The sequence below is a fragment of the Neolamprologus multifasciatus genome, chromosome 6 (assembly GCF_963576455.1).
Source record: "Neolamprologus multifasciatus chromosome 6, fNeoMul1.2, whole genome shotgun sequence".
Lineage (NCBI taxonomy): Eukaryota > Metazoa > Chordata > Actinopteri > Cichliformes > Cichlidae > Neolamprologus > Neolamprologus multifasciatus.
The window spans coordinates 27393160-27496899 of NC_140444.1; the positions used below are offsets into that span (position 1 = coordinate 27393160).

At 41.1% G+C, this 103740-nt stretch overlaps 1 protein-coding gene across 11 annotated transcripts; it reads left to right on the forward strand.

Moving 5' to 3' along the window:
- The first annotated feature begins 16394 nt into the window (after nucleotides 1–16394).
- fat1a (FAT atypical cadherin 1a) lies at nucleotides 16395–93983 on the forward strand. 11 transcript variants are annotated; one of them, XR_014874397.1, is made up of 32 exons: nucleotides 18358–18540; nucleotides 20011–23300; nucleotides 35169–35483; nucleotides 48724–48785; nucleotides 53867–54196; nucleotides 55057–55273; nucleotides 56491–56559; nucleotides 57130–57269; nucleotides 64684–64959; nucleotides 65159–65369; nucleotides 65828–69901; nucleotides 70500–70696; nucleotides 70818–70971; nucleotides 72339–72572; nucleotides 77054–77440; nucleotides 78378–78592; nucleotides 79978–80115; nucleotides 80314–80457; nucleotides 81690–81887; nucleotides 82504–83094; nucleotides 84752–84974; nucleotides 85064–85195; nucleotides 85290–85447; nucleotides 86140–86608; nucleotides 87148–87301; nucleotides 87485–87595; nucleotides 87744–88387; nucleotides 89222–89359; nucleotides 90036–90081; nucleotides 90751–90810; nucleotides 91224–91259; nucleotides 92418–92504. XR_014874397.1 is itself a non-coding variant. In XM_085161754.1 (31 exons), exons 2-30 carry the CDS (start codon nucleotides 20039–20041, stop codon nucleotides 91240–91242), a joined length of 13308 nt encoding a protein of 4435 aa, XP_085017880.1. In that variant the 5' UTR covers nucleotides 18359–18540; nucleotides 20011–20038; the 3' UTR covers nucleotides 91243–91259; nucleotides 92418–92557. The 11 variants fall into 11 exon arrangements, 8 of the variants coding, with proteins under 8 accessions (XP_085017875.1, XP_085017874.1, XP_085017876.1 ...); XR_014874398.1 differs by lacking the exons at nucleotides 90036–90081; nucleotides 90751–90810 and adding an exon at nucleotides 89672–89734 and having other exon boundaries at nucleotides 18359–18540; nucleotides 92418–92486; XR_014874399.1 differs by lacking the exons at nucleotides 90036–90081; nucleotides 92418–92504 and adding an exon at nucleotides 89672–89734 and having other exon boundaries at nucleotides 18359–18540; nucleotides 91224–91241.
- The last annotated feature ends 9757 nt before the right edge of the window (nucleotides 93984–103740 follow it).

Consider the following 103740-nt stretch of genomic DNA (forward strand, 5'->3'; position numbering starts at 1 on the left):
AGTCACAGCCTGATTGGATTTTCCACTTTCAGGAGCAATCCTATGTAATGTCACTGACACCTCACTAAAGCAACACTGTCATAGTGCGTTATCTGGTTCAATATTTTCCTATTGGCATTTTCCTGTCTGTGAAGATTGCGGAGCATACCAAGAAAATGAGACAAGTGATGGAATATTCTCCTTGTTATTTCCAGTTGTTAAGAAAGGAAGGAGAAGAAGGAGGAAAAGAAAAGTGTTTTTTAACCTTGACAGAAATACGAAGTGGCCTTTCTCTGCAGGGAACCGACTGTAACGGCATTTTGATACAGGGAACATTACTGAGAGCCATATAAAACAGTTAAATCCACAAATACAACAGCACTTCATCAGTTATCCTCAGAGACTAAGCATGTAGACTCACTGACTCATGGGAGAACTGCCTGTTCAGTTAGTTTGTGTATTTGTGCTTAAAGTAGAATATTATACAGTTGACTACAGGGTCATGAGTAGGGGTGGGTTTTAATAATAGATTCATCGATTAAAATCGATTCTGGCTTGGACAACGTGATATCGATTCATTAAAATCCTGAATTGATTTTTTTATATAAATGTATTTTACCCAAAATTCCAGAATCTCAGGTCACAAAATTTTGACAACCACCAAACATTTAAAACAGTAAATGAGAGCAGGAACTCTGCTTCTGCACAAAGACATAAACACAAAGCGCGGACCCGCCCACGGATCAGAATCAGTGAGATGTCGACACGGTCTGGGCTGAAAGTCGACAGCTCGCTGATTCTGATGTTTCGGCGGGTCCGCGCTTTGTGTTTACGCCCTTTTTGCGCTGATTCTAAAGCTGTTAGTTTTATCTCTCTCCAAACAATATTGACCGAACCAGCAGCAAAAGAACATCCAAACTAAGCCTCACATAAACATCGTCATGAATTCACTCTGACTTTTTCTGTTTTGCTTCCACCACAATAAAGTCACGCTTCATGCACAGCTCTCTCTCTCTCTCTCTCTCTATCTCTCTCTCCCTCTCTCTCTCTCTCTTTCTCTGTGTACTTCAAGGACAGTTTCCCGTCTATCCCCGAAATCTGTTTTCTGCATTATTCTCGCTTGTTACTCACAAGTCTACCGTTATTTACAGCGCTGTCGGCCGATGTTTTTTTTTCCTTTTACTTACTTCCGAAAAGAAAATCTAATTTCTGCCGTTCAATAGGCTTCTGAACAAATTTCAACTTTTTAAAATTATACAAAATGCAAAACGCTTAGCCTTGTCTCTAATGACACCGCTGTAACTTCAGAGAGTAATGTTCATAAGTTGATTAATGGTTTTCTTTCGTTTTTGATGTACTGCAGAATATTTTTATAAAATCCCAGGCCAGGAAAATCACATTCATGTTTTTCTGTGTTTTATCTTCAGCTACTTTGACACAAAGACATCTGCTGTGATGCTCAGACCTTTGATAAAGTCTTGCCAGTGTCAGCTTCCTTTTTATAGATACAAAAATATGGAAATGTACTGATCTGAATTATAATATTTCTGACTGTCTGAGGCAAAATTTCCCAGATTCAAATCAAATTGAATCGAATCGTGGATTGAATCGATTCAGGACCTTGTGAATTGGAATTGAATCGATTCTAGAAATCAGTGACGATACCCAGCCCTAGTCATGAGTATTTGGACAGTGGTGTAATGGTTGTAATCTTACTTTTGTATGTCTGTGGATTTTAACTTGTAACTGTAATTCAAGGGGTTTAACAAACAACTGCATGAGCTGTTTAGGAATTATAGTCATATTGCTACATAGTCCCTGTTATCAGTGGATCAAATTGGACAATTGATTGACAAGCAGTTTCGTGGCAGGTGGATTGCTCCACGACAAATTAAGCAGATAAAAGCTCTTAAGTCAGTTTGAAGTGTTGAACATGCATTGGCAGCATTTCATGGACCTCTCGATATGAGGTCCAAAGTCAAACCTATCAAAGAGATTGCAAAATCTCTAAGAGCAAAACACCAAAACAATAATCTAGTACATTAAAAAAAAAACAATAATTACATTTTTCAGCACAGCAACACCAAAAGGCCAAAAAGACCACAAAAGTAAACTAAAGTGGATGATCGCAGAATTATTTCTGTGTTTAAGAAAAACTGCTTCATAACATTTAAGTCAAGGAGGTGCATATCATTTTTAAATTTAACAATCAAGAGATGGCTTCATAAATAAAAATATAGAGGGTTTACAACAAGGTGCAAAGTACATGCTACACTCAAGGACAAGAAGACCAGATTAGACTTTGCCAGAAAGCATATAAAAGAGTAAAATTAACTTGTGCCAGAATGATGGGAACCTCACAGTGCAAACAGATAATGAATCAAAAGCACACTGCAAAAGCAACTGGAGAACTTCTCAAGGTGAAGAAATGGGATAATCTTCGATGGCGTGCTTTACAGATATTAAATACATATTTGAATGGAGAGAGATCCACAGCCAGCAACTGAAGGTGCCCACTGTAAAGGCCTAGCAGAGCATTTCAAGAGAGAAAACTCCATGTCCATGGGTTTCATCCAAGTAGTAAAACCAAGCCTTAACTTTCCATAATGATCATAGCATATGTATGTATATATTTCTGCCTTTGTTAATATATATATATGTAATCTAACTATATATACTATATCATTACATGTGTTATAGAAAACTTGGCAAACAATGTCAATAGAGAAACACTTTGGGGTGAAAAATGGACAAACTACCAGATCATCTTTTGTCTCCAGAGCAGATGGTACTGTATATAAGTTGTATTTTTCTCTTTCCTGAATTTATTCACCTGAAATGTACTGCAAGTTTAAAATACTAGATGAAAGCTTTCCTTAAGATTAGTCACAGCAGTCAGTCAATTCTGCTTTTTTTTTACTTTATCATTTCCCTTCTCAGATGGGATTCTCACTGATCATAATTTATGAATATCTGATCCCTAATGAAAATATTGAATTTTGCAATCTCAGAGGGCAACATCTCTTTGCTGTAGCTATGAGTGCACTTCTTGTGGGTGATTTTAGACTATAGTGAACATGGCTTTTTCATTTCCCAAGGAACATCACTGAAGCTTATCAATGGAGGACAAAAGTGAGTTTGTTTATATTTTAACCACACCAACAACAAAGTAAGTTCTTCATGTGTGATTGAATGGTATTTTTACTTCATTGTAGCACTGCGCAAAAGTCTTGAGCCACACTTCATTTCTTTATATTTTGCTAAGTGGAAAATGTGCAAACGTACAGAGAAATACAGCATATCAGGCAAAAGCAGACTCTACAACTTTAAAGAGCTTTAAACGCTATATTTGATATGACCACTATTATTCTTCAACACAGCCTGAACTCTCTTAGGAAAGCTGTCCTCGAATTTTTTGTGGTAGTTTTCAGGAACAATTCTCACTCAATAGAACCTGTTGCAACAGATTTTCAGTCAAATTCCTATGTAGTCTAGCATTCCTCAGCCTCTTCTCCCAGTTTCCCTTCCTTAATGGATCAACTGAAGGGCCAGATGCAGCTCCAGTGTATTTGTTTTTGCTTTGAACTTCTTTTCTTATTTCTTAAGGATATTAGATTCTGTTCATCTGTTTTTTACACCTTATGCTTTTTTCCTCCACTTGTCCAGTCCCCCCCACACACCCCACCCACATCCCCATACTATGCCAAAAGATGCCAAGCTCTTTGTGAATCGTCTTATTGGTCCTAAAAAAATTCAATTTCTTTGTTGTCAAACTATCTTTGTCCTTTTGTTTTTGAAGATTCAACTAGAGAAATGGGGAAAATGAGTTTTTGGGATGAGCTGCTAGTACAAAAAAAGTGATCAAAGCTACCGTTTAAATTTGTTTCTTTGCTAATTTGTCTGTTATGCGTAGACATAACACTGCTTCTTCCCTTGAGTTAGGAGCATTTTTATGTTTGAATGATTCATTACGGTACAAGGAATGGACTTCACTTTGGCTAAATTAAGTAGTTGGCCTTTGTTTGAGAAAGGGAATTCTCTGGATTGCTACATGGAATCACAGCTAAGACAATGTTAGGTATAAACATCGAATCACTGAATGTTTCTTAGTGAAACATAACCAAGATTCTGCATACATTTTGTATCATTTACAGATGTGTGATGAACAATGGTTGCTAAGCAATGCCTGATAATGTCCAATGATATATAGGGAACGAGTAATTGACTGAACAGAAGCAGGCGTTTATGCTTATATTATCAGTCATAAAATTTGCTCTATTAAACATCTATATTAAGATGCTGAAATGATGTGAAAAGCACATTTAACAGCTTTATTTTTTATAATATCGTCTCAGCTTCTTGATATTACAAAGAGCAGGCTGGACTCTGGCAATTTCACAAAATGAGCATAATTTCTTATAATGTTATTTTTCCCCCCTAAAAAAAAAAGAATCACTTTTTCCAATCCTAATACGATGTCACAACAGTGCTGCATTTTGCAAAAAATCTGAAAGTGGAGCAGAGTGGTACAAAGAAAGGATAACTGATGATTTCAGTAATACATTCTATACATATAGTTGAAAAAAAACCCTAAGGAATTTTCCCGTCTGCCTCGATTAATCATAGTATGCAGTCTGACTTCCATCTATATACGCAACAACCTCCAGATGTTTCCTGTAGCTCTTTGTGAGACTTGAATGATGATTAGGAGAAATTGTGGGCCGTTTTTTTTCCTACAAAACTGTATTAGCTCATCAATATTGCTGTGATGTCTTGATTGAACAGCTCTTTAGGTCATGACATTAAATCTCAATTTAAGGTCAAGGTTTAAAGCTCTTCTTCCCGTTTGCTGGTAAGAAGAGCAGTGACAATTTCACACATGCTTGGTGGAGTTAATGGACATTAAAATGTGACTTGGGTTACCAAGACTAATTGCATAGGTAATGTAAACAGTCTCTTCCAAACATTTTTTCACAGAATATTGTTTCAAAAATGCGACGGACCAATGTTTGTTTGTATGTTGTTCTGAGACCAATGGTTTCCATCATGGTATCTTCTCTTAGGACAATTCTCACAGTGAACACATGCACACAACACAAATGTTTCTTCAGGTTTTGTGCATTTGGCATGACTTTGGGTTTTTCTGTTTGTCTCTTCAAAGACTGGATGTTGTGCTCCTAGAGTGAACTCTGCAGGGTGCCAGCTCCTATAGAGTAACAATACCCCTAATTTTACTACATTTGTAAACAATTTGCCATATTATGGACAAAACCCAGGCCTTTAGAAATGATTTTGAGTTTTTCTAGCTTTCAGCTTCTCTATAATGCTTCACATCTGAGACCAAGTCGTGTTTCCTATTTTCTAGCATGGTGTACTTGCACAGAGCCCCACGTCCACTCCGAGGACAAAATTAGCAATGCTCAGACCCCTGCATATACAAAGACAGGAAGGCATGACACCTCTGGAAGTGTCCTGTGAACAAGGCATGGTTTACACCCACCTCACAGTTTCGTCTCTTTAACCCTCTCAGGCTCAAATTAAGTTTTGTTGCTAATGCACAAAAGAATACCTGCAGTGGTACTTCTGAGTAAAACAAAACCTCATAAAATATGTATGTGGGGTAATCAGGTTGTTAGCTTTTAACTGTTGCAAATCTGCAACGCCTGCCTTGAGAGGGTTAATTGGCACACCTGACTCCGAGTAAAGTTTGGAAAAGTTTTTACCTCAGAGGATAGTTATTTTGTCTCGTTTGCACAGACAGTAATAACTCACCGTGTTCATTGAAGTGAAAGTCCTCAGACCACATTTTATGGCACACATACATTATTTAAACAGTACAGAAAAACAGAAGTTACAAAGTTTCTCAAGCTGCGGATATATAGATTTTTTTCCTTTTTAATTAATTCATGAAACTATTTTGTAATAACGGTTTCTTGTACATTTTGCAGTTTAGCTTCATTTCTCCTATTCTAATGAGACTTTGTGGACTCACAGTAGGCTACAGCTCCTGGACTCAGGAGAAACAGCACAGAGCAGCCTGTTCCCAGGTGCAGTCATATCAAGGCTCACACAGGACAGCAATGTTTGAACACCCTAATCCTCAGCCTTCATTCTTCCCAAACTTCAATAGCTGCCGCTGTTGCCACTTCCCCCACAACAACTGCCTCTGTAATGTTTTGCACACAAACTCAAAGAGGGCCCCGACTGGAAGAAAAATTCGTTAGACCTTCAAAGGGGAGCCAAACCTGCTTGATGATAAAACACTGTTTTGACCTATCTCTTTGAAGAGTCTTTCAGTACATGAACTGTACCAAAATCCTGCGCACACAGACTTTGTACAAACTCTCCTGTCCATGTGCAGAAGCACGCACACGGCTACATGGCCTTACATACAGAACGACAGAGAGAAGATGGATAGCAGGAGCGAGTATAGTCCATTTTGTGGGAACCCTTCAGATCAATCCAAAAAGGAAAGGGCAGGGTTCTCGCCCCATCAGAATAACAGAGTCCGTTGACCTTTTTAAATGACTGAAAGATACGCTAAGGTAAAGTAAACAGTGGTTTGCTTGCAGCATCATGGCAAGCCGTATTGATCCCACTTCTCAGAAAAGGTCATGCACATGAGAGGTGATTGTTATTAGATAAGCAAAAAACAGACTGTGAACTTTTCAGTTTTGCACGCACAAAGACAGACAATCCATGTAATTTTGTTAGCTCGGTATTATTTCAGCGCTGGAAGTTTGTTCATGCACAAGCTGTGTTATGTGTGGCGCAGCACTTTAACTTGGCTTTGGCTGGACATCTGTGCTGAATCAGCAGCAGAGCCGTGTGTGGCAGGTCGTTAGCTAACGAGGGCCAGTCTAATGTCTGTTAAATAGCTAATAACTGCAGTCAGAGGGAAGGCAGCCAGAAGGCTTGCCTTGGATGTACTTTCAGCAGTCTCCATGAGAACCTTTTTTAAGTCTGTAATTCTTTATAGTCCCTTTGGTGATCGGGTCAGGGTTTCATAAAATAAAATAAAATAAAATAAATAGTTGAGGGGGGTCTGAGAGTTCCTTCTCAAAAAAAAACAAAAAAACTGTCAGCATCTTTCATCTATCTATATGGCATCTATCTACCCCCCTGCCTGCTTCTCTCTTTCATCTTGTCTTTTCTTTTCGGAAGTGGAGCTCAAAAACCATAAATAATTCATGAGTGCGAAATTGTTCAATAGGCATGTTAAGGTACCCAGAGTTACGCTGTATCTTCTATTCAGCAGACGCCCTCAGGTCTTGCTCGCTCTTTGTACTAAAATGCAATTGGTGATCCTGTCTCAGGTGTATACGTCTATGCATACTTTTCAGTCATGTGACCTGCACAGTGGACGGCAAAAACACAGTTAAAACATACCGGTCAAACACTGGGAACTCCACAGGTTGGGATTTGTGAAAAAATTCCAAGTTTGGGGACTTTCAATGCACAGCTCCCACTACAGGATTTTATTTATTAAAAACTCCAAAATTCCCGCCAGAATTTAACTATGCTTTATTGGCAGTTCTGAACAGACTAAGCGAATGGTTCACAACTGCCTGAATAAATCTAATAAAAAAAAACCTAGCATGCAGCAGAAGAAAGCCTCACTTTCAGTCTGGTTAAGTGTTCTTATAATGGGAAATCAGTGTGTACAAACTCCTTGTATACAAAGCATCAAGAACTCGGATTCAATTACCTTGGGCTTCTATTACTTATTTTAACTTTTGGCATGCTTATTATGTCAACTATTGCTCCAAAAAGAAGATAACATGATTTCCAAGTATCTCTCTCTATCACACATCGGTTTGGTACTTGTCCTTATTACTAAATTTTCATTTTCAGACTTTCACTGCCAAAATGATGGCAACTGCCTCAACTTGACTGCGAAGCATCTGTTCACAAAGATGCATTAGCTATCACAGATCCTGAGTTTTATTATGTGTTTGACATAAGACACATTGTCACACCACGTGTGAGCAGCTGTCCCCATCAGCTGGATCTGAGCATAATCTTGATACAAGCCGTGGGAGGGCCACCGTATATCTTCATATATGATTGTGTATTTCAGCAATGTTAAGGATATTGGTTTTCATCATCATATTATGACTCAAAGAACTTCTGCATTTGAAGAGGCTCAATTTTATTATTTTCCAGGCTTTAAAATTCTATTTGTTTTACCAACAAATCAAGAGCTTCAGATTAAAACTGGACTTTAAAAGCGACAAGTCATTTCTGCAACAAGTGTCAAAATGTCAGCAAGTCTTGTGTGTGAAGTCATTCTTCGAAGGGCCAGAGGGTGGAAATTGATGTCTCAAAAATAACCCTGAGCACTGCAAGCAGGCACATTTCGCCCCATTATATTTAATTGAATGACAGACAGCAAAAAAAGGGCTTTCACTCACAGAGGAGCAGACAGCTGCTTCCACGGCGACAAAGACATTTATGAAAATGGATTAATTTATTCTTTGCGGGTCTTTTTATTCTTTTAAATGTTTACTACATATGGAATATTGATTTAGATGGAACGGGATGTGATAATGAGCCTCTGTGTTGGGCTTCGACTGTGCACATTTGCCTCTTCTCGATTGCTCTGTGCCGGGTGAGATCACCAAACTGCCACTAAGACAGATAGAAGCCCATCAAACATTGATGAATGCCACTCTCTGCCTTGTTCTCCACAGCTTTGCATCTCTGGTCTGGCACTGATTTTAATCTCTTGGCCTTGCAGAGGGGACTTAAACACAGAAATGTATCCCAATTAGAACAAACTGAGCAGCTGATTCATATAAAGTGTTATCCTTTTAAAGCAACCCCCCCACACACAAACACACACACACAGACATACAGAGGAACATATTGCCTTATTATAATAACAGCACAGCTAGGGCTAACTCTCCGTACATATCCTAAGGGCAGAATATTTGCCACAGAAGCACTTTACAATTTTCCTCCTGTGAGTCAGTGAGGACAGGCAGAACTGATGTCAATCTCACACTGTCAGTTTCAAGCACATAATACACCGTGAGAATACATCTTTCATGTCCCCTGAATGTTTGTAATTCTGGGGAGCAGGAGAAGTGAGCATGAAATAGCATTTTGCCTCTGTGGAAATCAAAAACCAACCACAAGTTAATGTAAAAATAACTGAATAACTGTGATGGTTCGCTTAACCCTGTCCCACTTAGCTACTGCTGCCACACCTGTCTAATCCCCGATCTCGCATGCAGAATGATAACGGGAACAGATTTGCCCATGAAACATTTATCAAAAATGGCTGGTTGATTTCAGGCCAGCAGCGGGGAGAATTATTCTTTTTGGCGGGCAGATTCATGATGATTTGCTCTCTAACTCGTTCACTTCCTATCTGCATAAGCAGTGTTAAGCAGTAAGCTGAGTATCACCAGTAAGTCAAGTGAGGCGGCGGTCCCTCGTTTAGTGATGGCCACGAGCTGGAGTGCCCTTCTCTGAGTCTCTCCTTAACTCACTAACTGTACTTGGTCACTCACCAGGTGACTCCTTCAGCACTGGTGTCTCATTAAAGTCTTGTTCAGCAGGCGTATATGCTCAATCCCAATTAGTTTCCAGCTAATCCACTTACAGCACGTCACCACATGTGCCACTGACTCACTGGCCTTCGTTGGGGAGAATAACAGCTTTTAAAGTCTGATGAGACAAAGAGACCTGAAAGACATTCAAAGCTCTTCTTTGGATGCAGGCTGCTGTTTTTGTTCTGTTCTCTGTCAAAGATGATCCCACACTGCTTCAATAATCTTGAGGTTCAAGCTCTGGGGAGGCCAATCCACAACTGATTGTGTGTTTTTTTCTATCCAGATATGCTTTTACTCCATTGGCAGTGTGTTTGGAATTATTAATTAAGTTGTTGCCACACAGATACTTTCCAAATGGTTTTACATAGTGGATCAAAGTCTGGCAGTACTCTATATTTATGGTTTGATTAATTCTGAAAAGATCCCCAACATCACACATGACAGACCCTCCACAGTGTTTTACAGATGGCTGTACAGACTCACTGTTGTACCTCTCTCTTGATTTAATCCGGACTTACTAATGACACTTTGGAACAAAAACTTTCAAATTTGGATTCATCACTCCACCGAACCTGTTGCTGCTGATCTTCAGTCCAGTTCTTGTGTAATTATGCATACCTTTTTCCTGGTTTCCCTTGCTTAAGAATAGTTTTTTGACAGCCAACCTTCCACTGAGACCATTTCTGATGAGGCTTGAACTGCCAGTTGATGAGGTCCAGTGTCAAGTCTGTGCTCTACAGGAGTCTTTATATTTCTTAACGACATGACTTAACGACATCTGTTTGCCACAGATAGTTTTTTTAGGCCTGTCCCATTCCCTCAGTGTTCTGGCTCTACGACTCCACCCTTCCATTTCTGATGAGACTTCAGCTGAAGGGCTAGATGCCTCTCTCGGGTCCTGTGTCTGGTCTTTGTGGATTATTTTCTTGTTTCTTAAGGAAAGCATGGAGAACTGTTGCTCAAGGCTGGTTGAATTTAATTACACTAAAGTCTGACTCTTTGGGAGGAAAATACAAATAAATGATAAGTGGATAAATACTTTTGCATTATATTATATATAGGACAAACACAGGCTACTCCAATGTACCCTAGGAAGGTGATAATTGTTTGCTAGCTAGCTGTCTACTTTCTTTTTCATTACAATTGTAGCTGTGTTTAACAAATGCTAACACTTGCTAAGGTAACAATAGATCTTGGATGCCGACATCACCTTCCAAAATCCCAGCAGGAGCCCGAAAGGCTTAATTCCAAACCGCATGCCACATTCCGGGCATATTTTAGGTGGATGTACCATTCCTAAAATGTCTTTCCCAACTGAATAGTTTGAAAGTGTAAAAGTGACCCACAGTTTCGGGTTATATGCAACAAGGAACTGGTGATTCACAGATTTTAGCAACAAAACCTGTAATTACACGTTTAATTTGTACCCGCTGCGAAAAAGGATACGGTCTGAACATGGTGGGTTGCCTGTTTGCCACAGATGTGATTACTCAAAATAGTGTCTGCAGGCATAGACCAGGCACAGATTTTTGGCTCTGGCTGTGCCAAGGCATACACACATTATTCCAGCACTTAGTCACACAAATGTTCTCTGTTTGGTACACAAGATGGGAGACACGAGAACGGGAGAAACTTTGGTCGTTATATTGTTAAATATGGTCCTTTTATTTGCTCCCGGTAGTGATTTGACATCCCCCAAAACGTGGGATTATAAAGCAGCATGAGGACAGCATTTCCTAAGCTGTATAAATCTGAGACACGATATGGCTCTTATTAGATAAGCAAATGTGTATGTAAATACATAATACATGACTGCCGGTGTCTTGTGGTGCCTAAATGAGTGTAAGCAGTAAGCACTTAATGGTTTTGTTTTATTTGCAATTTTCTGTTTTATGAACACCAGCTTGTTCAAGAGAAAATGGGGGCTGAGTGACAGTAAAAGGCAGTATCATCCTCAGGGGTTCAAAGCACTCCCAATCCTCTGTATCACTGTCTGAAAGCCCTTAGCTACAAATGAACACATAACATTTGGTGTCTGTTGTTTTGAGTGGCTTGTTGACGTGTGAAACTGTCCTCGTGAAGCCGAATATTTCTGACTTGGGCATCTGCTTCTTGCTGATACATACAAACTCCCAACTTTTACAGCAATGAGAAATTATCTGGTCTCCCAGGGCAGGAGATGAGTAATGTGTGTTAACTTAAAGTGGAGCCCCGCATCGTTTTAATGTGCAACAGCAACAGGAAGACAGAGGTTTCTCTACCAACACGAGCCTCCATTACAAGGCCTTACTAATCCATCCATGCAATTCCATGTCCAAAATGCGCCTTTTGTGTATAATCCCGACACAATTTCTGTGGGATTAGGATTTAGCAAGGAAAGGGGGGCAAAAAAACCTGACTGGTGGAATGCAGTACATCAAAAATATGAGTGAGTTGTGTTCAGTTTGTTTATCCCTCGCTGCTTTTACATGTTACACCACATCAAAGACCTGGCGCCTTGGAGGAGGACATCTGCTTCAGACGTATTTTGACCAACTTCCGTTTGTTACTGTGCGGCTTGTCTGTGTGATATATAACGTGTGCGCCGCAGAACCCGAGTGGTGTCCTGCGTTTACAGATTATTTTACTGACTGTATCGCAAGAGTTTACCCTACTTCAGCCCCGCTCCGCCAATTCACTGCCTTGTTTAGTACCCTTCAAAGATTTTATCTTCAAAGCCATCTGTACTATAGTCGGTCAAAAAGCACACCCAAACTCAGCCTCTCTGGAGGAGAGGAGGTGAGGATTCAGTAAAAAAAAAAAAAAGAAGAAGATGTTTCTGTGCATCTAAATGCAGCTTTGTCTTCAATTCGTCACCAAACAATTGACTGTTTTTTGTGATAGACTTAAAGTGACCATTTGATATGGCATTTGCACTTTTTCTTAGTTTTCTGTTATGAACAGCTTTCTTCATATCTGCTATTACTGCAGCCAATTAGCTTAGCTTAGCTTAGCTTAGCTTAGCATAAAGGTATGACTGTTTCTCAGCATCCAAATAGCCCCTTTAATGAAAATTTGGTTTTTCTACTTTCCTGCGGTTTTCAAGCTGATGTTACTGATATTTACAGCTGGAGTTTGGAAGCAGACTGATAGTATGACAAAAATGTAAGAAAATATTTTTGAAAGCACTTTTATTCATTCTCTTGTGGTGAGTTGGTAAAGAATATAAAGACTCCTAACCACCTGTAAAACCACAACAGCATTTTTGTTTTTTATACAAAAACTTAGAGCCTATTACTTAAGAAAGATGTAAAGATTCTTGCAAGCTAATTGATGTGTTTTCAGAAAGCTCTTAACATCTTTCTGAGGGGTATAATACAAACAGATTAATGGATTTGCTTTGCTAGGATTAGCTTTTCATCCAGGTTAAATCATCATGGTGATTCATGCCGAATTTAGCAGGTTATGTTCAGAGTTTCCGTTTAAAGCTGGAATCACCACATTTTCACTAATTTCACATATTATGCTTGTTTTACTTCATGGTACGCTAAATCCTAAAATTAATTGTTTTCTGCAGTATTGTTCGCTTGTTTTATTCGCAAAAGTGTGGCATTTTACTCTAAAAAATTTTGGTTGTTTATGGATTCTTTTTAACATTTTATTATCCTTTTCTGAAACTGTCTCCAGTTGGAGTTGGTGGCACTCGTAGGGATCATTTTGTGTGAAAAAAGAGTCGTGTGATGCTTTTTCTGAGTCTGCACAGAGGATGAAGCAGAAACCCCAGCAAAGCAGAAAAAATTTGATAACTACCAGCATGAAAAGTGTTACCTCTGACTTACCTCAGACAGTTTTCTCGAGCCAGCTAACGTAGTGAAAGCCCAGTTGTGCTGAATTTCATTCATAGTATACTCCTCAGGTCTTTATGCTAAGCTACGCATGATGCTCATGGAAGATTTTCAATGTACATTTCTTCAATTACATCCACAGATATATTATAACAAATTAACATTATTAAGATGTTTAGAATTGTTCTTCATTAAAATAACATATTGTTTTGATATGAAATACAGTTATTTTAAAACTCAGTCTGAATCATAGGAGTGGTTCATTGTGTTCTGTGAGGATTTATAGCAAATCAGTCACATCAGACAGAAGGCAAAACCATCCCAACCCAACCCAAACATCAGCATCGCTCTGGCTTTCAGCTATGTTCTCAGTGCAGATATGGCAGATAGCCTGTTTACAATACACCCGGAATATGATCCACTTGGTGACATCTCAAGGAATGACCATCTTCTTTGGATTATGACCCAGTGGATAACAAAAAGCTGCAAAGTGCAACACAGTCTGAAGTATATAAGCAGGAAAAGCCAGCCTGTTGATTTCCCCAAGGACACAGTACAGCTCTTCCTGGTAGCCATGCATGAGGAAAGAGGCACACTAATCTATTTCACACTTTCCATTTTATTTTTCACTTGCATATTCTCCTGAAGCAACGACGCCAATAAATAATGCAGTAATGTTAACTCCCCAAACAGGTTGCCCCAGAAATAGCGCAATGTATTCTTGTGTCATTTTAGGTTATTAAGGAAGCTTCTACAACCAGTGGGCTTTGCTGAGATAATCTCCTGCTTTGCTTGAGGCAGCAGAAGACTTTATTTTCAGACCAAAGCCGTTTGTCTCTCGCTTCAGGGGAAATGTCAATTGTTTATTATTACTATTTCCCCTCATATCTCATGTAGTACTTTTTAAACTCCTTACATCACCATGTAACACAGTAAAGCTTAATAGGGGAGTTGCTGCTCTTTGTGCATTAATAATGCAGTCTCTTGTTGCACAGAAGGGTCATCTTAAGTACACTGGCACCAGCTGTGGGAGGGTCAATGCCTTTACTGGAGAACACTCTGGCAGGATTGATATTGAATTATTCTAATCTGTTTTACAGTTAAGCTGCGCCTCAGGATCCAGATTCTACACCGATTGGGTGGCAAGAGAAACAGATACCTGGGTGCTCTATTGCTGCAGGCGCACTACAAATCATCTGTATCTCTTCCTGATCTCGATCCAGTTTCAAGTTGCAGGGAACCACACCTTAGGACATTAGTCACAGGAAAAGAAGAAGTAACTCGCTCAGCAAGCTACAGTGTGCCTGCTCCTAGCTCCTCTCTGAGACACGGGGAGAATCTGCGGCAGATTAGTGTGGTTTTAAAAGGAAATGGAGCCTGCAGTGTGCTACTCTGGAGAAAAAATGTGAAATTTGGTGAAATCTGTCATAGTGAGGCATTGAGACAGAAGACTGTGTCTTTTATGCCGGTAGGGCACAGGATGCAGAGGCGCGAGTCACTCATCACTTTCATACTGTATGCAGAGTGGCAAAGAAAGAAAGAACAAAAGTGCAGTGTCATTCCTGAAATGCTTTGTGTATTTTACAGCTAGTACTGTTTTGGTGTATTTAAACAGATTAGCTTTATTAGGCCGTGTCATTTTTAAGTACTTAAAACTTGATACTTTCACTTTTTATATTTGTGTCATGTTAAAAAAAACCTCTGCTGTACAGAGCTTTCAGCTACAGAGATAACAACCCTTTAAAATAAACTTCAATCTATAATCTGCTCAGTTTTAAAAGTTAATCCCTTACATTAGCCTACTCATGTGCTTACTTGTGTGGGCTGCGCATAATTTTGTGTGGCTGTTTTTTCAAACACTCGTATGTTTACATTTGCCTTTGTCTCCTTTTTTACTTCCCAAGGCTCCTAATACCTGAACAATCGGATCAACTTCCTTGAAGCACAGGTGCGTGTGTCCTCTCCTGCATACTATCTGTACCGTCCAGTTACCCATAACGCCTCGCTCTGCTTATGTTTGCAAAGATGTTTGTGTGTCTGGAGAGGCACAGTCCCCTCCCTACATGCCTACTGACTTCCAGTTTATCTAAAAGTCTGTGTTTGTTATTTTGTTAGGGTTAAGGGTTAGAGATCTCCACCAGTGCTAACACTGCATCTATAAGGTCTATAAGGCACGAATACCTGCCCCCAAGCAAGCCGGACTGCAAACAGTTTTGTGAGATCAAAGCAGAGGAACCAGGCCTGGACATCACCTGACCTGAATTCAATTAAAGCTTTACAGGCAGATGAGAGGGGAGGCTAAATAAGCTGGGGCTGTTTCAGACAAAACCGATGGAGAGAGAGAGGAAAGACAAGCAGAGGGAAGTCAGATGACACTTGCTCTTTGAGGAGAAATCTCAATCTTTTTTCCTCCATTCTCTCTCTTTCTCTCTGTACACTGGCAGACACACACTAGGCCCATAGGTCTCATTCGTTTACTCAGCCTGTGGGCATATGCGACTTTAATGAGCCGGTGCTGAATGGACATTAGGCAGAGATTCTCATGCTGGACCGCTCTCTGCTCGGGCGTTTTTTTTTTTTTTTTTGGCAGCCACTTCACAGCATGGTGTCGAGTTCAGTTGTTAACCACATGTTCAGAGACATTTGCCTCGTTTTAAACGCGTGTTCGCGAAGGTCACGAGAACACAATTAATAAACAGGACGAGCTGAGGAGGTGGACGCTCACACTGTGGACAGAATAAACACGGCGATGCTCCGCTGTGCATGCACTGAATGGGAGAGGAGTCCATGACGTCAGAGCTGAAGGTGGCAAGGTCAGGTCCTGGGTGCCCTCGCGGAGAGCTGGTGTCCTTACTGGAAAAACTCTCCAACAAATTCAGAGTGCATTTGTCGCAGAGGAAATGCTTCAAATGCTATGTTTGTTTGTTTTTTTTATTGTCAGGAACTGTGCTCGATCAGGAAATCTGCAGCAGACAATTTGAATTAAATCATTACGCTAAGTTGGATTTACGTGCGTAACAAATCACTAGATAAGCACAGAGCCCAAAACAAACAAACTGAGAATCACACAGACATCACTTTCACCGTCAACTGTTGTTGGTGTGTGATCCCCCCACCCCACTCTCGTCTAGCTCGTACCGCTACTTTTCCGAAGGGGAGAGCAGCAGGCAAGAAAATCGCCAGTCATTTCTCTTCTCGTGCGCTCTTCTATAAGATTACGATTTTTCCCAATATCACCTGAAGGCATCAGCAGCATGCCGGCACCTGAACCGTTGTGGAGTGGAGCAGCGAGGCAAACCATAGCCCATAGCTTTTTTCTTTTCTTTTCTCCTGCAATAAGCCACCATGTGTGATGCCTCCGAGCATATCGGAGCTGAAGGCAATGAAACTGTGAGAATAAGCTGAAGAGGAGAAAAGTAGCGGATTGCCATCAGCAGAAGCTCCCTCCCGCCTCATCTGAGAGATCCTCGCAAACGAGATTTAGAAAGAAAAAAAGAAAAAAAAAACTAACAGGATTTATGTGAAGGGAAGTTTGGGAACGACAACCAGCGCTGGTTGAGCTGGTCTGGTGAGTAGTCTCGAATCGTATTTCAAGAGCATGGCACATGGTTTGATTTGAATTTTTTTTCTTTCAAGCGACTCTTGAAACTTTGGACTGAACTCAAAGCACTTTTATTTTAGTAAGCACTAAAAAAGTGAGTATTTTTGTCTGACTTGTGCCAAAAAAATGAACCAAACGCGCAATTACGCACGCTCACAACGCTCACAATCGCGCGCATTGGGTAGTAGTAGTAAGTAGGTTGCATGTTGACAAGTTGTCAAGCTCCATGCAGCACAGGCTTTTTTTTCCTGCAGGCGCACCAGCTGGAGCTCTGCAGTCCGGGCAAGAGCAGTGAGACAGCGCCATCAATCGCATGGCAGCCACACTCCTCTGTGCGTAAAGTGCAGCTTTGGTTTGAGAGGAGCAACGTGCGTGATGATGAGAGGGGTGGTGGTGGCGGGGGTGGGGGTGATAGGATCAGCGCCTTCGTAGCCAGTGTACCAACACTATCAGTCACCCTGCTCTAATGCCCAAACACAGACCCCGGGACGCACTGCTGGCCACTTTATTTCCACCCGTACCCGGGATATTAAAAAAACAATAACACTAGTGAGAGTAATGAGAAGATCATCTCAAGAACTGATGTTTAAAATGCAACAACACACGCGAGGATTATTAATATTATTTATTTATTTATATTTTTTGCATTTGCACGTTTTATTAGCTCATTTGTCATCATCTGGGAATCCCTGAACTGAGATTTCATTACCAAAATAAGGTTTGTCCACATTCTTACGCTGACAGTTGGATTATGATATAAAGGCTAAGTCAAATTCTTCAGCAGAAAGCGAATATGAAATATTTGTTTGTTAATCATTAGCCAGAAGGCCATGCACAAAATAACCTGTAACCTAATAAGGCTTGGTCCTTTATAAGGATGTCTCCCACCTCAAAAAAAAAAGAAAAAAAAAGAAAAGGGGGGGTGGGGGGCATTAATTTTTCTTGTTGTAAATAAAAGGAGAATACAGAAACGAGGGGGGTGGGATCCATTAGGACTCACACCTCATGAGCCCAGTAGCCTTAATGCTTCCAAACAGCAATTTGGAATAAATTATACTGTGATTTGATTTTATACTCGTGTAGCCACAATCAGAACACCGTGGAAAGTGAACGTTTGGGGGTTGGAAAGTTTTGAATAATTTTAGCTGAAAGGAATAAGAATACTACAAAAAAGGGGGCAGGTTACCTTGGGGCTGAAGTGGTAGCAGCTGAATGAAAATTAAAGCGATTCCGCGGAGAGGACCAGAGTTCAGCCTTTCTGGAAATATTTCATATGAGAATACAAGGCGAACCGCATTAAATCAAATCAAAAGGGTCGCGGGTTCAGAGCGAAAAAGGTCCTATCCTGCTGCCAGCCCTGTAAGTAGATCCGGACGTGCGCAGCGCGGAGAGATACCAGGCAAGTGGAGTGTGGGAGAGAAAGGAAAGGAAAGCAGTGAGGGAAAAGAGAGAGCTTGCCTGCTGGTGGCAGATGGGGTAACGGAGAGGAGAGAAGTCCACGTAATACCATGCCGAGATTTGGAATACATAAACTACATGCAAAACCCCCAAATCTCCGAATTTAATATTAAAAGAGGTACGTAAGTTGTTGTGTTTTTACTCAGTGGGCTTTTTTTTGGCGGTCAGCGATGTTTAAACGTCTGCATCTCTGTAACGTGGGAAAAAAAGTTAGGTATGCTATTGTGAGGTGCGAAAGAAAAGCAACCGCTGGCTACTTTGGGTGATTCTTTGGAGAACTTTTCGATACAAAGTGAATGTCGAACGTCGTTTTTGATGACGTACGCACACACTTTGTGCTGTTTTGTGTTGGGAATACGTATCTTTTTCCCTACTAACCCCCGAGCAAATCTCTGCTAAGTGCACGTCTGCCATCGTTTCGAAGTGAATGGCTGTAGTTGGGGGATGGGGTTAGACGTGAAATAGTCTCGAGGCACCTAACTCATTTTTTTTAAACATTTGAACTTTTTTTTTTTCAAAATGAAAAACGGCTCGCTGCCGAGAGCATTCAGAGAAACGGAATTTAAACATATGGATACTCTTCTGTATCGTAAAGAAAAAGGGGGAAAAAGAGCCAGAATTTTAAGTTTTAGTTACAGTTTCTTTTTTTCTGCAGCAGTTGTCCGCAAACAGATGGTTCTTTTGTACCTGCGGGCTATAGTTTTAGATTAAAGGTGATTGGGGCTCAAACCCTGTCATTTATTAACCCCGCATAAAACATTAATAATTAAACTAGTGGGGCTGTTTTGTCACGCCAAAAGTAAATATAATTTTGTTTTGTTTTGTTTTTTTTTACAACGTGCGCACACATAGCAGCGTCTTGCTTTTTATTTGTCTTTGTGGACTCCCACACGGAGCCGGGGACGTTGTAAAGCAGTTGTAAACGAATGAATCCGCAATTTGAAAGCACTTTCTCAGTCATCTGGCCTTCGAGTTTAATTCTGATTGTACTTCGACGAGATTATACAGAGATTATTTTATTTACCACACACCTTTGCCATCATCATCTTTTTTTGCTGCATTTCTGCATCAGTGAAAGTCCAACATCATTTTGTAGTTACGAGATTGTTCGTAGTGCTTGTGTAGTAATAATATATTAATGAGTATAATCAGATTTCTATACGTCTAATGTGCAACCCAAAAATGTAAATTATAGCACTGCAGTTTTCAAAGAAGCCCGAGCTTTTTTTCTTTTTTCTTCATCTCATTATGAGGAGGTTTTATGACATTTGCGTGTTCAGAAGGGCACCCATGGCAGGCATCTGGCATTGTCACCTGACTGACTGATCTGCTTCATCTTATTTCCACATGAAACCTGATTAGTCTTTGTCACAATTATCATCACTTGTCATGATATTTAAAGGAGTCTGGGAAAAAAATGTGTGCCATAAATAATGTGGTTTTCAGCATTTTAGTGGTTTTTCCAGCCAACTTAGATGAAGACTGATAGTTGAAAATAAAAAATTCCCCTTAAATGTTATTGTAGGATCCCAATGAAATGTTTCTGCAGGATTATAGCTCTAAAATCCTTTTTTTCTCTCCCTCTCAGGTGGTTCGGTAAAGATCACGGTACGATAATGGGGAAGCACTGGGTTCCACTGCTTGTGCTGCTCCAGCAGCTCCTCTGTGGCTGTGCAGGGAACCAAAGGATGGCGAGGGCCACCTCCATGCAGTTCACGCATTCTCTTTACAATGCCACCATATATGAGAACTCTGCTGCTAAGACTTACTTAGAAAGTCACACCAAAATGGGAATCTTTATCACAGACCCAGAGTGGGACATACGGTACAAAATCATCTCTGGAGACAATGAGAACCTATTCAAAGCAGAAGACTATCTGCTGGGAGATTTCAGTTTTTTGCGAATAAGGACCAAAGGAGGCAGCACTGCCATTCTGAACCGGGAAGTTAAAGACCACTACGTGCTGACTATTAAAGCTTCCGAGAGAAACACCAATTTGGAGTGTCGCACTCGAGTGAAGGTACAGGTACTGGACACCAATGACCTCAGGCCTCTCTTCTCACCCACGTCCTATAGCATCGCTCTGCCAGAGAACACAGCAATCCGCACAAGCGTGGCCAAAGTCACGGCAACTGATGCGGACATCGGTACAAATGGAGAATACTACTATAGTTTCCGGGAATGGACAGACATGTTTGCAGTACATCCAACGAGCGGTGTGGTGACACTGACGGGCAAACTAGATTACTCTGAGACGAAGCTGTACGAGTTGGAGATCCTTGCCGTGGACAGAGGGATGAAGCTGTACGGGAGCAGTGGTTTCAGTAGCATGGCCAGACTTACAGTCAGGGTGGAGCAGGCCAATGAGCACGCACCTGTAATTACTGCAGTAACCTTGGCCCCCTCTGATGCAGACCATGACCCCACTTATGCCATTGTGACAGTGGAGGACAAAGATCAAGGACCAAATGGAGAAATAGCATCACTGAGCATTGTGGCTGGTGACCCTCTTCAACAGTTCAAGGCTGTAAGAACCAACCCCGGGAGCAGGGAGTATAAAATAAAAGCAGTCAAAGATGTCGACTGGGACAGCCAACCTTTTGGATACAACCTCACTTTACAGGCAAAGGACAAAGGCAGCCCCCCTCAATTTTCATCAGCTAAATTGGTACATGTCACTTCTCCACAGTTCAAAGTGGGCCCTGCTGTATTTGAAAAGGCCATTTACAGAGTCAATCTGAGTGAATTTGCCCCCCTTCACACACCTGTCACTATGGTAATAGCTGTGCCAAAGTATCCACAACTAAAATATGCTTTTAGGCACAAATCTGACAAGAACAGATTTACTATCAATCCAGATACTGGCTTAATCAGCACCGCAGGGCCAATCAATGCTGATATTTCCTCACAATTTCAGTTGGATGTGATTACAAGTGACAAAAAAGCAACAACCAAAGTGATTGTTGATGTTATTGATGTAAATAACAATGCACCTGAATTCCAGCAGACATCTTACAAGGCCAGTGTTGATGAGAATGTACCCATAGGGACTAGTGTGGTGACTGTTAAAGCCACTGATCTAGACAAAGGGGAGAATGGCTATGTGACCTACAGCATTACCAATGTGAATCCTCAGCCGTTTGTCATTGACTACTTCTCTGGTGTCATCAGTACCTCGGAGGTCCTAGATTATGAGCTCATGCCCAGGATTTACAATCTTAAAGTCAGAGCATCAGACTGGGGATCCCCATTCCGGAGAGAGGTGGAAGCATCAGTCATTATAACGTTAAACAACTTGAATGACAATAAGCCTTTGTTTGAAAATGTGGACTGTGAAGTGACTGTGCCGAGAGATCACGGCGTGGGAGAGCAGATAACAACAGCATCTGCCATTGATGCTGATGAACTGCAGCTAGTACGGTACAGTATTAAAGCTGGGAATGATCTTGACCTGTTTGAGCTGAACCCAAACTCTGGCATGCTTTCACTGAAGCACTCGCTGAGCGAGGGAGAGGCAGCTAAGGTCTCGTTTCATAGTTTACAAATCGTTGCATCTGATGGCGAACATGAGACTCAGCCAATGATTATGAACATAACTGTCATCACAGCGCGCAAGCCCGTCCAGTTAAAGTGCGTGGAAACCGGAGTCGCTACTATGCTGGCTGAAAAGCTGCTTCAGGGCAGCAAAATCCACACGCAGAATGAGCCGGATGACAACTTCATGGACTTTCACTCAGTCAACCGGTACACTCCTCAGTTCTCAGTGTCTTTTCCAAGTGTTATTGAAGTCAAAGAAGATCTCCCTGTCGGGGCCCGGATTGTCCATTTAAATGCCACAGACTCAGATAGTGGCTTTAATGGGAAGCTAGTGTATGTTATTTCAGGAGGAGATGCAGAAAGCCACTTCATAGTAGATATGGAAACTGGTTGGCTTTTGGTTTACTCTCCTCTTGACCGGGAAACAGCAGATCACTACACCCTCAACATAACAGTTTATGATCTCGGGATACCACAGAAATCCTCATCGCGTCTCTTGGATGTTAAAATCTTAGACACCAATGACAATAGCCCCCAGTTTTTGCAAGAGTCTTATTCTGTTGAAATAACTGAGAGTACACCTGTTGGGACTGAAATCATCCAGGTGGATTCAACAGATAAGGATCGAGGTGACAATGGAATCGTCAAGTACTCAATTTTGGGAGGCACAGATCATTTTGCAATCAATGAAAATACCGGTGTGGTGACAGTGACAAAGCCACTGGATCGCGAGCTCCATCCATTTTATGTCTTGAAGATTGCGGCACGTGACCAGGCAGTAAATGAGCCTCAGCTGGTGTCCACAGTACCCCTCAAAATCACCTTGGAAGATGTGAATGATAATCCACCCAAATTCTTCCCTCCTAATTACCGTGTAAAAGTGAGGGAGGACCTTCCAATCGGTACAGTAATCATGTGGCTGGAGGCTCATGACCCCGATATTGGGCCTTCCAGTCAGGTACGATACAGCCTTATTGATAATGGAGACGGGAATTTCGAAGTAGACAAACTCAGCGGTGCGCTGCGAATTGTTCAGAATCTAGATTATGAGACAAAACAGGTGTATAATCTTACTGCAAAAGCTAAAGACAAAGGGAAGCCCATATCGTTATCATCAACCTGCTTTATCGAGGTGGACGTGGTGGACGTGAATGAGAATCTTTACAGGCCTATGTTCCGATCGTTTGTGGAAAAGGGATTTATAAAAGAGGATGCGGTCATTGGGACTTCAGTGATGACTGTAACAGCTGAAGATGAAGACCGAGGCCGAGATGGAGAGATTCGATACTCCATCCGAGATGGGTCTGGCCTGGGGGTATTCTCCATTGATGAGGAAACTGGTGAGTCTCTTTATTCGCTAGATCTATGTGAATCTTGTGTTGAAAGACCTGCATAAGGAAAGTATTATGCAGCTACAGTTTATTCAGTCATGTTCCACTGTGTGGAATAATGAGCTAAGGGAGTCTTCTAAGAGACGGGTGAAGTTCCCTTTTGCAGTCATTTTTCTTTTTTTGGAGATTTTATGGCAGGAACAGATGGACGAGCTCTCTCTTAGACCTGTGTGGACATTCACAAGTAGGTGCTGGGCTACAAGGAACACACATGGATTCATTATAAAATGGGTTGCATTTGGAAAACGGTCAAATCTGTTTGACCCAAATCTAAAATGTTAAGCATATATATTTTCAGTATAGTACCAATGGCACAGATTTGCTTGTGGATTTCCTATCATGCTGCAGAAAATATGTTAATACACTCTCAGCTGCCCAGAATGAGTTCAACAGCTGACTCAAATTAGCACAAAATAAGCAGTCTGGGATTCTTGGAGTTCCTACCCCAAACATAGCAATCACCTGAGTTGGATGTTTGTGCCTGGCTTCTCTGCATTCCTTTTAAAAGTTAGTAACAACATTTTTGACTTCCTTAATGTGACTTAAATCCCCATTTGAAATTAAATTTCTCTCTGCACTTTACATATTTAATGACTAAATGAGGCAGTGAAACGTAATGCATAATGCAGCGATTTTTCTTGTCACATGTAACCTCAAAAGTTTATAGGTTTCTTAAGAAAGCTGGAAACGTGATCTATCAGTATGCTGCTGACTTTTACTGTTGAGAAAGAGGTTTATATCTTTAGGTTAATGTTTAGTAAGAATTAGATATATGTGAAGTATTCAGTGAACTGACAGGAAGTCTCCGCAGTGAACCTGTTGGGAAATACCTTCTTCTGCCTCGTAAATTTAGCATGAGAAGATGAGCCGTTATGAAGGATGCAACCTCCAGGGCAGTTTGTCAGCTGCTGTGTTTGCGATTGTTTCTGAGGTAGTGGTTGGATGTCTCATTTTAATAAGATTTTTGCTTTATGAAGAGAGATGCTGGGATATTTAAAGCTTGAACTAGTGACTGTGCACTTTCATGGATGCATGAAGGCGTTTTCATTGAGTTACTTCCTGTTTTGGTACTTCTATATTAAATGAATCTGGATGCATAGCATGGATTTTAAATGGGTTAATGCCTTACCAGCGTTTCACCAGAGTGTACGGTCTGCAAGAATATTTAACAAATATAGCAAGAAAAGTCATTCATGAGCATGCATACATTCTCTAATACCAATTACTTGGAAACTTATTTAGTGATTTTATGCTGTACATTGCACGATGATGAGGCCATCAGTCATTAGTACATCCAAATTACTCCTCTCCTATTGTAATAATGTTCTTATAAAGGCAGTTTTGTGGGAATTTTGCAGGATCGTTTATATGATTTGAACTTTTTTTAGGTGTAAAATGTCATCACTTTATCATTATTCAGTTCGACATATGCATTGAATTTCATCACATTTATTGTATGAATTTTCTGAATATAGAAAAAAAAGTTTTTGTGAAGTTAAGGTAACATCGACTTTTAACCACCAGCTTTTAATCAGTTCAGTACATTGAATTTAAATCTAAAACTGTGCGTCCATGAGTTGAGTCATGTTCAGGAACTTCGGAGATCACAGTGACCTTGACCTTTAACTGCTGGCATCTAATCTGTTCATTGCTGAGTCCCAGGCAGTTTTTGTGCCAAATCTAAAAGAAATCCCTCCATTCATCCCACCAAAAAGGCCCTACACCTCAGTACTGTGATACTACTAATATTACTGTTGATGGCGCCGCATGAAGACCTGTGACTGGCGTCTACGTCTGCCTTTAAAATCCCATGTAGGGCACAGATTCTGGGAGCCTGGTTTGATCTTCTACTTAATCCCTGAGGCCTATATTAAGTGATTATCAGGAGGTGCAATGATAGGATTGTCCTGGGCTGGGTCCTGTTATTATGGATTACATCTGAGGTCAGTAGACAACTAAATAGAGCCAAGGTGGTAATGCCGCTCCTATGATTTCACTAGATGAAGGGTGTGGTGTGCTAAAGCTACCATATGCGTTTAAAATATTGTGCCTCCAAAAGGAAAATATAAGCACGGGTGCGTCCCCACTATATACTCTTCTGCAGCTGCATGTTGTGAATTTTAACCAGGCTGTTTTAAAATCGTTTAAAATTAGAAAACAAGTGAAAAAGTGGTGTGGGGAAAACTGCCAGGAGCCGCACACCTCTAGTTTTGAAATTTGTTTTTCTCAGTGGGAAGTAGTGAAGGCAGAGGGCAGAAGTGTTTTTGTGTTTTACTTGATGCTTGTGTTGCTGAACTTGGGCATGTGTTTGCTAAGAGTACATCAATCACAGTCTTGATCTGCATTGCATTGTTTTGCTCGTTCCATCACCACATGTATAAAACCCAATGCTTTTCTCTTATAGTAACATCCACAGGAAGACTGTTATGTGGGTCACATAGTGTTGCTGTGTAAAGCATAGCACTCTGTAGTGGTTGAGCTAGTCGACAGTGAGTGACTCTTGAAGAGTAGGAGTATCTAACAAATCCAAACAAAGGATGTATTGAGACTTTGAGAGTGACATTCATAAACCATCCAAGGAACAAACAAATTATTTGTTTCAGGCACAGATAAAGTAAAAAAAAAAAAAAAAGCTGTCCATTGTTGCTGTTTATTGAACACCATCTTGTCTTCATTTACATCAACTCAAAGTAGGAGGAAACCTCCCATGCAAGCCACGTCGTCTTCTTCTATTATGGTTGCTTTCCGTTGGACTGCTCAGGGAGTCCATGGCAACTGTTTGTCCAGACATTCTCTGTGTTATTAAAAGCTCTGTGGTCACTGGATGAGTGCCATCTTAATTTAAACATACCCCTATGAAGGCCCAATTCCTGGGACTTTTCCCATGCTGCACAACAAATCCATTGCTCATCAGTTTAATCGGAAACTTTGCTGATAGTGGCGTGATTTTTAACTAGAAAGGACTAAGAGCAAAAGAACTAAGCTTTAGGGCTGTGGGATATGACCAAAATCTCATATACATATAGACATTTATCGTTCCGACAACGGTATCACAAAAATTTTACATTTTCTGTAAATTCTGTGAATCTCGGGCAGCTCGACTAGCGTGAAGTGTTTTCAACTGTTGGAGTTTTCTTGAAAAAGGTGGCTAGCTACTGTTTTACATGTTGTGGCTCCAGAGGTCAGCGGGTTTACAATTTTATGGCAAATGGCTCATGCAGTGACTTAGGTTTTTTATGTATTTTACAGGTTTGTCTTTAAAAAGGCTTTGCAGTTAGTACTCTAAAAAGACTGAAAGCAATTTGAAGAGAGGCTGCCACTCCTGGGCTTTAATTCCTCAGCTGATAATATGGCTGTGGAGAAATCCACTGGGGAAGTGCGTGTGTGTCATAGGAATTTGTTAGGATTATACCTCTTCAAATTTCACACTCATCACAAATTGATGAGTTTCCAAATAAGCCTGTGCCTTTTATAGAGCCAACCTAGATGGCACTTCTGTCCTTAAGAAAGGCTAAAAATCATTAAAATCATCATACAAGCTGCTGTAGAAACATCAGTTACATACTGTTGAGGTGAAAAGACATATAAATTCATATGAGGTCAACTTCCAGTGCTAGTTCAAACAGACTAGCAATAAAGCTATACTTATCTTGATGAACCTGTGCAAGTCTCCACTCCTCCAAGCACACCTGACTCAACCTGACACACCTAGGCAAGGTTTTTTTTTATTGCCAGTGAGTAATCGTCTTCTTTTTCCTCTGTCTGCAACAATCGAAGAAGAAGGCAGTTTCAGAAACGACAGAGGTAAATGAGTAATGAGCAATCTTCACAGGAGTCCTTTTCCAGCACCTTTAATGAACCACTGTGTAACTGAGTCTCATGCTGTGGGATTCAGTATTTATTGGTGAAAGTCTTTATGATGGTTTGAATTTAAGAGTTTGGAAGAAGTGACTAGCACAACTTTGGAATCTGCAGTCACTTCTGTGAGGGCTAAGTTGACATCTGTGACATTTGTGCTATTTTGAAAACTCAGGGTTATGGTAGGCGTTTTCACTTCTGATAACTTAGGCCCCGGAGGGTAAAGGATGTGTGTTACCAAACAGGGTGAATAAAGTAGCCTGAGACAATTGAATTGAGTTAGTCTAATACGGAGAAAATTGTAACCTTTCAGAATAGATCTACTGATTCTGGCATTGGGAGCGACAGGCTACCTGTGGAAAACAGGGGGTTTTAAAAACACCCCCGCATTTTCATAACTTTGGCCTTGCCCGGCTTAATGATGACTGCTAGCTTAATTAATGTTTACATTTACTGAACTCTTACTCAGAGCCAGGTCCAGACTGATTGACAGTATCCCGAAGAAGTTGTTCTTGTGCCTGCTTTTTGTTAAAACGGAGGCAATGACTTTAGTTGGGCAAAGTTTTCTGTTTTTTAATAGCTTATGCAGCAGGGAGGGATTATGTACCAGGTCAAGTCTAAATAATTGAAAAGGAACAGGCTTGCAACAGGCTAAGACAGCTATAGTTAAAGCTATAGTAAGAACCCTATATAATAATCACTATTTGTCTCCTGTAGATAGCCAGTGTCTTTAGTGGTAGTATATAGCCATGTATTTTGGGAATATAGATGTAAGATGTAAGTGAACATTTTGATAGGGTAATATAGTTAATAATAACAAAAAATAAAATATTTTACTCCTTTCATTTAAAGTGGACTCTGTCACTGTATGCAGGCATTTACTAGTCTCAAAGTTACTCCTGACCATGCAAGTAAGAGTTAAACTTTCTTTAAACATAACGCCTTTCTTTTTGCGCATTGTCAACGTGTTAGTACCCAAACCATAACCCAAAAGGAACTGTGATTGAAGAGTGTGTCTGTGGTGGCTTTGATGAAGATCTAGACAGGCCTTACCTTGAAAATCTACTCCAAGGAAGATGTGTCTCTGCTTGAAGTTAAATTGTGCAATGCACAAGTTAACCGAAGCAGTGTGTTGAGTCTACATGAGGCGCAGATGCTGATTGTATAATGTATGCATTGCCCTTTCTTGTTGGATAAAATATGCATTGCCCTTTCACTTGAAGCTGTTTGCAGCCTGTACTGTGAAAGGGTTCTTTGTGAAGGCAAATGAAACAGTTTGATGCATAATGACAAAGTCCTGTTCCATTAGCACAAAAAGTTGCCAGCGCTTCACTTCTTTTTCCATCATGATAAAATAAACAGGTCCTTAACCAGAATAAAAAGATCTACTCTTGTACGTGTTTATGGTCAGGATTTTGGCTTCTAGTTTAGGTTTAAAAGTGCAAACTGTTACCCTCTCACACCTTTTTTCGAAGTTTTCGAGCCTATATGTTTGAGATAAAAGTTAGACTGCTAAGTGGCACATGATCCCAAATAGTCTTTGCTTGAGTGCTGTTACTCTGGAGATGGGACCAAGAATGTGCAGCGGGACAAAGTTGATTGTAGGTTACTAAATGAAAAACACACTTTCCCTCGTTAAAAGTATGTTGTTCTCTCAGTCCATTAAATCTTTTTAAAGAAACCTTGAGCTGCCTTGCGCACAGGACATGCTTCATTGTGTGTTTATTCATGTCACGCTAAGACTCATGAATTAGATCTTTACTTTAGACCTTTTGACGTATTTTAGTTTTCACATTTTGAGGCTTTGTCTTTAAATAGTGGCCCCCAGGGTATACTTGGAAGTCCAGCACAGCGCCAGTATTGCATTTGTTCAATTTAATAAAAAGTAATGGATTTCCTTGTATGGGTTTAGCTACTTTAAAGTCACAGATGCTGAACACAACCACTGTTCCAAAGATCAGTGTAAAGCATAAAGGACTATGAAAAGGAGCAAGACACATGTGAACATTTTCAGCATCAGGCTTGCTGTAGTAAATTATTCAAATGCTCTTAGACTTTTTTAAGTTTTAGTAACTGTTTTAGGCATTTTTAGCCAATTTGATTCTACCTGTCAAGACCGACCATTGATATACTTGAGTTTAGGGAATTGGGGCTTACAACAGGACTTTAACGTTCTCAATAAAGTTTGTAAGGTCATTTTTTGGTCTGACAATTTATTTGACTATTAGATATAATTATAGTGCTGACTATCATTTTTGTATTGATTGCCAGCACAGGAATGAGAAGAAATATATAACTGTAGGAGCTGCAGGCGTGAATCATCAGTCATTCTTTGAGGTGTAGTTACCAACACACAGATGCAGCCTTGCGAAGGGCGGCTGTTAAAAGGTATATGGATAGGAGGATGTGCTCATGTTTCACTCTAACAGCTATCCAAATAGGGCAGGGAGCCTTGTAGGAAAGGAAATAAAGGCTTGGTTCATGCAGTATTAGTACATTGTCTCTCTCAGATTTCCCATTATCACTGCAGAGTTGTTCAAAGCTAAAGATCCAGACATTTAGAAGGAAATGCAAGGAGACAGTGGCATAACTTTGTTGTTGTTAAAACCATAAGAAGGCACTGATTTTTCTTTTTAGGTTAGGTTATGTAAAATGAAAATATGATCTCTTGGGAAACTAGTTGCTGTGATAGCATATACAATGATAATCTGGGTAGAAATAGATAAATACACCTCCGTAGATGTAGAGCCTCGTGATGTATAGAAATGAATGGAGACGGTGTCATTGTTATCAGAGGAACAGGCAGATAGCTAGTAGGTATAGTAGCTGATCCTAAATAATACTGTGATATTGAATCAAGGAATATTGCTCTGAGGCCTTTTTGAAAGGTCTTTGAAATAACAATGTTCCCACTAACAATGAAAGCTTTGTATCATCTGCTACATCCCAAAAGCTATCTCAGCTGGAATTAATAGACATTTTTTTAAATGGGAAGAAAAAAATCAATTCAGTCACATATTGCAGATATATAACAAAAGTATCAAAAGATTTTCCCCATCTTAAACATACAACTGAATGATTTTCATGTTTTCTTGATGATTTTTCTTTAGACAATGTTTTCTTTTTTTCTATTTTTACATCTAAAGAAGTTCTGAAGTTCAACCGTCTTCTATATAAAACCATATCCATCTAACAAACTTCTCCTTAAGCCAGCCGTGGGCAGGAATTTTTCGATTTCTACAAGTAATTGCGCCTTCAGTGATGCATGAAGTAAAATGAATCAGTGCCTCAATAGGTTGTATTAGTTTGTCTGGTATGTTGAATAAGATAAAAAGCATATATATTTTTTATGTGATGATGTGACACCCTGATAAGCTGTGAGACCTTTCGCAATTATGATGACTGAGAAAATCTTTGTGAGTCATGTTTGCTTATAACAATGTTATGTAAATGTATTTTATGTGTGCAATTATTGGAAAGATTAGCATGTCAAAGTTTTAACCACAGTTGCTTATTTCTTATTGAATTTAACTATAAACTGCAAGAAAAGTTAGTATTATTATAGTATACACGATAAAATTGTGATAAAATAGTTTAGTAGGTAATAGGTTACATCCTACTATGCAGTAATAATAGAATAGGTAATTTTAGTAAACCACAACTATAAACTATAAGTCAAACTAAACTCTGACTTACAAAACTTTGACGTTTTTCATATTTCAGGCATTTTTTGCATTAAGGCTTAGTATCCTTAAAACAGATCTTGACTACAGATGTCTGGGAACTTTGGGATGATCTGATATCAAGAGAAAGCTTCGTTTGGGACTCTTTTATTACTCTAGACCCAACAAGGAGGTAGTGGAATTTGAAGAATTTTGCCAGGACTGTGGAAAGAGAAGGGATGGTGGGGGTAGGGGGCACTGTGAAAGTTTATGTAAGCTTGGGAGCTCAAGGCCTGAGAAGGCTGAGGAATGTGGGGTAGAGGTGAGACAAATTAATGTATCTAGTTCAAAGCAAACCCCACTTTTCAGCTGCAGAATGAACGAGGAAGTGGTTCCTGTTTGCTGTTCACAACAAACCTTTCAGGTCATTGATGGTCAAATGCAAACTACAAGAGTCAGGTCAAACATGTGCAAAGAAATCAGCACAAGAGACAAACAGTTTCCAACAGCTTTTCCAAAGCAGATTACTCCCCTCTTCATTCAGTGGCTAACTCTGTCTTTTCAGAGAATTCTTATTGAATAGATTCATCGGGTATCTGCACAGGATGTTGATTTAGCAGTGATTTCGATACACAAAATACCCGCTGGTCTCGATAGCTGAAAGTCTTTTGGCTGTCTCAACACTCGACCACACTGCCACTGTGCTCAGATAGCTTTGAAGAACAAAGCCAGAGGGAAAAGAAAAGAGCAAGGGGAAAAAAAGCGGAAAGCAAATCTGGCAGAGGCTGTTGCACAGTCTGTTTTCTTTCTTGTGGCCCAAGGGCAGGTTTTACTTCTGCCTTACTGGGTAGGCCAGGTATATGGAATGGGTGTGGCGACTAAATTCTTCAGATTCATTTTTCATGTGCTTTGTTTGAAGCTTTTCACCCAAGGCCATAACAGATAACTTTCTTTATCTGCTGTTTCAGAAATTAAAGGTCAAGCCTAGTCAGTTTTCTTTTTAAATAAATATGAAGAAAAACTGTTTACTGTTGCAGTAAATGTAAAAGTGTGGCCTCTAACCCCTGCAGGATCCTCTTTAAAGTTTGTTTATCTTCTAAATATGATGTTAGATTGTGTTTGCTGGTAACTACAAGGTGAAGATCTGGGAGCAAAATGTATGACCCGGGTGAAAGTGGAATTGCTCTGTTACTTTTTTGTCTGCCACTTGTATAGATAGGCAATCATCCATGGGCATCTCTTTGGCTCAAGTACAAAAGATGGCTCATACTTTCCCAATTGTCTGTTCTTTTCTCTGCTGCTTTGTCTTTTGATGTTCATGTGCATGTGCAAACATGACTACCTTTCCTCTGCCACACCTCCTCTCCTCACACCAACCTCTTTTTCATTCTACTCTTTAACATTTGCTTTGTAATGTTTTCCTTTCTATTACTGTCCTTAGCAGATGTCTAAAGCATGCATCCCACTATGCTTTGGTGTTTCTGCTGAGGATGCCTCACATAAGTGTTCGCATTTCTTATTTATGGCAAACATTTGCAATTTCCTGCATGTTTTCTTCAAGTAGCGGTGCATTGACATTTCTGAGCTTATAAATTAGTCATTCATGGTATTTTAACAAATTATGTACTAATTTATTATAATCATTTTACATCTGTTTTTAGGGTATTGTTTAATTTTTCAAAAAGTTTCCCTCCTCTGTGTTGTCAGCTTTAAGTCATTATATATGCTACAATGGGCTCATCTTCTTTGCATTCTAGATTTGCTGCCCAAAGTTGTCTTTGCCTGGAATCTCAGCTTTGGGAGCTACCTATTTTCCCTTGCCTGAATACCCCTTCTTATTACAAGCCTTAAGCCTAGAGAGCTGTAATGATGACTAATGACAAGAGAGGATCCCAGAAGGAAAAGGCAGGGAAGCTAAAGTAAAGCGGGGTGTGAGAATAAATTAGCTGTACACCCCCAAACTCCCCGCCCATGGTAAATTTGAGAGTTTTTGTGACAAGTCATTTTGGGTGTTATCTCTGTTTGGAGGTATCTTATATTACCCAAGGTAAGAAATATGTCTGCTCTCAGTAACACTTACTTCACCAGCACATTGTGTGTGAAGAAAGGCAACAGCAGCACAGAGAGAGCCTATTTAAACTACTTCATAGTGCTGGGTGATGTTTACTTTAAGTTATAATGTGTACATTGAAGGCTTTCAGTAGAAAGCAACATTAGTGTGATGTTAGTGAGATGTGGGAGGGGATTGATGATCAAGGCTCTGGCCTCAACATCTTGATGGGAGACCGGCAACGACCAAACCGTTTGAAATTTGCATTTATGATTATATGAAGGCTCCTTATTGGGACCACCAGGAAGTGTAGTCCAAATCGAGTAACCAAACTGATAATGATACAGCCATGATTCACTTTTATTAGTTTCATATAACAGAATCGGAGAAGAACTATAAATTCTCATTGACGTTATCAAGGTTATTGCAAATAATTCAGACACTTAAATAGCTGCTGGCTAAAGGTTTCCATTGTTTTAAAGACATTCTGGTATTCTTTTGCCCTTCAAATATGGTGCTTGTTGATAATAATGGGAGTTCACATGTGCAAGATATCCAGATAATTTACTGTTGCAACATTATTGGCAGGCAGTGATTCATTCCCTGTGCTCTTTGTTTTGGATTTACGGTTCTTAATGTTTGATGATGATGAAGGAACAGAAAGGTGAAAAAATATCACAATGTAGCCTCAGGATGCATTTACATTGGGTGACTAACCAAAGTGTCTGCTATTAAATGGAATTCACAATGTTTGGAGTAAAGTGATTTGTTTGATTATAAGCGAGTAATCTAAAAAGATGCATTATGCTCACAAAGAACTGCATTACAAAAAAACTAATGGGGAAAACTAATGGAAAATAAATTGAAAGTAAAAGCAGTAAGAAAATGGAAAAATTAGTTACACAATACTACACAATCGTTATTTGTAAATGTGGTCATGTTGCACTCGAGAGTCCGGTCATATGTTGGTGTATTAAGCAGGTGTTGTCAAGGATGCATTTAGATCCAGTCTCTGAGGTCACTTTCGGAGGTGCTATTGGCCACGCATGGCTGCATTCTTCCAGGGGCATTATGTGTCCTGCGTCACACTTAGGACCACCTACTCACCTCCCTACCCTGATGTGCCCACCGCTGGCAAAAAAAAGTTGGATACCATTCATTGTATTAATTGCACAAGTCATTTTAAAGCACTCTTAAATGACTGTAGACTACCTGTGTGTTTTATTTTGTTCAGGTCGTGAGAATTATATGAACAGATTGAGTCGGTGTAGATTTAAATTTGAGGTTATTGTGGAAAGCAGGTCAGTTCTGTTAGTCTGCTCAGCTATGTGGGCCTCTGGCATATGGGGTTGGCAAACAGAAATAATGTGGGCTACGTGTTTAATTGCGTATAATCCTAGGAAGTCAAATCTCACAAGGAGTTGACATATTTACAGCTAACTACTTGAGATCGGATAACCCAGGACATATGTTAATGCCAGGTGGAAACAGGGTCCATAATCTGTATTTCTTTTCACCAGTAAACTAACACTTAGTCACAAGCACATGTCCTCTCCCCCAAACTGAAACACCTGCCCATACTGAAAGGCTCACACAATAACTTATCCTTTGTTACGGTACATACTGAGAACTTGTGAAGTCAGATGGGGATGAAAAGCTCTGAAGTATATTCACTCATTTAAATGTTGCTGCTAGCATTTTCAGCAAGAACTTTCACACTGCCACTCTGTTTCAGACATGTTAACATATTAAAACACATGAGGATTTATTGAGTCAAGCAGTTCATTGTTCAAAACCTAAGCGCTGCACTGTTTATGAAACCACTGTCACGAAACTAGCTACATAGCATATACACTGTTAGCGTTTTCACAGTGCAGAATCTGTCGATCTGCCATTCTTCAATTAACAGTTGTAAACATGTATAACTCATACGTGTCTCAAAGCTCTTTTGTGTTTGCTCAGCTGAAGGTTACAGCCTCCACATGGCAATGAAATGTAAACAGGAGAGCGCTGACTGTTGTAAATATGCCATCCTGACATGTGTCAGGCAGAGTCCTTTCAATCAGCCCTTACATTTGGCTGTTCAGGGGCAGCTGGTGTTTACGCTGCTGTTCTCTTCATCACCCCAAATCGCTTTCAGAGATCATAGCGCCGACAGTAATGTGAGATTCAGGGTCACGTGTTGCATATAAAAATGTTCTGCAACATAATGAAGACTTACCAGTTTACGTCTTTTTATTTTTGCAGGTATTATCCGAACGCAGGAACTGCTGGATCGTGAGACAACATCGCACTACTGGTTAACAGTCTACGCGATGGATCGCGGTGTGGTGCCCCTCTCTGCTTTTGTGGAGGTCTACATTGAGGTGCAGGATGTCAACGACAACGCACCTCAAACCTCTGAGCCTGTCTACTACCCCTCTGTTATGGAGAACTCCGCTAAAGATGTGTCAATCATCCAGATCAACGCAGTCGATCCGGACGCCAAAGCCAGCGATAAACTCACCTATAAGATCACCAGCGGGAATCCCCAGGGTTTCTTTGCTATTAACACCAAGACAGGTAAGATTGCTTTTGCTGGGATAGAAATTCGAGCCACTACAGATTGCATTATTAGAGCAGGAGATCCCTGCTCTTGAGACATGAGCTTATATTGTGTTTCAGAACAAATTATAACCCTGAATTACAGCTGCTAGCAGACTACTACAAGCGCATCAGCTCAGGGTAAAAAATATAGACAGCAGCACTGTCTTACCTGGATTACAGTGAGATGATTTTCCGGTAAACGGTGGAGACCCTGAGGTATATCTGCATACACGTGATGAACAGGAAATAGCCTAAAACGCCACGTGCATTTTCCTCATCTAAACACGTCTGCTTTAAAGGCCAACTATAAATGTAGCAAACACAAAGCTCATACAAAGTATTAACTTATCCTTTGATTTTGAGACATACTGTGGTGTACTGCTGACAAGGTGGCGAGCTTCTGTGAGGTGTCCTGTTTCCTTTCTTGTGAAAAGGAAGAGCAGTGTGAACACACTCACCCAGAACAGGAGTGGGTTGAGCCTACTGGGGTTTTTCCACTCTAACACTCTAAAGTGTGTACTCATATGGCACTCTGGAAATGGTGTGATGATTAATATTTCATTGGGCTCTTTTAAAGTTGCCCGAGCAGGCTATGTTTAGTTGAAAAGCACAAAATATACTTGTAATAGGTACAAAGTGAAGCTCATGTACAGACAGGGCTTTTCTCTAAATCTGCATTTTTATTGATATTAATCAGACTCTAAATTCAAACACTCAGAAAGTGCGATCTAGGTTTGTGCTAATATGTTGATGCTGCCTTTAAAAAATGTCAAATTAATCAACTGACATCAGTGTAAAGTTTTAGTAATGAGATGGTTACTTCTGGATGTCTTGGAGAAAATGCTTTTTCTTTCTTGCTTAGTCTGCACATAAGTGTGCTATTGATCATTGCATGCTAATGATCATTACACTGAAAGAGGAACGGATAGGGCAGCAGTTGCTCCAGTTTGTCCTCACTGACGTGTGTGGTCTTGTTTCCCAAGGTAGCCACATCAACAAACTGGAGGTATTTTTGTTGGAAGTGGCAATGTGAGTTTTCTGACCAAATAAGGATTCGTCATGTAGCGTGCCTCCCAAACAAGCCTCACAGCAATATGCCGGGCACTCCCCGCTGCACAGGAAGAGAATGAAAAAATAAATGATGCAACAAAAGGATAACTTGCGAACATATGGTCAGTGTTTTGTCTGCATGCATGACAGAAATCAGCTTACACCCGCTGATAAAAAGTCTGGGACGGTGAGATAGAAGTGCTGGGAGGCTGAATATTTATCTTGCAACAAAGTCTAACACTGTTTTTATAGTAGATTTTAGGCAGTAAAGATTTTTTTTTTAAAATCTGTTATGCCTTTGATATATTTTAACCTTTTGTCCAGCTATGGATGAGTGACCCATAATAATATAGCTGAAAAGAAGTGTTTACACAGAAGCAGCTAATAATGTGGCATCGCTTTTTCTTGCAAGGCAGCACGTTTTATTTATTTATTTCTTCCTCACTGAAGATGACCTTTTACTTTCCCCTAAATAATTTCTTGATTCAAGCTTCGATATATTTTGGTTTCTGGATTTGTATAAATGCTCATGGTAAAACTTGCAGTGCATCACTTATTTAGCAGTTGAAAAAAGTCTTCTTAGCCCACATATCTGAACTAAATATTTCCTGCTCCGAAGATTACAGCGTGTTTATGAAGCTTATGGCCAAGTCCACTGTGGACACAATGTTTTTTACAGTATAATTTGCAGTATCATTTTGTGGTTCGTTCTTGTGACTGTCAGAAGAGCTCCCGAAGAAGAAAAAAATGGTTACACTGAAGCAAAAGGATGAGACCCGTTCATGCATATCAAAGCATGTTAAAACTTTTATCAGTGGGACACCAGAGCTCTGTGCGTCAGGTTCAACACAGAGTGGTTTGGACACGGAAAACTTTGAATCACTGTTCTGTGTCTCTGATTTACTTCGTCCTCTCTGTATTTGAAGATGGCAGCACTCAGTGGAAGTGGCGCTTTAGGTGGGCAGTGAGAACATGAGAAAACAGGGAGCCCAGTATAGCTGAGTACTAGAGAGGAAAGCCGTTTTCCCACATGAATCGGATTTTTGTGACATTGTTCAGAGTTTCTTGTTCTCACATGTAGAAACAGGAGGCTGTCTGCATCAGGCGTGCTCTTGCTACTAGAAATCCTCCGTGGTTTAGGCTGAGGTGGCACCCGGTCAGAGTCTGCAAGAGGCAGGACACATGATGCACACTCAGTTGCCATGAATTCTCCCGAGAATTACCTGCACTATTTATACATTACATTATCCAGACATTGCACTAGGGAGCTTGTGGTGTGAGGTCCTTTCTTTGTCCGGTTTAACTGATTTGGACATTTGCATTCTCACTTGCAGCTGCTCCAAGTAATGTCAGAAAAGCTCAGAGCTGCAGTGCATGTGTGAAAATGACTTGACTCATATAGAGTGCAATTTTAAGTGAAAGACTAGAATAACCGGGCATTCTTTGTAGAAAACCTGGAGCTGTTTTATTTATTTATGCCTGTGGTATTAAACAAAGATCCAAAATAGCCTGATATCGCTCTATATTATCAACTCAGTATGACATTCTAACCGCATATTACAGGTTTTTGAAAATGTTTAAATTTATGCATGCACGTCTCTGTAATTACATGTTCTAAACTTGCATTGGAAGCATAGGCCCTGTCTTGGCACATCTACAAAGCTCTACAAAGGGGAGGGAGAAAGGAAAAGACGTTAAGGCCTGTGTTTTTTGTGTGGGTTTCCAAACTTCATAGGCATGTGTTCCAAGCTAACTATCTAGCCTTCTATCATGGGCTAGGCCTTACGCTGCTTCCAAGCAGGCCTGTCGGATTCAAGCAAATATGATGGCCTCACTTGACGCCTTGTATGGCGTTGGTTGTCCTTTTTTCACACAGACCCACACTGGCTCAGCAAAGCTCAGGATGAAGGGCTTCGGTCTACTTTATTTCTGCCAAGTAAACAAGTCCTGCTGTTTTGGACAATCCCTGACTTTAGTTTGTCATTAAAGTGCAAGGCCAGCTCTTCTCTATAGTAGACAGTATTGCAGTCCCAACATCTGAAAGCTAAGAACTTAACCGCCTGACACAGGCTCACTTTTGAAAGGATTGAAAAAGAGAGAAAGGAGAAACGAGGCAGATCTGCATGGGGAGAAAATCGTGTCAGTCAGCTGGTTGTGAATTATGTCTTCTGTCTATGTCTAAATCAGTATGAGATCAGTGAATTTAAATAATGCCGTGCGGGTCTAAAATACTGAAAAGACGAACCAGCGTTCAGTTGTGTGGTGGCACAGATCTCATCCCTCCCACGGACATGACCACAGTTGTTCCAGGCTCTCCAGGCTTTATTTGGCAGCTAAGAAGAATTGAATTTCCAGGATGAACACTGTGGGCTTGGAGTGCGCAGATCGCAGCAGAACGTGAGACACATACGTGTGCGCACACATGTTGTTTGTGTAGAATTCCACTTGGTTGTATTACACAGTCAAGCTGTTTATTACATGGTTGTATATCTAGCATCGTGATAGTTTGTCTACGTATACTGCACTTGAGACAGCCAGCCCACTTGCTGTCTACTTTTATTTTCTCTGCTCAAAGGATTTGTCAGTACTGTGAGCTAGTTCATCAGAGGTTGTTGACACGAGTTGCCCACCTATTCTGTGGGAGAGTAAGCAGCGTTCATTACCTGGTGAATCACTCTCTCTCTTCTCTGAAATGCTGCTGCTGTGCTATGACTTAGTGGACTTTGAACGAGGGTCTTATGCCAGAACATGCATTTGTTAGAAAAGGGCAGCCAAGCAGAACTTGTAGTCAGAACACACACTGCATGCTCATAAACACACACACAGGAAGATTTACATGTCTAAGCAGAGGGAAGAGTGCCGAAGTAAAGATTACTATGATAGCCATCTTATCTTGCTGAATGCTCATTACTCCACTTCCTGTTGTACCCATGCAGCCTTTCTTTGTGTAGCCTTGGTACTTTCTAACACTTCCTTAATTGCCCTAGTGTTGTCATCGACATTTTAGAGTAGATTATTATCGGTGTGTGCTAACAGATAGTATGGCTGCTATCTTGATATTTCTGGTTAATGTTGTAATTTCGATTAGTTAACACAAAGATTTTCTGACTGGGAGCCGAAAAAATAAATGAGATTAAGAGGTGAGGGGTGTGTGGGACATAGGAGTTTTAGCCTCAAACTAAGTGTGTGAGTGCAGACGGGTGGGAAGAGAGTCCCAGGGAGCAGGACTCTCACATGCCTTTGGGAGGCCTGCTTGGTAGGCACAGGGAGTGTGACAGAGAGCTGAAGCCAGCAGCCAGAGATCACGCGCTGCAAAAAGCTGACCGCATGAAAGAGCGCGCTGGAGAAAAAGGCAGCTTGCAGGCACCCCTTAAAAATCCTTCCACGGGGTGACCGACAGAAGCTTTGTGAGTTGTACTGCTCTTGTTGACCAAAGACTGCCTTTGAGTCATCCGCTGCACTAAACAAGTTGAAACTTTTAAAGAAAGTACACTGGTGTAAAGAAATGAACGAGATTTATGACACAAGAAAAACAGAGAGCTTTGTAGTGAAAATGAAGGGAAAAAGTTTTAACCTTATGATTTTGTTTTCATAATCATTTGAAGTCAAAAAATTAATATATATGAGATTTATGATCATCACGCTTAAACTTCAATTTATGATAATGGCATCTTATGCCTTGATTATACTCCGTTGCGGACACGGACAGCTGGAGACCCGCTGGCCAAGTAGCGATTCCTGTTGTAATTCTTTGAAGTCCGCTTGAAGTCTGCTGCCTGGGGCACATGCATAGCTGGTGCATTGTAATGTAAATTCTCCATGGACAAGTCTGCACAGTCACAAAAAACAGGCAGGCACATGGATGTACACGTCTGATGATGAAATTCACATCACTTGGACCTGAGTGGACTCGTGGATGCAGAAAGTAGAATTGAGGCTTAACAAAATTTGCCACCAGACGGTGGAAGCAACAGCTGACTGACAGCTAATATAATATGGCTATCTATACATGACTGTTTTTACCCTTCATCCCAGTTGTTAAACCCCAATGAAGAACGATACGCCCAGGTGAATTCTCATTATTGAAATTGTATTGAACAGTTCCAGCCCTTTTCTTCTTCTGAAGCTAGAAGCTCATTGCTAACAACTGAAAGATATACTATAGGTGATGCTTTGGCAAGCTTGGATGCCATGGACCCAGGGGATGAACTTAAAGGTCAGTCGCTGAGATTTGCTGCTGTGTATCACTCACTTTTTGTGGCACTCATGTCAACTTTCAATAACGCCTGCTCCGTTTAGGAGAGAAAACACACATGATGTTATCTATGGTTTACCAAAGGCCCAACCACTATCAGGGGAAGTGAGATAGGAAATGGCTACTTCCAACAACTTCCTGATTATTTCCTGCGATTCGAGGTCAAACAATTGTCACTGCTTTCAAAGGACAATATGAGAAACAAATTGTGAAAAAGGAGATTTTCCACCTAAAGTGTTTTGATGATCAATCTGGAACCTTTGTGGTATATCTCTGTTCTCACTGTGAAAGTCATTGTCTTTTTTTTTGCAAATAGTATCAAATGCCATAACCATAAGAAAACAGATTTGAAAATGAAATTGGAAGAAAATTGACTTTGTATGGAAATTTTTGTGAAATTAGAGCAGAAATGGATGGATGAAAACACTCGAAGAGAACTGCGATTGACTCGGTGCAAAGTGAATAAACAAACTAATGAATGCCAGATGAGCAACCCCATGACCTAAATGCAAGAAAAAAAAAACATGTCGGTGTAAAATGAAGCACACGAACTATGACAACCACCCGTGTCATTAACACAGATCAGGTGACAGCTTTGATTTAATCTTTGAGTGATTTGGGTTTGCAGAAGGCAGCTGAGTAGATAAAATGCTATTCCTGACATTACAGTCGCACAGTCAGCTTAATGTGCATTGTTTTGGTTTGTTTGCTTCATTTATATCACATATTTCTTAAGTTAGCTGTATAGATGTGGAAGTAAACTTGTAAAAAGCTTAGACATGTGTTACCTCGGGAATCTCCTGTCCTGTCATATGACTCAGATTACTCAGCATTGTAATTATGCCAAATATTTTCTTTCTTATTTCTTATTTCCTGTCAGCCTGCAGCCACATTTACAAGAAATTCTATAAAATGTACAGATTAAGGTGATGTGATATAGGACTGCTTTATTTTCTCCCTACATGTGTTCACTATCTCAGCTGTGATGTTAAACTGTAACAGCATCATCTTCACTGTTGGTGTGTTATCAGTGTTTTTGTTCAGAAAAACTGAACCTGGTCAGGCTGAATCTGGCTATACTTTATATTCCAACATGTTCTGCTGAATGCAGTGTGCGTGTGTCTGTTGTTTGGTCGTAAATGTGAATAAAATGGTCGAGCTGTTAAGTCCTGTATTGGTAGCATGGCCTGGCCTGCATTTGTATAGCGCTTTTCTAGTCCTTAAGGACCCCAAAGCGCTTTACACTACATTCAGTCATTCACCCATTCACACACACATTCACACACTGGCGATGGCAAGCTACATTGTAGCCACAGCTGCCCTGGGGCGCACTGACAGTAGGCAAACATGGGGTTAGTATCTTGCCCAAGGATATTTGGCATGCAGCCAGGAGGCAGCCTGGGATCGAACCACCGACCTTCTGATTAGTGGCTGACCTGCTCTGCCACCTGTGCCGAAAACAGTCTTAAGAATCTTTTCATGACAGCAACCTCAGATGCTTCCTTTACTTTAAAAGCATTCCTCCAAAGGCAGGGAAAATATTTGTCGGTGAGGTTTACCTCAGCCAGTTTGCTTTACAGGTTAAGTCATTGTGATTGGTGGCTACCGGCCCGAGCGGTTACCTGTATGTGTTCTGCCTTGCAGATCTAATTCTTATTAGCCTGAACATTGATTATGTCTATACATTTCACAATTGACCTGTCTTAGCTTCTCTGTTGCATCCACATCCTTGACAAGAATTTGGAAACCTTAACCGCCAAATTTTACACAATGTGTTTTCAGATTAGAACTACGCCCTGCTGCTAATAGGTGCTGAGAAATCTCAGTCCACACCCTCTTAATCAGTTTGACTAAATTAAACAAAGCTCTTATGTTTGTGTCAGTGTGCTTTCATTAGCTTACGTGGTGTCTGGTGAGGAGATTTGTTGAACTATAGCTGCTTTTAAGGAGCATGCCCTGAGAAGAGAATTTTCAGGATATCTTATTTGGCAACATTTTCCAGACTTTTCTATTAAAAGTGAACAAGGAGTTCCTGTTTTGATGTAACCTTCCTTTATAAACTCACAGTCTGGTTTGGGTTTTTAGTATCAGTGTACCAGAGTTTTCTGTCACGGGCTGCATGGCGGACCGTGGGGATGAGGAAAATAGGACCCAAAATGCAGGACTCTCCACTGCAAACGGTGTGTTTATTTACAGTGCGAAAACAGACAATAAATCCCCATGCTCTCCCTTCACTCCCGTGTCGTGTCTTCTCTGAAAAGTCCGTGTCTTTGTGCTCTCCGCTCCCGTGTCTCAGCACTCCCTGTGCTGGCTGCTGTCTGGCGCTCCACACTTCTCCTGGGGAAACAACAGAAGCAGCCGTCAGGACACTTTACAACTGCGGGCATACACACACTAACTTAACTGAGCTGAAGACTAACGTGGAGTCTCACGCAATGATCCCGCATTGGTGGAGGCTTCACCACACCATTAAGTAGCTTCCTCCGCCAACGCTGATCCGCTGCAGGTGTGTGGCATCCTCCTTGGGCGTGGCCCGTCATCCACAGGCCTGACGGTGCCTGTAGCCCGGCCTCCTGGCTACAGCCACAACCACACACACACACTCACACACACACACACACACCTCCCTATACATAGACACGTGGAACAAAACCCCAGACAGTGAAACAGTGCACACCCATACACCAAATAATAATAATAATGATAGTAATAATAATAACAACAACAACAGTCCACACTGCTCACGGACTCCGAGTCCGACCCTGAGTCCTCCAGAGCTGGGTCTGTGACATTTACACTGTTTTTCTTTTTTAATAGTACTGATTGCCACATGAGTAGTGGAAACAGATGTGAAGTTTTTGGCTTAAATGACACACACTTAAATCTTAATGAAGTTGAGAATATTGATACGCTTGTCTGGGTTCTTACATAGAGTTTATAGATAACAAATAATGCAGTCTCTGTTTGTTATTTTCTTCACAAGAGAAAAATTGTAAGCATTTAATTGAGGAAGCAGGCAGCTCGCAAGTTTTCTTTTTCCATCTCTTCATATCCAGATATGAAAATAATTTTTTTGGGGTGTGGCTCGTAAGGGTAACAGATCAATCTTCTTAACAACTTCTTAACAACAACTTCTGGAGTGTATTTCTGTCACGCAAGAGAAACTAGTGCAACCCTAAATGAAAGAAAAACACGGTACACACACCAACAGTGAGCTAAAATGAAATAAGTGAGCATAAATTAGGCAAACAGCACACAATGTTTTGTTTTTAAAATTACATTTTTTCCCCTTTGCTTTGTTGGAAAGATGAGGGTCTCGTTAGGGAGGCAGCCACTGTGATGGTAAGGGAAACGCTAATGTGCTAGATGCCTTATGTGCACAAATGAAATTAGTAATGGCAGCAGGGGCGTGCATGCCTCATTGGCACACTGTCAGTCAGACATTGACAAAGAAAAGGAGACCAAAATCATAACAACAAAAAGTTTATTAATAGAACTTCTAGGCGTTTGTGACATGGCGGTGTCATATTACGCTCTTACCCTTTTTTATCCTTGGCTACCTCTTTTTTTTCTCTTCTTTCGGCCAGAGCTCAGCGTCAGTTCATCAGCGATACTAAATGTCTCCAGCCACTGCAGACACCCAGCACATTCCTGATTGTCTGGAGTCACGGCTAAATGGATGTCACATAAATATGTGTGTCACTCTCAAGACTGCTAATCTCAACAGCAATTAACCACCCTAACAATGCCCTAGACTCCTTTACTCCCTTCAGGCCACCATTTTGGAGCAGTGGTTGCAGAGCTCAAGGCCATGGTTGAGAGTGCCACTGCTGCCTTTCTGTTGTTTTTCTACCCCTCTCAAAACAGCATGGCTATAATTACTGTCGGCCCAGCTCAGCCCACGCCTGAGGATGGCTTTTCTGTGTGTACGTGTGTATGAGAGTGTGTGTGTGTGTGTTGTGACAAAGGCTGCGGGTTGAACGTGCAGACGTCGTTGGTCAGCTCTGGCTTACTAACTAATCATTTTACAGTTCTTTAACATTTAAGTAGCGACAGAGTGGAGGTTTGTGGAGGTAAGGCCTGCATACAGGGACCACTCCTGGCATGTGTGTACCCCGGTAGGAGGATTGCAAACAGGTTGAGATTTACTGAACATTCAAAGTTTTTAGGGGGAAAAAGTTTGAATTATTTTCTGCAAGTGATATCAGCAGCAGAGTATTAGAGTGGGCGGCAAGTCCCTCGGTCAGAGATCTGCCGGCACGCTGGCAGCATGTCAGACATAAATGGAACAGAAGCAAACAAAAGCTTTTTGAACCACAACACAACTTGCATCAAACAGCTTTTCTCGTCCGCCCCAGATGCTACATATTTTTCACATTTAATGTTTGATTCCGCTCTCAGACCTCAGAAAGAGCGCTGGTTTCATGCGCCATCAAAATTCTAAAATACTTAGACCTTAAACATTTGAGAAAGACCTGAAGTTTTTGGCTTAGCCCAAAGCTTCGAGTCTGTCCACTTCATCGATTTACCAGATTTGTCTGGTATTGTGACACGGGAAAGTGGTTTCTAAACTGGTCCAGTGAACCGTGGAAGGATGAACAATTAGCCATTTAGCTTCCCGGGCGGGGCTAGCATTGTTGTTGAGCTGTTTTCAAGCTGTGTGCTAGAACTAAGGAGGAGTAATAACAATCGAAGAAGACAAAGTAAAAGAAACAATGCTGACTGTATGCACCAACGGCACTGTAGTTTGGTTTTTGTGCTTTGCTTTGCTCTTAAACCCTGCTTCGCCAGCTCCTCTGCATGGCTACACATTATCGACTTAAAGTTAGATATAGCTAGTCCACTGTGATCGATCAGGAAAACCAAACACCCTCACACACAGAAATCTGTTACATTTAAGAGCATGTATTGACAGCTCAGGAAACTCGAGATGAGCTTGTAGTTTAAACACTTTCATTAAGATGCATTGCCCTGAAACCGCCTTTGTATTGGAGAGCTGAATTCACTGATTACTCCATTAGCATTAAAAGTGAAGCATCTGCTTTGAGAGCAAATAGTTTCTTTAAAGTCATTTTACTGAATAAAAAAAAAGTTAAAGCATCTTTTCAATGTGACAGTTTTCTGATTTGCCTTTTGTTGACACTAAATTGAATGACTTTGAATTTGTGGTTCACACTGAGCTCTGAAAAACACGAGCATTTAATCAATTAACTGAAAAAAAGATTGAATGTTAATAAAAATAATCATTAGTTAAAATCCTACGCATCAGAAAATCTTTGAAAAAGGGCGCAAGTTCATACTAAATGATTAAGGGGATTTGTTTACTGTGTGAAAAGGCTTTTTCAATGCAACCTGCTACTGAATGTGTCAGCCTGCAGTTTCAGCTTAGTTCAGAAAAGACTGACATTACAGATCATATAAGTTCCAGTTCTTTGTTTTATGTTGAGGTCGACAGAGTTTTTACCCCGTGAACCATTTTAGCTCATTTTTTAAACAAAACTTCCATCCCCTCTTATTTTTTCAAAGCAGATTTGGCAGTGCTGCCGGAAAAAAAGGAAGGGATTATAATAGAACAAAAATATGCACCATTTTTGAAAATGCGCTCGTACAAAAAAGGAAACCAGCAACGGTGCTAAATTTGTGTCATTAAGTTATCATCTCGTGTGCCCGCTGCTGCTGAGTCGATATTTGTGAGACGGTAGCTCTGGACGGTCTCTACAAAGCAGGACTGAAACTGAGCGGGATTGGGATGAAGCCCAGTTCCTTGTTCTTTTCATTGTATTTGGTTTTGCTTTGTTTGTTGCTCTGCAGAAGCACGGCACCGACGCATACGTTTACATCACAGGCTGGATTTTTTTGATACCTTGCTCTGGTTCGATCAGGCAGCTGATTTGCAGAGAAATTATAACTTACACATCCAGATGTAATGTGGTTAATGATGCCATCTGTATTCAGCGGTACAATACATACTTAGAGAGAATAGTTACCTAACTCAAGCACGCAAGGGAGCTTAAAAACATTACTATCCATCATCTCCGGCCTCGCCGAAGCACATGAATAATTAGTCAGCGTGGCCTGCTTTGATGATAATAATCTTACAGCATGCAAACCCATCTAACCCCATGCTGATTCTGTGCTCTTTTGCAGAAGTCATGCAAGAGTAATCCCAGCAGCTCATATAATTTTACCAAACTTAATTTGTTTTGTCAGTGCTAGTGATGTCATACCTTACACTGCTGAGAAGAGGGGGGGTTAAGAGAGGTGTTAATTTAGAGCCCTCATTCATATGTGCATCTTCAAGATTTTGCTTTAAAGTAAAATCTAAATTGGTTGCCCATTAATATGTAACCACGTGAAGTAAGCAGAGCAAAATATGGGTTGCAGCTTGAGGAAAGGTGTTATTGCACTTACTTTTTTTCCCTGACCAGATATCAGTAGACGTATATCTGTACAGCTCACTGTGAAGATTAAATAAAGCCTAAGAAGAAGAGGATAAAAAGAGGGAGCAGGAGCAGCACTCACTTATATCCACGAATCGCAGAGCTAGGGAGGGCTATTTCAGGAGCTGTAAGTTGTGGCCTGCTATTCTTGTTGCAGGCATATGTGCCATTGATGGGTTTGGGTTTCGGAAATCCTTTGCTTTATGCTAATCAGGCGCAGTGTGGCAAGCAGGCAGCTATGGTGCGGTCGAAGTTGGCATGTCTACTCTATACTCAGTGTCCTTACAAAGTTGCAATTACATTGGGAGTGAGAACAGAATGCTGCCTATAATGTAGCAATACCCTTCCCCCCTTCTTCCTCTTCTCTTTGCTTCTCTTGTTTGTGAATTTGATTGAAAATTGGATTAGTCAGGAACTCAAGATTCCAGGTTGTTTTATTTTTACTTTTGTCAAAGCTCGGCGTAACAAGGTTTCCCTCGTGTGATTGATGTCACACATCATCAATCGTCCTACTTAAACTGAGTGATAGTGCTTGACAAAACTGTTGAAAGGCTTTAAATAGCAGTAGGATCTCACTTTTGCCTCTTGCATAAAAGTGCTCAGACCTGCGGGTGATGTCTTACTGGCTGTCTATTATTCAGCTTGTGAAAAAACTAAAAGTAGGGTGTCAAGCCTGTGCTGCTGTTGGGGTACTATTTTCAGGTCAGTGTGATATTTCCCATACATAAGACAGTATACTGGGCTGTCTGGCAACAGGATAGGCCAGGAACAAGGAAGACCACAGGGAAAGCACTTATCCAGACGCAGTCTTTACTCACGGGTGACTGATGCCATATCACCAGGGTTCAGAGTATGTCACCCAACAATGAGTGGCAGGATTGTTTTTTTCTTTGGTCAGTCAAACGTTTGCTTTGCTGAGAACTTTGGCGTGTTTATAATTTAAAAAGGAGACGTTGAGACCAATCTGGCTGATTAGCATGTGGCACATTCATGGTTATTGGTTAAGAATTGTGATATATATATATATATAAATAACTAAACACTTGCAATAACAGTAGTGATAATGATATTATCCTGACAGAATTTGAAGGGTTTTTTTTTTGTCTTTTTCTGACAAATGAATTAAACTCAAACTTATCATAACCCCCAACAATATGAAGTTACACTCAGGTCACAATGAAAAGTCCGTCAGATCAACTGGTTTACTTTACTTACTTTACTTATCATTAAGTTCCAGTGTTGAGAGCCAACCAAATAATTGCAGGTGTTCGATTATTTATGTGCACACTGCCATGCTGCTTTTTAAATGTCACAGTTGTGGTCTTATCTTATCTGTGGCATAATCTTTAATTTTGTATTTTAAAAAAGTGGCAAAATCTGAGCAATGTTTGTTTTCCCTTAATTTTATCTTTATGTTGTTTATGTATTTTTATGTATAATTAATGCTGTTATTGCCGATTGTCTTTTCCAGGTTTGGTTACAACAACTTCCAGGAAACTCGACAGAGAGCAGCAGGACGAGCACATCCTCGAGGTGAGCACTGCGTTTCTGCTCATTTTCAATTCTAAAGAAACCGTCTTTAATTCATGTGAAAATGAATGAGCAGCATGATAATTAGAAACCTTTAAGGTCAACGTGCTCCAGTTTAAAAAAAAAATCACACTAGAGAGCTGGACATTTTCCCTTCTCTGTGGTTTGGCATTTGCAGTCAACTTTGGCTGCCTGCCACATGTTGCCAACAAAAACGATCTTCTTGGATATGCAAGAGAGCTCTTTCAGAATAATTTCTCCTTGTAGTGATTTCCGGATGGGGTAGGAGGGAGAGGTAGGAGGCGTGTGGGAGATCCTGGTGACTGTTGCTTTGTTCCTTCTCACTGTTCCATCTCGTGGATGGAGCGAGCTGGAACAGGAAGCTGCTGTCAGACCAAAGGCCGACGTCTAAACTTGCGGGTTTTAATTGAGCGCGGCTCCATGCGCTCCCTCCCTCGCGCTCTCTCACCACAGAGCCAAGGCTGATAATAGCTCTTTTAATTGTGTTTCCGGTGGTGGCGGGGAGCAGATCTGACGCCTTTTAATTATTGTTAGAAGTTACACAATTCAGTGAGCTCTGGGTGACATTTAATGTGCTGGTGTATCTGGTGCCTAAGCAGTGTCGTATTTCATACTCCGATTGTACACTACACTGCACTAATTGCATTACATGACTGAGAGTAAATGATAGGGATAAAAGTGAATAAGGGAGGACTGTATTCCTTTAGGGAGCTGGCGAGTGAACTGAATGTAAGAGAAAAAAAAGGCTTTGTACTATATTTGTTGAATGTGGGTGGACTATATGTTATCAAGGTCGAAAACACACAACTCCTGCAGCCATTGTTTTCCGGTAAAAGCTAAATTGCTGCTTCCAACATTTGGGTTTTGGAATCAGGAAGTTGAAGAACCTGTCTGGTGCAAAAAACAAACAAACCCAGAGCCGTGTAACTATAGCAACTTAAGAAGTTTATGCATGTTGGTTGCAGGTTATTATGAATTCAGCAGGAAGCTCTTTATTGGTGCAGCAGCACAAACCCTTAAACCCTACAATTTTGCATCCGGGCGCAAGCAGAGCAAATCAAATTGAAGTCCTAACTAGTGCTGAAGTTTTTTGTGCTAGCCTGTTGTAGGAGAAGAAACCAAACATGTGGGACCATGTGGAACATGTGGAGCAATTAGGGTGGGGGCTGTGTCAGCATTGTTTGCTCCAAATGCCAAGAAGAGTTGGAGGGAGCACAGGGGGCCTTCAGCTTTTATGATGAGATGGATGGGGGTTGGTTGTTGTCGTGTGCCTGTGTGTGAAAGAGAGACAGAGAGAGAACTAAAAGCAGAAAGGCAGTGGGGGAATTTGAGAAAAGGCAAAGCTGCTCTTGATAGATCTGAGTGTGGGCTCTAGCGGCAGGATCACAGGCCTTCATCCTAGGAAGGAGGGGGTGGGTAAATAGCAAAAGTGGGACATGCCAGGACATGCTGAGGATTTAGGCCTGGGACTGTAGAGAACACATTATAATGTAAAAGCAGAGGTGAATGAACTGCTTGCATCAGTTGTTTGTGGCATGTTTGACAAAGTTGTCAAACATGCCACAAACAACTGATGCAAAAAAACTTGTCCTGATTAATCTGTAAAAGTATTAAATGTCAATAAAACAACAAAAACAAAATTCACATCATATATTTTCAAAATACATTATTTATAAATAACCAGCTATTGTGGTGTTAAAATAGGCAATTTAAAGCTTAACTCCATCTTAAAGCAACAATGTGTAACATTAGTTGAGCAGTGACAGTCACTGGGGTTCCATCTTCAAGGTGGCAAACTTACTAATACAGGACACGTCAGTGGCTCATCTCCATACAAAACATTAATCATGGTACATGTGGGTCAGCCAATTAGAACCTTAATCGTTTACACATGCTCGCTTCACTTTTTGCCGTTTACTCTCTTCAGGAAATTGAATCCAGGCCACAAACTGTCAAAATGGACTGACTTGGTCTATGATAAAAGACACTAAGCTGTTTTCACATATGAGCTCCAGAAACCGTCGGGAGAATCAGCTCCAGACATTTTCTTAAGTTATGTTTTCTCAGATGGAGCACACAGCAGGAGATGGTTTTGTTCATTCACATTCTCACTAATGGAACCATTTGGTTTTGGTGATGGTGGTGCCTGGGCAAAGAGTGCACGAAGCAGGTCAGATGACAGCCACTCACCAGCTGTGGATAGCTGGTACCTGCTTTATTCTCAAATCAGAGATCACACAAAATCAGAGAACACACAGCCTTGGGGGAAGAATAGGCAGATATGTAAAAAACTGTTTAATGTCAGATGTCTCCTCTCCTTTTTTGGCTCCATCTAAGCTAGAGCAGAGTTCTTTTCTATCCACCAACACAACTTGAAAAAGGAATAGCTGACCCGGTTGTAATAACCTTTAACTTAGCAGCCCGGCTCGCTTGCCCCTCGTGTGCTTTCTTGCACAGTGCTTACTCATGACTTTCTGCAAGATGGAGCTTGTTACACCAGATTCGTGCTGCAGCAGCTTGTGCCCCCTATAGCTGTAATCTGCTGAAGTCTGCTCTGAGTGTCTTTGGCAATTAGGTTTTCTCAGAAGATTGTATCACCCAAGTTACAAACTGTCAGAAGAGGCGTTAATGGGGTGGGGAGTGAGAATTTAAGGAAATGCTGTTCTTTCTGCGATTTAAAGGATTTATTTAAATACTTCTAAGATGAAGACAATATACATCTTATTTTGTACTTACTTTATTTTTATTTATGTAGCACCAAAACGCAGTGACCCTACTACAATACATAAAGAACCCCAAGAATCAAACAACCCTTTATGAGCGAGCATTTGGCAACAGTGGGGAGGAAAAAGGGAGGGCAGATATCTGCTGCGATCGGTTGGGGGTGACGGGAGGAAGACAGGACAAAAGACAGTAAAAGAGTGAGATTTAGAGAGAAGAGAGAACTTTAACTTATTGTGTACATTGTCTTCTATGAATGCTTCAGTTTTTCAAGTTGCAGCTTCACAGCAGTGCTGGATTTGTGCTATGAACAGACTGCCCCCGGTCTAACGTCTCAGTCTTTTGTCTGCTCGCCTAATTATCAGACAAAGGCTTTTCATGTAAATTTCCCAAAGAGATGCACATTGTGATGGATAGCTGGGTAGCTATAGCTATAGGGTAGCACTTCATTTGACTATTTGAAATGGCACTTAACATAAACAAAGCGCCTTGTTTATGTTTATCCATCACACTCTGGTATTCACGCTCTGGTTTCTTGTCATCCACTTTCATAAATTCTGCTCATTTCAGTAGCACGGACAGCTGCAGACAGTGAGGGGGAAAACAAAAACACATGTCTTTAGTAATTGAGTCTATGGTACCAAATGGTATGTCTCTGACCCTGGACTCCTGACTGCTCTTAGTAAAGTACTTAGCAGATGGTTTTAAATGACTGTGACATTTGTTCTGCCCTTCTACAGCGTTTTGCAGCTTGAAGACAGAAATGGTCACTTCTCCTCCAGTGCTCAGATGCAAAGCTCTCAAGCCCATTTTCTGGGACTTTCTAAAGATTGTGCTTGTTTAGGTCAGCCTGTTGCTGTTTGTTTTCAACTGTTTGTCTCAGACTGTGCACACTAACGTCCAAAGTCATACTGATGTGTTAAGTCACGGCAGAAGTGACAAAGCCTTAGTGTGCCACCAGTAACACTTGATGCAGGGACTTAAATTAGAGCCATGTTAATGATGTAGTTGTTCAACACTGACTTTTATACTGAATGCTTCTGGGGTTTAATAAAACCTCCTGCCTTTAGTTGAGAGCATTTAGACTTAATGTTTATTAGCAGTTCAGAATCTTTGTGTGCATACTTGACACAGAGTCGGTGCGGCGGGTGCTACCAGACTGAATAGGTGCAGCTAGTTAAAAATAATTTTATATCTCACTCATACAAGCCAATCTTACCATGATTACAAGGACACATATGAATTTTATTTTACTTTTTTAAGAAATCATGTTTATCCAAATCTAGTAACTCCACACAATAATTTCATTGCATCAAAAATGTTTCTCTGGAGTAATTTACGACTGGAGTGTTGAACTAACCCATCTCCAGCAATAGAAGAATGCCGAACAACTTGTTCCTGCTGGATAATTGGTTTCCTTTTTAGACTGTCTGACAGCGAATCACAGTGGGAATTGGTTTTAAAGGAATAGTTTGGTTTCTTTGAAATGTGGTTGTATGGGGGTATGTATTGGTAGTCAGCAGATGGTTGTCACTACACCCACCCTAGTTTGGAGAAACAGACAGGAGTCCATGCACTCAGGCTGTACTGCTGTAGGCGAGGTTAGCAGAAACATATTTTAGCCACTTAGCCACAAATCAGTATGCATTTATCTTGTTTTTCACATTACTACTTTGCTGTCAGCTGTCCTTTCCAGCTGGAAACTAAAGCGGCTGTAATCAGAGCCACCAGACTCAGCAGAACATGCGTATTTGTGATGCGCTGTGGTATGACTGAGGTATTTCAATATGCCACTTTGGGTCTAAAATAACCTTTTAAAGCACCGAAATCACAGAAAAACTCAAACATAACGGCTCAAGACAGGAGCAGACCAGCAACTGATTGTTTTGATTGTATTTGATCATAATAATATTTTTTTTCTGGTGGTGAAAATTTGAGAACTATTTTTTAGGTCATTGCTGTTTGCTTCTCTAAACTGCAGGCTACTTTAGACGATTCACTGACTATAAGTACCTCATAAAAGTCCACCTCAAAGAAACCAAAGTATCCCTTTAGTTCTGCTTGCCAGTTCACTCACTAAAAAGGAAGTGGAAGAAAAGGATAATAAAGTGAAAAAGCATGCCTCTTTCTTTTTTCTTTGTTAATTATTTGGGGCTGCAGTATGATCGTTTTGTAACAGAGTGTCTTAATCTTTACAAATTCCCAGGATACTTACTGTTCTGTTATTGGTGCTGATATAATTCACTGCCTTCAGTTTGGGCTGTTGTGACTTGAAGAGATAAGCTCTGTTGAGGGTGATTTAAAGTTCACCTCATCCAATGAGACTTTTTCTTTCCTTTCAGGTAACCATCACCGACCACGGCGTTCCTCCAAAATCCACCACTGTTCGCATCATCGTGCAGGTCCTCGACGAGAATGACAACAGGCCGTTGTTCCTGGAGAAAATCTACAAGATCCAACTCCCTGAGCGGGAGAGGCCTGAGAATGAGAGAGCCATGAAGAGGTATCCGGTGTATCGGGTGATTGCGTCAGACCGTGATGACGGACCTAATGCTGAGATCTCATACAGCATCGAGGATGGAGATGAACATGGAAAATTCTTCATAGAGCCCAAGACGGGCCTGGTGTCGTCCAAGAAGTTCTCCTCTGCAGGAGAATACGACATACTTACAGTGAGTATCTATAATCGCAGTCTCTCAGTGAGCACTGCGCTTTTACAACAGATGCTTGTTTGTTGCTTTATTGTTGTGCTCTCCTCATCCCCTCAAGTTTTATAACTGCTTTCCAGTCTCCACGGTTCTTTAGTTGTTGTTTTGCGTCTTTGTGTTTAAAGCTGCAGTGTAGTATCTGTAAGAGACACTGGATGCTAATTGGTGCACACACTGCTGGATTTAACTCTTCTTAAAGAAAAAATAATTTATATATGCAATTTTTGGGAGCTTTTTCACTACAATAACAGTGAGAAGATATTCTTAGGATTTATGGTTTTTTTTTCTTCTTTTTGCTGTGATTCAACAGCTGTGTTTGTTAAGATCCAAATTTTTCAGACACTGATGTGACATTGCACTTTGGCATTTGTTGACAGTTTTATCAGTGTCAGAGCATTATGACAGTTGCTTTGTTGAAGAGTATCTTAAGATTTGGTTGAAAAAAAGTGTTTTGTGTGTGAAAATGAACGCTGCCTGTCAATCGTCCACCTGCAAGGTAAACAAAAAAACCCAAAACAGGATCTTCATGAACACTGTTAGCTGTAAACATTTCATTTGGTAGTGATACTAATTTTCTAATATGCAGACTCAAGTCAAAAGTTGCTCACTGTAGCTTTATAGTACAAAACACAGAGTCTTCACTAAAGCTTGAATCACCAAAGAAGTCCAGACACAAGGTGTTGCTTATCCTGATGCAGACATCTCAGTGAACTTTGAAGGGTTTCAGGGAGATGAACTCCTCTGGAGCTACACAGAAAGTAATTTGGAGGAAAACCATCACATAACAGTTTGTAACACAGACTTCGATTGTCTGCCTCTCTTAGATTAAAGCTGTCGACAATGGACGACCTCAGAAATCCTCCACTTGTCGTCTGCACATTGAGTGGATTCCCAAACCACAAGTGCCAGACGACGCAGCTGCCCTGGCTTTTGAGGAGTCCCCCTTCACCTTTTCTGTCATGGAAAGCGATCCTGTGGCACACATGGTGGGCGTCGTGGCCACTGAATCCTCCGATGTTCCCGTGTGGTTTGAAATCACAGGTAGGGTCTCCTTTACATTCATATTTCATGTTGAGTGCATGCATGCTGTATAAATGCTCAATTACTGCTTTATAGATAGAGAAACACTTTAGTACTAACACAGTCTATGTGTGTAGTGTGGCTGAGCGGATGATTAGAAACAATAACTTTGAATAGAGATCTTTTATTGTGCATTAAGGCTTTAAGTTGTTTCTTATATAAGATTGCATTTGATAACTCATTTGAGCAGCCGGCATTAATCCTTTCATAGCGATGTTAGCTGTCTTACACACCCAAAATGCAAATAAATAAACTTTTTAAAAATCTTTCTCTCTATTTTTCTCCATATTAAAGACACTTTTCCATTAAATGTACACCATATAAAGATGCAAACATCAGGTACATTATGACAGAAAATTCCAGTGTAAATGGTCAGTCATAATAGAGAATAATGCCCAATGTCCTCTTTGATTGCTACTTTGTCTTAGCAACGTAGCAGTCACTGACATTTTGGCTTTCAGCACACGTTCTGTTTGCCTACTTTTTAACATATGGAAAATGATGTTAGTAGGCATGCAGAAATGAGCAAAACAAGCACATAAATCCCCCCATTTGGACTGTAAATAATCTCAAACAAACAAGCAAAAAGAAAGGTGAATACAAATGTTTCAGCTGAAGATTAGAGATCTTATGTAAGCTCCGTGGCAGCTGTGGTTTCTTAATCAGCCTAAATATGCCTAAAAGGTGTTAGAGCCTGTATTTCTTTAAAGCAGTTTACTCGCCAGTGTGAAAACTTGAGGCCATTTTTCTCAGTTTTATTGCTTGTGCAGTTACAGCTCCCTGTCTTTGTAAAGCTGTTGGTTGAAATAACCGAATTGCATCATGAATCAGTCGGCCATAATCAATAAATATTGATACTCTTCCTAGCTTTTTTTGCGTGAGGCGGCTGACATGTAGTATATTTCCTTACAGTTTTAATTAGCAGCTGTGTTTCAAAGTGTTAAAACATGATTCATCTTTGTTTGCTTTTGTTTTTTGTATTGTAGGCACTGTGTGCATGAGAAGATTTAAAAAGGCTGTGTTTGGAAATGCCTGCCTCTTCTCCCTTCCTCCCAGCCTGTCTTTCCTCTAATCAATGTCTGACTGACACATCTCTTTTTCTTCTCTTCTTTCTCCGTGCTCTTTCACTGCTTTCCCTTTTTTCTCTGGAATGTTCTGTTTGGTTGGATATTTGCAAGACGGCATAGAGGATACTGAGATGTTTTACATCCTTCAGATGGCTTGTGACCACAACTGTACAGCAGAAGGTATCTGCTGAGATCTCCTAATAGGCTGTGCTATATTAAGAGATCATCCTGCATTGTCTGTTGGTGCTGCCCGTTGGCTGTGGTTGACTTGTGTTGTGTTATGGGATTGATGTTGTGCCACATTTTTCCACTAAAACCTGTGACCTGATTAAAAGTCTCACAGGGGTTAGGAAACCCTCCTCCTCATTCTGTGTGTGAATTAGAGCTTCAATTTGTAGCAAGGTTCACCATTACAGTTCAGAAGTCTTTTTATAAATGTCTGTCGTGTTGTTATCACTTTGCCTTTTTGTACCCATACTTTCGGTGTTTTGGTTAATTGCATGAAATGACTATTATGTGGGGAATGTTTAGATAGAACAGGAAATCTGCATTGATAGCTAATGACATCAGCGTAAGCGTATCTGTTCATTATCTTCGACTCCAGCAGAGCAGAAAATTGATGTTTACGTGTCCATCTCTGTGCCCCCATCTAGTGTTTGTATAACCTTGCTACATGCACAGAACTAAGCAGTGATATGTCTCTAATCTTCAGTCTTTCCATGTTTGTGCAAAAAAAATGTTCTTCCACAGGTGGTAATTATGACAGCCGCTTTGACGTGGGCAAGGCCAGCGGAACCTTGATTGTAGCGCGGCCCCTGGACGCAGAGCAGAAATCAAATTACAACCTGACAGTGGAAGCCACGGATGGGACACGAACTGTCAGCACCCAGGTAATTGAAACACTAATGAAGCGGTTGGAGGCTGATGAGGCAGTTGTCATGGTTCTGTTTTCCTCATGAGAAATTGCACGAGTAAAGAGGAGGGTAATGAGTGAAGCGGGCGCTAAACTGTCTTGTTTGTTGGGATATGTTGATGTTCTGATGTCCTCTCATTGCATTCAGCTGAGCAGGAAAAATGGCGTTTTGTATGTGTGAACCTCATTATAATTGACTTGAGACACAAAACCAATGAGACGATATGAGATGTGTTGTGGGGAAGCTGATGTTTTTCCGTTATATGGCGCTGCCTGTGTTTATGCATCAGGATTTTTTACTTTTTTGTTTATCAGATATGAAGACAGATGTTTCAACAACAGCAAGAACAAACATTTTAGTAAAGTGGGCTTTAGTCACTTAGCAAGAGTTGAATAAAGGGGATCGATACCCTTCTGGTAACTGCTTACTTAGGGTCTTATGTGGGAATATTATATTTGCTCAGTGAATTTTTAATTTTCTTTTGTTTGCAACTAGTAACTCTGTGACTCCCTTTAATACAGAAGTGAGTGTAGGTGAACTTTTGACCTTTTGACAGAGCAGCCAGATGTTTTTTTTTGCTTCTTTGCTGCTGAAAAGCTTCTGCTAACCATATCCTGGTTGTAAATTTGTATTTCCTGGGGGTTATCTTTTTGGGTTATATATATATATGTATATCCCAAAAAGATAAAAAAAAAAAAAAAAACTTGAGAAAAAAAGTTTTTGTAATCCACTTTAAAGTCGTCATAGGGGTAGGCGGCATTCCTCTTCTTCCTCTGTTCTCCCCCTTCACAGTTGCGCACTGAGCACCAGGAATCTTCCATTGTCTCATTCCTGATGCTGCTGTGATGATGGTGCTGTCTAGCCAAAGTCTTTTTTTTTGTCTTTATTTTTTTTCAAGTGTGCATTCTTGAGCCCGCTCAACTCCTCCCCTCTGCTGTGTCTCTCCCTGAACCTGTGGACCTTCTCTTTCTTTTTTCCGAGAGGAACAAATTGCCTCGGCCTTTTCTGAATGGAATGAATAACTAAATATGCAACAGATACAGTATGCTGCTCCCTGGCTGATAGCAAAGCTGAGCTGCCATGATAAAAGCTTTTGAGCATGCAAGTTGTCTTTGTTCAGACGGTCATGCCTTGTCCATGAGATTTTTAACATTTTTACATGGTAGTTTGGGTCATGTGTGATGGCAGCATTCACGATGTTTTGTCCTTTGTCCTCAAAGGGGAGCTTCAGAGGACTGTAGCTGGAAAAGAATCTATTTGTTGTCACTCTGTATGAATAAAGCCTTTCATCATCTGGCTACTGTGCTCCACTGAGCCTTGGATGAAGCGCTTCTTTCACTGGCATTTTGCAGCTCATCCACGGAAGCAGCACGTCCTTTAGTTTAGTGCAAAACCTTAAAAAACACTCACAAAGTTGCTGTTTTCTGCATCCGCCTGCAAAGCACTTTCTTAAAAGCCCTGGCAACAGACACTTATTTAAAAGCCTCTCAGTGATATTGTATGCAGTGACATTTTAAGTCAATTAATCACATTCAAAGGTTAACCTATTCAAAAGGTCTAATTCTCAGTGTAGCCTGATTTTCAGCAGGACCTTCTGTACTTGCAGCCCTTTTACAAGTGTAGGGGATGAATTCATTAATGCGTTATATAGAAAACCCCACAAAATCTCAGTTTTTGTATATAATTGTACAAATTCTAAGCATCTAGACTTTTGCTAATGCCATGACATTTTTTAAAAGCTTATTGCATAAAAGTATATCAGAAAAATATTGTATTCATCAGCTTTTAGTGTTTTTAAGTCCTGCAGTAAAAACTGAACTCTTGGAACGGAAATCCAGCATAGTCTCATTTTAATGTGCCGTCCTTCACAAAATCTGAAAAATTTCATGTGCAGCTCACAGAATATTGAGTGATGATGACTTTGAAGGATGCTCAGCTGTATGATTTATTCCATATTAGCCATCAGTTTCTTTATTTGAAACAGGTTAAAGGAGCATCACTTGTATATCAGAACACACATTTTCTCATTGGCTGCAGGTTTTAAATGTGTTTATTTATGTAAATACTATTGAAGCTGTGACTTATTTGCTCTCTTGCAGATGAGTGTTGTGTGTGATATTGTATACCCAGTTGGCCACTGTAGGTCAGCTGTTTTCTGTTGAGGGAAAGGATTTACAGAATTTGTGCGCTCCATAAACCACATTTGTAGGTGGGTCAGCTGCTTTAGATATGCTGACAGGCAAATGGTGACTGAAAGAGGTATACAGACTGTCTGTAAAGGATATTGTTACCAGAGTTTGGCTATATACAAAAAATAGTTGGATCCATATATATGTTTCCAGACTGATGCTTTTTTTTTAATGTGTATAGAAACATATTAAGTTACAGTGATATTATGAATATGAGAGTAAAGTGGAGACTCTCTTTTTTAATTTGAGAGATTGAACAAAAGTACTGCACTAACTGCATTAACTGCCATTTTTTGCACAGTTTATCAGGGATTTGTGTTTTTAGAAATGTGGGCTACTAGATTATGTAGGGTCAGAATTTGACCCTATGAATTTGGAAGGTGTTGCAGTAAAACATCAACATATGGCTAAAGGGGCACTGCTTGAGCTGCAGAATCCAAGCAAATTTATCTTAGAGAGAGCAGAAACATTACAAATTGCTAAATCATCAGAATACGGTGGTAGAGTGGAGTCGGCTAAATCAAAAGATCCTGGACATTCATAAAGACAACAGTGGTGGATGATCGTAGGATACTTTTCCATGATAAAGCAAAATTCATTCACACTTCCACCAACAGCCGAACACACTCCATATGGTAGCTATGTTTTTATTTGAGTCCACGATAACGAGGTAGTGTAAGCTTAACCTGTAGCAGAATAGGCAGCAGCTGTACTTTCTGCCCATTCATTTATTTTTTTAAATGCAGCAAAGTGGTTTAATGGCATTTCACAGTTCAGATGGACAGTCAGACAAACATACTGTGAAAGTAACTCAGACGCTTTTGAAAGCAATGAACCAGAATAATATTCAGTGTCCGAGTCAGTTACCTGATCTCAATCTCATCAAACCAGATTTACTTGCTGAAAACTGAACTAAAGGCAGGAATAGCAAAGAACAAACAATTCATTTGATATCTTAAAAAGCAGGGAAAATATCGAAAATTGAACCAACAGTCCAAAAATATAGATCACAGTGAAAACAAGCAATTATTTTTACTGAATGTTTCTCACACAAAAAGAAGAACAAAAAAACCCCCAAATCATTATAAACAAGACTTGTGTTTGCCTCTGTGTTTTTCTTTTTGTTTTGTTTTTTAATATTATTGCTATTAAAAAGAACCACAGGTCTTTGGGATAGGATCAAGTTTTGACACGAGTTAATGAATGAATGCCGGTTGACTGTCCCGTATTATTGGGAATGTTGTAAAGGCCCTGAAGATTTGGAACACTGTGTGATCTGAGTGTTTTGGCTACCACCTTGTTTTGTCATGGCATTCACGCCATTTGCTCTGGCGTCAGGGGATAGTTCTCTTTCACTGTCAGCTCTACTCTTACTGGGAAGTGAATGGTTTTCGTAGCTGTTTTATATAATCGTATTCGATTTTTAAAATAATGTGTCAGACTACAGTGAAATGTATTAATTTACGCCTGAAGGCAGGTTTGCTTGCTTTTGATGGCGGCCTAGTAATGTAAATCCCCCGGCTAATCATCCCGATTGTACAATGTTGGGATTAAACATCAAACACCAGATTATGCTGAGTAATGAATTTGCTCACCTCTGTGCTCGCAACAGTAAAATCAGTCAAAGAAGACATGATTTCAGCAGGAAAACGTGCAAATGAGTTGTTAATTGTTGAGTATGACTTTGTTTTCTTTGGGGATAATATGTTGCTAACTCCCACAGAATTTCACTACAAATTAGATCTGCTCACACACACACACACACACAGTACACCTTATGAAACCTCAAAAGTCGGACTTACCGGTATATATTCCTCAAATCAAAGTCATGTGGAAGCTGTGCTGCCAGACGTGCTGGCCTATTTTCTTTCTCCTAGGAATGTTTTTTTCCTTTCCTTTTTGTTCTCCATCTTTTTCTAGCCCCCTTTTGTCTTTCTTTCTGTTTTTCTCAAGTTTCTTTTACAGAAATCTTTATCTTTCTTGGCTATGCCTTCAGAGATGATGATAAATCTGTTTGGGTAGAATAAAGTGCAAACAGGAGTGCTGGACCTGTGTGGATAGTGGCCTCTGTTAATCCTGTTTTGGGAACATGTTTGAGTACTCGGTGCCAGCGGCCCCCCTTTGCCCAGAACCTGCCACCTGGCAGGGGGGCTTCCTCTCCTACGCATGGCACAGGAGGACAATGAGCACAATGAAAAGCTCCCCCGTGTCCTGTTCTGAATACCTCACAAAAAAGGTGTTTTGTAATTCAGGAAGCACTGTTTTAAATACGCTTTTGTTCTTGTACATCTTTTTTTTTTTTCAAATTAAAATGACACGCTGAAAATTGAAAATGATTTTTAATCCAGCCCACTGGGGGCTCCAGTGGTAATATCAGTATGAGGGCCTCTGGTTTGTGGGAGGTCTTTGGAAAACAGTGGGCCAGTCTGTCGTTCTTTCCATATGACCGTTGTAAGTCTATGAAGGCGTCACTGAAGTATCAGCTGATGTAGACGAGGGGTGCCGCATTCCAGCTCGGGCACCTCATAGCCAGGAGCTGCGCCAACAAGGCAGCCTCGGCATGCAGCCCAGTCCCCCCCACCCACCCCGTCTCCAGCTATATGGCATCCTCCTTTGGCTGTGCAGAAGTACCTCAAGCTGTTCTGCTCACAATCTGTTCCTGGTCTCCCGTTTCTTCTGTTATCTCAGTTCACATTACAAAGACTCTCTTTATGTCTCACTCGACTGTTGAGTTTATTTACTCATACTTTTTTTCTCATAGATTTTTTTTTTACCTTAAGTATCAAAGCTCATTATTGTATTGCAAACTTTTTTCACTCATTTTTTTTTCAGTCACATCTTTTATTTGTATTTCCCCCCTTCCGCAACCTGGTTTCTAAATTTGACCATTTCCCTTAGCCGCCTTTTCACTGTCACTTATCTTCTTTACCATCATCTTACTGTCACAGCACTTTTTCCTCTTTAGTATCTCCATCTATCACGCCTGTGTCTCAGTCCCAATCTTGTTCCTTCTCAGCTTTCCCAGAGGAAGCCATATACAAAGACTACAGAGTTCCCTTCTACACCAGCGTTTCTGCTGCGGTCAGGCTGTATCATGCTACTTATGTGGTGTTTGGGGGCAAAGTCCCTTTGAAGTGCTGTGGAGATTTCTTGCAAAGGGAGAAGGAGAGGGACGTTTGTGCACATATAGGGGTGTGAGGTGGGTGTGAATAGCTTTTTGTGGGCATTTTAAATGGTATAGATTTGTACACTGTGGATAGATGCAGATACCACTGACCAGATTCCATCCTTTCTCCTTCTCGACGGCGCTATCAGTTCTCGCCACCTTACTCACTATTCACAAGGCGTGTTATCTGACGCTGGCCAGATTGAGACACATTGGGCAGCCTCTTTGTGTGGATGTACGTGTGGAAGTGTGCAACTTAGGAGCCTCTCCTGGTGTGTGTGCGTGAGTACGTGCAAGCGTTTGCGTCAGAGTATGTAAAAGGTGGATTAGAAGGCATCGGCAATCTTATTCTATATGATGTCTGCGTTTACATGAGAACACATGTTTACAGTGAGATAGTTTGTCATGTTGCTGAGCGTGCAACATGCACCACAGGCCTAGATTGATACGTTTTTTGAGATGGATGTCTCATTAAAAAGGATTTTTATTTATTTTTTTACCTTCGTTCTTATTAACAGTGTGATATGGGTTGCCTATGACACATGACTTGTGGCAAGATTACTGCACTAACAAACAGCAAGCAGCCCAATGCTCCCCCTGCAAGATGACATCTGTGAGCCTCAGCAGCATTGCCAGCATCACAGCACAGAGCAGATTGTAAATGTTATCAGTCCTGTCAGGTTGAGTCTATATTTGTCTCTGATATAGGCTCACAGTGCTTAGCAAACAGTATTATGACAACAGACAACAGTGGGCAGTTGTTTTGACCAGAGATCTGACAAACCCCAGTCAGTTGTGAGCCGTTACCTGGTCAGAGCTTTTGTGATTTAAGCCCCCAGCAGTCTTCCTGCACCAAACAGGTCAGCATCGACTGCTTTCCTTACGGGACATCACCCCCTGGTGTCTGGTATGCAGGTGTCTAATCTGGGCTGATCCCTTTGTTCACCATGTTTGGCAACGGTAGAAGTCCCTCGCTGGTCTGGGAAACAGAGATCGCATTCCAGCAGCTCTCCATAATCCTCTGTCGGAAGTCCAGTAGACGAGTGGCTGGTGTTGATAAAACATGCTCCCAGTGGAATTTTACAGTTTGGGGATGTTAGATTCTTTGTTGTTTGTGCGTGTGTTGGGGGAAAAGCACAGTAAACTACACTTTGCACATTATCCAAAGAAAGAAGCGTGCATGTGCAAAAATTAGTTTCATAAAGCGTAGCCTTGGAAAATATTAGAAGGGGTAGCAATATTAGCACAAAAGTAACACTCAGCATATCCTCAAAGTTATATTTGTTTCAGACTTTTTAATACAAAAGCATAGTGGGATCACTGGACTTACTCAGCACTCCCCGATCATTTGATTTCTCACACATGCACTCTCTCTTTCATGAACTGCTCATGTGTGTATCTCAGAATTCATTTAGATTCATTGCGGTTATTCAGCATTGATTGACTGTTAGTAGTATCAAGTGGCCATTCAGTTAAATTATTGCTTTTGCCATCGCATGGATCGATCGAGTCTGTGTCAACACACTACTGCTTATTTTTGCAGAGATCAGGAAAGTGATTTGAAAATAATATAATGTATATGTGTGAATGTGTGCAGACCAAAGTGAGAGAAATGGTTAAAATAAAGATAAAAGTGTTACTTGCATATCTTTGGACCATAGTACTGAGCAGTGTTGAAGCATGCACCAGAGCTGTGATATCTAATCATTTACCAGAAGCTTTATTGTTTGGAAATCATTATTTGGTTCAAGACAATCAAATACATTTACAAGCACACAGTTGTTTCACCACTGATCACTTGGTTATTGAAATATAATTTTGAATTTGTAAACTTAACCCTGACCCTTGTCATTTGGTTGCTTTAGAAACATCCTCTTAATGCTTTTTATTGAGTAATGGCTCACAGCACTTTTTGACAAAACCTAAAAAGCCTTACATAACAGCCACTAAAATATTTTTGCACGTATCCTTTGTGATATGAATTAAGTCAAGTGTAAAAATGTAACTTTGCATGCAATTAATTTTTCTCCTGTAGGTGCTTATCCGTGTCATTGACACCAACAACCACCGGCCGGAGTTTTCTGAGAATGTTTATGTCGTGAATGTCCCTGAAGACAAACCAGCGGGGAGTGAGGTCCTGCAGATCAGTGCTGTGGACAGGGACGAGAAGAACAAACTGACCTTTACACTCCTGAGCAGCACTGATCCGTTCAGCCTGAGGAAGTTCCGACTAGACCCAGGAACTGGCACCCTGTATACCACTGAGCGACTGGATCATGAGACCATGCATCGTCACATCCTGACTGTCATGGTATGAATTGGTAGAAACAGACTGAACTTTGTTGAATTCTGAGAAGTTCTAGCATATTGTTTAACAGAGTTCATGTTCAAATTGATTTCACTGTTTTAAAGGTAAACATTCAAGAAATTAGTGTAAGGTACTGACACTAATCGCTGCTCTTTCTCCTCCCCTGTGTGTCCTTCTCTTTCATTAAAAATGAACTTTATAGGTTCGAGATCAGGACATTCCTGTTAAGAGGAACCTTGTGCGCGTTATTGTCAATGTGGACGACACCAATGACAATGCACCCTGGTTCATAGGCACACCATACTCCGGTCGAGTGTTTGAATCTGCTGCTGCAGGCACGGCGGTGCTTCAGGTTACAGCTCTTGACAAAGACAAGGGCTCTAATGCAGAGGTTGTCTACCACATTGAATCAGGTGAATGCACGCTAAGTTACAATGCTACTCTTTTTAACCCCCATTTTTTCCCTCATAGCAAAAATCTTTCATTGCAAAACATGAAATCAACTCATAAAAATGTATGAGTCATCAGTACTGCTGCCCTCTGGATATGAATGAAATATTCTGAGAATATTGAATATTTTGTTTAGGGGATCTTCAAATATGTGGGAGATGGGCACATCCCACTGAGAATCTCTCCTACAATAATCTGTTATGTGAAAACAGGAGACATGCTTCCGTTAGACTTTGCGTTTGTATATATGCACATTTGAAGTAGCTGAGATGGGAATATGATGCATTGTTGCTCCTTCTGTTTTCAGCCAGTCTTATGACTTAGATTGATAAACTGCTAGTACAATCCAGTGCTCATTAAAAACATCTTTCCAGTACAACATACAGAAAAATCTATTCTTCTTTTGTCTTTTCTCTCACAGGAAATGTTGCCAACTCATTTGCTATTGACCCTGTCCTCGGGACAATTACAGTAGCCAAAGAGCTTGATCGCAACAGCAAGACAACATTTGAACTCACTGTTAAGGCATCAGATAACGGAGTGCCTCCGCTGTCAAATACAACCACCGTACACGTTCTGGTAACGGTTTCTGACAATGCAGTCCCCAGATTTACCGGAGAGGCTTTTTCTGCAGAAGTGAGCGAATCAGCCCTTCCTGGAAGTTTCGTGACCTCGGTCACAGCCGTCAGCCAGTCGTCTGTTTTCTATCAAATAAAAGGGGGCAACATCAACAATGCGTTTGATATAAATCCAAACTCGGGAGTGGTTGTAACACAAAAATCTTTAGATTATGAAACCATCGATGAATACAAGCTTATCATACAGGGCACCAACATGGCTGGACTTGCCAGCAACACAACACTTACGATTCATCTAAAGGATGAAAACGACAACGCTCCAGTCTTTGACCAGAGGGAATTTCAGGGTGTAATCAGCGAGTCGGCCCTCATCAATAGTGTTGTACTGACCCGTGAAAACACACCTTTTGTCATTCACGCCACTGATGCCGATTGTGACCAGAATGCCATGCTCATCTATCAAATTGTTGAACCATTTGCACATAACTATTTCGCCATTGACTCGAGCACTGGAGCCATCCGAATTACATCACCTTTGGATTACGAACAGAGGAGTGTTTTCCGCTTCACAGTCCAGGTCCATGATCTAGGAATGCCACGGCTGTTTGCAGAGACCACAGCCAATGTGACCATTGAAGTAATTGATGTTAATGATTGCGCACCAGTTTTAAGCCAAGAGCAGTATGAGGCAACTGTTGTAGTGCCAACATACAAAGGGGTAGAAGTCATTCAAGTCAGTGCTACAGATGCAGACTCTGGGCCTAACTCCAAACTTCTCTTCTCCATCTCTGAGGGAAATATTGGTGATAAATTTAAAATGGATCCCATCACTGGAATAATCTCTATTCAGAATGTCACACAGCTTCGGAGCAGATATGAGTTAAAGGTCAGGGTTTCTGATGGTAGATTTGCCAGTGTTGCTGTAGTGAAGATCAGTGTACAGGAAAACAAGGAGAGCAAGCTGAAGTTCACCCGGGAATCTTACAAAGCCTACATCCGAGAAAATTCCTCTGAGAAGAAGACTCTAGCAGTCATTGCTGCTGTTGGGAATCAGGTGAATGAGCCCTTGTTCTATAAAATATTAAACCCTGACAGCAGATTTGAAATCAGCCGCACATCTGGAGTCGTTTCAACCACCGGAATCCCATTTGATCGTGAAGCACAGGACACATTTGATGTAGTTGTTGAGGTCACAAGAGAAGACAAATCCGAAGATAAGGCTCATGTTTTAGTAACGGTGACTGTGGAGGACGAAAATGACAATGCACCTATGTTCGTGAACCTTCCCTATCACGCCCTGGTTCAGGTGGATGCAGAGGAAGGCCAGGTCATTCGGCAGGTGACGGCAGTGGATAAAGACTTCGGCCCGAATGCAAACATCCAGTATCAGCTGAAGGAGCAGCATGATCACTTTCAAATTAGCCCATCTGGTGAAATCTCACTTAAAAAGAAATTTGAGAAAGAAGCCCTTAATATAGCCCTTGCTATTGTTGTTATGGCAAAGGACAGTGGACAACCAGCTCTGTCAGCAGAAATAGAAGTGCCAGTAAGAGTTGTGAACAAAGCAATGCCTGTGTTTGAGAAACCGTTTTACAGCATTGAAATCCCTGAGAACATTCAGTTGCGCTCCCCTGTGCTTCACGTACAGGCCAACGATTCTGAAGGCCCTCGTATTGTGTACACCATCTCCGAGGGAGATCCTTTCAAACAGTTCTCAATTGATTTCAACACAGGCGTCATTCATGTGATTCAGCCTTTGGACTTTGAAATGCATCCTGCCTATAAATTAAATGTAAGAGCCACAGACTCTCTAACTGGAGCACACTCCGAGGTCTTTGTTGATATCATTCTGGAAGATGTCAATGACAACGCTCCTGTGTTCCTGTCAAAGACCTACTATGCCAATATTTCGGAGGCCTCTGTTATCGGCACATCTGTTTTGCAAGTTGATGCCAAAGATTCCGATACTGGTAATAACCAAGAAGTATTTTTTCAGTTGGTTGAGGAACGGGGGAAGAGTTCTGATTATTTTACCATTGACCGCAACACAGGAATCATTTCTACTGCTCAAGTTCTCGATCATGAAGAGATCCAGCAACACAAGCTGAGAGTGCGTGTGGTTGATGGAGGAGTTCCAGCACTTTCTAGTGACATCATTGTGACAATAGATGTTACTGATCTGAACGACAACGCTCCAGTTTTTACCGAGCATACTTACAGAACTACCATCAGCGAACTGGCGCCACGTGGGCACTTTGTCAGTCAAGTCCAAGCATCTGATCCGGACAGCTCAGACACAAATAAGTTGGAGTTTTCGATAATATCTGGAAATGAAGATCAGAACTTTGCCATTAACAAACACACCGGTGACATCACCATTTCCAACCACCGCAGGCCACATATGCAACCTCTTTACAATCTTAATGTATCGGTGTCAGATGGTGTATTTAGAAGCTCAGCCCTAGTCACCGTAAAAGTTATTGGTGCCAACTTCCACAGCCCCACCTTTTCTCAGGTGGACTATTTGGCAGAGCTTGTTGAGAATTCCCCTGTTGGTACCTTGGTAGCAGAGGCAAAGGCGACCGATGACGATGAAGGCATTTATGGGCAAATAACATATCAGATTATCAATGACTTTGCAAAGGACAAGTTTTCTATTAATGAAAATGGAGAGATTTTCACTTTGGAGAGCCTCGATCGTGAAAATACAGAAGAGAAGGTTATTCCTATTTCTCTAATGGCTAAAGATGGTGGTGCAAAAGTAGGCTTCAGTGTTGTCAATGTAATTCTTACTGATGCCAATGATAATGCCCCACAATTCAGGGCAGGTGAGTACAAAGCCACCATTGCATCAGACGTCCCGAGAGGAACCTCTGTGGTTAAAGTTGCTGCTTCAGACACGGATGAAGGAAGCAATGCTGACATTGAATATTCAATTGAGGCAGATGCTGAAAATGTCGAGGAAAACTTTGAAATCCACCCAACATCTGGGATCATTGTAACCAAAGAAAGCCTCATTGGCCTTGAAAATGATATGTATGCGTTTTTTGTGAGGGCAAAGGATACCGGAAACCCACCCAAATATTCTGTTGTACAGGTTTACATCAGGATTGTTGCACCAGAGACGCCAATTCCCAAATTTGCCGAACCACATTATCGTTACACGATATCTGAAGACCTTCCTATTGGCACAGAGATAGATGTGATTCAGGCTGTGAGTGAGCAACCAGTTCTTTACAGCCTAGTAAAGGGCAACAATCCTGAGAGCAATGAAGGTGAAATGTTTGTTGTAGATCGAGATAGTGGAGCACTGAAGCTTCAGAAGAACCTCGACCATGAGACAACCAAATGGTACCAGCTCACTCTGCTTGCCCAAACCAACTATGAAAATTATGAGATAGCTGCATCTGTAAATGTAAACATCCAGGTGAAGGATGTGAATGATAACACACCAGTCTTTGAGGCAAACCCTTATGAGGCTGTCGTTGTGGAAAACCTTCCAAGTGGGACTCAGGTTATCCAGGTCAAAGCCATCGACCAAGACTCTGGAACTAACGGCCGGATCATTTACAGCCTCGACCCCAAACAGAACTTGCCCGAGATCTCTGAGCTGTTTGCAGTCAATAGTGAGACTGGATGGGTGACCACCTTAAAAGAGCTTGACCGTGAAAAGACTGACAAATACAAAATTTCCATCTTAGCAACGGACCAAGGGGAGAAAGTCCAACTAATTACTGGAACCACAGTGGAGGTAACAGTTGGTGATGTGAATGACAACGCACCCCGCTTCACTGCGGAGATCTACAAAGGCACAGTCAGCGAAGACGACCCTCCTCCGAGTGGAGTGATCGCTATCCTCAGCACCACAGATGATGATTCTGAAGACATTAATAAACAAGTCGACTTCTTCATCACAGGTGGGTATTTATTATTTTGTGAAACTGATAATTAGTAAGCCAGGAGTTTACTCTCTACTCTTTTGTGTAGCAGTTTTTCATAAACAAAGCTTAGGTGGGGATTATGGATTCACGCCACTTAATATCATGATAATATCTCATCTTTGAGACATTACACAGTCCCGTTATCTGTTAGGAGTTATTGCTAATCTGCTCAAGCTCTAAACAAATATTTAGGTCATTATACTACAGAAATGTATAATTATCTGAATAGTGCTTTGAAATAGACTGGGCAAAAGTACTTCCTGTGGTGCTAATTAGAAACTGTGAATATGTATGTGAAGTCAAGAGGAATCAGAAACCAGCATGATCATTAGCCGATGTACATTTTCCTCTCCTTAGTTTGCAGATTGCTTGCCTACCAATAATAATATTTGGTGTAAAAAATGGAAATTATTCTGTGAAGTAGCAGAAAATATTCAGATTATGATTGCAGGAATAATTACAGTAACTGAGGACAAATCCCGTAGCCTTGTTTCTTTTTAACAAGTTAGGTTGCTTTCTGCTTCTTGGTTGCTGTTCATGCTAAAGTGGAATATTTGTCCTTAACCCCAAACAGGAGGAGACCCACTAGGCCAATTTGCCATTGAACATATTCAGAATGAATGGAAGGTCTCTGTCAGGAAGCCCCTGGACCGTGAAGAAAAAGACAATTACCTCCTTAACATTACTGCCAGTGATGGCATCTTCACTGCCAAAGCTGTTGTAGAGGTCAAAGTGCTGGATGCCAATGACAACAGCCCAGTATGCGAAAAGGTAAAGTCCTCTTTGCTCTGGTTCTGCTCTTAATTTCAGTTTGCTGTCTTGTGAGTTTTCTTGGTTTTCACTTTGATTTCTTCCCCACTTCCGTTTTCCTCCTCCTGTACCTGCCTTCTAGTCTGTATACAGCGAAAGCGTCCCAGAGGACTCCCCTGCAGGCAGGCTTATTTTGCAGGTTTCTGCCACAGACGCTGACATCCGCTCAAACGCCCAAATCTCTTATGAGCTCCAGGGAGTTGGATCGGAATTGTTCATCATTGACTTTGTCACAGGTGTGTATCTGTGGAGTAAAACACATTTGCTTAAATACTGCTCTGTGAAAAAAAGAGAGCGTTGATCGTGCGGTGTTCTAAACTCAGTGGAAAAGCATGTGTTCTGTTTATATTTTATGTGAGTAATTTGTCTCTTCTTTCTTTATGGGTCCATCTGTGTCCGCAGTCATTGAGTAAGATTGCTTTCCAGCTGTGTTGAATGCATTTATGATTATTATGGGAACAGCATGCAGGACACTCATGCTAAAGCCACTCATGAAACACGCTTAGCCCTCTGCTTGCAACACGATCTGAAAGACAGCTCAGCGTGACAGCAGTTTTATGTTTTACATGAGAGTTGTCGGGGAAAAAAGTTATTGTTTGTGTGTCTGTGTGTGCGAGTTTCAGTGGATGCAAATTATTGTATTGTCAGCATTGGAAGAAGCAAGATGGTTTTCTTGTGCCCTGTTGTTATTTACTTATTCAAGAGCCAAGAACATTTCCCTGCAGGGCAACTGATAGACCCACAGTGGCACTAAAGTACACAGTTGCAATACTTAAGATTGAATTTATGGCCACTATACTTCTTTCCTGCAAATAATTTCTTCTGGGAGACCCTCTAAATCAGAGATTCACTCTGACTGCTGTGTTGAAAAAAGAAACCACAAAAGAGGAAAAAAGAAAAACCACAGTGCAGGTTAACCAAAGTAGTATGCAAACAAAACCAGTTGGTTTGAACAGCTATACAGCACATCCGCTGTTTCACAGAATCCTTGAGTATTCTGCCTTAATATGCGGAGGCTGACACCAGAGCAGACAATAAGGCAACAATGTCATCCCGCTGTCTTTTGGCAGCCCTCAATTTCGAGTTTTCCAGCAGCAGGGCTACTGTTATGCAGCGGGAGTGTGATTTATTTATTTTTTTCAGTGCAGACAAGTAGGATTATTGCTGATGAGACCCGCCAAGAGGCTCTGGAGTTTTCCAGAGCAGTTGTGGTAATGTTGGCTGCTTGGTATCCCAAGACACTTCCAGGCTGCTTTTAGCTGCCAACTCTGATGTTTTCCTTCATCACCCCGCTCCCTTCGCTATCCTCTCCGTCCTCTCTTGCTTCAATTACTTATTTATTCTCCTCTCTCTACGCGCTTGAAAGCCTTCAGTTGTTCGGATGGTTTTCACTTGGTTAGTAAACAGTAGACAAGAGGGTTACATTTCTTTAAAATGCCTCAGGTTTGTCCACTCATACATAAACTTAGCATTTTGATTGATTTTTTTCTCTTTTTTTCTTGTACACATTTGACTTTTATGTTGTTCTGACACCGACTTTTCCCCAAGAGCCCGTGTCTGCATTTTTGCATTTCTTCTCAAAACCTTCCTGTCTTACCTTCAGGGGAGCTGAAGACCTCGCAGCCCCTGGACCGAGAAGAGAAAGACGAGTACAGGTTTAAAGTGCGTGCGGTGGATGGAGGAGGGCGATACTGTGAATCTGACATCCATATTATTGTAGAAGACGTCAATGACAACCCACCGCAGTTCTCATCTGACCCCTACACCATCACCGTCTTTGAAAACACAGAGACGGGCACTTTTGTGGCAAAGCTGTCGGCGAACGATTTGGATACTGGTGAGTTTTATTCTCTGGCACATTCTAGGTAGAGGGCAGCTGTTATTTACAGTGAGGTGGAAAATCATAAGAACGATTTTGCGCAACTGTAAAATTGTCTTTATTGATACAGATGTACAGCAATAAAGCGCTAATTACCCATAGACAAATTTCATTTGAACACAGCAACTATCAGACACTGCTGCTGTAAGTGCCGAACTTTATTGCACATATGAAAGCCATAATTTGACAGATTTAACACTGAAACAGCAGGTCCTTAATTTTAGACCGTGATTAGTTTGTCATTACACCACTTTGCTGGACCAAAGGATGACGTATAAAAACCCAGCAACTCATGAAGTTAATTTTAGCATCCTGTATTGGTTGATATTTTAAAACTAAAACCCCTGAAAAGGCTGTTTGATATGAAAAAAAAGTCCCAAGCCAAAAAAATTCACCATTTTCATTTCCACTGATCTATGAAGAAGATGCGGGTCATCACTTCCTGTCGCTTCACACTTGGAGAGATTAAAAAAAAAAATTAAAAAAGAAAGAAAAGAGAAGCAGCCTTTAAACTCCGAGTTGCTGAGTATCAGTCTTTTCACACTCCTTGCCTCACACATGTTCATGCAAGACTTCAGATCCTTCTATTCTTTCTCATACAGAGTTAAGCGGAAGAAGACATTATATTGAGAATGCTTTAAAAAAAAGCTTCATAACAAATCTCTCTGATTAAATCAGCCTATTGGACCAGAACTCAGTAATAAAATGTGTTTTAGGCAAACATTTAAGCTTCCAAAAATGCAATAATCTCAGGAAGCCGGTAAATGTGCTTAAAATGCAATTAATGGCAACATATTGCATTGCTCACGATCACAATAAAAAAGCATATGCACATTAATACAGGACTGTGCTTCTGAAATACCCTTTAATGGGTTGGAATAAGCAGTGCTGACTTGCTATGAACAGGTTATTATCTCACCATGGTGGAACAGCATCGCACTAAATGGCAAGAGGGAGGGATAACAAATGTGAATTTTCATGAATGATCAACCCCTCAAATTAAAAGCTCTATTACACTCTAATGAAATTCTTCTCTCTTCAAGTCGAATTCTCAAAAGAGATGATTGCAATTTTCCATTCGCCTGGTGCAAAGCCACGGAGCCACATATTTATCTCAGGCGTCTCCTCCTTTCAGCAAACATTGCCAATCACTAAGAGGCTCACACTCGGGTAGGCCGGAAAGCTTGAAGCGTGCAGTTTAACAGTCTTTTTTTCTTTCTCAGGAAACTAGTGGACCTACAGTTCCAGATTGCACCTTGGGTTTAATGAAGCAGAACACTCTAGCTTGAAAAACCATTTCAGCCTGTTAGCTGACAATCGACACTGTCTCTTTTTGTTTCCCTCCCCTTTTTTTAGTGGGGGGCCGGAGTGACAGCTTGACAGAATGAAAAGGATGCTAAAACTGACTCCCTCAAGGGAAAATGTTAAATGAAAGAAAAGAGAGGGGAAAAAAGCTGCCATTAAGACATTTTTCCCTGGAGGCTTTGCTGGCAAAAATTTTACTTTGCATTTGGTACATCTGGGCTAAGGTTACTTGAAGGAAGGGTGGAGGAAAGAACAGTGCTCCCTGCAGTTTAGCCGGGAGCAATAATTATTTAGACATACACTGTGTGAGCACAGAGAGGCATTTGATCAGTATTTTTCCTGCATATGGGTATTTCACACATTTCTTTCCTCTCTGTGTGTTGGTCTAGTATATTTGATTTAGTTGCAAGCTTGAAGCACAGCTGGCAAATTCCAACCAGACACACAGGGTGTACAAAAAAATAGGCTTCATAGCTGACCCAATTCACTCCAGCTTCAGTCAACTGTGTTTGTGGCCGACGCTTAAAATGCAAAGCCTAATGTAACCCTCTTCCCACGAGGAAAGAGTTGCTTTATCTTTTTATATTTTTCACTGAGTGGACTCATTCTTGGCATTTGCTGCTATGTGCCATGGCCTTGGTGATCGCTGTACGATGTTTGATAGTTACCCACATTGCTGAGCCACTATTCGACCCACTGTTACAATCTCTGAGAGGCCGCACTTATCAGTGTGGGATGATTATGAAGCAGACAAAGATTAAGACCCAGACTGATGCCCTTGATCTGTGATAAACTTTGGAATTTCTTCTCTGATTTTGCTTTGTGCTTTTATCACTCTACCTTGGTCGGAGTGTGTCTCTCTCTTTGCTCTCTGCATTGCCGCTTCTTCTTCATTTCACTTTGTAAGTTGTTTCAGTGTGGGGGCATTTAATTATATTCTGCTTTGCCCACCTTGTTGCTGTGTAAGATTCATACACGCTCTTCAAGTTTGTTACTAAAATCATTTAGAAAAATAAGAAAATTCCAGGGCAAAGCTAAGGAAACACACAAACACACACACACAAAACAGCTCAAGTTGAGTCAGATGATTTGTATTTATTAAGCACATTTAAAAACAAGAGTTGACCCAAAGTGCTTTCTAGTCAAGACAGATGAATTTAACAGTCCTGTTATATGTGAATACAAATAGATGAATACAAGATTTTAAAAAAGATAAATAAAACATGGCACATAAATGAATAAAAACACATTAAAATGAAGCAAATAGACAAAATTAAGTGCAAATCACACTAAATGGTTGTCTTTCTGACTATATTAGTTCTGAATGTCTGGACCTGTTCAGCATGTGACAGCTGTGACGCTGCAAAATGGCAGGATTGCTCAGCAACCTTGATTTTATATAGGAGCATAGCCAGAACACAGCTAGATGAGAACCAGAAATGAAATCTGAAACTGAAATCCTTGTTGCAAAAGAAAATGTCGTAAACAAGTTGTGCTCATCAGCAGAGTCACTCAGACTGATTGTAACATGTTGGCACATGTTTGCGTTTCTAAATTAGACACAAATTATTTGCAAACCTTCACTAGCTTATCTGAGAGTGACTGCATTTGTTTGGAGACAGGTTGCTTACCTGTAAGATCAAATGTGGTCACTGGAGCTGACCTCCTTCCAACTGGTTGTTGAACATGAAAAAAATCAGTGTAATCACCAGGCAACCACTGATTTCTTTCCGAGTTGCACATAAGTTGCTGTTCTATTTCACTCTGACACGACTGAGCCGTAAAACAGATTTATGTGGGTAAAAGTCAACATTAATGATAACACAAGAAGCAAAATAAAGTCTAAAAATAGAAAGGTAGTGTATGTAATATAAGAAAGTTCACCCGTGATTTAATATACAAATTATATATTTGGTTTGGTTTGGCTTTGGTCAGTGAGCTATATCCAAGCTGCTGTGGAACACATAAACATGCACATCTGTTTAACTGGCCTCAGTACACAAAACACAGAAAGCACAAACTTCTTGGTCTCTCTGTAAAACAGAGCGGTCATAATACTTGTTAGATATTTACTTTCAAATGCTTGAAAAGGCACCAACAGCTCAAACCCCAATCGAGAGCTCCAGCTTTCTGACTCGAGTTAGCAACAATGAGGCATGTTGCACAGCAGTCAGCCACAGCTGCCTGTTAGCACACCTGTGAACCTGCATGTACTAACCATTTGAAAACAGTTATTATGAAGGCTTAGTGACCACACCAGCTTTTTGCTCTGGGCTATAAACATGTTTGTTGCCTCACTTTTGGAGCCAGACTCATGAGACCATTCAAGGAATGTTTCAGTTTTTGCCATTGAAGTGTTGCCTCTTTTTTCACCCTGCTTGTTGCTACTTGTTCACGAGGCCACTAATTAATAAGTTCCACTTCTGGTTTCATATGAAACATTTCTGCTGTGTGACCCACATAAACCCACGATCATAAACATCGGCGAATACAACAAGATAGCCAATAATAATTTAACACAGTTCACTTAACCACTGTAAAACAATTGTCCTAAAGATGATCAGAGCAGATGAAGGTGATGAGAAATTATATAAGCAGGGTTCCCCTTGGCACTCGCTCCAGCATGGTAATGAGATCTACAGAGGATGGGGGCACTTACCTGATAAATGGGAATATAATAGCATATTCAAAATGGGGGCCACCTGCAGTAAAGCATTACGATTATTATTGTGATCCATCTCTGTCTTGTTTCTGGGACCGTCTTGCTTGTGGGAGGACATGAGTTATGACTACTGCATGGATTAGAGATTCAGAGCTCCTGTTTATCAGAGGCTGTGTGAAAGACGGATGTTTTAGAAGGGCATAAGAACGTGACATTTAACTATTCAACAATCAATACATCTATGTAGAAATCAATATGCTTGTTTATGTCCTCCATTTAAGAGTGTTTCTCTTTATGTGACCATCAGTTTTATGGTGCGTAGCATTTGGCTCATCAGCTCAGATGTGTGGAAGTGAAAGCAGCATGAGCTCAAAGGAGTTGTAACTGAGAGGTGTTGTATGATGACTAATAGGAGTGATTGCCATTGTAATGCAATTTTTAAAAAAAAGAATCATCTTTTTTGTCACCCCAGGCCTGAATAGCGACATCCTCTACTCACTGGTTGAATCGGCTGATGGATTTTTCTCAGTTGACGAGTCCACTGGTGTAATAACCCTGGAGCGTCCCTTGGACCGCGAAGTGCAGTCAGTATATGAGCTGAAGGCCCGTGCCAGTGACCAGGGCTCGCCGCGTCTGTCCTCGCTCTGCCAGGTGGTGATCTCCGTCCTGGACATCAACGACAATCCGCCGGTGTTTGAGCACCGTGAATACACAGCCACCATGTCTGAGGATGTGGCCGTGGGTACTCAAGTGCTCAGGGTGCACGCAGCCAGCCGAGACGCCGACGCCAACGGCGAGATCACTTACAGCATCATCAGCGGGAACGAGCATGGCATGTTCAGCGTGGACCCAAAGACTGGTATGTGGTAGTTTTTTTTTATATTTGTTTTTTGATTTCCTGCACCGGCGTTGTAGGCTTGAAAATGAAATCATCTTTGTTGCGACATGACAGATGTTTTAGAAGAGAAGGGTTTTATTGTTTTTAGCGTTAACTTGGTTTCCCTGGGTCTTTCCTGTGTGTTGTGAATAAATCTTCTGTTTACTGGTTTTATTTTGTTGTATTTATCCGCGACACCTTAAAGGCCGGTCCGTGAAAATATTGTTGGACATAAACCGGTCTGTGGTGCTAAAAAGGTTTGGGGGCCGCTGCTTTAAGAAAAAGAATGTACAGGTTCTCAAAGAGCTTTGGTTGCTTTTGTGATCATGTGCTGTTTGTCCTATCTCTCCTTCTTGACCTCTCAGTTAGTTGTGGCAAATTGCTGCCCCTCAATTAGCCTGGTTCTTTTGAAGGTTTCTTCCTGTTAATTGTCCTGGGATTGCAATGGCCCATTTGCCGAAGGGGTCATTTTGACCATAGGACAGAAGAGTTAAACAGATTTTGCATTTTGATCCTAACCTTTGTAAATAATTTTGCTGTGGATTTAATATACAAAAAAACCCTTGGTTTATTTCAAAATGGGCTGTGATTGGCTAGTTTCATTATTACAATGCAACACTAAAGTAAGAAAATCCCTGGTTATGTTTTTAACTCAGTGTAGCTGAACAGGATTTAGTTTTTGAATGCCAACTCAGTGCCAGTGATGGATGATGTTTTGACTGAAGGTATATTTAAGCTGAAAATGTTTGCATGTGAAAGTATAAACCCACTTCAAAAAATGACAACATGCAAAAAAAAAAGAATCACAAGAAAGAGTTGTTGTGACACAAATATGTGTTTTGTAATATTTAGATGATAAACAAAAATACATTTCAGAGTCTTTTTAACAGCTAGATGCATTTCTGGTTTTGTGCCTCAGGTGACGTCTTTGTGATTGAGCCGCTGGACTATGAGGCCTCTCATGAATACTACATTACAATAGAGGCTACAGATGGCGGTTCGCCGCCGCTCAGCGACATGGCTACTGTGAACATCAACCTGACAGATGTCAACGACAACAGACCCGTCTTTAGCCAGGACGTCTATACGGCCGTCATCAGCGAGGACGCCGAGCTGGGAAAGACTGTGATGGCGGTAAGAGCGCACACACTGTCTTTGGTATACAGCAGGTGCTCGTTGTGGGGAAACAACTGTAAAGGTAGACACAGGGTGAGAGACATTTTTCATCTCTCGCTCTGGACTTTCCTCCAGCAAAATCTGTCATCTTGTTCACCTTCTCACTCTGTTGCTCATTTTCTCCCTCGCAGCCTTTCTCTTCTCTGCCCATTACTCACTGAATACTATCATATATCTGCACCTGTGGCAAATCACCATCTGGTGGAACGGCTAAATTAGGACCAATGCTCTTCATGCTCACTGCATCCCTGTTCTCGTGCACTATCTGACACACATGCTCGGGGAGTTTAATTAAAAGCATTTGACTCATTAAGCCCCTATCCTAGATAAGCCATTTTCTGCCTTTTGCAAGTTAAATTCTCACTCCCATCGATTTCTGTCTACCTCCGCTGCTTTCTCCCTCATAAAAGATCTCTGCTTGTGGCCATTTATCTGTGTGTAATGTACCTGAATATAAATTATCCATCAGAGAATTTTAATGCCTGCCATTGTCTCATTCTTGTAAATCTTCACTGTCTGCTGATTTCCCCGGAGATGTGACGCTTGGTCGGTTTTAAGACTTAAGCATGTGTTGATCTTTTTGTGTGTGCGAGTGTAGCAGTGGTGTGAATGGAAGAAATGTACGTTTGTATGCCCTAGTGTTACATCAGTGGAGACTACAGCTAGCTATCTGTTTTTTAGATTACACAGCACTCTCCCATTAAATATGCTAAAACATGAATGAAAATCACAGCAACTAATCAAATCATTTCAGTAATTTGCTTTAAAGCCCCTTATTTTAAATGTAAACAATGTAAACTCTTTAACGATAAATAAACTAATATAAAGTATACCAAACAGGTTAGCACACCGGTTAATTATTCATTAGGAGTATCTAATCTTTAGATTTTATTCAAATATTGATAAAACCTGATCATTGGACACCTTTTTTCTACATGTAGACTTGGCCTTTCTGAACTCCCAGGCCAGCGATTGAAAGAACTGCGAATGAGTGCTGAGGACACCGCTGATTGACATTTGACCCTGTAGTACATACATTAGAGGTTTATCTGATTATTCTCATTATTGCTGATCATTCTTTGAAAATGTGTTTTATTTCACCTCTTTCTGCATGCACACACATACGTGGGCACGAACCCAACCACTTCAAGACACTGTAGTGTTTGAGCACAGAAAGAAATGCAAATATAATTATCATGTTTTATTAATGCAGCGGGTAATTGTTTAAAGCTGATTGAGAAACAAGGTTTTCAGAGGTCATGTTAGAACAACATGGACAAGCAGCCTCTTTTCAAGGGCTGTTGATTGATCGATTGTGGTGTTCATGTTTGATTGATTCAAAGGTGATGGCTGAGGATTTTGACGGGCCTTCATACAACCACGTGCGGTACTCCATTGTGGCCGGTAACCAAGGCAGCCCATTCACCATTGATCCGGTCAGAGGGGAGCTTAAAGTTGCTCGCCAGCTGGACAGAGAGAGAGTAAGAGAAACCGCAGATACAATGCTGACTGTTCATACACAGTTTAATCCACCTAGGAACTAATTTCAGTCTATGCAGAATCCAATCAAAAGTCATGTCAGGTCTAATAGGGAAGCTTGTTTACTGATTTCTGCTTTATTGCATGCAAAAGCAGCTTCGTCCGTCTATGGTAATTCTCCCTCTCTTTCTTTCTCTCAGACATCGGGGTATACTCTAACAGTGGTAGCCTCAGACAACGGGGCACCCCCTCTTTCCAGCAGCGCCATGATCAACATTGACATCTCCGACATCAACGATAACCCTCCCCTTTTCTCCCAGGCCAACTACAGCCTCATCATCCAGGTGAGAGGGGGAAAGGGGTCAATGCGGATAACTGATTAGAGTTGGAAAGGAAGAAAAAGAGGAGGAGGAGTGGTGGGAGGGGAAGAGGGGTGCAGTGGACACGGAGAGAGGGATTAACAGGGAGTAATAATAGAAGACTGCACGACTAGAATGTCAAGAAGCAAGTTGGAGGATGGAGCAAGAACAGAGGTGAGGAGGGGGATAAAGAGGAGGGTTAGGGAATTGAAAGACACAGGCTGCATTTTAAGTATAAACTGGCAGATGGGGATGGAAGAGAGGGAGGAGTGATGGACAGTGGGAATATGGAAGATACTAAGCTAATAGGGCATGACTGACTGAACTGAGGTGCCTGTAATTCAGTTTTTGAGATTAAAAAGAAGAAGATTCAAAAGACGGGAAAAGAAGACTCATTTCCAGTTTTTCTCTCTATTTAGAAGCCTAAATAAGATAAATTTGGGAGATATCATGAAGAGGTAAAATATATATTCCAAACAGCACTTCAGGATAGAACATTGTTTTGCCTTCTGACTGACTTTATTTTACTTACACCGGAGCCTCGATCAAAGTATGGTACAAAATCCCACAAAAACAGAACAAGAAAAAAAACATAGTGTGCAGATACTGTACAAACCACAAAAAGATCCGTAGTTTTTTGCCTCTTTTTTTTCCCTCAAGAAGAAAAAGTCTAGTTTTCACTCAGGGCTTGAAAGAGTCAACAGAAAGACAGATTTGAAGCTCATTCAAGGACAGAAAAACAAGAATTCTGCCTATAAAACTGTCATCTTCCTTTTTATTGTTACTCATGAGAAGCCTACCCACAAGTTTGTGGACAGGCTCTTAGACCGGGACGATTGCCAGATAAATAAAAATAGAGCTAAGCGTCTACAGCCTCAAATCTTTAGTTAAGCCCAGCAGTACTTGGAGCTAAACACTAGCATGTATAGTGTGATGTTTAAAATGTTTATCGCCACAGCTGAGAAAGTTAGCTGGGGGCTTTGGAGCTGAGGTTGATGGGAACTGTTTGGCTGTAAACCAAAAGCATTTTTCAGATACAAGTTTTGACTTTGTGAAGGCGGACAGAAGGATTTATGGACGCCAAGTCAGTTTCAGTGTTGCAGCACAGTTGCGTTTTCTGAGCAAATATCTAAGACGTTTGAAGTTGAACATCACAGCTTCGCCATAACCACGTCTTCTCAGCGCAGTGTTAAACACACCTCTGCTGCTTCCCACAGGAGAACCGTCCAACAGGCACGAGTGTTCTTCAGCTCACTGTAACCGATCGGGACGCTTCTCACAACGGGCCACCTTTCACGTTTGCCATCGTCGCTGGGAACGACGGCGACGTTTTCAACATCAATCAGCAGGGAGCTCTAGTGGCCATGGGGGTGCTGAATAGAAAACATAAAGAAAACTACCTACTGCAAGCACAGGTGAGTCAAGGAGTCCGAGGAGAAACCGGAGTTGAGAGGTTGTATCGATTTAACCATCAAGTCACAACAATCTGATCTATCTGTCTTCTCTCTTTTTCCTCTCTGTACCTTTACTGTCACGCTCCCACATTTTGCCAACTACTCAGTGCTTCACCCTGCATCTCCTTCCTTTAAAGCTTCTAAATGTATTCTAAATTCAGCTTTTATAGGGTGGTGTAAGGTGTATAAGGCAGCAGCATCAGAGTGCATCTCACAGGAGAAGCTCAAATAAGAGATTTTTTTTGATTTAGCTCGATCACGTGTCACTTCAGAGGAAGGAACAGAGAAGAAATGTGTGGGCAGAAAGGACATGAAATGTGTGATGTCTTGTTACACACAAGATGCACACTCAGATGTGAGTCATCGTTGTTTTTCTCTCACAGAGCTGATGACCATCTCTGTGAAAGTGTGAATGCTAAAATGTATGATGTTGATGGCTTTAAAATGGGTTACACCTACAGTATGGAGATGCAGTGAGATTAGGGATGTGAGCAGCACAAGAGCTTGATTGCCCTCTGCTGTTGGAACAAAGATTAAACTCGGATGCTCTCTCTGTTTTTTTCTTCCTTATACTCAGGTGTCAGACAGTGGCAAGCCACAGCTCTTGTCCACCACCTTCATCAGTGTGCGTATAATTGAAGAAAGCGTCTACCCTCCCGCCGTTCTTCCTCTCGACATTTTTGTGTCGACCGCCGGCGATGAATACCCCGGAGGAGTCCTGGGCAAGATTCACGCCACCGACCAAGACATCTACGACACTCTCACCTACAGCCTCGCTCCTTCATCCTCCTCGGATGAGAGCAGCGGCTTGTTTTCTGTGTCGCCCTCCGACGGCAAAATTATCGCCCTGGGTCCTCTCGATGTGGGGCACTACCCTCTTAACGTGACGGTGACCGACGGACGCTTCACCACGCCGGCTGACGTCACCGTGCATGTCAGACAAGCAGCTCGTCAGGCCTTGGATAACTCCATCGATGTGCGCTTTGCGAATATCGCGCCCGAGGAGTTTATTGGGGACTACTGGCGCAACTTCCAGCGAGCGTTGAGAAACATTGCCGGAGTTAGGAGGAGCGAGGTTCAGTTAGTCAGCCTGCAGCCTTCTGAGCAAGGAGATCTGGATGTTCTGTTGACTCTGGAGAGAGCTGGCAGTCCCTATCAATCTCAGGAGGTAAGACTAGGAAGTAGTCTAACATATTTGCACCGATAACAGTTAATCTGTCATATATGCCCTCAGCTCGATAGATTTCGTTTCCATTGTGGCCATGTTGACACAGAATGGGAGGTAAACACAGGTGATACCATTAATGAGGTACAAGTGACAGGTAACACCTGTGTTTACATACTGTTTTGTGTCAAAATGGTTACTCTAAAAAGGCGCTACTACTTGAAACCGAATCCAAATGATATTAAAAAAAGGGACTTCGAGATCGACACATCAGATCTTGATGAATGCAATGCTCAAGTTTAAACACTGTGTAGGTTATTGGGATCAAATGGCTGATTGAGCTTTCAAGAATGTTGTGCTACTTTTGAAAGACTGACTCAAGAATCCAGAAATTCAGTATTTCGTCAGGTCGAGTCCGTTGTACTAAAAGCTTTTGGGTTCTTCTTTTACAGTGAGAATTAATGATCAAACACGCCTTTCTTTTAAACAGCTCTTTGAGAAGTTTGAACTAACTGTGACTTGTTTTAAAAATGACTAACAAGTATCCAATTAATTTTTTTGCTAATTAATTTTGCCAATTAGGCAGTTGATTAGTCACAAGTTCAGCCCCGGCCTTTAACCCTTTAAAGCCGGTTGGAGCAGGCACGCTCCGTTTTGCGTAACTATTTTTAAATCCTGGTAGCTTTGCAACCAAGTCAGCTAGCGCAATAATTTTTTTTGCATATGAAACCAGAGGAGTTGTACTTACATCTTATGCCATCAGCTTGTCCTAGGTCACGGTTTCCTTCCACATATAGCTTTGCAAAAATTGCATAAAAAGCACTTGCAGCAACAAAAACATAATATTCCAGAAACACGCTTTGCCGATCCGATCAGCTGTTCGTAACACTTCCTACGTTGGAATAGACGTCAGCGCGAACTATCGCATGTCCGCCATGACCTGCCCGAAACCGGAAGTGACGTCATTTCCGCGGAAATGGAGTTTTTTACCTTCAGGGCCTATACAAGCATATACTGGTGTTTTTAAAGGTTATGTTTGACTTTATGACTTTCTGTGTCGTTTCTGGGATGCTTGGAAGTCAAATTGCACTGCTGGAAATAGTTTATTTTGATGCATATGCTGTTTTTTTGCAAATTTGCATTATAAGATTTATTTTCGTTTTTCCTGCAGTGTATAAAAATTGGTGTATTTAAAAAATAAAACTATGAAGACACTCAAAATAAATTTCCTGTGGTAGGAAACTATTTTGTGCAACTTTTTTGTATTTACAGTTTTGAGGGATAAGCCTCTTAAATTTCTCTAAATAGAAATATATGTTAAAAAAAACAAAAACGATTTTCGATCTTTTCGTAGTTTATTGCACTTTTTTGCAATTTATGTAATTTCTATGCACTTAATGCAGACATATTATTAAAATTTGGGCTATAATGGTTGTATTGATGTATAGCAACTTGAAATGCTCCCAAAAATGGCACTACAGCATGTAAAAATATAATATAAGCTCTGGCGGACTTGGTTCTATGGTAGGTCTTAAAGGGTTAAATGACTTCAGCCATTAATCACAAATCAGAACTGATTAATTTTCCATTGACTAGTGAATAATCAGAGCACTCATTTAAACAGTTTATCGAGTGTTTTGTTTTTTCCAATTTTCCTCAGGTTGTCTTCCGGAAGCTGAACTCCTCTGCGGCTGTGATTGAGGAGATGACGGGCATCCGCATCGTGCGGGTGGCGCAGAAGCTGTGCGCGGGCCTGGACTGTCCATTGCAATTCTGCGATGAGGTCATCTCCCTGGATAAAAACGCCATGTCCACTTACAGCACGGCCCGCCTCAGCTTCGTCACCCCACGATACCAGAGAACCGCAACCTGCCAGTGCGAAGGTTCCTGATTACACCTCATGCACCTATGTATTTGCTCATATATGGTTTGGTAGATTTCCTAATCTCACCTGTGCTATTTTGGCATTTAGGTGGCAGATGCCCCATGCTGAACAACCTGTGTGAGAACAACCCCTGTCCTGAGGGTATGGAGTGTGTGGCAGATCCCAGAGACACTGAGTACAGTTGTGTGTGTCCTGAAGCCAAAAAAGGCAAATGCTCCGGTAAGACTATCTGTGATTTGGATATTCTGTCTAACATTTTCTGCATTTACACTGCTGTTATGTCTTACTTGTACATTTGTTCATCCTGTGCCAGATGGCTACTCGCTCACATTCAGTGGAAATGGTTATGTGAAATACCATCTGATGGAGAATGAGAACAAGGAGCTGATGAAGCTATCCTTGCGACTCCGAACTTTCTCCAGCCACGCTACCGTCATGTATGCTAAAGGCACAGACTACAGCATCCTTGAGGTGTGTGCAAACCTATTTTCCAGCCCCATATTTCACTCACGGGTGTTTTTTTCCCCCTTCTATCATTTTAAAAACTGAATGGAAAACCTTGCTTATCTTGAATAAGCCTTTGCATTTCTTAGCCCATCTCTGTATTACTGCTCAGCATTTCCATATCAGAAGGGTCTAAAAAACCCATGACTGACCCGACTTCTCTCGAGACCAGCCAGCCATGTGTACCAACCAAGTATGCTGAAGGGTTCAAGAAAGCCATTTTAAACCTTCTTTCACATGAGGGACTATGGGAATGTGGTGGTGGGTTGAAAAACACACACACAAGGGCTATTTTAGTAGTGGGAGGGAAACAGAAAGCAGTTTTCCACACATTCCTTTTTCGAGTCTGTCTGGTATAGCAGTCAACATGGCAGACTTCAGAGGAAGAACTGGCTTAGAGACAGATTTAGTTTAACAGGCTGCGAGCTGGGTTTTTTTTTTTTTTTCAGAGGCTTGAGCAGAAGTTTAATTGTTTTATAAAGCTGTTGTTTTTTCTGTAAAGCTCTTCGAAAGCCAGTAAAGTGGAAGTGTCCTGTGTGAAAAACTGAAAAACAGTGACTCAGTGGCTTTTGAGTCTCAGTGTTGAGATGAATGACCTGGTGTGATATGTGCAGGATGTGTAGCATATTCTAAAGCTGTATTTTCTGTCCCTGAAACAGATCGTGAACGGCCGTCTGCAATACAAGTTTGACTGTGGCAGCGGCCCCGGGCTGGTGTCGGTCCACAGCGCTCAGGTTAGCGATGGTGAGTGGCACTCCGTTTCCCTGGAGGTGGACGGTAATTATGCTAAACTCGTGCTGGACCGGGTGCACGCTGCCTCGGGCACAGCCCCGGGCACTCTGCGGACCCTCAATCTTGACAACAGCATTTACTTTGGGGGTCACGTACGCCAGCACGCCTCCCCTCGCCACGGACGCAGCCTGCCTGTCACCAACGGGCTGCGTGGCTGCATGGAGGCCATCACCCTGAATGGCCAGGAGCTGCCTCTGAACACAAGGGCTCGCTGGGCCCACGCTGTGCTGGAGGACATCGTGGACGTGGCTCCAGGCTGCGCGCTCGCACCTGCCGAGAGCTGTTCTAGCAACCCCTGCACTAACGGAGGGAGCTGCACCTCGCTGCCTAATGGAGGTAGGTGGAGTCCTGCTTGGCTCATTGCACTCACTTATTTTCCAGTGTTTGTGCATTTCCTTGAGTCTGGTTTTCATTGAGAAGTTTATCTGATTATGTATCGCTGCCTTTCAGACATATTAAATTCCATTTACCGGCATCCAAGGAATAGCACAGATTTTCAAATTAAGAGGCGAACCGTGATTTTAATCTGAAGCAGCTGTTAGGTCTGTTACCTGTCCTAATTCAGATTTTCTCTGCTTAATAAGGAAAAATCTACTAAATACTAAAATTATGTTTTAGTGTAAACGCTTCATTCTGATTTATGCCTGTTACGGCTGTTTGCTGTTGATGTGGATTCAACACTTCTGCATCTGTTTCACATTAAAAACCTGCCAGTGGTTCAGGGGCATAATTACAGTCTTGCCATTACCAGAAGGCTTTTGGTAAAACATCTGCAGGATGTTTTAAAATCACACCAGCCTATTTTAGAATAAAGAAATAGATTTATGATGACAAAAAACGTCCGTTTGTTCACGCCGTTTTTCTAAACTCTTCAGGCTACTTCTGCAAATGCCCCGCTTCGTTCATGGGCACACACTGTGAGATCCCCATAAGTCCTTGTGCCTCCAACCCCTGCCTGTATGGTGGCACCTGTGTGACCCGAGGAGGTGAATTCTACTGCCAGTGCAGAGGGCAGTACTCAGGACCGAGGTACTGCACTGTTTTATGTTTAATCTTGATAATATGAACATTGTGTGCAACATACGGGATGATGTTACTGGCTTGCTTCACATCAGCTAATGCAATTTTAATATTAGTTGTTACTGTAGGATTTGTGCACATCTAATTTGGAATTTGAGGCTTCATGCTGGAGTAATCTTGCTGTGAATGCAGGTGCCAGTTGGGGCCGTACTGCAGAGACAACCCTTGTAAAAACAGCGGAAAGTGTATCGACAGCTTGGACGGTCCAGTATGTGAGTGTGAAGCAGGCTTCCAGGGAGACAGGTATGTCAGTATGGAGCTCAAATAAGCAGTAACACCAGTTATTTGAATTCTCCTAGTAGGTAGATCTTATGTTTTGCAACAACTGTTAGAAAAAGCTTATTTTTTGCCCACAAACAAACCTCAATTGAAATTCATACATGTTGTCCAGATGCCTGAGTGATGTTGATGAGTGCATCAAGAACCCGTGTGCCAACGGAGGACAGTGCCAGAATACGTACGGCTCCTATAAGTGCAACTGCTCTCAGGGTTTCAGTGGAGCAGTGTGTGAACTCCAGGACGTTCACAGCAATAATTTGGTCTCCAACTCCTGGAACATCGGTTTGGAGGAGGTGATAGGCATTGTTGTCTTTGTGTCTAGTATCTTCATACTGGTCCTCCTCTTTATTATCATCCGCAAGAAGGCCTGCCGCAGAAGGTCAAAGAGCGAAGATGACGACAAACATCCTGGAGGTTCGAACGTGCCTCACTCCTTCCTCCAGAGACCTTACTTTGATGCCAAATTCAACAAAAACATCTACTCAGACATCCCTCCTCAGGTGCCCGTGCGGCCTATCTCCTACACTCCCAGTATTCCAAGTGACTCAAGAAATAACTTGGATAGGAATTCATTCGAGGGCTCCACCATACCAGAGCATCCTGAATTCAGCACCTTCAACCCAGATTCTGTGCACGGGCACCGCAAAACTGTGGCCGTGTGCAGCGTAGCGCCCAATCTCCCTCCTCCCCCTCCATCCAACTCTGTCTCAGACAGCGACTCCATCCAGAAGCCAAACTGGGATTATGATTACGATGGTAAGTTTGATTCCAGCTGTTTTTTCCCAGGAGTTGCACTGAGCTTCAAATGAGTATGATTAGTGTCTCATTATGCTTAAAACATGGGTTATTTAGAAAGTTTCTGATTCCTTAAGTCTCCAGAGTTGTTGAGTAGTAGAAGTAAACTAGACTTGGTCACTTAATGTTAGTGGTGATATTTGACTTTGTATAAAGCTGCCGCACATGTTCCAGTCAGCACCTCGCCTAAAAAGAGGCTATTTTCACTCATGTGAATGCATCGCTGACTGTCGGTAGATGCATGTGAAACTGGACGTCTGTGGGAAATAAAAACGATATCTGGATTCTCATGAATTCGTCAGTTTGTGTTAAATACACTAGCAGAGCATTCGGCACTGGTGCACTGCCAAGTAAACAATTTTTTATCAAATGTCTGTAAATCTATAAAAATCCTTCTGGCAAAAAGCATAAAGGCCAGCGTATATGAGCACAAAGTTATTTTTGGAAATCCAAACTACTTTAAAACTTAACCCAACCAGCTAGTCTACTTAAAGTGCCAAAAACTACATTCTGTACTTAACTCTGTACTCACACCAGATTTTGTTGTTCTTTAAAACTAATATCCACTTGTTGGGATATTATAAAGTCATTAGTTTGATTCTTTTAAAACTGCACTTACTATATTCAGTGTAAAACGTGAGCGAGAAGGAAAAACTCTCTTTTCACAGTAAGAAACCTCCAGCAGGTCCAGACTCAAACACACAACAAGAACAACAAACAACAACAAAAATCTGCCAGTGGCATGTTCTATATTTAAAATGTGTGACTAAGATCATACTGCGCCTTCTGTTCCAGCTAAAGTTGTGGATTTGGATCCGTGCCTGACCAAGAAGCCTGTGGAGGACAGTGCCTGTCACCCCTACAACACCAGAGGCAGCATGTCTGAGGTCCAGTCCCTCAGCTCCTTCCAGTCTGAGTCTTGCGATGATAACGGTATGCTGCCATGTTTAATTTGCTCCTCTGTAGCATTTAGAAAAAAAAGAAAAACTAACAAGACAGCACAGTTTGAACGTTTCTGGCACACGAATCTATGAGATGCATTGTTTTGGTTTTCTGTTTGTTGCTTTTTGTTCCTTTTCTCTGATCGGCCTGCAGGATTTTGCAACATTTGTCTTGTTGATTTGAGCGCTAACACTTTTCTCTCTGCATGTACAGAATGGATGGCCCAGTAGTGGCTCTAAGGGTCATTTGTCCTGTTTTTTTTGTTTTTGTTTTTTCTCTTTCTTTTTTGCTGCGGGGTTTCAGCTCCCATATGGATCAAATCAGTCCACAGATCCAGAACAAGGTTTTAAATAGGGGTTCCGGCCTGTAAGTCCTCGATCACTACCGGTACAGACAGAAGCAATCACTGCAACTCGTGTTGTGCTATTCTCTGGGGATTATTTACACACACAAAAATAAATACAAATTTGACCTTGTTTCCTGTTCTTCTGGCCCCAAGTTCACCTGTGTTTAGCTTCAAAAGGAGTTTGATGACTTACTTAAACTGCAGTTATATTCTGTTTGTTCACACATCTGCGCTTTGTTTTATTTTATTTTTTATTTACAAGCATGCTTTTTTCTTCCTTTTGTCCTTCCTTTTTTGTTTCCTCATATTTTCCAAAAATAGCTCCAAACGGATGTTTCAAGCAAACATCAAGGAACATATCAAAAGGGTATACAAGCACATTTTATGTTCTCCCATTTCTTTCCCATGTCATACTTAATTACTTTTCATCATCGCTTAGATATCACGGCGGGCACTGTGCTGCTCATAAGTCATCAAACCCTTCATCCGCGCCTTCAAAAGTGACAGCAAATCCAAATTTGAATTAGAAACGGAGCGTGTTCAAAATAGGTAATTTCTGCTCTCCTGCTAATTCGTGTGTTTTCCACACGCACACACATTCGGCTTTTTCTCTTAGCTGGAAATGGGTTTCGATCTCTGGGGAATTTCACTGATTCTTCCATCTGTACTGTCAGTGGCACCCAGTAGCATCTCAGTTTGTTGTTGTTGTTATGTGTTATCCTGCACAAACAAAACTAGACCCTCCTATCCTCTCCCCCACTACACACAAACACCACCACTACCATCGCTCTATTCCCACCATTGTGCTGTGCCGAACCATTAACACCGCACTCATTCCCGCAAACATTCAGCATCGATGCATAAAAAAGCAAACGAGGACGACGTTTGTGGGACGTGTTGCTTGTGTTGGCCTCTCTCCCACCACTGTGCATTCCATATGTGTTTTTATTTGTCTTTGATAAATGATAAAGAGCGTTTGTACTAATGCTAAGATCTCCTCCACCCACTCTCCCCCCTCTCCCCTGCCTCTCACAAGCCTCCATTGTGACAGTTATCCACCTTGTCAACTCTGCTGTTGACACGGTGGAAGGAGAAGGTACTCTTCCAGCTTCCATCTGCCGCTGGTTTTTGTCCTCTGTGTTGGGATGTGAAGTGTAGGCTGTTAGAGCTGCCATTATCTTCCACTGACAAAACCTCACCGACTAGAACGTCTCCTTTTTTTGTGATTCAGAAGCTAATTAAAAAGATATGCACAAATCAAATTAAACAAGCAGCTCTAGTGTTGCGTCCTCGATTCAGCACTGAGGTCTTGTGCACCTCGAGAAGTCGGTCTAAGAAAATGGCAGAGCTGTTGTGCACTCACTGACCTGTCACTGCCTCAGTCATTATTTGCCCTTCAGTGTTCGTTGTCCTCATTTCATTCATGTTCCAAGGCCGATGTTCTTTCCACGTAGATTTTAATGCGACTTGTTCTTTCTCTTTTTCTCCCCATTCTCGCCTCATGTAAAGAGTCTTTTTTGGCTCATGATCTCAAGAACCCAAGAGGTGACTTGTGTTTTTTTTCTTCTTTGCTTGCCTGGTGTTGCCCTGATCCCATCCTCTGCAGTTTAACCACTAACCCTGAACCCTAATGAGGAGAGTTTAACCTCCTCTCTAACGTGGCTCTGGAGCTTTGTGGCCTGATAAGGTGTTATTGTCTGCATTGTAAGGTTATATATATGTTTCTACTCCTTCAACACCCCTGAAAAAATCCTTTGCATGACATACATGAGTATATGTTATATGATCAAAAGTGTTGCTCAGTAACTAACTGGAATTATTCTCAGTTTTTTATGTTCGTCTGTCCGTTTTACTGTTGTGTGAGCTTTCTGAAAGCCATGGCATCTGTTTTAAAACAAGTTTATTTTTAGCTTTGAAATAAGAGGAAAATCACACAGTCGGACTTGAGACTTGGCGCTGTAATGTATACGTGGGCGAGTCGTAATAATTAGGATTATTTAAATCATATCTTTTAATTTAATTACAAGATTTAATAGAAATGCTCAGAAGCAGGGCTGACTCTTTGGGAATCGCTCCCATAGACAGGAGAAAAGATGGTTGTACCCTCGGTGATGTCATCCAGATTCAACTGAAAACAAATAATGGAGTCAGAACACCATCCTGCCGTACACTTCAGATGGCCTTCAGAGGGGATGCAGGTTTTTAGGCACTTCCACATTGGCTTCATTTTTATGTTCAGCTCTGTATTTTGCTGCTTTGTCAGTTATACACCCGTGACACAGTGATAATGCCCTCCTGGCCACTTGGAGCTAGTTCATTGCCCTCAGTGATCTTTGATTAGATAAATGTATGCACGCATCCCTGAGATCAGAATGACTCACCAGCAACGGTTTAAAGTTGTAAAGGAAGAAAAAGAAATCACATTATAATCTTATAACAAAAGATAGCTAAACAAAAACACAGGGAGACAGACTATTTTTGTTGTGTATTTTATTGTGTCTGTTAACTTGTGAATCATGTCTGCTGTGTGTGTCTGATCACAGAGCGTTGTGCAGTTTGTTTAAGCTCATTGTGGTGCGTGACTTTGACCTGTGTTCCTCCTGCATGGTGTGGGTTTTTAACATTAACCTGAGAGCATCTGTGCAGCTTTTACGAGAGAGCAGTGATATAATGTGTGTGCTGTGGTCTCTCCTCCTCAAACAGGATATCACTGGGACACATCTGATTGGATGCCAAGTGTTCAACTTCCTGGAATCCAGGAGTTTCCACAGTATGAGGTTGTGGAGTCACCCGCCCCTCTGTACAGTGACCCGAGTGCCATCGACACCGACTATTATCCCGGCGGCTTTGACATTGAGAGCGATTTCCCTCCGCCGCCAGAGGACTTCCCTGTAAACGACGACCTCCCGCCGCCACCATTGCCAGAGTACAGCGACTGCTGCGACACCCTGCGGCCCCTCGGCAGAGACTTGGACGCGCCTATGACCGGTCCGGGCAGCTCAGGCGCCATCCGCCAGCGCCCGGCCCTGCCCGAGCTTTACAGCCTTAACCAGTACCTGCCGCAGCACTCCTTCCCAAGCGACGGCGGCGATATCGAGGGCCTGGGCACCACTTCAGCCTCCGCCACCCCAGCCTCCACCTTGGGTAACAGCGGTTACAGAGGAGGCTACCCTTTAGGTTGCAGTCGGGACTTTGACTCCTCTGCTCTGGACAACATGTCCATGTCTCTGTACACGTCCACAGCCTCTTGCTCGGACATGTCGGCGTGCTGCGAGGAGTCCGAGGTGATGATAAGCGACTACGAGAGCGGTGACGAGGGCCACTTTGAGCGGCTGTCCATCCCGGCGCTGGACTCCCAGCAGCACACTGAAGTCTGACACTGGATCCAAACAAAAGTGCCTAAACCCACAGCTACACCTTATGTTCGCCCCTGACCACCACAGACACTAAACACGCACAGAATCTGGACACACACACACACACACACTGACACATAAACACAGGGGTTTGTTGAGACTGGCTGAGAAGGCCGTTTAGCTGAGAAGATCTGAAGAAGTTATAGGAAACTCTCTGTAGCCGCTTTGCATCTGCTCAGCCCCCCCCCCCCCCCCCCCTCGCTTTAAGTAGCTGTCATCATACACAGGAAGTGGATTGTGCAAAGGATCGACATCTCAACGTGCAACAGGAAAAACATCATGACAAAAAAAAAGAAAGTAAATGTCTTTGTTTCTATAAACAAAACCAAGCAAGATGTTTTTATACAAGTCTTCATTATCAGTGTAAATTTAAATGTACAGTTTTGATTTCAAAGTTTACTAGGTTTTGTAGATATTCTATGCTTTTATTTTCAACAAAAAAAGTTAAATGGTGTGACATTATCAGCCTTACTGTGCGTACATTCATTAAGAAAAAAAAGAAGTGTTTAAAAAAGAGAGATAAAGAGAAGAGCGTGACTTTTCTGAACACAGTGTACTCGTAAAGTTTGTTGTCTCTTGCTCATTTCAAAAAGGGTCTTCAATGAACGACTGCATATTCTTGTGTTGTTTATTTTTTATTTGTTTGTTTGTACATTTTGACTTTGGAACCTCTTTATTTTTCCACCAAGAAAATGGGACCCAATATATTTATAGTGCAGAGTTATCCATGGACACGTGACTTTTTCAGGTGTCTGTGTGTGTCTGAGCAATGCTATGGTCTTGTTAAGGTTTTTATTGAATACTGCCACAAGCTCACGCTTTCCTACTGGCAATAAATTATTCCTAAAAAATACTCTGATGTCTGCGTCTGCCTTATTTTCTCAGCGTGTTTACAAGATAACTGTACGATGCATCACTCTGTTACAGTACTGGGGATATAAATGTATTTGGACGGGAAATCTTACAAACACTTTATATCTTAGTTGTTTGGACGGATGATTTCAAACAAAACTGTTAAACGATCACTCAGCAGAAAAATTAATCTGAAACAGTTCTGGTCATCAATCATTCAAATCAATTTTTTTGCAACTTTTTAGGCAAACATGATTACATTTGTGTGCCGCGCACACTTGATGATTTTCTTGGTCTCGTGAGAGCTAGTACAGCTAGCGGAGCGTTTACCCCGGTGATGCTGGGTTGGATTAGTGATGGATGGAAATTTTAAATGGGTAATATATAAATATATATATATATATATATATATATATATGTATATACGGACACAAGAAGAAGATAAGAAGTAAAAAAAAATACAAGTTACAGATGTCTTAAGAAACTATCCAAATTATAGCTACAAATGGGCCTGAATGATAGATATAAATAGTAGGGCTGGGTATCGTCACTGATTTCTAGAATCGATTCAATTCCGATTCACAAGGTCCCGAATCGATTCGATCCACGATTCGATTTAATTCGATTGATTTGATTCACTTCGATTTGAATCTGGGAAATTTTGACAGTCAGAAATATTATAATTCAGATCAGTACATTTACATATTTTTGTATCTATAAAAAGGAAGCTGACACACGCAAGACTTTATCAAAGGTGTGAGCATCACAGCAGATGCCTTTGTGTCAAAGTAGCTGAGGATAAAACACAGAAAAACATGAAGGTGATTTTTCTGGGATTTTATAAAAATATTCTGCAGTACATCAAAAACGAAAGAAAACCATTAATCAACACATGAAGTTACCTCTGAAGTTACAGCGGTTTTATTAGAGACACGGCTAATCGTTTTGCATTTTGCATAATTTTAAAAAGTTTAAATTTGTTCAGTATTGAATGGCAGAAATTAGGTTTTCTTTTCGGAAGTATATAAAACGAAGAAAAAAAACAAACATCGGCCGACAGCCTGTAAACAATGGTAGACTTGTGCTTAACAAGCAAGCGAATAACAGTACAAAGAGAGAGAGGGGGAGAGAGAGAGAGAGAGAGAGAGAGCTGGGCATCGTGGTGGAAGCAAAACAGCAAAAGTCAGAGTGAATACATGACGATGTTTATGTGAAGCCTAGTTTGGATCTTCTTTTGCTGCTGGTTCAGTCAGTATTGTTTGGAGAGAGATCAAACTAACAGCTTTAGAATCAGCGCAAAAAGGACTTAAACACAAAGCTCGACCCGCCAACGCTTCAAAATCAGCGAGCTGTCGGCTTTCAGCCCAGACCGTGAGAAAGGCGACATCTAACTGATTCTGATCCGCGGGTTGCGCTGTGTTTAAGTCTTTGTGCAGAATCCGTGTTCCTGCTCTGATTTACTGTCTTAGCTGTTTGATGGTTGTTGAAATTTTGTGAGATTTCACCAGAGATTCTGGCATTTCGGGCAAAATAAATTTATATTAAAAAAATCGATTCAGGATTTGAATGAATCGATTTTACGTTATCCAAGCCAGAATCGATTTTAATCGATAAATCGATTATAAAAACCCACCCCTAATAAATAGGCTGAACATAGTACAAACTGGACCTGAACCTTAGATATTAGGATGGATTGTTCTTCCTTCATTCAATAAATATCTCCTTGAGTATTTGTTTAACTCTTCACAGACTAATGATGAATTAAACTGATCTTATAATCACAGGCAGTCGAACACTAAAACTTAAAAGCTGGCTTTAGGCCTTCTTAAACTCTTGACTGCGTTGCGTCACCTCCCTCCTCCTGTCTCCCAGCAGCTGTTTGTATCAATAAACCCCAGCTGCCTCGCATGAGGCTGATAAAATAACATGACCCCGATACCTCCAGCGCTGGCCGGTCACTGCAGGCAGCCTGTGCTTTGTGGGGGCTTTTTTTCCCCACTGTTTGGCTTTCTCTGCAAAGTGCTGACCTGGTCACAACTTCACACAGGATTGACTGTGGTCCCTCCTGGGCCCTGTGGTGGAAGAATGACCTTTTAACCTTCGGTGAGGACAGCAGAGCGACGCCACATCGGCTGTAATGGGCTGACTCCTGTCAAGACACTTCTCTGCCATCGCTTTATGAATCACATCGTGCCACCAGAATCTGTTTGTATGAGAGCAATGTGACACTGCGCAGCCTCTGCCTGATTGTAGAAAAACTTCACTTTTTGCTTTATTCTCAGGACCACAGCAAACACCACACTTATACTGAGATTCATTATACAGTCATGCTAAAAACAAAACTAATCAAAGTGCACCCTCTATCAGCTGTAAGGCTTTACAAGACGTAAGAAAAGATAATGGAGGACAATATAAATCAGCATAACACAGAAATATTTAAAGTATATTGAAACTGTGCCTCAAAAGAGTACTTGAGCAAATGTGCTAATTTACACACCACCAGTTGAGCTACACATGCCCTCATCCAAGGCATGAAGGTCAAATTAATACACAACCCTGGATTTAAAGTGTAAATGGGTTCTTATTGTAATTTTGTGAGGTCAATTTAACACATCACTAGTTGTTTTAATGTCTTGTGTGATATTTAAATGAATATAAATACAAATGTATTTATATATGAAGTGATTATTAAATGAAAACCCCTTTTTAGCAATTTCACTTACAACAATGACCGGAACATTTTTTGTAATGGATATATTAAAAACGCAGTTGGAATTATTTACAAATAATTGCATTCTGTTTTTGCACAGCATCCTAACTTTTAAAGAGGTGTGCATCCCAAATCCTAGCAGTCGCTCATGTGCTCCTTAATCTCATGCTCCACAAATCCAATTAACTCTGGAAAAAGCACCAGGTGTTTTTCTTGTGTTGAATAAATTAACACCTCCTTACCTATTATTGCATTATTCATTCGTGAAGAATCGGGCGAGCAGTTCTTTGAGAAAGGTGGTTTTCGAGGTTTGTGGGTTTCCACTTGTGCGCAACTTTGAGCATGTAGTATCAGCTGACAACCACAAGATGGCAGCATATAGTAATGGATGAAAGCTACAGGGAGCAAAGAAGATGGTTTGTACACCAAAAAGCAGTGAAGCAGTCCGCAGGCAGAGCTCAGTAGTTCCTTCTTGCTGGATGAAGGAACACAAACCAGCCAAACTGGCATCAGGTGGTATGAAAACATTCACCCTGCGTGATTTCCCCCTCACAGCTCAGTCTGCCATTGATAACTCTCCACCATCCTTGAAGGACAGGTTTAGACTTTTACAAGTCTGATGAGCCCACTTGTGCATGAGAGTACTGTACGTATTCATTGTGCAGAATTAGACTAAAAATGCTCTTCAAACCTCAGTCGAGGCCTCTTGAGACATAAAGATGTTGGAATACAGTTACATTAAGTTGTGATTTTATCCAAAATGAAGAAAAAACATCATATAATTATTAATAAAGTGACAAAAGCAGTTTATTTACTGCAGAGACATTTTCACTCGGTCCACAGAAGTATTTAACCTTGTGCTGTGTTCTTGATTAGCTTTGTAATAAGATGGACCTGGTATTTTTAGGATTATACATCATTATAATCCTGTTCCATATGTCATGACATTCATAATGTAGGGGGGATTAAACAGCTTAAAATAGTGTAATCAAAGTTTGTGAAAGCAAGAGCAGATTTCCATCAATCACAAATCAAATTACACTTCTGTGTTTGTGCAGGAAGCGATTGTGGAAGAAAGGGATTGACATTTACTCGTGTGGTGTGTAAACATGTCGCACAGTCCTGAAACTCTGGGGGGAAAAAAACAGCCCCCAAGTGGGCCTGAAAATCTGCCCAGTCATTCGTGAGAAATGAAATCAAAGTCTGAGACCGTGTCCTCTTCTCAGACACAAAATTGCCCGATCTACTCAGAGACAGTTGGGTTCTAATTGCCAATATTTCTTATTGAACCATTCATCGGCTAGACAGAAACGTGAATGAGCTGTAAATGTGTCTGACAGTGTTCCTACGACACGAATCCTTGCTGTTAGTTTAGGAGGTGCACTCAGTTTGCTTTCATTAAAAAGATTTGTATGAATTACTGCTGTTTTCTCTCTTATTCTTCAACACAGCCTGAACTCTCCTAGTCAAGCTTTCTTCTCATTTCCTTAAGTAGGCTTAAGTAGGCTTTCTCCAGGAAAAACTTTCAAAGGTCTTCTTTCGATGTTGGCTGCCTTTTCCTTTATTCTCTGCCAAGATGATGATTGTTAATCAGACACTTTCCGAATGGTAATGGATGACGGATCGAATGCATCGATGCCATTTGTTGGATTACGGGAAATGTAGGATTTAGCTGTGCTAAAACCTGACCCATACAGAAAAGTAAAAACCATAATGATGATGGGAGCCTCTCTCATCAGCTTCCATTCTGTTCATTATTTTTTTCTTTACTTTATAGAAGTGCAACACTTAATCACCCTGACCTCGAGTTTATTACAGAACATTAAAAAGTTCCACAAAAACAGCCCCCATAAATTTTTCAATAACAATGCTAATCACAAAAACAACATAATGACTAACCCATAAAACTTCGCTCCAGGAGGCTGATTAATTAAATAAACAACAGACAACAAAAACGCTAATTGTCTGGCTTCATTCCTGTTAAATACTCAGTCACTGTATTGTTATGTGTGAGTGCAGAATCATACTCTGTGAGAAAGCTTGCGTATGAATGTCCGTGAGAGAGAGAGAGAGAGACAAACACACACACACACTCGCAGAGACCACTGACCCCAATAATCCTCTTTCTCCCAGCATACACATCTCTTTCCTGGGTGGAGCTCCGCAGTTGTCATGGCAACCGGCTGAGAGGAGGAGGAGGAGGAGGAGGAGGGGGGAACGAGAGCAGATAAAAGCAAACACTCTTGTTTCTCTGTGGGATGTAGTGATGACCAGTGAAGCGGCAGAGACATGCCGGGCCTGTGTCGAGACCGCACTCATTACATTACTTATGTCTCCTCTCCTTCATTTTGCTGACAGCTCTCTCAAATGAGTGACTCGGGCAGCAGTGTGTGTGTGTTTGTGTGTGTGTGTGTGTGTGTGTGTGTGTCTGTGTGTGTGTGTGTGTCTGTGCACGCCTGTCAGTACAGAGGGGGGGTCCTCTTGGAACCCTCCTGTCCTCATCACGGGTGCATCTGCCCTATCCCTCCCCCACACGTGGTACTTCTCTCCCACTCTCATCTTTCTCCTTTCACCCTTCCCCATCTCTCCCAACCAACTCACGACAGCTCTCTCAAACATGTTTCTCTGTTTTGGGACGAATAGACCACGCCACTGATCACCTTCCCATTCCCTCGCTGTTTTTTCTCCTTTTTAAAAACTTCTTTAAATGTGCTGTTAAAGTTAAAAAGCTCCCTAGACATTGCATTTTAAGAACAACAATAATTCCTTTTTTTTCTTGCTTCAGTTCATTTGATCATTTAAAACTCAAAGGTGTTCCTTTGGCACCGAATACAACCAGTGCCTCTGAGTCATCTTCATACCCCTGATGATCTCTGAAGACTAATCAAATGTTCAAACAGTAGGTACACACAAAAGAATGATCCCACTGACTCGTCTTAAAGGCCATTTTAATAAAAGTAAATGTGTTTCCTAAAAAAAAATCCCTGTCAAAACAAAACACAGTTCCCCTGCAGATATGTCCTCCTCTCTTCTAAATGCCTGCTCATTATTTGCCTTGGGTGGGCTTGCTCCTCAGCCACCAATATTACTTATTTGTACACCACTTTAATTATACATTAGATAAAAGTCTCCTTGCTTTGGATAATTACTGGTTTGCAGCGGGAGACAGTGATTCAGGGGCTCGAACAAAATAGAAGGAGATAAACACAAAAGCAATTAGCAGCTGATTTGTAGAAGAAACTGATTTATAGGCATGAATTATTTCTTTAGAATCTGTATATAAGTAGAAATGATCATGTTTGGCATCACCTTTTGTCATCCCTACATTTGTTTTCTTCTGAAAACGATATATCTTTATTTTTTACTACTGACTCATTCCTGTTAATACTAATTTGAGTACCTGTAGTATGATGGACAGTATATGTTGCTTCACTCCAGTAGAAAGGCAGAACTAGGCTGTTTGTATAGTAACGCTAGTGGTTGAATCTTTGGACCTATTTTATACAGAAGCTACATAAATACCTTTATCCTACCAAAACTCTAGATCAGTGTGCACATACTCCAGTATGTCACCCCACACACAACATGCTGTGATGCTGTCTCATTATACCAACTCTGCACCCCGGACAGGCAACCCTGTCACACAATGAAGAAAGACTCAGTTGCTCTGAACGTCAGTGTGTAAATTCTGTTCATCACTATAGCCACACCAGAGACTGATAAAAAGCTAATAAATATATTAAAGGGCCATGTTCAGTTTGAAATCCGTATTTTTATGCGTGGCCTCTGCTTGAAGCAACTGTTGTTGGGATTTGGAAAATATTTAAATATAAGTGAATTGAAATGAACTGAATAACTAGATTATAAATTGGCTATTGTTGTGAGAACATGAATAGTTTGCCCGTCTCTCTGCGTTGGCCCTGTGACAGACTGGCAACCTGTCCTGGGTGTATCCTGTTTCTCAGTTCATTGTTCTTCTGATTGGCTGTTGCTCCTGAAAAGAAAGTTTGAAAAGCAGATGTGCGGGGATTCTGTGCCAGATGTGTCTGCCTGAAATAACCACATGGTTTCATTCTTTTAAACTTTGGGTGTACTCTATGTGATACCCCTGAGTTTAGATCAGAGGACTGAAGCTGCATGTGGGATCAATGTAAAATTTTGTTTTTATTGTAAGTTACTTTGATTTTAAATTACAGTTTGGTTAGGACTACAGCAAGTTGACACAAACACTCCTGGGATGGGAAAAGACCCCGGTTAGCACTATCCATCACATGTCACAAAGCTCCAGTCTCTAAATGTGCAGGTTTCTGAGTTCCACCCTTTACCCCGGTTATGACACCAGTGCACATTATAAAGGTTTTTAGATCTCTACAGAGATGGTTATTTGGGTTCAAGTCTTGCATACACAGAGTGGACCTGAAGCCACTCCTGTGTTGTCTCAGCTCTGTGCTTAGGATTGTTATCCTGTTGGAAGATGACCCTTCACTGCAGTCCGATGTCCACAGTGCTCTGGAGCAGGTTATCATCAAGGACTGTAGATTCATTTTTCCTTTGACCTTGACTAGTTTCCTAGATCCTGCTGCTGAAAAACACCCTCACAGCATGATGCTGCCACCAACATGCTTCACTGTAGGGATGGTATTGGCATTCAAGCCAAAGAGTTCAATCTTTTTTTGTTTCCCATGGTCTGAAACTCTTTCAGGTGCCTTTTGGCAAAGTCCATTTGGGCTGTCATGCACCTTTTACTGAGAAATGGCTCGAGTTTGGCCACTCTACCATACAGGCCTGATTGGCGGAGTGCTTCAAAAATGGTGAAGTAAAGCTCAGTCAGAGTGACCATCAGGTTCTTGGACACATCCTTGACTATGGCCCTTCTACTCCGACTGCTCAGATTGGCCGGGTGGCCAACTCTAAGAAGAGTCCTGGTGGTTCCAAACTTGGATAATGGAGGCCATTATGTTCACTCAAACCTTCAATGTAATAGACGTTTTTTTCTCTACCCTTCCCCAGATCGCTTCCTCAATACAATCAAGACTTTGGGGTCTACAGACAATTCCTTGGACTTCATGGCTTGGTTTGTGCTCTGACATGCTGACTGAATTTACCACAGGTGGACTCCAATCAAGTTCTAGAAACATCTGACAGATGATCACAGGATGTACCGGAGCCCAGTCTCGAGTGTCTCAGTAAAGGCTGTGAAATCATGCTATATTTTTGTTTTTTATGTCTAATAAATTTGCAAGAGTTTCAAGCACATCTTTTCAAATTGTTTTTATGGGCCACTGTGTGTAGAATTTTGAGATACAAAAAATGAATTGAATCCATTTGATTAAATGCTGTAACATGATAAACGGGGAACAAGTTAAACAGTGAGAATACTTTGTGGATGCACTGTATTTTTAGCTGCTCCCTTATTTCCCAAGGTAAATAAATCGCTGCAGTGGATGGCTCAGCATGGTTGCCATAGATTTTATGCCAGCTGCCATTCCTGAAGCAAACCTCCCATTTTCACTGGCCTTGGTGAGTGGAACAAGGTTGGGTTTTTCTGTGTGGGGATCTTTCATATGCAAGGCAAATGTATAACCCACTACACCATGGAGCCACAACACCAACACACAATTTTACTGAAATGTGTGCACTTGGTCAACTAATTATAAAAAATATAAAACTGTAAGTTGCTTTGCCAGCCTGTTCAGAGTGGTCATTCTGTTATGTTAGTAGAAAAACAAATACTTTGTGAGATTATAATTAAAAAATCTAGAAATTTATCAAGTCAAAGTGTGAAATTACTTTTAGTGTGCTAAGCTAGGTTAGCCAGTTTCTTTATTTAAATTCTAAATTGAAAGAGCAATTGGTTCCTGCTAAGGGTGGGTTATAGCAGACTTAGGTTGTGTGATGTCCTACATAACCAAAAATATGTCTCCTATTTCTTCTTCTTCTACTTCTTCTTAAAAAAAAGCGTATTAGTATCATATTCTGCAGTCAGTGCATGAGGTAGGTGGCAGTGTGCCTGAAAGACCCACCCAAAACCCAGAAACTTGTGCTGTTTCAACAAAAAAGTCCAAAAAACGAGGCTTTATCTTCTTTTGAAAGGGGATTAATGTATGCACAATCACAGCAGTGTCCTTGTGGATTTGTCCTTATAGAAAAAAGTTTGGAGAAGATAAAAAAAATAATTGTGTAAAGCCGAGATTGCTGTAAGCCTGCTCAATAAGATCATCACATAAAATAAGAGGGTGGCTAAGGACTCCCAAAACTCCTGACTTGCATTGAGTGGAAATGAGTGTAACTTTAGAGACTAACAGATCAGACTTAACCCTCTGGGTTTGTTCAAAATCACTACCCTTTCAGCTTGTTTTGTGGCCAAAAGAGGCCACAAAAAGATTAGGTCTGTAATTTTTATTATTTTTATGGTTTTTTGCCATTTCTTCTGCATAAAGCTTTTAACTAACTTCCGTTCTTTTCATAAATATAAAATAGTTATTACTTAACCCTTTAAACACCAGTTTGTTTGTCCACTTTAAACACAGTTTGTCTGCTGCTCATTCCTGTGCAATATCCCATCTGCCCTCCCGTCATATTTCTTTTCAAGATTTTCTTATTTAATCACTAGTGTACATATATTTATATTTATAGATACATATATATTTAGTCATCTTTTCTCTTTTACCATGTCTCTCTAATATTTAGCTCCTTACTATTTTTATATTTTTATATTTTATTTCATTTTACTATATTTTATTATATTTTCTCCTACTGTATAATGCTACTGAGTGACTGCTGCTCGTCAAACACATTTCATTGCAATGTTGACCCTGTGCTAACTTGCATATGACAAATAAAACTGAAACTGAACTGAAACACTGCACTAGCTGGAAGACAACCTCAAATCTCACAATTTTATATAATTGCATTGCTACTGAAATTTCTTGTATTATTAATAGTAGAGTCTGGGGCATGTAATTGATTCACATCAACATTGATTATAATGCATTGTTATTTTTGTGCAGGGAGAGCAAAAACATATAAACTCCCTCTCAGCTTGTTC

What these genes read in the sequence shown, in the direction of transcription:
- fat1a (XM_085161749.1), top strand. Translation starts at nt 20,039, where the DNA reads ATGGGGAAGCACTGGGTTCCACTGCTTGTGCTGCTCCAGCAGCTCCTC. An exon ending in TGCTATTAACACCAAGACAG is followed by an intron (nt 35,484 to 48,723) that starts GTAAGATTGCTT and finishes TGTCTTTTCCAG; the next exon opens with GTTTGGTTACAACAACTTCC. An exon ending in GCCAGCTGGACAGAGAGAGA is followed by an intron (nt 80,116 to 80,313) that starts GTAAGAGAAACC and finishes TCTTTCTCTCAG; the next exon opens with ACATCGGGGTATACTCTAAC.